This window comes from Leopardus geoffroyi, chromosome A1, assembly GCF_018350155.1.
Source record: "Leopardus geoffroyi isolate Oge1 chromosome A1, O.geoffroyi_Oge1_pat1.0, whole genome shotgun sequence".
In the NCBI taxonomy this organism is placed as follows: Eukaryota; Metazoa; Chordata; class Mammalia; order Carnivora; family Felidae; genus Leopardus; species Leopardus geoffroyi.
In genome coordinates, this window is record NC_059326.1 from 216,629,101 (window position 1) to 216,773,279 (window position 144,179).

Here is a 144,179-nt window from a genome sequence, read left to right on the forward strand (position 1 = left end):
TCTAACAAACAGAAAGCTCAGAAGAGCCGTACAAAACCAAATATTTTTATAGGCAGAAAGGGAGCAGGACAAGGAGGCTAGTAGGCAAGAATGGATTGTTTCAGGCAAGGTCACCCTCCTTTGGGGGAATGGCAGAGGTCTATCACGTGGCTTAATTCATTAGTGCTGACCGGGAAATTCAAGACAGACTGGTTAAGATTACATTTCTGGGAAAGGCTGGACCTGCTGTTAGGTTAGGTACTAAGTCTTGGTTTGGTGATGTGGGCTTAGCACAAAAGATTTAATGTGCAGCCTGTCATCTCTCTGTCTCTCTCTCTCTCTCAAAAGATTAAAACACAGAATTTTAAATTACACGTAACATTTATTGTCATGTATAATTTTCTAAAGCATAATCCTATTTCTACGTAATTTTTCATGTACATCTCTGTCTATGCCTATAATACTTTTTGTGTATAGTCCTAAAAAACACTTAATGTTTATGTAAATATATGTAAGACAATGATGAGTATTTTATTTTTATTGTACTTCACAGATTTGTCTTTTAAGATATCTTAAGGGGACTCAAGATTACTGTAAAAAAAGGGAATCTAGCTCTTTATCTCTAGTCAAAAATTAAATCACACAAAAAATAATTAATTTCCACTTGAACTAAAAGCAAAACAAACAAAAAGATTGGCAAGAACCAATTACCATGAAGACTACATTGTCCGGGAAAAGGTGGATTGCAGAATTGATTTTTTAGGTCTGGAGATCTGAAGGGTGGCTTCTTTCAAATCTCAGTTTACTCCCCCAGCTAGAAGGAAAAAAAATGAAAAAGAAAAGAGTTTTTCTTTAGCCTTATCCAAAGACATAGATCCTAGTTAGTTCAACACATGGAAATAAGGAAAAATGATGCACATAGAATTGCTACTTTGTTACCAAAAAAAAAAAAAAAAAAAAAAAAAAATCACTAGTTGAAATATAACCAGCTTCTTAAGGAATGACAACTCAGACTGACCAAAGATAAATAAGTGATGTGCTAGAAAGAAGGGCTAGAAGACTTCCTTAGGGTTTTTTTTTTGTTTGTTTTTGTTTTTTAACGTTTATTTTTTTTGAGACAGAGAGAGACAGAGTATGAACGGGGGAGGGGCAGAGAGAGAGGGAGACACAGAACCAGAAGCAGGCTCCAGGCTCTGAGCCATCAGCCCAGAGCCCGACGCGGGGATCGAACTCACGGACCACGAGATCGTGACCTGGCTGAAGTCGGACGCTTAACCGACTGAGCCACCCAGGCGCCCCAGGTTTTTGTCTTTAATGACACATTTGAAGCAAAAAGAAGTAGCAGAGATCTCTTTACCCAACTGTTTTAAGATTTTTTTTTTGTTTTTTTAAAATTCATTTTCAAAAAGAGAGAGAGAGAGCAGGGGAAAGAGAGGGATGGACTCTTAAGCAGGCTCCATGTAAATGCAGAGCCCAACACAGGGCTCAGTCTCACAACTCTGATATCTTGACCTGAACTTACATCAAGAGTTGGTCACTCAACCAACAGAGCCACCCAGAAACCCAAAGATACTTTTTAACAAGATAATAATACATTCAGTTCAAACCTCAGCAAATATTTTCCGATACTTTTAAATTTTTTTTAATGTTTATTTTTGAGACAGGGAGAGAGTGTGAGCAGGGAAGGGGCAGAGGGAGAGGGAGACACAGAATCTGAAGCAGACTCCAGGCTCTGAGCTGTCAGTGCAGAGCCTGACGGCGGGGCTCGAACTCACGGACTGGGAGTTCATGATCTGAGCCGTAGTCGGATGCTTAACTGACTGAGCCACCCATGCGCCCCAATATTTTTCAATATTTTAAGCATAATTTATAACATTTTTATTTCAGTCTGTGTTTTAAGGGTTACTAATGATTATGTATCACTTTTCCTTATGCTGTAATAATCATTTGCATTTAATGAATTTGCATCTTAGTTTTTGTTCTGTTTAGCAATTTGAACTCAGTGACTCCCTTCCCCTCTGCCCTCACTTGTGTGAACTCTTTGGAAAATAAGCTTTTTTATTGATAATATTTGCTACTAATAAGTTTGTCTCAAAAACATTTGCTAATACTTTTTCACACAGGGATTTCACGAATTTATTTCCATTAAAACACAAACTGGGACATGCTAAAAATTTTAAGAGTTTATTTGAGTGAAAATCAATTCCAATCTGGAAGTGCAACGTCAGAAGTGGTTGGGAGTGCCCCACCTGGGACAGGAGTTCTGGGAGACACTCATGGGGAAAAAGCGGAAGCCAAGCAAGAACGTTTCTGATTGGCTATAGCTTAAAGCGTAGTTAGCGGCTAGTTATTGGTTGTCCCTAGGGTTTGATTCAGTAACCTTGAGGCATTTCTGTTTTAAGTTTCAGATTGCTTATGTAGGGCACCCCGACATTAGAGCCACCTCAGCCTCCTGGCCTCCTTATTTAATTAATTGAACATTACTTTCAGAAGGGATGGCTCGTTCAGAGTCTATAGTGGAAGGCCTTACCAAATTTGCAGAGGAAAAAATGTACTTTGAATTCTTTCTTGGAACGACAAATCTTCACATTTTGGTGTTTTTAACCCTGGAGATATATGAAGACTTTACAAAGAGTACATGGGCACGAGTAATTTTTAAGAAATTAATTGATTCTTTCCTAAAATTGGTTTGTTTGATGATATATCTGTGACCTAGGTATCACTGGGATTTTATATTCTAATTTGTTTGTTTTATAATCACCCTCTGCCCTTTCATTTTATAAAAATAAGGCGGAGTCTTCACCTACCCTAAAATGTTAAGAGGGGCAATATTTTCAGTGGTAAAATATTTGTGTGTGCCCCAAACAGGGACAGTTCAGAAAATCTGTGCCCAAAGAAGTTTACTTTACCAAGGCAGCACTCAATCTTGTTGAAGAAGAAATTACCCCATAAAATTTCATATTGCAGTTCAACGTGTTTTTCAGAATTGAGAGAGGTTGTGGATACTTTTTATTACTAATTGTTACCATCACTAATTCCAGGAAAAAAAAAAGTTTCCTAATTCAGATAATATAAATTGCTTGTAAATAACAAATTAATGTTCTCATTTTTTGGAGAATAATACACTTCTAAAAATATACTTCTTAAACATATACTTCTTTTTTTAAAGTTTATTTATTTATTTTGAGAAGGGGAGAGGGGGAAGTGAGTGGGGGAGGGACAGAGAGAGAGAGGAAGAGAGAGAATCCCAAGCAGACTCCATGCTGTCAGCACAGAGCCCAACTCAGGACTTGATCCTACCAGCTGTGAGATCATCACCTGAGCCGAAATAACCAACTGGCCACCTAGGCACCCCTTAAAAATACGCTTCTTAAAAAAGTACACTGCATGGGGTGAATAGTGAAGAAAACAATATACAAATACAAGTTAAATGAGAAAAAGGAGTGTAAACATTCTGACTGCTAAAAATAGCATATGGATTCAACTTTAACTTGTATTATGTGGCATATATTTAAAATAGTAATGTAATAGTTTGATTTTAAAATTACATTTTTTTTAATAAGGCAGAAATTGCATCTGTTGAAGCTAGTTGAACTTCAGTTGAAAATAATCTGTAGTCCAATATAAAAAAATGAGGAGAGGTGCACATCTGTATGTTCAAAATAATTTTACAGAAATGGAGGGAAAAAAAAGGTTGATAAACTGTCTTGGAGTAAACAGTTTCCAATGGAATTAATTCATTTTGATAATAAACAACCAGTGTTTAGATTATCTTTAAAAAAATTAATGTTTATTTATTTTTGAGAGACAGAGAGAGACAAAGCATGAGCAGGGGAAGGGCAGAGAAGGAGACACAGAATCCCAAGTGGGCTCCAGGCTCTGAGCTGTCAGCACAGATCCTGAGGTGGGGCTCGAACCCATGAATCGTGACATCATGACCTGAGCCAAAGTCAGACATTTAACTGACTGAGCCACCCAGGTGCCCCTAGATTATCTTTGTTTATACTTTGCCAGAGTAAATATTTCAGTAAAAGTACAGAGCAAATATACCTTAGATCCAAATTCACCACAAAGTTAAAGTTAGTGTTAAACACAAAGTGACAAGAATGCTTTACTACCATTTTCTAATGTATTCAGAAATAAAACTCTATAACAAGAGTGTATATATACCAACATAAAAAGGACCACAATAAATTACTATGTTGCAGAGTTAAAAGGTATAACTCATAGTTCAATATCTCACAGGTGCTATTCTTTTATCTAGAACGAAAGTATTAAATTAAATGCATAATTACAGGTCAATTTAGTTAAACAAAGACATGTGGATATGCTATGAAAAGGGGATTAGTTAATTTATCTACATATAAATACCAGGCTTTAAAGACAATCTTACTGCATAAGAAAGATGCTATTGCTGTGAAGTGTGTAGGCCAATCGGGTCATATATGTTTTCTTGTTCAATTCTCTCTAAAGGTAGTCCCAACGGATTTAGAGAGAAGTTGTGACAATCTGAAAGTGCCAAAGAGATAATAAATCGTTGAAAGATTATCATGAAATGAATACTAACATAAAATGAAAGTACTCTACAACAATTATTGTCTAAAGAATTTGGTTTAAAGAATTTTCAACCAAAGAACAATAAAGAAGGAAAGAAGACTAGGAAGGAGAGAGAGAGGAAGGGAGGGAGGGAGGGGAGAAAGGGGAAAGAAAAATAAGAAGAGAAGAAAGGAAAGGAGAAAAAAAGGGGGGGGGGGAAAGTGAGGGAGGGAAATGTACATCTCGCTATGGATTGAATTGTGTGTTTCTCAAATGGATATATTGAAGCCCCAATCCCAATGTGATGGTTTGTGGAGACATAGACTTTGGAAGATAATGAGGTTTAGATGAGATCACAATTATGGCTTCCTCCCGATGGGATTAATGCCCTTATAAAATGAGACACCAGTTTACTCTCTCTCTCTCTCTCTCTCTCTCTCTTTCTGTCTCTCTCTGCCATGTGAAGACAAGACCAGAATGCAGCCATCTGCAAGCCAAAAAGAGATATCTCACCAGAACCTAGCCAAACTGAGAAAACAGATTTCTGTTGTATAGGCGCCCAGTCTCTCATACTTTGTTATGGCAGCCCAAGCCGACTCTGACACTTCTTACATAGGGGTTTAAGTATCTAAAATACGAATTGAATGCTGACACACTGGATTTTAAAAAAAAAAGCTTTTAATTTTATTTCTTAAATAATGAACATAATAATATTAGCATGCAATAAAAATAGCTCTCATAACATCCCTTCAAAATTCATTTTAAAGTGCTTAATATAGAGAAATAATAATGAATGTCAACGAAAATAATTAAAGTTAATAGGCATAAATAACATGCGTAATATCTGCAGATAGAATTGAGATGATGATTTGATGCCAAGAAGGCAAAAATACATTTTTTACAATGCTTGAATTGCACATTTATTTTCTCCTATAAAAATATTTACTTGTTCCCGTCATTTCTCATCATAATTGATCTGAAAATATTTGTATATTTAAGAAGAAAAGATAAATAAAATTAAAAAGAAAAAAGAAAGTTTTCATTATTCACAGATAATTAAATTTGAACGTAAACAATTTTATTGTATGTATTTTATTTTATTTTATTTTATTTTATTATTTTTTTTTTTTAACGTTTATTTATTTTTGGGACAGAGAGAGACAGAGCATGAACGGGGGAGGGGCAGAGAGAGAGGGAGACACAGAATCGGAAACAGGCTCCAGGCTCTGAGCCATCAGCCCAGAGCCCGACGCGGGGCTCGAACTCACGGACCGCGAGATCGTGACCTGGCTGAAGTCGGACGCTTAACCGACTGCGCCACCCAGGCGCCCCGTATTTTATTTTTTTAATGCCTATTTATTTTTGGAAGAGAAAGACAGAGCATGAGCAGGGGAGAGGCAGAGAGAGAGGCAGACACAGAATCCCAAGCAGGTTCCAGGTTCTGAGCTGTCAGTACAGAGCCCAGTGCAGGGCTCGAATTCAAGAGTGGTGAGATCATGACCTGAGCTAAAGTGGGACGCTTAACCCACTGAGATGCCCAGAAACCCCTAAACAATTTTAAACAAATCTATACATAAGTTAAATGGAATTATTAAATGACAGATACAGAATTATACAATGTTAAAATCCATACATCAAGTGAATATGAAACACTAAAATTATCCACATACCGCTAAAGTGTTTATTATATTTTATTGTCTTTAAATTTGAGCAGATGCTCTATGACCCAGAAATAATTCTATTCTGAGATTATATATACATTTTGGGAATGTGTTTATATATATATTTTTTTTTTGCATGCACTGGAACCTAGAAAAATATACATAATTTTGATGTGTGTATATTTATAACAAAGTTTATGACAATATTATTCATAACAAATATAATAAATATAATAAATGTAAGCTAGAAACTGAAATGTCCAACAGCCGTAGAGTGAACAAAGAAAATATGGTGTATTTGTAAAATTAAATAGCACATAGCCCTTAAATCAATGATGTGTAGCTCCATGCAACACCCTGTATGACTGGAATATATACTATTCTCAGAAGAAGCCTGATAGAAAATAATAAGTACTATATTATATTCTTACAAAGTTCAAAAACGGGATAAAAATTGTTGAAAGTGGTTCCCAAGAGAAGCAAGTGTTTCTCACAGTGTCAGGGAAGCAGATAACTTGTGGTAAATAAACGTTTGTGATTCAAAAGGGGTATTCAGGGGAATGTTGAAAAAATTCCACTTGTGCTGAATTTTGGTCACCACAGTGTGTATTTGCAATCATTTCTCATTTATTAAGCTTGACAGTCATGTTCCACAGACTTTTGTAAATAAGCTCTATTCCAGAAGAAAAGCAATTTTGAAAAAGCTGAAATCAGAATATATATTGCATAATTAGTCCTGTCCAAATTTTATTGGTGCAGACACATATTGATTGTGATATACATTCATGGTCCCCAAATGGTCATACTTATCAGAATTCGTGCTTTTGTTTAATCACTTCCTACATTGATTCTGGAACTGGCCATGTTATGTGTTTCAACAAAGGGTATATCAGTACATGTCACAGAAAAAGGGGCTTGAGAAACACTTGTATGTGGCCTTTTGACTTCTTCAAATACGGACACTGCTATATACAAAATCTCCACTGAGGGGCCCCTGGTTGGCTCAGTCGGTTGAGTGTCAGACTTGGGCTCAGGTCATGATTTCACGGCTTGTGAGTTCGAGCCTTGTGTCACGCTCTCCACTATCAGAGCAGGGCCTGCTTTGTATACTGTGTTTCCCTCTCTGTCTACCCTTCCCACTATAGCTCTCTCTCTCCTTCTCTCTCAAAAATAAACAAACATTTAAAAAAGAAAAAAAAGAAAGAAAGAAGGATATCTAGACTGATGAGCTGGTGAGGCCACAAGGACAAGAACCAAGGTACCCCAGCCAACAGCCTTGGCCCGATTCTCCATCATCTTGCCCCACCTCAGCCCCACTTGATCTGCCAGAAGACTGCAGCCACATGCGGACTCTCAGGTAAGCCTGACAGAACCATTAATTGAACTCAGGCTAAACTGTAGAAGCATAAACAAAATAAATTGATGTTTTCATTCACTAAATTTTAGAAAGGTTGTTTATATAGCAATAAATAACTAATTCTCCATGCAAATAGTTTTGACTATGTCATTATCTTTGGAGTAGAAAATTGACTTTCGGCATAATATTTAATTCAAATTATCTTAGAAAGTAAGTTTTATGTACTTTAAGAAGAATGCAAGCTTCTCAGAAGCAGTATCTTGTGTGAGTAGTACTCAAACTTGGTCACTGATTTGAGTCATCCAGGCAAATTTTAAAGTTAACATCTCTTCCCTTTTCTAGAGATATCTGGAGAGTGGAGAAGGGGCTAGTTTATCTATTTATCTATCTATCTATATTGAACTTCTAAGAGAATTCTAATGTAAGGTTGAATGTTGAGATATGGATGATTAACAGAAAGGATCTATTTAGATTCTAATGTATCCAAAAATAGAATGTTGTCACAATGGACTATTCATAACCAGAAGCAATAGAATAACACACACACACACAAAAGACTACACTAATTAAAAGATCACATCTAATGATCCTTGCATTCTGAAACTCTGTAATTTTCACTTGTCTAGATTTGTTTATGTGACATGTCTTTGCTCAAATGGGGCATGTTTTTAAATAGCATATTTTTTACTCTAAATAGTAAGCTATGTTTTCTATCTCCTGAACATTGAACAGGTGGCAAATATCTTCTTAAAATGTTGGTCATCAAGGTGATTGTTGTTAAGTCAAACATTCCGGGACCAGTCATGACAGTGTTAATATGCAAAGCAGTTAAGAATGGTTGAATTATGAGAGAGAGAGAGGAAAAAAAGAAGAAGAAGAAGAAGAAGAAGAAGAAGAAGAAGAAGAAGAAGAAAGAGAGAGAGAGAGAGAGAGAAAGAGAGAGAGAGAGAGGAAGAACTTCATGACAAGTCAGGGGGCTGAAATAGAAAAAAAAACATTTTTTTATAATCAGCATTGCTTATGAATCAGTAAAGATGTAGGGTCACAAACTGAACACAGGGTGACTCAAAATAGAAATAGAAAACAACAATAAATAGTGCAAGATAAGTTTCTTAAGCCAAATTAGAATGCTTGGCACGCAGTTTTTCTCTCATGAGTTCCATGGATGGTTCAGACTGACATCAAGCCAGAGAGCTAAGCACGTTTTGAGTCCTTGCTAACAAAAATATGATCCATGGATCAGCAGTATTGGCATAACCTGGGGCCTTATTAGGAGTTCAGAATCCTGGGTACAAACTAAGATCTACTGGCCCAAGAACTGCATTTTCAAGTTCTTCAGGCAATTCATATTCCTGTTAAGTTTAACTAACAACATTTTAGGTGGTGATGTATTAATTTCCTCTTGCAGCCTTCAAATATTACCACAAACTTAATGACTTGCAAACAACACAAATATATCATCTTACAGTTGTGTGGGTTGGAAGTCAGACATGGGTTTCACTGGGCTAAAGTCAAGGTATCAGTAGGACTATGTTCCTTTCTGCAGGCTTAGGGAAAAATGAGCTTGTGTGTTTATTTTTTTGTTTTGCCTTTGACAACATCTAGAGATTACCCACATGACTGAACTCATGGCCCCTTTCTTCCCTTTTCAAAGCCAGCAAGCAACATTGGACTTCTCTGACCCTCCTTCCATATCACTTATTTCTGTAACTGTAGTTGGCAAAAGATTTACGGTTGTTGGATTCATGTGGTTAGATTGGACCCACCTAGAGAATCTAGGATAATCTCTACATGCTGATACTTCCAACCATAATTATATCTGTAATGTGCCCTTTGGTGGATTAGGATGTGGACATTTTCAGGGACCATTATTCTGCTTACCACGGGGGCTTTACTGGGGCAAGGTGGATCTTCTTCACATATGCTATATGATTGGTGGCTCTGGATTCTTTAGATTGAAAAACGAATCTCCACTATTTGTTTGCTGTTATTGTTGCTTTTGTTTGCTTGTTTTTGTTCACTACTGGATATATTAGGACCAGTCAGTCGGTTACATTATGGGCTCTGTCCAGCTCCTTATGCTTCAGCTTCTGAGGACTAAGGATAAACTGTATCGATTATAGTGTATGTTAATTGCAGCCACAGGAGCTCTGAATTTATCCGAATGAAGCTTAGCTTTTACTTTGAATTATTCGCTATCAGCCTTCTTCAAAACATCCTGCATGTATTAAAGGTAGTTTTCTAAAATTAAATATCACTTTTAGTGGTCACATTTTTTTTTTTGAGAAATACGCACCGAAGTTGCCTACCTATCAATCCTCTTTGATTGTATACCAGACTAAAACCTTTTAGCTTTTAGAGAGGATTGCTTCAAAATAGATAAGGAAGCTATTTCTTATTATACTTTTGGACGGTCCAGGTGAAACAATGCCAATTATAGGGAAATCCATTCAACTTAGGGAAATGGAGAAATTAGAAAATTGGGATATTAGCCATATTTGAAATTGGTAAATTTAGGAATATCTGATTATCTTTGATAACATTTAATGGTTTTCTGGTCCAAGAAAGCAATCAATTGTATTAACTCTAACTTGGCCCAAAATCTGTACATGTGGCCCTCAAAAATAAAACATTTGATGCTGACCCATTTGAGTTACTGAAAGTAATGAACAATCTCTTGGAATGCTTAGATTCAGAATAATGATGTCGTTTGGTCTGTGAACTACGGCGGCATTATAGATGGCATTCACATTCTATGGAATTCTCAAGACGTGAGTCAAAAATGAATAAAAATAAACTCTTTAGAAGAGCAGTCTTAGTATGTTATTATCTCAGCTATCACAGAAAGCAAAATTTTTCTGAGCGCTCTTTGGTAAATGATTACCTCACCTCCTACACAGTAGCAGTTAACTGCTCTATTGTCCTAATCTGCCTTTTCTCCTGCAGACTCTTCTAGCCTGGCTTCCTGTTACCCTATCCTCTTGCCTATATCTAGGCTGACTGGTGCAGACTTTTAAATGAATTATTGTTTTTTTTTGTTTGTTTGTTTTGTTTTGTTTTGATTTTTATCCTGCAGTGGTGCTGTATCATTTGTATAGTAAATCAATTTAGTTTAGCTCAGATTCTTATAACTTTCCAATGAATCATTTATATCACTCAACCCAGCAATACCCTGGGGCCAGGGGCCAAATACGAAATCATTTTTAATAAATTAGAGGTTGCAGCAAAGGCTAGGATCACTAACTCATTGGTATATATCATGTAATTTCTCTCATGTATCGAATTGCCAGCTGACAATAACCCCATCGCTTCCTCTCCTTCTTTAAGATCCCATAAAGAAAGGAAGAGAGTGACAGTAACACAAGTGTTCTCTATTTTATTTTAACATTGTAAATTTGTCACATTTTAGTTTATGGACAATAAATTATTCCCAATACACATTAATTCTGGTCTAACCGCATTGGAAAGTTACTGTTTTATGGCAGATAAAAAAAATCACAAAATAATAGTTGAAAATAAATAGGCACACATACTAAACCATTCCTTTTTTTTTTTTTTTAATGTTTATTCATTTTTTGAAAAAGAGAGAGAGTGTGAGTGGGCAGGGGCAGAGAGAGAGAGAGAGAGGAAGATACAGAATCTGAAGCAGGCTCCAAACATCCCGATGAGGGGCTCGAACCCATGAACCGTGAGGTCGTGATCTGAGCTGAAGTCAGGCACCCCACTAGGCACATATGCTAAAGCCAAATTGCCCCCAAATATTCCTTGCAGGCTGATTTCCTCTTATTGTTACAGGAAAGTTAATGTAGACAAAAATTTCAAATTTCATAAAGCTCAAAATACTTACAAGCTGGTTCAAAAGATCATGAATAAACATTGACATGAGTGAATACTAAAATCGATTTCATTCTCTGGGTAGAGGAGACTTACAGTAGGTCTGACCAGCAACACTTCTCTTAGAAACGCTTACCTTACATACGAGACATTCTATCTTTCCACTATGTTACCCAACCTTCTGGCTGTAATTGATTAAAAAAGAAAGATGATTGCTCCAAACTGGGCTTATCAGATACTCTGTCTCTGGAATTTAGAAATAGGACGCAGAAAGAGTATACGCATATGACTGAAGCTGTGGGGAGGGTAAGATGATCCTCTCCTACCAAAGGTAGGAGCTCTGACATTTTAAATCTTTATGCAGGGTCTCTACCTGAAGAACAGCGTCATCCCCAATCTTGGAATTGGACAAAATAAATTCCGCACCTTGAGTTAGTTTCTGTTCCTTATAATTTATGTGTTGCAATCACGGCACACCAGCAACCTGTCTTCTTTCTAATTATGAATATTGACAATTCACTAAGTGATTTGAGGATTCTAATGAATCCTTGCCACACGGTAGTATCTATACGTTCACAGAAGGCTCAGCATTTGGCTTATCGGGCAGAACACTCATTTGGGAGACTTCTGTTTTCTCTATACACCGTCTTTTGTACAGCTGAAATGTTAATGTACAAGCAACTTTTTCTGTTTTCTCAACCAAAAAAGACTTCCCTGTACTTCAGAGACTAAATTGTAAGTTCTCTTAGTACCAGCACAGTCCATAAAAAGCAGTAGCCTCAATGAATATTGTTGTTTAAATGCATATTTGAATAAATGAGTGACTAAAAGAGGAAATGATGAGCTATACAATTTGGGGTATCCAAGAAGGTTACAAATATGTATTTTCTGTGTCCGATTTCTGAACAAATTTAGAAGAAAAACACAGCTATGTACAGGCCAAAAGGTCATGTTTATGACACACATAAGATGGGTTTATGTCAAGTAAATTTCAGCAAATGTAGCCAATCAGCCCAGACAGGATAGACACAGACAAGGTAAATTCTGTGTCATGAAGTAACACTGCCATGAGCAGGCCTGATTCCAAGATGAGGAGAGGGCAGCTGACTTAGGTAGTAAGCACAGTAATGTTTTCCCAGTTTATGATTCCCATAAATCATTCCATCTTTCCAAGATCTGGAGGAGCAAGGAGTCTGAGTGAATACCAAGAAAAAAGAGAAAAAAGAGAATTCCCTACACTATTAAGGAAACATCAGAAACGGAGAGGAGATAGATGTTTTTCCCTTCCGTGTGCACGCGGAGTGAAGTGTTTTCATAAGGCAAGCCGTGCACGTGATCCGTTGCCTGGGTGCTCCTAAAAAGCCCTAGGCCCTATGTAGTTTTGCAAAATGTGATGCAGAGTATCAGCTGCTCATGAAAGTATCCAATTCGTAGATCCAAGAGACAGGGCTGCTACGAATGTGTCCATTCATGCCTATGTCTACGACACCACTTTATCCCAGCTACAGTTTGAGCCAATTCACTTGGCCTTTCCTCAGATTGGTAGGATATCCCAGACACCCCAGTGCACTGGATCCAGAGATGAACGTAGCTTTGCTAAGTTCAAGTGACAAATAATACTCTAAGTACATTTCTATACTATAAGTACGTAAACAAGGTAAAGGCCTAGGCTTCTCTTCCTTCCTCATGGACAGCATTCTCGTTTTGAGGCATACGATGTTCGAGGTTCTGGAGAACAAACTGAAAAAGGCAAACTCCTTGCTGTTGGAAGTCTTATTTTAGTGAATGAGAAAGAAACTTAAAGTACAACTGTTAGTGCCAAGGGGTAAGGAGAAAAATAACCAGGAAAGGAAACTATCAGAATGAGATGCAATTTAAAATATTTTGGGTAGACTCAGCTGTACACATATCCAGGAAGGAATTTTCTAGGCAGTGGAAACAACCAGTTGGAAGAGCAATGGCAACTGTTTCTTGATTGTCTAACAGTGTTTCTTAGCCTTTTATTTATTTATTTATTTATTTATTTATTTATTTATTTATTTATTTTCATGAGCACCCTGCTCTGGGGCCCTTTTAATTATTTTTTTTTTCCTAATAACCACCCCAAGGAGATTTTCAAGCCATATACGCACCATAAGTCTGTTTATGTACCATCTGTAAATCTGTGATTTATATTTTTAAAAAGTATTATTTTTGTCAACACACCCCACATCAAGAACCAACTTATGCCTCCTTAGGAACATTATCACTGCTCTTGAGAATGCACTGGCAGGGACACAAGGGAAACAGGCGATCTGGGGGTGGAGAGAGAAGGAAGGAGATTACAGAATAAAGTAAATGAGGTAAAACAGGGCCATGTCTGGCTCTGCACCTGATTGCAAGGATATCGTATTTTACATTCAGTGAAACAAATGTACTCAGTGTTTGAAAAGGAAATGAAAAAGCCACTTGAACAGCCCCACCCAAAATGGCACATCTTCTGTCTGCCTTACATTATCTCAAGTGACACCTTGTGATCACCCTAAAAATACTTAAGACAACATATTCAAAAAAGTTTCACATGAGTCAAACCAGATTAATTTCCTATGTGAAAGTTGGCATGTTTAGGGGGGTTAGGATCATCATCAAAATCTGACAATTTCTTGAAGAGGTTCAGCTGAGTTACCTGTTACTGTTGTATTGCTTTTTTTTGGTTATTGTTGTTTAATTTTTTTTTAAATATTTATTTATTTTTGAGAGAGGGAGACACAGAATCCGAGGCGGGCTCCAGGCTCTGTGCTGTCAGCACAGAGCTGGATGTGGGGCTCGAACTCACAAATGTTGACTTCACACCTGAGCTGAAATTGGACGCTTAAGCCACCCAGGCTCCCCAGTCTTTGTTGTTGAGATTTAAATTTTAAATATAACCTGTAGAGATCATGCACACTTAAAATCAAGCGCTAATCAAGGGACAAGTTGGAGAAGGATTATTTTAACTTATTTACCACAGACATGCAAACTTATTTCTTCCTTTAGAAAATTATTATTATCAAACTCCTACTATGAAGGGGATTTTTATTAATGCACAAACCATCCATAATAAGGCTTTAGCAACAATCCACATTGGTGTTTCTAAACTGTCACATTTATTATCAGTATCATAAGGGTGATTTAAATAATAGATTCCCCCCCCCCCCCCTCCATCTCAGACCTATGATCAGAATCTTTCAGGTGTGTTCAGGGAACCTTTAACAAATCACTGAATAATTAATTATATTATGACCCTAAGTATGATTATCAGTGTTCTAAGTGAGGAAATAGGAGAACATGAGCTCACGTCTGGGAAGGAAAACATTTAGAGATTGTAGAGGATTAGGTCCTTATATTTAGGGTTTGGTTGGATCTATGAATGATGAAAAAGAATTGAACATCAGATAATTATCAGATTCTGGACTAAGTAGTAATAATTATAAATGTAATAAGTACAACAGGAAGTTGAAGCAATATGAAGGAAGATAATTGATTCTTTTTTATTCAAGTTGAATGTTTACTCAAGTTGACTGGTATAAAAAAATTGAAATCTTTATGTCTTAATAAAGTAGAATAGTTATTCCTAGTTCAATAACAGTACAGTGTTCAGTGGGTACCATTCTACCTAAAGATGACCAACCTTCCTGATTTGTGCAGAACTGAAAATATTCTCAGAATTCAAGAGTTTCATTTCTAAAACTGGGAAGGTCATAGACAAACGGTGACACCTTGTGGTCACCCTTATTCTGCTGGAGTATTCTGAAACTAGGGTTTCTTTCTTCGAATCCACCATTTTGTTGTTGTTGTTGTTCCTATTTGCGAGTCTTCGTATGGAAACTCTATGGTTGATACACTGGTAAACAAATACAGAAAGCTCAGAGTAGTGTGAAAGAGGTAGTCCTGAAAGTCACACGCATCGTATGTTCCTACATTCTATTTATCAGAATTCAGCCGCAATGCTATAAGTTGGAACCAAGGTTGCTGGGATACATATTCTAAGGAAGTGAACTAATACAAGAGACTAACATGTAGATTAATGAGCTAAAAAGGATGAAAGCAAAAAAAATCCTGGTTTATTTAGATATGATGAGGCCATTAATGACTTAAGAAAAGCACTTCATTAACATGGAAAACGTAGAAGCCAGGATACAATTTTGGAAACAAAAAAATTAGAAGGTTAAGAAGTAGAAGTAGCAGCTACAGGCCATTCTTTCTAGCAAATTTGTATGGCCTAGAAAGAGGCATGTACCATAAGATTGAGGGAAGAACAAGGTCCAAGTGAACGCTGCCTTGGCAAGAGTTTGGTGTATATGTGCTACTACTCTGAGGTAACCAGTAGAAATGAGACAAATGAAGACACATGAAACACAGGATGATGGATGGGGCAAGTTCCCAAAGGATACTGAAAGTGATGGTATTTTGAGCAAATGTCAATAAATTCATCTTAGAGAAGAAAAGAGAAACATCCATCTAGATAATGGGAACCAGCAAGAATATTTGTAGACTCAATTTGGAGGGAGAGCACCACATAGCACAATTGTCAACACCAAGTGCAAGTTATTCAGGTTGCACCATTGTTTTTTTTTTTTTTTCCTATGGCAAATACATGATGTGAAATAAAATATTTAGAAGATTTATAGAAGATCTGAGAGTTTATCATAAACTACTATTAAAAGTATTTCTGATCTTGTGTCCTTCGTAATTACTTGACTCAGAACAATATTTATAATATGTTAGATTTCTTGGTTGTGGTGAAAACTTAGGTTAATATGTATCTAATATCTCTCTATATATATAACATATATATAACACATATATGTAATTAACATATATACAGAAAAAGATAATAATGACTTATAAAGATAAATAATCTTACAAGTTGTTTTATTTTACAGAGGACAAATATTAAAAAAAAGTGTTCCTTTAAACCAAGGAAAGAGAGTTTTAGTAATGAATCAGCACCTACAATTTTGGTAGAATGATTATCTGAATATGTACTTGATGTAAGAAATGTTCCATGTCAGTACTGAAAGCAATGAAGTATTACTTGTACTCCATCATCAGTGAAGAAGTAGTCAGTAGCAGTAGGATAAATGCTGGCACATCAGCTGGAAATGTGGGTTTTGTAAACAAGCATTCTCAATGGAATGTTCCTATTCAAACCAGCCTCTCCACAACACAACTCAAGAATGAAAAGTTTCCTAATGCTGAATAGGCACTGATAGGTTGACCTCCACATGAGTGGATCTACACATGTGAAGTATTTTGCTAAAAGCAGGTTCATAATTGAACTTCAGTTCACAGATGACTGATGTAAAGTCTGACTTTAACTTTATGAATACATGTATACAACCTAAACACATATTTTATTTTTAGTTTTAGTTTTTTACAGATACATTATAGTTTATTTTTATTTTTATTTTTTTAATTAAATATAGTTTATTGTCAAATTGGTTTCCATACAACACCCAGTGCTCATCCCAACAGGTGCCCTCCTCAACGCCCATCACCCACTTTCCCCTCTCCCTCACCCCCCATCAACCCTCAGTTTGTTCTCAGTATTTTAAGAGTCTCTTATGGTTTGCTTCCTTCTCTCTGTGTAACTTTATTTTCCCCCTTCCCCTCCCCCATGGTCTCTGTTAAGTTTCTCAGGATCCACATATGAGTAAAAACATATGGTACCCATCTTTCTCTGTATAACTTATTTCACTTAGCATAACACCCTCCAGTTCCATCCATGTTGCTACAAAAGGCCAGATTTCTTTCTTTCTCATTGCCAAGTAGTACTTCATTGTATATATAAATCACATCTTCTTTATCCATCCATCAGTCGATGGACAGTTAGGCTCTTTCCATAATTTGGCTATTGTTGAAAGTGCTGCTATAAACATTGGGGTACAAGTACCCCTATGCATCAGTACTCCTGTATCCCTTGAGTAAATTCCAAGCAGTGCTATTGCTGGGTCAGAGGGTAGATCTATTTTTAATTTTTTGAGGAACCTCCACACTGTTTTCCAGAGTGGCTGCACCAGTTTGCATTCCCACCAACAGTGCAAGAGGGTTCCCGTTTCTCTACATCCTCCCCAGCATCCATAGTCTCCTGATTTGTTCATTTTAGCCACTCTGACTGGCATGAGGTGATATCTCAGTGTGGTTTTGATTTGTATTTCCCTGATGAGAAGTGACATTGAGCATCTTTTCATGTGCCTGTTGGCCATCCAGATGTCTTCTTTAGAGAAGTGTCTATTCATGTTTTCTGCCCATTTCTTCACTGGATTATTTGTTTTTTCGGGTGTGGAGTTTGGTGAGTCCTTTATAGATTTTGGATAGTCATTTGCATTTGTCATTTGCAAATATCTTTTCCCATTCCGTTGGTTGCCTTTTAGTTTTGTTGGTTGTTTCCTTTGCTGTGCAGAAGCTTTTTATCTTCATGAGGTCCCAATAGTTCATTTTTGCTTTTAATTCCCTTGCCTTTGGGGATGTGTCAAGTAAGAAATTGCTGCAGCTGAGATCAGAGAGGTTTTACCCTGCTTTCTCCTCTAGGGTTTTGATGGTTTCCTGTCTCACATTCAGGTCCTTTATCCATTTTGAGTTTGTTTTTGTGAATGGTGGAAGAAAGTGGTCTAGTTTCATCTTTCTGCATGTTGCTATCCAGTTCTCCCAGCACCATTTGTTAAAGAGACTGTCTTTTTTCCATTGGCTATTCTTCCTGCTTTGTCAAAGATTAGTTGGCCATACTTTTGTGGGTCTAGTTCTGGGGTTTCTATTCTATTCCATTGGTCTATGTGTCTGTTTTTGTGCCAATACCATGCTGTCTAGATGATTACAGCTTTGTAGTAGAGGCTAAAGTCTGGCATTGTGATGCCTCCTGCTTTGGTCTTCTTCTTCATTATTACTTTGGCTATTCAGGTTCTTTTGTGGTTCCATACAAATTTGAGGATTGCTTGTTCTGGCTTCGAGAAGAATGCTGGTGCAATTTTGATTGGGATTACATTGAATGTGTAGATTGCTTTGGGTAGTATTGACATTTTAACAATATTTATTCTTCCAATCCATGAGCATGGAATGTTTTTCCATTTCTTTGTATCTTATTCAATATCCTTCATAAGCTTTCTACAGTTTTCAGCATACAGATCTTTTACATATTTAAATTTTTTTTAATGTAAACACATATTTTAAATAAATATGCATTACTATATATTAAAGGAAATAAAATGCTTGTCACCTGTGCACCCTGAATATTCAGTGCAATGTAAAATAGTTAATTAACAATTGTTAGACTGACTGATCCACTAACTGACAATGGATGGATACAAAGGTACACTGACGCGTGTATGGATGCATGCACAGATGGATGATGGGATTGTTTTGACTATCATTCCCACTTTATTAAGTAGTCTTAATTCATTACCCAATGCTGAGTTAACACCTGCTATTTTTTTAATTTTTTTATTTAAATTCCAGTTAGTTAACATATAGTGTAATATTAAGTTTCAGGTGTACAATATACTGATTCAACTGTTCCATACAACACTCAGAGTTCATCACAAGTCCACTCCTTAATCCCTATCACCTATTTCACCCAACCCCCTACCCACTGCCCCTCTGTTAAACATCAGTTTGTTCTATATGTAGCTAAGAATCTATTTCTTGATTTGCCTCTCTCTCCACCTGCCCACTCCCCACTTTGCTCATTTGTTTTGTTTCTTAAATTCTTCATATGAGTGAAATCATATGGTATTTGTCTTTCTCTGAGTGACTTATTGCTCTGAGCATTACGCTCTTTATCTCCATCTATGTCATTGCAAATGGCAAGATTCTATTCTTTTTGATGGCAGAGTAATATTCCATATATATATCACATCTTCTTTATTCCTTCATCAGGTGATGGACACCTGAGTTGTTTCCATAATTTGGTTACTGTAGATAATGCGCTATAAATATCGGGGTGCATGTTAACACCTGCCATTTTTTAAAGTGACCTACCTACACAGTCTTCTGTTGATGTTGCAGATTCAAGTGGGAGAATTCCCAGAATAGTTTTCCTCATATATTTATGTTTCAATGTTGTCCACTTTAGTAAATCAGGGCCCAGATTACCAGTGTTATTACTAGAGTTTTTCACTCTTCCCCACCATACTGTAAATATTCATATTTTTTCTTTTCTCTCTTCTTAATTTCTCCTTCTATGATATTGCTGTTAAAGTCATGTTTTTGTGGCTTTTTACACCAGTCTTACTTTTTCCTGTCCTTGGCGTGTTCCTTGAATGTGCTAAATTATTCTGCTACAGTTCTTAATTTTGTGCTTCTCTTTTTTGTGCTCTGTTGTTTAAAGCTTTCCCCACAGTTTCTGGCCTCCCTCTGAAAACAAAATCAAAAACAAAAACACAAAAAAACACTTTTTTGTTCCATGCTCTTTGCTATGGTACTTTTGTCTGAAGTTCGGGGTATTTTTAAAGTACGAACGAAAAAAACCTGTGACTTACATGGGAAATTGGTTATTTTCCAGGGAAGACATCCGCCCAATACAACCAAATAGCACTTCTCTTTGGTTTTCTCAATTTGTTCACTTAAATGGTACCATCAAAGTAAATCCTGGACATCTCAGCAGTTTGAAACTTACAGTTCATCTCGTGAAAGTAATCCCGGATTCCCGTGCGTATGCCCATATGAGCTGTTCTCATCATTAACATTTAATTAAAATTTGGTTACTTTGAATATGAATTTATTTTTTTTTTCAAGTTGAGTTCCTTAAGAAATGAAGTGAAAACACATGCATGACCAATTTTATCTGTGTTGGGTAAGGGTAACACATACCATATTATATATATTTTTCCATTCCTTCATTTTTCTATTATAATCAAATAAAGTAATGACATTTCTCTCATTAAAATCATCAGTTCTATGAAATACCATTTTAATGGACATATTCTGACATTAATAAGATAATGATATTTAGTTTTGAATTGATGAAAGTGTAAATTCTATTTATTAGTAATAACTAAATGTATAAAGGGATTTCTTTGTGCGGGGCACTGTTCTAATAAATTTGTGATGTTTGTATCACATAATCATGGTATTTTACCTAAAAGTTTAAAAAGTCTTTACTATCACCGTCATACAGATTTTAAAAAACAAAACAAAACAAAACAAATAACAGTGACTTAGACAGGAGAAAAACTACCTGCCCAAGGTCCTCTCACTATTAAAGGTCAAGCAAGGAAGAGAACTCCAAGACCCCATCTCCAGGACACTCAGTTTTAAGTCTGTATTAAACATAAGTTCTCTTGCTTAGGGACATAAAAAGGCAAAAAAAAAAATTAAACATTATTTGCCTGACTAACTTTGATAGAGAATGTAGTACACGTAGTTCGGTCAGAAATCCGCAAGGTTTAGATTGTATTGCTTGAATGACGGCCTCGTTGATAATTAGTAGGCAGATGACTGAGAGGCACATGGAAAGTGTGTTAAAAAATCTACCACACTTTGTGAACAGAATCTTCAACTTGCCAGGAACTCAGTACATTTATTATGTTGCTGCAAAGACCGAGGAGAGTACATAAATTATTCAGGGTGGGAAGAGACATTAATTTTTTTTGCAATGCAAAAGAGATGATTCACAGAATAGAGGTGATCAGAATTTATTAATGTATTTCTCCATTTAAAGTGAATAATTTATTTCATCCTCCCTGGATAAAGCACAAGCGTTCAAATAAAACTAACAGTTAACAAATCTAGCTTTATTTCCTAAATGTTTAAAAATAGAAACTTTGAGGATCTGTGTTTCAATGAATAATTTGCTAATTGAAAGAATATTCAGATTTAATGATTTTTTTTTACAAATTTTTTGTTAGTAATGAATAAACCAGTGAACAACTGATATGTTCGGATGGATATTCTTTCATTGCGGATTCTTTCACATATATTTATAAATATAATAAAATCAGTTTTGCTTTATTTACTTCACCTGCTTCCTTTTCAATCTATTTTTTCAGTATGTCTCTTACTAGAGTGTAAGGATAAATGTTTTCAGTGCCCTTAAAAAGAAAGAATTCCTGTGCAGTTAGGGAATCTTCACTGAGCCATCAGAAAATGTTAATCAGGTACCTACTATGTGCCATGAACTATTTTATTTGCTGAGGTTTTGGCAGTGGACAAGAATCCAAATTTACATTCTCATCTGTGAAGGTAGATTAGCACAACTAAAACATAAAAATGTAAATAATCACTCAAGCTTCTGATAGTTATATGTGTTGATCAGAGAATTAAACAAAATGATGAGATAGTAAATGTGCAACAGTCCTTTCTAAGAAAAGGCTATTTAGAGCTGGGGATTCTTTTTATTGATTGATTGATTGATAATTTTTTTTAGCATTTGTGTGTTTATTTTGAGAGAAAGAGCTCAAACAAGAGAAGGACAGAGAGAGGGAGAGAATCCCAGGGATACTCTACACTGTCAACACAGAGCCTAGTGCAGGGCTGGAACTCAGAATCTGTGAGATCATGACCTGAACTGAAATCAAGTCAAACACTTAACTGACTTAGCCACTCAGGCACCCCTACAGGTGGGGATTCTTAAATCTTAGCTGGACTGTGACTTGTTTTAACCAATGGAAAGTACTGGAACCAATAGTGTGGTAGTTCTGGGCCTTTGCTCAAGACCCTTGTGTTCCTTCCACGCTCTCTGGGAATTCTGCCTCCGAGACATAAATGGGACGTATGGGAGAGCCTGGTGGAAGATAAGAAGCAACACGGACGAGGCAAGTAGCCCTAGTGGACCCAGACAAGGTCAACCCAGATTGAGTGACAACCAGCTGACATACAGGTATATAAGAAAGTCCAGTCTACATCAGTTGAACCACCTGTCTGACTTGGGGTTAAGTGGAAACGTGAATGTGCCCAGTTAGGATCAGGAGACCGACCCAACTCACCCATAGCCTTGTGAGCAATCATGAGGGCTTAATGCGTAAGTCCCCGTATGTGCATGCCTGTGTCCAAACATACACCTGCAAACGTATGTTCATACATCTTGGAATCCTTGCTATATGCAGGCTCTGCCTCCCTGACACACACTGCCTGATAGAGGGAGGCCATTGGAAGCTGCGATTTAGATGAACGTAGCACTTACCTCCGCTCCAAATACATGTGAGACAGCAAAATCTCAGTCCGCCACCATGCCAAGTGTCTCTGTAGGTCATAAATCCAGGTACTGTGTAGCTGAGGAGCTCTTCGCAAGTGCTGTTTGAGAGATTACCTTTTAGAAAGATGAAAGATTTGGGGCAGAATGCACCTGACCCTTTAGCAATTCAGGGGCCTGCCATGCTATGATAAATCGGCTCTTGTCCTTCCCGTGAATTCTCCAGCTTCAGCAGTTGTTGCCGTTTAGTGCTGCTGGAAGAGCTCCTGGGATACACATTGTGAATACTGTGGTGGTTTATTTCTCCTAACCATTTCCAAAATGAGAACTCTTTCCAGGGCACATCTTCTCCTGAAACTTGAGGATCACACTATTAGCACAAACACTGAATCCCAGGAGTGTATCTGTGTATATGGGTGTTACACATGCTATAACCAATCAGCTATATTCTGAAGTGCTTACATGTATTGGGAAATGAGAAATGCCACCATGCCCTCATCTCATCTCCCCCCACTCCGTTTAATTATATTTTCAGCTGCAACATAACCCTATCTTTTAGGATAGATAATATCAGAGTTTGAATCCTAATTAATAGCTTATGTCTTCACCAATAAAATTGCACCTGTAATTTTTTGGCTCCCTGGATTGACAGAATTTTCTCCTTGGATAATATTGTATCTAGTATGAGTTTTTCCTGTTGGCATTACCTCTTGAAGCCTCATTTTTATCATGTAAACAAGTTGACTAGCCCCTATATCATTGTGTGATCACGATAAATTTGCCTCTCGTTTTGTCTATTGCATATCAGGATATTCTATTACGCTATTAGTTCATACAAAGAGTAGTTGATGTTTTTGTTTTTGTTTTTATTTTTCATATTAATGGAGAGCTGTGAAGGATCTGATGTTACTTTACTTGCAAGCTAGCTCATTATTCTGTCTCTCATTCATGGATGCTGGCAGAAGTCATAATACTCCCGGGTCAGAGCCAAAAGACTTTATTATTTATGGCAAGAGCAGTAGTGACAGTACCAGTATTTAAGCCCAACTCCCACAGGAAGATGTGAAGACAGACAGGTGACAGGTGACATGAACACATTGAGTGGGTTTTGTAACAGGAATGCAGAGACTGCGAAGCTTGATTCAGCCTTCTCTAAAAATGCAGCTGTTATTGCCTTGGTTCACAAGAAATGCAAAAATGCAAGAGCCCCATGGAATCAGCCAGTGACATGGAATTGCAGGTTTGGGAATAGGTTTGCAAGTGCAGATGATTGAGCTACTTCTACAAGTGAAAATTGGATTTTGTGAGAAAAATAAAAGGGAAACAGAAACAAAGAAAGCAAAGGTCTTGTTTTTTTATTTATTTATTTTTTATTTTTTTAATGTTTATTTTTGAGAGAGAGAGAGACAGAGCATAAGTCGGGAGGGGCAGAGAGAGACACAGAGAATCCGAAGCAGGCTCCAGGCTCCGAGCTGTCAGCACAGAGCCTGACACGGGGCTCCAACTTGTGAACCACAAGACTATGACCTGAGCCGAAGTTGGACACTTAACCAACTGAGCCACCCGGGCACCCCCCAAAACAAGGGTCTTGTATTGAAAGGAGCAAACTATGGATCGCTGAAGACAATGAATTATATTACTATACGTACATTCAAGTTCAAGAGAGCAACTGAAAAATAAAACTATATTCACATAATTGAAAGCTTAGAATGGGATTGCTACATCCTCATCTGAGGGTATAATTACTATTTTGATTCATATTTTTCTGATTCTGAATAAAGGTGATTGTAATTCTTTCTGGAAACCATGTCCATAGACTTATGGAGTGTGATGCTAAATCTGGGTGTTCATGTCAGAACTACACTGAACTAGGACCAGTTAGGGTTGAAACAGAACACCATGCATGTGCCGCTGATGACCAATCTCTTTCTTCAGCTCCGACTTATCTGATTCAGCCTCCACTGTGTTTAATATTTCTCCCTAAAATTGAACTCATCATTGAATTTTCTTTCCACACATACTCTTCCTCTATTATTTGAATATTAGAAAGGAAACATGCAAATTAGGAAGCACATTCACCTAGTTTCTCAGGCCACATACGGCGACCGGAGACTTGCTCACTCCTCCTTGTACATCGCACAGATCCAATCATTTACTTCTCATAACTCTGGAATCTATCCATCTCTCTGCATTTTCACTGCCACCCACCTAGTCCACATTACCACGGTCTGGATGCCTGCACTAGTCTTCCAAAGGCCTCTCGTGGTCTTCCTTTTCATTCTCTTCAGTGATGCCATACTTATTTCAAATGGCTTCATTTATCTTGAAGATAAATTTTAACCTTTTTCATATATGTGATCAGGCCATTCATCTTCTGAGCCCCATAGCCCACCTGTCTTCGATGAAGTTCTTCTATGCTTTTGCGGGAGCGTCCTTCAATGTCCTGCATTGCTCAGAGAAATACTCACCTCACACCCTCTCCATAGACTACCCCTACTCTTGTATGTCCTCCCTACCTAGGTTAGCATTTACTTACCTCTTTCTACAGTCTCAGCTTTCAAGGGTCATCAAATTTTCAAGGGTCCCTTCATAGACCTCAAAGCGGTTTAAATTGCACAATCTGTACATTGCTAACCCTAACCCTAACCCTAACCCTAGTTAATTGCCCTGTGTATTGTACACTGTTTTATTTTATTTTTATTTTTTCCTGTTTCTTTCTTTTTGAGAGAAAGAGAGACAGAGCGTGAGTGGGGAGGAGCAGAGAGAGGGCGACACAGAATCTGAGGCAGGCTCCGGGCTCCGAGCTGTCGACGCAGAGCCGGACGCAGGGCTCGAACTCACAGACAGCGAGACCGTGACCTGAGCCTAAGTCTGCTCAACCAGCTGAGCCACCTGGGTGCCCCTGCACACTGTTTTAAAATTCATGTATATGCATGATTGAATCCATGTCTTCTCATAGTAACTTCAGTGAGGGCGTGAATGGCACTCATCTTGTTCTCTTGGTCACTAAAATCCCCTCAGCACTTAAAAGTCTGTAGGTGAAATTTAGGCAAATCATTGACAAATGCATTGTAACTATTCTTCCCAGAATACCTGAAATCCATGGGATTTGTTACTCAGAAGGATAATATTTAGCATATTCACATACAAATGTATATTTCAACTAAAAATATTCTTTTTGAGGTTACACCTCCTTTTATTCTCATTTTGACATTATGGCAAGGTTTTTGGCTTTCTGTTTTTTTTTTTTTTTTTTTTTTTTTTTTTTTTTTTTTGCCTGTGTTTTGCACACTTGAAAACTAGGAGGAAATTAGAGAATATTTGTCAAATTTCAAGCCTGCTTATCAGCAACACTTCAGGTGCTTTAAATGGAAGAGGAGAAACATCCACAAGAATAAAATCAGTGAATTCTTCCATTTACTATTTCTAGCAGCAGTAAAATCAATTGTATCTAAGAGGCAAAACAGTATGCTAATTACACCTTTTATTCAGGATTGTCAGCTAAAAGGGTCAGCTTTCACTTTCTACAGCATTATATTAACCCTTTACAGATCTAACTTCTTAAAATATGACAAAATGATCACTGCTTTCATTTACTAAAGGTTTTGTTCTAGATGTTATTAGAAGGAATTCTCATGAATTATTTTATAGCAAAAGCCCAACAAAAATTAGGCAATAGATCATAAATCAGCAAATGTTTACTGAGTATCTACTCTGGGCAATCAATGTTGTAGCTGATGGATCAATTGCAAGGAACAAATTAGATACAAAAATCCGTGGTCCCTTGTAATTTGCATGCTAGCATGGGGAAATGTATCAAAATGAATAAATCAACTGCATACTGTATTAGAAGATGATAAGGGGTATAGAGAAACAGAGCTGGCAGTAGGTTTGGGGAGAAGTTGTGGCAAAGATTCCCTCCTTGACTAAGCTCTACTCAGCCTACTAAGCTCTACTCTGAACTCTTGGCAGGTATGGTTTCTCGGCTTCCATGGTCATCTCTGCATTACCCAATTTCATTGAGAATCCTGCTATCAGTTTAGTCGGAATCCTTGATATCTAATATGGGTCCTCAACCTCTACCATTCCCCAGGTGATGTCCTAGCACTCTGGCCCGCCTTCAGCAAGAAGCCCATAGGTGAGTTTAGCCAGAATCCACCCCCCATCGTCACCTCTGATGTTTCCTCTTGGTAATTCTCCACTCTGCTCCTTGGCTATAAATTCCCACGTTTCCTTATTGTGTATGGAGTTGAGCCGAATGCATCCACCAACTACTTTCCTCTTGGGGAGAATGGTGGAAATTTCCTAAACCTAATACAAATATAAGAAATAGAGAATAAATATCACCCTGAAAATCACGTATATGCATTGGTTATATTTTATTCATAGACTTTTTTTTTCAAACCTTTGTTTTTGGTGTTTTTCCATGGAAAGATTTTCTTTAAATCCTTTGGAGCCTATCAGTATTACAATCTGCCCATTACTCTTGTGCTTTATTGTTTTTTTCTCAAGGTGTCCTTCGCAACCTTAAGTCACCGGGTTTTCTGTTTGTTTCAGTTTCAGTTGTTCTAAAACATAAAGTGTTTATTTTTCATTTTCTATTTGACATATGCACAAAGTGTATTTTGGGGTCATTTTGTCTAAATCAATTAGTTGCAAATGCAGTAAGTGCAAAAAATGGTACTGAATATAGTAGAAATCAAGTAACAATCCCAGTCTTGTAGGACCGTCTTTAGCTACAGTGAATGGAGGCCCGTAACTAGGGCTCTAGGCTTAACACATGGAAATGAACCCGAATGAAAATATAGTTTTATGTAAAATTTTTTCAGTTCTGTGTTTAAAGCTAGTCAATTGTCAAGTTTAGGTTATAGAACATGTTTTACTTAACTTTTATATTGAGAGAGAGAGAGAGAGAGAAGTGGGGGAGGGGCAGAGAGAGAGGAAGACAGAGGATCTGGGATCTGAAGCAGGGTCCCTCCTGACAGCAGCAGGGAGCCCAATGCAGGGCTTGAACTCAGCAACTGTGAGATCATGACCTGAGCAGAAGTCAGATGTTTAACCACCCACTGAGCCACCCAGGTGGCCCAGCGTAACACTTTTTTAAAACTATTTTATTATTATTCTTAACTTACTAATGCTTTTAAAAGTTTATTTATTTTTGAGAGAGACAGGGAGAACACAGAACCTTAGGCAGGCTCCAGGCTCTGCGCTGACAGCTCAAAGCCTGATGCTGGAATCTATGATCCAGGAGATCAGGACTGAGGCTTAACCAACTGAGCCACTCAGGCGCCCCAGGAACAGTTTTGTTGTTGTTGTTTTTGTTGTTGTTGTTAATGTTTATTTATTTTTGAGAGACAGAGTGAGAACGGGGGAGGGGCAGAGAGGGAAGGAGACAGAATCTGAAGCAGGCTCCAGCCCTTGAGCTCTCAGCACAGAGCCCGTCTCAGGGCTTGAACTGACAAACTGCAAGATGATGACCTGAGCTGAGGTCAGACGCTTAACTGACTGAGCCACCCAGGCACCCCAAACACTGTTTTAAAATGAAACCGGAGAACATAGCCTACAAAGAGCTAAACCACAGGAATATTTCTCTGAAAAGGTGAGATGATGGAAATGGAGAGGTGATGAGAGAGAGTTCCAGAGGATAGTAGGAGGAAAACAAAAATCTGAGGAAAAGCGTCAGAGCTAACAAGGCCAGCATCACACAATCACTGTAACTCATGTTTTATTTTGTTTTGTTTCATAGAAGACTTTTATTTTAATTTAATATTCTTTTTTAATTTTAGAAAGTGGTCTGCTGATGCTACATAACAAGAACAAATATTTGTTCTTGGACTAAGAGGACCCTTCCTCACATCAATTAAGTCATCAAATCTGTGTAGCTGGATGATGTTCTAAGGGTTCCCAGATGCCTTGTCTTCTACGAGATCTATTTTGTGCTTGTTGTGTTAAAGTCTTTCCAATGCCAATTTGCTTCAACTTCCAGCGTTTCGAATGGAAGATCTTTATAAGTCAAAGGGCAAGCATCTTTGGTGAAGGAATGTAGATTCTCTTTTGTTGGCATCTACTCAAGTCCCTTATCTAAAACTGTATCATGGGGCGCCTGGGTGGCGCAGTCGGTTGGGCGTCCGACTTCAGCCAGGTCACGATCTCGTGGTCTGTGAGTTCGAGCCCCGCGTCGGGCTCTGGGTTGATGGCTCAGAGCCTGGAGCCTGTTTCCGATTCTGTGTCTCCCTCTCTCTCTGCCCCTCCCCCGTTCATGCTCTGTCTCTCTCTGTCCCAAAAACAAATAAACGTTGAAAAAAAAATTTTTTTTAAACTGTATCATAACAGAAGGCTCCAAAGATTGCAGGAACCTCTGGAGCTCTGAACAAACTGACCACATATTCACTTTCCAATGCCCTCTCTGTCATACAGTCCATCATCATGGCACAAGAATGCCCATAAAACATATTCACTTCTCCTTGCTCATGACCTTTGAAAGTAAGAAACTAAATTCCTCGGGACTTGGTCACCGGGGTGTACATGTCCCAAGGCTGTTTGTCCACAAGAGCTGGAATGGACTTCCAGGATTACCACCCACTCAGATGCCTGGCAAATTTTAACGAGTTGGAATGGTTTTGTTCATCACAAAGATAGGGTCAGCATCATTTTTCTCAACGTGTTTAGCTTCACTCTTCTCAGTTCGTGGATAACTGCATGTCTTTGTCTTTACTAAGGAGATCCTTCTGCATTTCATCAGTTCTGTCAGTGACAGCTAAGAAGCTGGCCATGGTGCTAGAAATCTCTAGCCAGTCATGCCATACCACCACCGGGGCCGCCCGCTAAAGCTGAAGCCTACCGACCCCCAAGCACATTGCCCCTTTCGTGGCCCTTGTGCTCCCATATTTTTCTTTTTCATAAAGTTTATTCATTTATTATTTCTGAGAGAGAGAGAGAGAACACAGTGGGGAAGGGACAGAGAAAGAGAAGGAGAAAGCATCCAAAGCAGACAGAATCCAAAGCAGACTCCTGACTCTGAGCTGTCAGAACCGAGCCTGACGCGAGTCTCAAACTCACGAACCATGAGATCATGATCAGAGCCGAAGTTGGACACTAAACCGACCCAGGCACCCCTGTGCTCCCATGTTTTAATCTCACTAATGAAAATGTCAGTTGTCTTTGTAAAATTTTTGTCAAATGACACTTATCTGTAAACCACTACATACTTCTTCTTTCCAAAAATTTAAGCATTCTAGAACTATAAATTTATTGATTATGAACAGTTCAACTAATGAGAGACTTTAGTGTCTAGGTATTAATTTTAATTCTCAATTCTTTGAGAAGTTATTCTAAAACTAAATGGCTTCTAATTATTTTGAAGTTTTTTTTTTTTTTTTTCCAGTCACAAAGGATTGACATTACAATCATTTTAAAGCCATTTCTGAAACAAAGCAGCTGCAAACACTTTTGGTTCTATCTGAGTATTTCATTAAGGCATAAATATTTCAATTACCAAATAACAAGTCTTCACAATCTAGGGGTTTGATTGCATACAAAATGATTGATTTGTTTCAAGTGTACTTAGAGTTATATAGAAAAAAAATATATTCCAAATATTTCTTACAGAAGATAAGACAGATCTTCTATTAAAATGAACAAAAATTTGAGAGAGATGTGATATTATCTCATAAGCAAGTAATAATTGAAATGATAAAATACATAAAATTTTAAAAACTTAAAAATCTTCATGCAAAACTTTTCAAATTCAACCAAAAATTTTACTGGAGAAAAATTTATAATGCTAATCGAATATTTTAGAAAATTATCTAGAATGAAGCAAATTTAGCGAGTGGTCAAATCAGTAACTTAAAAAAATCAAATGTAAACTCAAAGAAAAGTAAATAAGGGGATTAAAATGAACAAATGTTATTAGAGGTAAACAGCAGAATGAAATTTTGGCTTTCTAATTATGACTCAGAATAAAGATAGACTTTTAGAATAATGATCAGGGTAAAAAAGAAAGGTAGGGGTCGGAATGAAGCTAACACAGAGAAATAGGGCTCAACCACAGAGAGAATGAACTATAAAAAAAATAAGGACATATTATGATTGATTCTATAATAATATAAAAAGGAAATGTACCACTACTAGGAAGCAACTCAATCAAAATTAACGCACCAAAAGTAAGATGGGATTGATCTGTAACTCACAAATTTCACCAAAGCTATTTCCTCTACAGCTCTCCATTCCTTAGTAGAGAACAGCTTCACCAATTTGGTAGCTCAGGCCAAAGTACTTGGAAATATAATTGGTTTTAATACCTCACATACCTTTTTTTTTTTTTTTTGAGGAAATCCCATTGCTATGGCTTTTAAAATATGTTCAATTTTTTTTAATTTTTAATTTTTATTTTTTTTTATTTTTTTTTAACGTTTATTTATTTTTGAGACAGAGAGAGACAGAGCATGAACGGGGGAGGGTCAGAGAGAGAGGGAGACACAAAATCCGAAACAGGTTCCAGGCTCTGAGCTGTCAGCACAGAGCCCGATGCGGGGCTCGAACTCATGGACCGCGAGATCATGACCTGAGCCGAAGTCGGACACTCAACCGACTGAGCCACCCAGGCGGCCCCCCTTTTTTTTTTTTAATATGTTCAAACTTTTAGCACTAATCCATCTCCAGTGTTACTAACCTGGCCAAGTCTTAGCCATCTTTCACCAAGATTATTTCGTTATCGCCTGTTCATCCTGTTTCCTTCATTGCTCACCATTCTCACCACCAATCCACCTGCAAACAGATGCTAGAGTAATAGAGTGTCAGTCAGTTCCACCGAATTCCAATAAATATAGCAGACCCTTCCCCCACACATAGGCCCGTTGGTTATAAAGCTCACATGGAAAAATAAATATGAAATATATCGTTTATATATATATATATATATATAAAATAAATAGGAAAATCTGAAAATAGAGGATTATAGTCACCTTAGATTTGTCAGATAACAAAATATATGACAAACCTTTCTAATGACTATAAACACTAGAAATGGTACAGACAGTCCATAAATACTTCCAAGAACAGGGGACATTTTTCATATGTAATTAAGGTGGGATCTCAAACAGTTGAGGAAAAGGTGGACTTTTTATGAAACGGTGTTGGCAAAACTGGATAGTCGTTTTGCAAAAAAAAAATTGATAAAATCGAATACATAAAACATACGTGTGCTAGAATAAATACCAAGTGAATGTTACCTAAGTTTAAAAGAAAATGAAATTATACAAACAATAGAAGAAACTCTGTGTAGATTCCCTTTAAATCTGGATGTGAGAGAATACTTTTTAACCAAAAATTTTAAAATGCAGATATAATAAAAGATCAATACATTCAGCCATGTCAAACAATTGCATGAAAAAAATAAGTAAAATATTACTTATGGAAAAGTAAATACAAACTGGAACATATTTTTTTCAGTGAATATAACAGAAAAAAGGCCAAACTCACAAATATGCAAATACTGTTCAAATCACTTTGTTGAGGTATGACTGACCTATAAAAAGCTGCACATATTTAATGAATACAACTTGGTGTATTTGGAGGTAAGTATATATCTTTGATATCACCATAACTTATGCTCTAAATATATCCATCACCTTCAAAAGTTTCTTCCTACCCTCTATATTTACCATTATTTTTTATGTGTGACATTAACACTTAACATAAGATCTATCCTCTTAGCAAATTTTTAAGTATATAATATAGTATTAACTATAGGTTCTATGCTATATAAATCTCTATGCCAGATAAATTTCTATGCTAGATAAATCTCCGTCTTGCAAAACTGAGAGTTTGTACCCTTTCACTAATACCTCCCAGACCCTGGCAGCCATCCTTGTATTTGCATTTGACTATTTGACTTGCATTTGACTATTTCGGATTCATATAAGTGAGATCATGCATGATTTTCCCTTTTATGTCTGGTTTGATTCACTCAGCATAATATCCTCTAATTTCAGGTACATTGTTGCAAGTAACAGAATGTCCTCCATTTCTAAGGCTGAATAATATTCCATTGTGTATATGCCACATTTTTAGTGTTTATTGATTTATTTTTTACTGAAAAAAAATACTTTTTTAATGTTTATTTATTTTTGAGAGAGAGAGAGAGAGAGAGAGAGAGAGCGATCATGAAGCGGGGAGGGACAGAGAGAGATGGGGACACAGAATCCCAAGCAGACTCCAGACTCTGAGCTGTCAACACAGAGTTAGACCTGGGGCTCACACCCATGAACTGTGAGATCATAACCTGAGCTGATGTTGGACCCTTAACCGACTGAGCCACCCCTATGCCACATTTTCTTGAATATTGAGGGGAAAAAAGAGACTAAACACCTGATGAAAAATGTGCAAAAGTCACAGACACACACACATAGGATAAGTAGTATAATACACTACACCACACACACACACACACACACACACACACACACACATATTTAAAGTAGCTCTTAAAAATTTGAAAGAACGCTCAATGCTCATAATTAAAGAAATTAAAATTAAATTAAAATTATATCAAGATACCATTTCTTATCTCATTACAGCAAAGTTTAAATAATATAGTTTAGTGCAAGCTATAGGGTAACAGGCTCCCTTAAGCACAACCAATGCATTTGTTAACTGGTGTAACTCCTTTGTATATAGTACAATACATACATCTTAAACCAACAACTGTATTTGCAATTATACTTTACATTTAGCAATTCTACGTATAAGAATTCCATATACTTCCAACAATCCAAACATATGTAAAAATATTCGCTGTGGCCTTATTTGAAATAGTAAAATATCAGAAACAACCTGACATGACATTGGTTGAAAACTATGGTTTTTAACTATATAGCTATGGACCATGTAGCTATGGAGTATAGCAAAACTGTATATCAATGGAATACTATCAGGCTGTAAAATAGAGTGAAAATACTTTTTTGATCTAGTGTAATTCTTAGGACAAAATGTTACTTGTTATCAAAAAAGCAATGGGCAATTAGATAGATACCATATACATATATAAAATGCATTTTGTTGTAAGGAAATAAAAAAAAAATAAGACATGAATATGTATGTGTGATCTCATTTTTGAAAAAAAGAAAAGAAATTCACATCATAAACACAAAGCTAATTCAATTAAATCATTTATCAATAAGAACAGCAATGGTAGATAGCAGGGATAGAGAATGGAATGAAACTTTGATATTTGAATTATTTTAATTACTCCCAAAGTCAAACAATGCAATTAAATCTAAATTGTATCAAACAGGAGGATAAAGCTAAAATTAAATACAAGTAGAAAAACATAACTACATCAAATTTATAATATGCAGAGAATATATGCATCCACCTACACACAGGGAACTAATTATTTCAAGTAATTTTGAACACTATACTTTGATTGCACTTCCTCTACAGGATGTAGCCTGAAGGACAAAAAGAGAAAAGGAATCTTGAACTTGGGTGGTATGTTATCAGTCGTGATATTGGTGAAGCAATTCCTATTCTATTTTGTGTACATTGCAAAAGGAAATAAAACACCTTTGTAGTTGGGAATTCAGAGTCTCTGGAGGCAAAGGGAGCTATAGATACCAATAAGGGTAAAGTGAGAAGGCTTGGAATGAAAAACATGACATAAGCTTATAGATAAAAAAAAAAAAAAAACAGATGAGCAGATAAGATAGGCCACCAAGAAGTCTTAGAAGTAATAATAACGCACCAACAGTGAACATGACTAGACCCCTGTCATGTTTTTGAAAACTATCTGCACGTTTTTTTTAACCCATAAGTGATTTGGGGTCTGGAGAATCAAAACATACAAACTAAGCCTCCAATAATTTTGTGCATCAGAAATCAAGGATGGGCTCAAAAACCAGTAGACATATATCCAAGAAAATACAATTAGATGCTCAAATTGTGCAAACATCGCTAGTGGGAGTTTCTTTAATCTGCCACTGGCTTCTGTGTCCTTTGTGAAACTCTGTGTCAGCGTCTCCCCATCAGCTGTTCATTTTACTCGGACTGCTCTTTACCATACATCCCACTCACTCACTTCTAGGCTTGGCTCCAATGTCCCTTCTCGGCAAGGCTTATTCTAATCTCTCTACTCAAAATTTTACACATCCCAAAACTTGTGAACCTTTTCAGCAGGATCTGTTTTTTCCACTGCACTTATAATCTTCCAAAATGCTATGAAAATGAATTAGCTATCTCGATTTGCCCCGCTCCCCACCTAAATAAGTGCCCATTAAAGCAAGTGTGTTTTGTCTGTGTTATTCATAGTTAGTCGTTAGTCACTCTAAGCTTTGGCCTATTGTTTAGTGCCTGTCCTAAAACAGACTCTCAATTAATATCTTTTATTGAATAATTTGATCGCCTTCTAAATCTCCTTTTTGTCTATCACATTATAGCCACTTCTATATGGTCATTTAACTTTATGAAATAGAAAAGATGATTTTCGGAAAGCAAATCATCTGTGTACAGTTTAGTATTGAGTTATTCTTAATACATTTCCTTCTTTCATTACTTATTTCTAATAGGCAATCAAATCTTGTCAGTTCTTCTCCCTAAATGTCTTTAAATGTGTTGTTTTATTTACTTGCTGACTCCTACCACCTTAGTTCTGGAACTCATCATCTCACACCTGGATTACTGAAATAGCCTTGCTTCTGGCAACCATACACAAATCTTTTCTGCCTCATCCCCTCCTAAATGAGTGTTTAATTTCTCTAAATAACAGCTTTCAAAATGTGACTTCCAAACTTTTAAAAATTCTCAATGAGTCTCTAGCCACTTAGGAGATAATACCTTCAGTTTAGCTTTCAAGTGGATTCTGAGGTCATGTCCCCATTATAATACTTCCTGTGATATTAACATAGTTAATTATTTAGAGACAAAATTATGTAAAATATCACAGAAATAGATGAAGCATTTTTTAAGTCTTCATATTGTTAATGTTTTGAGAGGCAATACAGTCGGGGAAAACAGACCAATATTAAAAATTGGTGTCAAATTGCTGTCCCTTTCACAACGGAAGAGGTCTCACGACATCTATCTTTCACTCTCTAGAATTATGCTTTATTAAAGGCACAGTGCTGGTTTCTATTCATGCTGGGTTGGGATATCCCCAGTGGGGGTAGGTGAATTAGTCTTTATGAGAGAGTATTTATTTTGGTGATTCCATACATAACCTTTATCTCTACCATTAGGACCAAATGTTTATGGTCATAGGATTGTATACCTGTCTTTTTGAGTGTTGAGGCCTCTTTAAGGATGAATAGTTTCTGATCAGCATTAACAGGAGACACAATCATCATCACATTTTGTTTTTTCTCCTTGTGTCCATCCACATCACTCTTAAACTGTTGTCCTGGATCTTTCAATCTTTATACTAACAGCCAAGTCATTTACTGACCCCAGATCATTGTACCCCGTCAAAAGAAGAGAATACCAGTCGGTATCCAAAACAAAATACATGCATGCGCACTCACACACACATGCACAAATCGTTACCTCCTGTGGTTTTAGAAAACTATCTTATTAAAGGACAGTCTTTCTGAGCAGAGCAAATTGCCATCTTATGTAGCTTTGGAATGTATGGACTTGAAGGATTAGTAGTTTTTCAGAGATAAAAGCAGGTTGGTGTTAATTGTGGAGGTGGGATTACTTCAGTGTGACTGTAAGTTGGTTGACACTTATTCATTGGTGTGGCTCCTTTCCCAATTGGGTGACTTTAAAGAGCAAAGACTTCAAGTGCTTGGTAGTTTTTCAGAGACATATTTGCTGTGGCAGTCATTGTTTTTTCTTGTGATGGGAAAAAGATACATAAACTGAATGCATTATTTAAATCTTTGCTGGTGGTTCTAAGCTCGTGCTCCACTCCTCACACCTCGGATGTGGTTTTGATTCTGATTTTCTCCTCCAAATGTGGGAGTGAGGTAATTTTCATGGGTTTCTACTGATACTTCTTATGAAACTGTTAACAAAGGGGCTGACAAGCTGTTAAGAAATTATTTATTATTTTTTAAGTATTTTTTTAGTTTATTTTTGAGAGAGATAAAAAGAGAACGCAAACTGGAGAGGGGCAGAGAGAGACAGGGAGAGAGGGAGAAAGAGAATCCCAGGCAGGCTCTGCACTGTCAGCGCAGAGCCTGATGTAGGGCATGATCTCAGGAACCACGAGATCACGACATGAGCTGAAACTGAGACTCCCACCCTTAACCAACTGAGCCACCCAGGAGCCCTGAAGTTATTTTTATCCTTCAGTCAAAAAGAGAGCGTCAGAGGGTTCCATATGTAGGATTCTCTTTTACAATTTTTACTCTTCAGAACAGAGAATCTGTCAGACAGCAAATAGTGAATAAAGATAGAATCTGGTTTAGATATTAAGAAGAGGGAAGAGAGTGAATAAACTAGCATAATGGGTAGAAGAAAGAGGTGAGTGGGTGAATTCAATAATTGTTTCAGTTGGAAAAAAAAGGTGGGGAAGTAAGCCGAGGTGGGTCCTTGCATTGGTCCCCCAGGGGCGCAGGTAGAGAGGACTAAGCTGACTGAGGGCTGCCACCTGCCATTGCATTTCCAAAGGGGCTGGAAAACAGCTAACTACCCGTAGCGTAGCGGTAGCCAGGTGACCAGCTCTGTGTGTTTCACAGCAGATGCATGCCACGGTTCTCAGAAGGTTGGAGGGTATTTCTATATTTGGTGGCATGGGTTCTTCAGCCTTGTTCCCCCAGGAGCACTCAAATTGGCCTGTGGGTGAGCTTGGGTGCGCCACCTCTGGGTGGGACGATGAAGACAGTAGGTGCTGGGAACGAGCCCCTCCCAACACCAGCTCTTGGACTCTGAAAACCATGTGAGTCCTGGTCCCTCCTCCCCGCTGTGCTGTCCCCTCCAGGTTCTGGTGTCCAGGGGAGGGGCTGAAGAGGCGTCACTGCGCCCCCTCTGGGCACCAGCTAACAGCTGAGCTGGTGTGTACCTTGGGACCCGGGAGCAAGGAACTGGCAGAGTAGCGGTGAAGGAGCTGGAAGGGTACAGCCGCTGTCAGCACCGCCTCCCCGCCACAGTGTATGGGGTAAAACGCTGCCCTTGCAGGTGCCCTTTGCTCACTCCTACCTCTCTTTGCCCTGGAGAGGGATTTCCCGGTTGGCTGGACAATTTGCGTGTAGAGGAGCAGGGATTCCTTGTGCAGTGCTGATTAAAAGAGTTAAGAGAGGGAGGACCAGAGAAATTTGTCTCAAAGTGAGAAGGAAGAGGCCAAAGAGTAAAACAAGAGATTCCCCCACAACAATGAAGGAGGAAAAAAAAAAGTTTCAGGTTTGTTGCCAATGGGATTTCACAGGTGATTGAAGAGCCTATTGAACCAAATTAAAATGAGTCCCTGCCCCCACCCCGTCTGAGATTGAAAAAGTAAAAAGGAGTTGAGAGATGAATAAAAGGAGCTGTAAGAAAATAAGTTTAATTTTGAAAATTGCATTCACTTTTTTATTCCTGTCATGGTAAATTACCATCAGCGACTTAAAGTAACACTTATTTATTATCTCATCGTTCTGTAGGTCAGAAGGCCTGGTTGGCTCCATGGTTTTTCTGATCGACATTTCACAAAGCCATGATCAAGGTGTCAGCCAAGAGCTTATTGTAAGGTGTTGAAAACAATCTGCATCCAAATTCATTCAGGTTGTGGTCCAATTCTGGACCTTGTGGATATAAGACTGATGTCCCCATTACCTCAGTGCTTGTCAGCCAGTGGTCAGTCTTTGCTCCTAGAGGCTGTCTTCATTTCTTCCCATGCTTCCCTTATGTCAGCCCCTCCAGTAATGATGGATGGAATCTCTCCCACCCTCTGGACATCTTCAACAAGCTCTCTGCAACCCCTTCTCTTGCTGACTCTTCCACTGTTAAGGACTCATCCAATTACCTTGGATTCACTTCGATAATCTAGGATAATCCTCCCATTTTAAGGTCAGGTACAAGCTTTTAACTCATTTCTTATCTATCAGGGCCCTCTGGGAAGAGGAATAACCTCAGTACAATCTTGTGAGTCTGCTACAGATCAACCTTTCTGGAATATATATTAACCTTATTTGCCAGCAGAAAGACAATGAAGAATCCGACTTATAAAATATTTTTGCAGCATATTCCTTGTGTAGGTTACTTATTGTAAAACAAAATGGAATTTTTGTATTTATGGAAATAGGGTTCCATTGCATAATTATTGTTTCTTCATATATTGCTTAGAAAGTAACTTATCTTTTAAATCTGAAACTAAACATGTTCATACAATGTGAGCAAAGGGCAATTTTGAGAGTTGCAATCTGTGTTATCAGATTTCTTCAATTGCACAACGGTTCATTTGTGCTCTGTGTTGGTATCCATTCAGTAATTTATAAAGATTGGTGCTGAGTGATAGATATTAATTTTATTCTGATGTAACTGTTCAAATCTTTTTTGTTATGTGTGTGTATGAGATCACCCTGAAAAGCATTCGTAGAAAACTCTAGGGAAGAAAACTCTTGAAGACAGTTGTAGAAAGAGGAATCCCTTAAGACTTGGCCAGAGATAGAGAATATCACATATAGTGTGTTTAACTGTTATGATCAAATTCACTGGGCCACGGAATACCCAGACATTTGGTTAAACGTTATTCTGGCTATGTCTGTGAGGATGTCTTTGGACAAGATTAACATTGACATCGATATACTTAGTAAAGTACGTTGCTTTCATAATGTGGGTGGGCCTTGTGCAATCAGCTGAAGGCCAGACCAGAAGGAAAAGGCAGAACCTCCTGTGGCTAACGACTGCCTCCGGTCTGACTGTCTTTGAACTGGGGTATCAGCTTTTTCTTACCTTCAGACTCAAACTGAAGCATTGGCTCTTCTTGGACCTCAAGTATGCTAGCCTTCAGATTGGAACTATATCATCTCTTCTTCTGCTTGTCAGGCCCTTGGACTTGGACCAGAACTATATCACTAGTGCTCCTGGGTCTCCAGCTTAACGGCTACAGATCTGGGCACTTGTCAGCCACCACACTCACATGAGCCAATTCCTTCCAGTCTCTCTGTCTCTCTGTCTCTGTCTCTCTCTCTCTCTCCATCTACCTGGAAGGAAGTGACTTGAAGTAGAAAACAAAACCAAAACAAAACCAAAAAGTCACTCAAAAATACAGTGTAAAGTTAACATAAAATGTACAGTGTTACCTAATATGTACTGAAGTTAGTTTTAGGTTTTTAGGTAACATCCATCAGTTACCTATCTTTTGGTTACACATAGCATATTAATTCTGTTTTTTTCTTTTTTTTGAAAATCCTAATGTAGACGAAAGGATGGACAGAGAATATTTAAAGTAGGAAGTAGTCAATAATGTTAAAAGCTACATCAGTTTTGGTTACAAAAGAAGAATGGTAAAGGTGGTTAGAGTTAATTCTTAGCACCCAGGAAAAATGTAACACATATTAAAAAAATATATTTCTTAGCATTGTTTCATTTCCCATTGTGTACGTACCATAAGCAATCTTACTATGATTCATTAAAGGAAAATGCATCTCAAGCAAGTTTATGCACAAAACTAGTTAAATGTAGATTGGGGATTGATCTCTTATTTTCTTTTAATACATTTATTAAAATTGTTTTCACATGCAAACATTTTTCAGTGGCAAATATTTAAAAGTCTGTATTCATTAAGAGCCCTCCATGATAATTCTTAGAAAATTTCAGGCAAGATCATGATGCAAATGATGTACTATCTCATTTCATTCTTCTTAATAGGTTTCATTTATATATATGTTATATAAATAAAAATAAATTATATATTATACACATATATATGTATGTATATTATATGTATATTCAAATTATATTACCTGTAATTTAAGGAAATAAACAAAAGTTTGCCTTGTCTCACTTACTAAATTAGATATTTTCTACCTGGAAATGAATGACTCGAAGGATTAAAAAAAAAAGGAAACATAAACAATGTACTCAAAAATGTAATGCAAAATTAATACACAATGGACTATGTTATCTAATGTTTACTGAAATTACTTTTAAGTTTTTAAGGGATTGACTAGTAAATACAGTATGAAACCAACTACTGTTGGTTTCTGGGGACACCTGTGTGTCTTAATCTGTTCAGCCTCTGACTCTTGATTTTGGTTCAGGTCATGATCTGGGCATGAGATCAAGCCCCTCATTGTCAGGCTCGGCACGAAGGGTGGATTCTGCTTAGGATTCTCTCTCTCCCTCCCTATTCGGCCATCTCTCATTCGCTATGCTCTCGCACGTACACTCCCCCTCCTTAAAAAAAAAAAAAAAAAAAAGAAAAGAAATCGTTTTCTGAATAGCATCACCTTTTATTTAATCATCACACCATGCATATGTAAATTTAAGTGATGTGTCTGAAATGGAATAAAAATGAGCCAGAACATGAAGAAGGTTATGATTTCAAAAGTCAGAGAAACTTGTTTCAGAGATCAATGTGTTTGATCTTTTTTATTAAGAATTTATGCTGTATAATATTAACTCATTTGAAACATTTAAATAATAATGAAAATAACAACAACAAAAGAAATATGTACTTCTTTTCTGTAAAACCAGCACTATACTAGAAAGTTGTAAGAAAAATAAAATACCCTTCATCCACGGATGCTTCCAAACTAGTAATAAAGCCAATTAAGCTCAGAAATCTTTTGTTCAGTTTCTACTGAGTGAAATAAATTTTGGTAGGCACTTTAAGTAAAAAGCAATGATGTACTTTCTCTCCCCTCCAGGAGATCTCAACTTACTGGCGGAGGGTTGGGGGCGGGGGTGGTGAATAATAATGCAGAGAAAACTCTAATGAGTAATGTAATGGCACAAATAAATTTCAATAGGAGATCAGGGAAGGTGAATTTAATTCTTAGATGAACCATTACATGTGGAAACAGTGTTTAAAGTGACTATTTTATACAGGGTCTTGAAAAATAAATTGATATTTACTAAGCAAAGGTTGATATAGTGACATGGACAGACTATGGATGCGCAGTCTTCTGAGGGTAGATGAATAGAATGAAGATAAAGAAATGGGTGGGACACCTGGGTGGCTCCGTCAGTTAAGCATTCGACTTTGGCTCAGGTCATGATCTCGTGGGGGTTCCTGAGTTTGAGCCCCGAGTTGGGCTCTGTGCTGACAGCTCAGAGCCTGGAGTCTGCTTCAGATTCTGTGTCTCCCTCTCTCTCTGGCCCTCTCCTGTTCACTCTCTCTCTCTCAAAAATAAATACACATTAAAAAAAATAAGAAAAGAAAAAGAAATGGACAAGTACAGTCTACATGTCCAGAATGATAGACTGTGTACTGTAGCTTGGGCCTGCTCTGTGTGTGTGTGTGTGTGTGTGTGTGTGCACGCGTGTGTGTGCAGCGTGCACAGCAGTATAGCAGTGTGCTGGGTTTAATAACTGTGGTCTAGGACTTAAAAAAAATATGAGACCATCCCAGTGTGATGTCACTGAATTCAGAGTTGGGATGAGATGCACCCAGTTGGCCTTATATATGAATTAGTTCCAGATTAACAGGTGTTTTCAGGTATGTGTGTGCATATGGAACAGGGTTAGAGAGGAAATAAATGGAGAAATGGGAAGGTATAATATTTGGGATTGGGATCAAGTACATAGAACACTGTTGGGGAAAAAATACAAATCTGTTTCTCTATCATGTAAACAATATTCTGGAGAGGGCAGTTCAGGGCTTATGTAGTGGTTTCTAGAGGACTCGGGGTTCTTTTATCTCTATTCTCTGTTGTCTTTATAAATCAGCTGCAAAATATAAACATCATCTCCTGATCCCAGAAAGTTACTTGAGTTTTATCATCATGGCTACTTTGTAGGCTAGAAAAATAAGGAAAGTTTCTTTTTATAGAGGAAAAAGAACACATGTACCACTTCTTATAAAGATAATTTTTTGAAGTCCCATCCACACCTCTATTTCCATCTCATAGTCCAAATCTTAGTCACATTGAATATGTAAATGTAAGAGAGACTCTGAAGTAAATTTCATAGACTGGAAAATCATAGCCTTAAATAAAAATCTTTAAAGAAGACCTCTAAATAAAGGAAATATATTCACGTAACTTGCAGTCTTCACCAGAGGATATTATGGTAGAAAAATAAATTAGAAATCATGCCAGGGGCCAAAATTAAACATCAGCAGAGGAAATTTAAAATTATTCCATACCTGTAACTATGGGATCTTTGCCTTCATTCCCTTTTAGGATACTGCTTACCACTAATTAAAGGATATTTGATTAGAGATACAGAACCTTTGTTACCTGAAATATCAACTGTCTCACAGGACAACTTAGCAAGAGAATAATGTGATTGCAGGTTCTGAAGACTAACAAACCTACGCTCTATCCATCTACAATAACATTTTGATTTTGCCCCACCAAAATGCAGTTAAGAAATGATGTGTAAGATACTCCACCAGTTTAAGATGGAACTTGGGAGCTGGAAGTATGGTTTAAAAGTCGAATATATGCAGCATCTGGGTGGCTCACTGGGTTAAACGTCCGACTTCAGCTCAGTCATGATCTAATGGCTCTTAAGTTCTAGCCCCGTGTCACGCTGTGTGCTGACAGCTTGGAGCCAGGAGCCTGCTTGGGATGCTGTGTCTCCCTCTCTCTCTGTCCCTCCCTCGCTCACGCTCTGTCTCTCTCTGTCTCTCTGTCTCTCTCAAAAATAAATAAATGTTAAAAAAATAAAAGTAAAATGTACTATGGAGATTGTAAAATGGAGAGGAGAAGGAAGGAGAAACAACCAAAAGGAATGATGGGACTTTCAAAGTGTGTGATGCACGGAAAAGAATTCCGTGCCTAGTTGTGATTATATAACAGTAAAATTCATTTTCTTTCCAACTACAAATTTTACTCAAAACACTTACGACATGACTGTTGTGAGCGAGCTCTTACATGTGCTGTTGGACGTCACTGAAGGTGTTTGAAGGAAATAGAAAACAAGCAAAGTTTAGGTTTCTGCTTGGAGAACTTATTCTTGTAGCAGAATGTCTAATTCATGTATTTTGAATGAGTGGACAATGGAGGCTTGAAAAGTGGTAAGAAATCAAACCCAAACTCAGGAAGGAGATAGTGAGCAGCAAATTAAGGCAACGGTATTATTGCAAAGGGAAAGATGAAGGAGAAGACCTTGCCAAGTCATATCACTCAGATTTACAAGTAATAGGCTATGGAAATTTGAAGAAAATGTACCTAAACGTTCCTGTGTGGCTCACTGATAGAATACAGCGTTGTTTCACAAGATATAGAGAACACGTTGGAAAGGAAATACGTGTGGAAGAAGGAAATACAATCAAATTCAGTAAATTCTTCTAATTTTTAAAATTACTTACATATTTTTATTTTTAAGAAATTTGCTAAAATCCAAAAATAGGCATTCTGTAATTACTGGACAGATAAATGTAGGCATGGGACTCAGGATAAAAATATAGATATTTAAAGAGCTTCCACTGGAAGAAAAAATAGTTGCTGGAAGTCAGTGCCAAAGAGGAACACGTGGCCAAGAAGGAGCAACGCCTGAAATTTGGGGAACTCTTCAGTAGAAAGGCCACTAGTAGGTGCGCCTGGGTGGCTCAGTCAGTTAAGCGTTGGACTTGGGCTCAGATCATGATCACAAGCTCTATGAGTTCAACCCCCATGTCGGGCTCTGTGCTGACAGCTTGGAGCCTGGGGGCTGCTTCGGATTCTGTGTCTCCTTCTTTCTCTGCCCCTCTCCCTCTCAAGCACTCTCTCTCTCTCTCTCTCTCAAAATAAAAATGAACATTAAATTTTTTTTAAATGAAGACGAACAGTATTATGCTAAATGAAATAGTTCAGGGAAAAATAGAGATCATACGATGTCACTAGTGTGGAAGTTGAGAAACTTAACAGGTGAGCATCTGGAAAGGGAAGGAAAAATAAGATAAAAAGAGAGAGGGAGGCAAACCATAAGAGACTCTTAAATACAGAGAGCAAACTGAGAGTTGATGGGGGTGGGTTAAGTGGGTGATGGACATTAAGGAGGGCACTCTTCAGGATGAGCACTGGGTGTCATATGTAAGAGATGAGTCATTGGGTTCTACTCCCCAAACCACTGTATATTATCTAACTTGAGGGGAAAGTTAGACTACACTGTATATTATCTAACTTGACGGGGAAAAAAAAAACTAACAGAGGAAAGGGAGCTGCAAAGACTCATGGAAGAAGGTTATAGGGACGATTCAGCTGCATAAAATATTACATCTTGAATGCCTGGCTAATGCATACTTTTTCCTCAGAAGTAACTTAAGACAGATATAAGAGTAACAATAATGAATTGAATCATTCATTCCGGGCAGGTGCCCGGAGAACAATACAAACTAAAGGCAAGTACCCATGTGGCCCACACGCCATCTGTCTCTGCAAGACTTTTCTTTTTGTTTTTCCACCTCCACTTCTCAAAAGTTTCAGAAAAGAGGCTTGTGGCCCATGTTCACAACGCATGCCTGTCCTGAGACTGTGCTCCAGGAGGGAGCTGGAAAAGCTGACCGCCTGTGGTTCTGAAGGTGGGGAGTTGCACAAAAGGAAGATGAAGGAGACAGGAGGGGGGAGGGGGATACTCAGAGAAACTGTGAGTGCTCACGGCATGCTAAGTGTTTCTATGGTGCACACACTGAGCCGAAGGATTAGCATGCAGGCTCTAAGAGGATTTTCACATGTTATGTGGCTTTAATATACGTACTGTACAGAAGAGGAACTAAAGGTTAGAGATACTTAAGTGCTCTAAAGTCATACAACTTACACATGCGACAAGAATGAAAACTCAGCAAGTCCCATTCCATATACAAATTTGACCAGATTTGGGCTTTTAAACTTTCATATTGTTCCATTATTATTAACTTGCCTTAGATAATTCAGCTAATTAGTGACTAAATTGTAACTAAAAACTGTTAACTACTATCAGTATCAGGGGGTATATAATAAAATGTTCTCTCCTAAGTACTTAGAAATAATGGGAATAAGAATTGGTGCTCGGGTTAAAATTATGAATTGAATTGAATATATAATGAAGGAGGGCATGACGAGGCAGCTGGATATTAAGTGAAATGTATCTGTTGTTTCAGAATTTTGGCTGAGACCCTTGAAATTAGAAAAAGTAATGGTGTTGCAAGGCTAAGGGATGGTCATAAGTTTATCACTCAGTTTAAGGATGTATAAAATGAAGTAAAAAAGTTTAAATTGTGGACACTTATTTGGGGGGAAGTTAGTTGAACGCTAAGCATTTTTATTTCCTCCTTTTTATTGGGGAATGTCAGTGCATGCCTCCTCCCTCCTTGCCTCCAACCAAGAAAGGGAGTGATTTAATGAAAGGCCATTGGAAAACATGACCTGGGCCCCCCAGAGATCTTAGTGTACTGAGATTAGTTAGTGCCAGACTTGTTCCTGGATCATTCTACAGCTGACAGACTTACTATGTCCACGTAGGATAACAGAATGCAGAGAGAGCAACTTGACCTTCCAGATTTTGTCAGGTGTCCTCAAGATTCGGGTAGGCCTTATGGACGATAGCTGAGTTTGACCTACCTTGAAAATATTCTAGCCCAAGTGAACCCAGTGCCAGTGTGAGTCACCCATCAAAAAAGACAACTGGGGAGTGATTACGAAAGTTGATCAGTAAGAAACTGAACCGCTTGTATCATAAAGAAATGCAGTGGAAGGTTCTCAAAAAAGCCTTCAAAAAAATCACAAAAAAGTCGCATGAAGCAGAGCACTGAAGAAGATTCCAGGATCAGATTTTAACCAGTCTCCTAACCCCTCCTTCCCTTTACTTCCTGTTACCATTCTAGAACTGAAGGCTAAAAGTAAATGAGGAGATAGAATTAAAAACAAACAAACAAACAAACAAACAAACAAACCTGAAAGTGGAATAAATACAATAATCCTGTCATGTCCTACTATAGGCATAAAACCAAATTCAGGTGGAGTTAACAGGAGTGTGGGATAAAAGCTGAAACTGAAGGATCAATTGAGGTTTTAATATTAGGCTTGACCATGGTCTTTAATATCTGAGAACCGCATACGGCTTGTTAGTAAATGAAGGTAAGTAAAAAAACGAAGAGATATGCCTGAGCGTTTGAGTCAGGGAAGGATGATTTGAAGACAAACCTGAGAGTGAGAGCAATAAAAAATAAAGTTGACTTCTGCTAGTTTACTATTCTGGTTTACCCAATAAATCAGCTTTAGATATAAAAAATCATCTGAAAAAGACAAATTGGTTTTCAGTCTGTGAGGTATGGCTGTACATAAATTGAATTCATAAACATATCTAAAGAAAGAATAGGTCAAGAGTGGGAAATAGATGTGGACATCCATGGATGAAAACATTGACAAATGGTATTTTATAAGACATTAGGCCTAAGAAGATGTGAGAGGAAAGTTGGGGAGGGAGTAGGATAATTAAGAAATTAATTAAATAGAAAGATGATTATAATTATAGCTAAATATTATTAAGTGCTTATGTAGGAAGCACTCCACTAAGCATTATGATAGAGTCACTTATTTTAATCCTTTCAAAAGTAACACAATGTAAATATTATTTCTATTGTACCGAATAAGAAACTGAGGCACAGAGAGGTAAAACAACTTGCCCAAGGTCGTAGTTAGTTAACATCGTCAGAGATGCATGCAAAACTATAATAACTAAATACTTCATTGTCAGAACAAACTACAAGTGTATCAAGTCTTAAGAGGACAGGATAGAGACATAGAATCTATCTTTAAAAAAAAAGGATTTAGTTTGGCCTTTTGGCCAATTGTGTTAAATCAAGCTAACCTAATTTTTCATTTCACTGAGTCTATTCCACATTAGGTCTGATCTCATTAATGTTGTCTAAGTTGAATGCTTTTGGGAAAAAAGAAATAACTCTATTAAGCCATAAAGACACAATTAGTGAAATGTATTAGATGTGATTATAATGTGACGGATTATTTTTATAAGCATACCAAGCTTACAGACTCAAATGAATATTCAACTTTACAGTGCTAACTTTGAAAGAATAAGCCATGTTGTAATGAAGCTTTTCTTGTTGAAACCTCATTTCTTCTCATTTTGAATTTAGCTCATAGAAGTTTTCAAGGTATATAGGAAATATCTGTATTCAATAAAAATATTTCCCAGTTTGTTTACCCAGACTTTCCCCACAATGCCTTGGGCATATTTTCAGAAATTAAGTCTACCTTCTAATTAGGAAGCTATATAAATATTGAAGGTATTTCAATAACTAATTTAAAGACAAATTTACTTTTTATTTATTTTTAAAATTTTTTTTTAATATTTATTTATTTTTGAGAGAGAGAGACAGAGGATCTAAAGCAGGCTCTGTGCTGACAGCAGAGAGCCTGATGCGGGGCTCAAACTCACAAACTGTGAGATCATGACCCGAGCCGAAGTTGGACACTTAACCAATTGAGCCACCTAGGCGCCTCTAATTTGGAAACAAATTTAAAAGAAAGACTCCTCAAATAGTTTGAACAGTGGCAGGACCGTCAATATAAGTTTGCAGACAACTAGGTAATTACTTTGAAAAGACAGCATTCATGATATATATGAAAAATATCAGTCATGACATTTCACAATTATATTCTAACAATAATTTCACTAATTGAATAATTTCATATTATGCACTTACTGATAAGGGATTGATTTGAAACAAGAGCTTCAATTAGACCAAATAATACTTTGAGTTCACATCTTATACCTATCTGTAAGTAAAATCTTAACCATAGAAAATAAACCATTATGCCCTTTCATGGCGTCTAAGGAAAAAATTTACCAATGCACACAATTGCCTGAAATTTGATTAAATATGAAATGTTTATCACCGTTTTGCGAACACTGTATGACCATTTTGAAAAAGGTAAAATGACACAGGACTGGCAAGAAATGCAAAAACATTTTCCTATGGTAAATTTATGGATAAACTTTTCATTTCTTTTTTTTTTCTTTCCTTATTTTTTCCTTATTTTCAAATCTTTTCAACAAAGTCCAGGATCATATATTACTAAAATGATAGCATATTAATATTCAATATCTGAATACAAATAAATGGATATAATTACACAAGGCTGTAAATACCAGGAAGATGGAGAATTGGGGGCCATTTTTTAACGGTACCTACCATAGTCTGCCATCTAGCACCCAGTCCTTCCCATATGTAATATAATATACACACCCCTGTTGAAGGTTTTCAAAACGCATCTGCTTATAATCCAGAGTCTCATTTTCTGTATCAGGTCTAGGTGTGAATGAGGCTCCCTGGTTCCTTAAGTATTTTTTCTTAAGTACTGTTCCACTCGAACTCCACCTACAAAATTAAGGAGGCAGATTATCTGTCTTCTGGCCCACTCAATGGAAATGATGGGATAGGCGTAGGATAACCATGGTGGACATTCCTGTTTAAAAATGGGAATGATTGGAGGAACAAAGGAGTCACTGTCCCATATAGTTCTATCCAGGCAGCAAATATTGGAAGTTTTTTGAGTAGGTTACAACTCCCTGGAATCGTTCTCTAATGCTTTTTGTGTCACTCTTTGGGATCGTAGTTCTATCCTCTCAATTATCCTTCCTTTTCAATGCTTCTTTTAGCTTGTGTGTACTATTGAGCAGCAATCTGAGCCTACTCCCTGCCAGTGCGTTTGAGAGGGTCCAACAACTTTATTTACTTTGTACTGTGTCTGTCTTCCCTCAGTAAGTGCTGGTGATGCTTCTGCATATGTAACTCATTTAGGAAATGTATGGATCTTCTGGGAATCTTCTTGGAGACTACTGAATTAGACAAAAGCCTCCCCTACAGATCTTTTCAAAATCAACCACTTTTTCCCTTGGCCTTCTACTGAGAGACAATGTTCTTATTTTTCTTAGAAGACCTACTGTGTAATTGAGAGGACCTATGATGCGTACGTTTAAAATCTTTACAGGGTTTACGTCTTTTACTTCATAATTACGTAATGTTTTTATTGCAGAACCCTGGATTGCAGAACTTTGCTTGGATGTCATTTGTTGGAAGTTACTTCTTTATTTTAGTATCAAATATCATCTTAAGGGGCTGAGAATTTTCAAAATTATTGAGCCTGACTCCCTTTTATTTAGTAGTTTTTTCTTTAATTTCTCTGTTCCTCTCACATTTATCTATAAGAGTTAAGAATAAGTCATGTGACATCTTCAAGACTTTGGTTAAAATATTAGATAGATACTGTTCGTTAGGCATATTTGTCATACTGCATTTAAATGTTATGCTACTGCATAACAAGGATACCCATTTCTACCTTTTTTTTAAAGAGAGGTGTCATTGTCCGTTAAGCACTCACCAGCAACTTTTTCAACTCTAAAATCTCATGGTGTGTTCTAGGCATTTTTACTTTTTTTGCAAACACTTTCCTAAAAGTATTGCTCGGTCCCAAAGCCACTTCCGCATTTTAGGTGTTTGTTACTGCTACTTACAGGCACCAAAGTCTATATTGGTTATTTATTATTACATAACAAATTACCAGAAAATCTTTGGCATCCCACGGTTTGAGTGATATAGAGTCAAGAATCCAGGGGCAGCTTAGATGGGTGCCTTTGCCACAGTGCCTTCATGTGCAAGTTGTTACTGGCAACTTACTGGCAAGTTGTGGCTTACAGTTGTGGTTATATTTGGAAATTCAATTGCAGAGTTGGGTGGTGGTTGAGTCCATGTTTATCCATATGATTTTGGGAGGCCTCGTTTCCTGGCCACATGGGCTTTTTGACATATGCCTCATAACATGGGGTCTGACTTCCCCTAGCATAAGCAAGCTAAGAAAGAGCAAGAAAGAAAGTGTCCAAGGGCATATTATGTGCCCCAAATGGAAACTACAGTCTAATTCCATCCTTTCTGCCATATTCTATCTGTTGGAAGTTAAAAAGTTCACTTCGGGGGCGCCTGGGTGGCGCAGTCGGTTAAGCGTCCGACTTCGGCCAGGTCACGATCTCGCAGTCCGTGAGTTCGAGCCCCGCGTCGGGCTCTGGGCTGATGGCTCAGAGCCTGGAGCCTGTTTCCGATTCTGTGTCTCCCTCTCTCTCTGCCCCTCCCCCGTTCATGCTCTGTCTCTCTCTGTCCCAAAAATAAATAAATGTTGAAAAAAAAATAAAAAAAAAAAAGTTCACTTCGTACTCAAGCAAAAGAGAAAGATACTAATACATGGGTATCATGTAAGGAGTTCTTAGAGGTTGGCTAATTAATTCATCCATCTAATTAATTTACTTCTTGTACTTTATGTATGGGAAACACATCCTGAGTCACTTTAATGCATTCAGAAACATTGGAGCTTGTCCCTAAAAACAACCAAGGAACAACCATAATACAGCATAAATTTATACCATGAACCACTCACCAACATACTCGATCAAAATGAAGATACAAATGGAAAACTCAAAACAAACTTAGGAGAATGTTTTGGCGGCATGTTACCTCAAATACTGTTTCTATGATCAAAAGTTGTTAATGTCACCTCTCTTCGGTTCTTTGGAGAATTAAATGAGCTAACTGATATAAAGAACAAAATATGATACCCACTGACTATTAGTGCTTAATAAATACTCACCATGACTACTGCTTCTATTATTATCATTGCTATCATTATCATTATTAAATAAATATTCTTTATTTTAGAAATACAAGAAATCTTTTTAAGATAGTTGTTGGGGCACCTGGTGCCTCAGCTGGTTGTCTGACTCTTGATTTCAGTTCATGTCTTGATCTCAGGTCATGAGTTCAAGCTCCACATAGGGCTTGACATTAGACATGGAGCTTACTTAAAAATACAAAAAAATAATAAAATAAAATAAAATAAAATAAAATAGAAAATAGCTATTGAAATAGACTAAGTCTTTTTAATATATTTTTTTCTGCAACTCAGTGCTATAAAATACATGGTCAATAAGGCATATTTGAAAAGATATTACCATCTGGAATTTAACATAAATAAATATCTGTGATTTATACCTGAATTATTCCAATAGAAACAAAGGACACTTTGCTAACACCTGGAGACCTTATAACCTAAAGTAAAACAAAAAAAAAAAAATAGAAGCATAATATTCATAGTGTAAATATTTTAAAAAAACACATATATTGTGAGTAAAGTTTGCTGAATTTTCAAACTACTGATGTAAATAGTACCTAGATTTATAAACATTATCAATGATCCAGAAGTCCCTTGAGCAGCTTTTTAGTCACCACACCCCCATAAGGGTAACCACAGTTCTGATTTCTTAAACCATATACTTGTTTTGCCTACTTTGAACTTTACATAAATTTGTACACTTTCATGTTTGAGTTATTTTGCTATCTTATATCTGTGAGATCTATCCATACTGTTTGTTGTCTGTGTTAGCAGATAATTCGTTTTCAATGCTGCATAATATTCTACTTGTGATCATACCATAATTTATCCATTCTATTGTTGACTGGAATTTTTTTCAGTTTTTGGCTGTTATAAATACTGTTGTGATGGGGCACCTGGGTGGCTCAGTCAGTTAAGTGTCCGACTTCGGCTCAGGTCATGATCTCACAGTCCGTGAGTTCGAGCCCCGCATCAGGTTCTGTGCTGACAGCTTGGAGTCTGGAGCCTGCTTTGGATTCTATGTCTCCCTCTCTCTCTCTCTGTCCCTCCCCTGCTCACGCTCTGTCTCTCTCCCTCTCTCAAAAATAAATAAACATTAAAAAAAAATTAATAATGTTGTGATTAACATTCTTATTCATAATTTTGGTAAACATAGTTTGCACCACTTTTGGGGTATATACTAAATGTGGAATTGTTGTATCATAGATTACATGTATATTATGTTTTAGTGGTTAGCGGCAGAGTGTGTGTGTTTGAGCATCTCCACCAAGCAGGATATGATTGGTCTGCTTGCTCCTCGTTCTTGAAAACACTTACTGTCATTGCGATGGACTGAATATTTGGGTATTCCCAAAATTCAAATGTTGAATCAATTAACCAAATGTGCTAGTATCTGGACGTGTGGCCTTTGAGAGGTAGTTAAGTCATGAAAGTGGAACTCCATTAATGGATTAGTGCCCTTTGAAGAAGAAGCCAGAGAGTTAGATAATTCTGTTCCATCTGTGAGGATACAACAGGAAGTCAGCTGCCTGCAATCACCAGAAAAGGGCTTTTCCCAGTGCCTAAAACATGCTGGCACCTTGATCTCAGACTCCCAAAACTCTGAGAAATAAATTTTGTTGTTGATATACCCCCCAATTTTTGGTATTTTGTTATAGCAGTCCAAACTATGACAATCATTTGCCATTTTTCATTACATTACCTTCCTTGCATTGGGAATATATTATTATCTCACAGTTGTAATTTGTGTAAGACATAGGCCCAATCTCTTGATGGAAGGATTGTCAAAAAATCTGGCTATCTTTAATTTGCCAGAAACTATTAGAAAGAAGGACTAAAGAATAAGATCTTAATCACATAATCGGCATGAGAATGTTTGTTTAATGACGTTTATCTTAGATGGATAGAAAAGAACATAAAATAAGTGTTTCATACCTTATATTTACCTAACAAACTAACTTTATTTGTGATAAACATTAATTGCATACACACAATTGTGTTTATAAACCATCACATGCTTAATTTTTTTGCCAAAGGTTTGCTGAGATGACTTTCAAAGTTTCTTTCTTCCTTGACTTACAGTTATATTAAAAAAAAAAAATAAAAAGATGTTCAACTTCCATTATCTTTATAGTATCACATGAAGCTGAGTTATTGACAGTCACATTTCCCCCAAAGAAAAGCTTTTTTCAGGAGTTAAGAAAAAAATGGTTTAAGGGGAAAATCCAAGTAATAATGAATTCTAACAGAGGAGGAAGGATAATCATGAATCTTATTTACAAGTAATAAAATTTCTGTATTGTACCTGAAACTAATATAACACTTTATGTTAACTAACTGGAACTACAATAAAAACTTTAAAAAAATGAAATTCACAATTAAACATTCATTCTTATCTCATTTTCTATTTCCAAAATATACCTCAATCCTAAACATTAAATTTTTCAGTATACTTACAAATGATCAATGCTAAAGTATCAATTTATTATTAAATATCTTTATATATATTAAAAGAGTTGGCAACATTTCACAGAGAATACATCTGTAAATTTATTACCCAGAGATTTTCTAAACATTTGAACTGAAAACATATGTAAGCCATACATGAAATAAAGAGTGTTGAGATAAGATTCGAAACTTATCTGCATCATTCTAGTGCTACAGAAGGACTTTGAATCACTGATTTAGGAATTAGACTATTTACTCAGTGTATTAATGTATGTTAATAATAAATAAACTGCAGAATTCTGAATTAAAATTAATTTCAGAGTTCACTTCCAAATTCGATCTACAGTTCTGAAAGTTCTTTAAGTAGGCACATCACATGTGAATTGCCTATTATTAGAAAAGGCATAAACCTAAAGAAACTAGTCACTATACTAATTCAATTAGATAATTAAAACATTAAATTATTAGCATATAACGTAAAAGTGGATTTCATGGAAATATATATAACTGCATAAATATCATAACGTATTTTCCAAGCTAAATACTTACCTGAAACAAATTTAAGAATAAAAGAAGAAATAAACATAACAATATAAAACCCAGATATGTTCCTGAAGCTTAGAACTGTCTTCATTTACATATCTAATTGCACTTGATGCTAATCCCAATGAAAATATTTCGCCAGATTTTAAATTGGATTCCCAAAGATATTTGACAAAATGTTTCACAAATATGGGCAGGTTCTTGAGCAGAGTATTCAAGCCTTTACCAGTGATTTACAGGGAGCCTGTGGAAAATTCAGATTAGTGTTAGAAATAGCTGCATTTCTTTTCTGCTATCAAAATCAAAGCATAATGTATATTTTAATGCAACTTATTTTTTTTATTGAACTGTATATGTTAATAAATAACCATTTGCTAGCATACCTCATCCACTTTCGGGCAGTTTTATCTCGTGTTTACACTGTGGCTTTGAGATATATTATACCTGGCTACCATGAGAATTCTTCTAGACTACTCAAAGGCTATTATTAAAAACCATAGCTGTGGATTTTAGTTTATCCCTCCCACCACAGACACACATATTTATGGCATATTTTAAGTCTGTCAACCATATTCTACTATTTTTCATTTTTTTTATTTTTGAAAATTCACAAAAGAAGCTAAGTTTAAACCCAGCCAACTAAAACATTGGTTTTTGATGGTTATGCTTTTCTAAGGAATAGAAATTTCTTAGAATGAAATAGTAATTTCATTTAGATGAAATTCTTTAGATGAAATAATGTTTTTAATTTATAACATTAATTTCTTTAATCCAAGGGTATAATATCCCCTCCTTCTAACATATTAATGAATTTTAATGATATATTACAAAATTTGACTAATAAATTTAATAAGTTTAGCTAAGTAGTTTAATTTGTTTTAATTATCTCTCAAGTTTATATTAGTATGTTTTTGGCATCATAGGAGAAACAACAAAAGTTATAAAATGTGGCCGCTTTTCTCAAGAAATTTTCAATTTATTTGGGAGATTAAGATACTGAAAAACATATTAACTAAAATAATTAAAGAATATTTATCATAACAAATTGAAATGTTTACATTGTCCTTATCCAGAATTCTAGATATAAGTTAATAGATAATTCATTTCTGGTTGCGATAATCAATAGATTATTATAACAAGGACGTGAGATGACTTTGAAAAATAAATAAATTTTGGTAATATAAAGAAGAGTTAGTTATAAGTTTGAAGAATTGACAATAAGTAAGCAGAGTACGTATCTGTTAATATAATGTGAATTTATATAGTTTTTATGCACATTTTGTCCATAATATATCTATTAATGTATATAACATCATAACATGCATGTGTAATGCATATTTTATATATACAGTGTATGTCGTTTGTATAAGAAACAAAGTGAGAAGATTGTTGAATTTTCTTATTATATTTTTGAAGTTTATTTATTTTGAGAGTGAGAAGGCACGCGAGCAGACTAGGGTCAGAGAGAGAAAGAGAGAGAATCCCAAGCACTCTCCACACTGACAGTGGCTGGGCTTGATCTCATGAACCATGAGATCATTGCCTGAGCCAGAATCAAGAGTCAGACACTCAACCCACTGAGCCATCACAGCACCCTACGTTATTGAAATTTAAAGAATGTAGACAACAGCTTTAGTTTTCAAGAATGTTTGGAACCACTGAAAAATTTTAAGCATAGAATATAAATATATATTTAAATGTATAACAACTCAATGAGTAAATTGGAGTAAAAAAATGAAGAAAGCAGAAAAGATTCCCAATGCTAGTTTGCTTAGCATATATAGTCAAATAAAATATTCATTGCTCACTTTCATAACTATAAGAAAATTCTATCTATACCCTAGAGTGTACATATGTACATGTATTACACATTTTTAAACATCAGTAATGCATTCTAGATTAAAATATAGATATAGACAAGATGAAAATGCAATAGGATCCAGCCACTTACAGGATTTTTTTAATCATTCATCTTGTTTCTCATTTTTCAAATATGTATGTGTGTATAACAGAAAGTTACTAATAGTTTCAAGAACGCTGCACTGAAAATGTGTTAGTAGTTTTAAGTATATTGTTGGAAGGAGGAAATTAATTAATTAATTTATCTATCTATTTATTTATTTATTTTGATTTATTTTCGAGAGAGAGACAGAGAGACAGAACACAAGCAGGGGAGGGGCAGAGAGAGAGAGAGGGAGACACAGAATCCGAAGGAGGCTCCAGGATCTGAGCTGTCAGCACAGATCCCCACGTGAGACTGGAACCCACCAACTGTGAGATCACGACCTGAGCTGAAGTCGGACACTTAACCTACGGAGCCGTCCAGGCACCCCAGGATGAAATTACTTTAAAGCAAATTTTCCTTCTTTACTGTAAATAATAACTTGAGTAACCTGTTCATGCAAATGCAAGTAGATAAGTTCATTGCTCCAGAAACCAGTTTTTACGGCTTGCTAGGGGAGAGACCCACCACTTCAATACTCCTATATATATACAGAGCTAGTTGGTAGTGAGGAGACATGGGGCTTTGGAGGAATCTGAGTATGGAAATTCAGTCCCTGTGTCTCTTGACTTAATTTGGTGCCAGTTTAGGTTTTCTAGTGGGACCAAAACAAAACGTCGTCCAACAAAAATCATGGGAGGAGGGCACGACTAGCCCTGAATGATTGCAGTCTTTTACAGTGGGGAGCCCTACCATTGCCTGATAAGGAAAGGTTTCCTACGTACATTGATTTAAGTAAGCTACCCAAGATCAACAGCAAGAAAGTAGCAGAGCAGCATTTGAACTTTGGAAAAATGTGTATTCAGGGTTGTCTCCTATTTTTAATTAATTAATGAATTAATTGGTGTTGAGTTGGATAAGTTCTTTATACATTTTGGAGAATTACCCCCTTATCAAATATATTATTTACAAATGTTTTCTCCCATAATACCCTAACTGGAACCCAAATCTCAGCCAGATGTTCGTATTCTACAAAACCTCAGCAGAACTAGTTATGAAGGTGTCCCCTCCATGCCTTCTTCAAGGCAGATATATTACCAGTTCCCAGTTAATAGGTGCATAGCCCTTTTCTACACAAGTGATAATCTCTGCAAGCAGTAATGATATTCTGTAGTAGCAAAAGACATATGTCTGAATTGAGATTTAAGCACAATGAGAAAAAAAAAAGTTTCAGCACTATTTGTTTGAGAACTGAAAAAACCTTATTAGGGTTTTTGGAATTTTTGGAAAAGGAAAAGGAATTTAATTTGGATATGTTTTATTCTGGTTGTAAGTAAAAGGAAAACCAACCATTAGTAGAGCAGTCTTTCTTGTGAAATCAGATACAGTGGGTGGGATTGTGTCCCCCCACAGAAAGGTATGCCCAATCCTCACTCCCAGAACCTGTGAGCGTGATCCTTTTTGAAAAAGGGCTTTCCAGATATAAATAAGTTACAGATCTCAAGATGACATCATCCTGGATCTAAGGTAGGCCCTAAACCTAGTAACAATTATCCTTGCGAGAGACACATAGAGGAGATGACCATGGAAACGTGGAGGCAGAGACTGGAGTTACTCAGAACCATAGGATCATCCAAAGCCAGCAACCTGGAGGGGGTCAGGAGCTGATTCTCCCCCAGAGAACGTTACCCCTATGTGATCATGATTTTGGTCTCTGACCTACCCATCAGTTACAGAAAAAATTATGTTCTACTAAACCACCCAGATATATATATATATATATATATATATATATATATATATATATATATATATCTTATAGAAGCTGTAGGAAACAAATACAACAGGGTTAAAAACAGCCATTCCTGACCCTGTTAGTATTGATTACAATATTGAAACAAGGGTAATTCTGGTCCTGTTGCCTTTTAGTCTCTCACATTAATATGTAAGTAAAACATTTCAGAATGCTTTTGGCAATATATCTTTCAATTTGACCAGTAACTACATCACTAACATGAATATCATTTGTTTTTGTTTTTGTTTTTGTTTTGTTTTAATGTGTTAAATATTTGGAAGAAACATTTATTTTTTTAAGAAAAGGAAAATAAAGATGGAATAATTTATATCTTTGGCTTTCCAGTTATTAAAAGTTCTTTAGTGCTCTAATTTGTTTTAGATAGGTATTGTTTCATTACTTAAAGTCTGTATAATTGTGTGAGTAAGCACCTTTCCTTCAGACAACGCAAGTTAATATTGAAACTCTACCATCATAAGTTGTATGTCTCGGACAGTTTGTTTAACTTCTTATAGGAAAAGTTAACTCATCTAGGAACAAAATATTTTTTTGAGGAACCTCCATACTTTTTCTCACAGTGTCTATACCAATTTGCATTTCCACCAACAGTGCACAAGAGTTCCTGTTTTTCCACATGCTTGCCGACACTTGTTATTTCTTGTCTTTTTGATTCTAGCTCTTCTGACAGTGTAAAGTGGTATCTCATTTTGGTTTTGATTTGTATTCCCCTGATGATGAGTGATGCTGAGGATCTTTTCATGTGTCTATTGGCCATCTGTATGTCTTCTTTGGAAAAATGTGTATTCAGGGTTCTCCCTATTTTTAATTAATTAATGAAATAATTGGTGTTGAGTTGGATAAGTTTTTTATACATTTTGGAGAATTACCTCCTTATCAAATATATTATTTACAAATGTCTTCTCCCATTCAGTAGATTGTCTTTTGTTTTATTGGTGGTTTCCTTCACTGTGCAAAAGCTTTTTATTTTTGTTTAATCCCAATAGTTTATTTTTGCTTTTGCTTTTCTTGCCTGAGGATAGAATTACCATGTTACCTAGTGATTCTACCACTGGGTATTTATCCAAAGAAAAAGAAAACACCAGTTTGAAAAGATATACATGCACCTATGTTTACTGGAGCATTATTTATAATAGCCAAGCTATGGAAGGAGGCCATGTTCATCAGTAGATGGATGGATAAAAAGGATGTGGTGAATATGTACAATGGAATATTACAGAGCCATAAAATTAAATGAGATCTTGCCATTTGCAACAACATAGATGGGCCTGGAAGGTATAATACTAGGTGAAAAAGTCAACCAGAGCAACACAAATACCACATGATTTCATTCGTATGTGGAATGTAAGAAACAAATGAACAGCAAAAAAAAAAAAAAAACCACAGAGAGAAACAAACAAATAAACAAACAAAAAACCTAGATTCTCAAATAGAATAAACTAAGAGTTGCCAGAGGGCAGGTGGGTGAGAGGATGGATGAAATAGGTAACGGGGATTAAGAGAACATTTATCGTGATGAGCACTGAGTAATGTATAGAATTGTTCAACTAAAAAAAAAAAATAATTGTTGAATTATTATATTATACACCTAAAGCTGAAATAACAGTATGTTCATCATTCTTCAATAAAATTATGCTATCAATACACAAAAATAATAAACCACATAAGCAAAATAACTGCCTATATAAAGTTCTGAAGACTAAGAAATATAATGCATGTACTTGTGCTCTTTATGATTAGGAAATAGTTCTTCAGAGAAATAGAATAATGATTGCAAAGATAATACATGAGCAATATGTAGAGGCATGTGACATCATAGTAAATACCTTTTTTTATTATTACTATAATCTCTTTTATTATTATTTTGTTTTCAATTTGACTTTCATTATGTTTCAATCGGAGCAAGTGGAAAAAAGCTTATAAGAATGTAATTTATTCTTTGGTGTCATAAAACTTACATAAAGGTAATTATAATAAATTGTCAAATTTTAGAGAGAACAATTTATTTTAACGTCTAAATTTTATTACTCTTCCATTAAGTAGTTAATATTTACTTGAAAGTGAATAGGCACTTTATTTGTTAATAGCCTCTTAGATTTCATTACCTCAGAACATCTGTGTAGTTACCTTCCATGGCAGGCTACTTAATGTTTCTTAATAAGAGCAGAAAGATTTAAAATATTTATTGTTAAGTCTTTTGTTAGGTTCATTGAAAAGGTCCATGTAATTCATATGTATGTACAGTCTAAGGTTTTGTTTCAAGTAATTTATGAAATAATTTTTAAACATAACTTTAATGTCAATGGAATAATTAAGTAGTGCATATCCCTTAAACATTGCTTATAGTGCTTTTTTTTTCCCACAGAAGAACCTTGTAAAATACTTCATAGAAACTTCAGATATACTTCAAAGTAGTTAAGAGTAAAGGCATAGTTTGCTGATTTAACAACTGTACTTATAAACCTATCTATCTAACATAATTGGTAATTGCAGGTATGTTAGAAGTTAAAAGTCCTATTTTTCTTTATTTTTTTTATTTTTTTTTAATTTTTTTTTCAACGTTTATTTATTTTTGGGACAGAGAGAGACAGAGCATGAACGGGGGAGGGGCAGAGAGAGAGGGAGACACAGAACCGGAAACAGGCTCCAGGCTCTGAGCCATCAGCCCAGAGCCCGACACGGGGCTCGAACTCACGGACCGCGAGATCGTGACCTGGCTGAAGTCGGACGTTTAACCGACTGCGCCACCCAGGGGCCCCAAAAGTCCTATTTTTCTTTAAATAAAACATGTTACTTACGTGATGGATTCAATAGTTGTCTCCTCAGTTTTATTTTATTTTATTCATGCATTGTCTAAAGCAAAACATTCAGAGCTAAACTCTCATAATTTTGAAGCTTCCTTCCACCAAAGATGTCGATTACTTTTGACAATTCACTTCCTAGTTTTACGGAATGTAAATCAAGGCATGATAGCTGTATACTCTGTGATCTTCCACTGCTTCGGAATTTCTAAGACAACATGTTCATTAGCCCTAAGAACTTCTTAATCAGACGAATACTTTTGAAAATGATGAAAGATTAGTATGTCTTTCTCATTTCAAAACCTAGCAAATGTTATAACTTTAAGTGTAAACTGATTTGATTTAAGGATGTGTTTCAGCCCATACACTCATCCACCCACACGTGCACACACACTCACAGAAAACACAGGGGAACATTAACCTTAGAGCATGTTCTAAATGACAAAATGCATTTTTTTTCTAACTCTATCAACAAGTTTCTATCCCGTCCTCTTTTTTTTTTTTTTTTAAGAGAAAGAGAGAGAGAGCATGAGAGGCAGAGAGGCAGAAGGAGAGGGAGAGAGAGAATCCTAAGAATCTGAAAAGAATCCTAAGCAGGCTTCACATCCAGCAGGGAGCTTGACGTGGGACTCCATCCCACTACCACGAGACCATGACCTGAGCTGAAATCAAGCCTCAGATGCTTACCTAACCGAATCCACCCAGGTGCCCCGACAAATTTCTACCCTTAATCATTTATCTTGTTGACCAGCGAGGATTTTTTCTTCATCTCCCTTAGCTTTCGAAAATCAACATGGGTTATAATCTTCTAATGGGGATAATTTATGGTTTTGAGCAAGCTTAAATAATCAATAAGGGTTATGTTCTTCCAATGGGGATAGCTTATGGTTTTGAGAAAGGATTTTATCTCTCCATGCTCACATCCTACTCTGCATCAGTGATATGGCATTGTTCTTCATTTTTTTTAGGGCACATGATCTTATTGTTAATGCTTCACCATATAATCTTCAGCCATGATGCCTCACCAAATTAGAAATTAATTTAACTAAGAAACCAAGGGAGGGGGGAGATTTATTGCACCTTGGTAGACGTTGGTAAAGTAACCTTGATGATTTAAAACATGAAGTTATATTCATAAGCTCTGAGCGACCTGGGAAAGTTACCATTGTGCTAACATGAATAATTGAATTGTCAAATTAGACTCACATGAATCGGAGAACTTACTCCTAGCATCTAGCCTTTTTAATAATTTCATGCTTGCAAAGAATCAAGGGGCATAGTCAAACATTAAGAGGTTTGGTTAAAAAAAAAAAAAAACAGGGCAGTTACGTAGATACTTCTGTTTCATATCAGGCACGTGCTTTCTGACTTAGAGTAAAGGAATTCTCTAAATGAGCTATGTGGATAATCTTACACTGCAGAGAACACTTCAGTTTTGAGACATCTTTATTTTACATCCCAGAGAGCGGTGTAGTTTACATGCCATTGATCAATGAGCCATACCTTGTAAATCCTTAGATTCTAGGTTTGTGTACTATGACCAGTACTAAACTAGGATCATTCTGCTCAGAGCGATGCATAGTTTGTAATCTCTTTCTAGCAAATACCATTAATCTGTTTACTAAAAGATCTATTGCCAGTATTTTTACAAGGAGATTACACCACATCTACCTTTTGCTTATTTTCTACTGGAATATTCTTTTTTTTTTTTTTTTAATTTTTTTTTTTTTCAACGTTTATTTATTTTTGGGACAGAGAGAGACAGAGCATGAATGGGGGAGGGGCAGAGAGAGAGGGAGACACAGAATCGGAAACAGGCTCCAGGCTCCGAGCCATCAGCCCAGAGCCCGACGCGGGGCTCGAACTCACGGACCGCGAGATCGTGACCTGGCTGAAGTCGGACGCTTAACCGACTGCGCCACCCAGGCGCCCCTGGAATATTCTTTTAATAATCGGGAGAGAAATGAATCACAGGCCAACTGGTGTAATTTCCGTCTTCTGACTCTACATAGAAATGTATTTTACAAGTTAGGTTGTAGCCTAGACTTAGTTCTTATCTACTTATTAGTCTATTATTACTGTCTCTGAATTATATTAGAGGATCTACATTCAATACAGGAATCTTTTGTTAGCCACAGTGTGTCTCAGGAGAATGATATGTGCTGCATGGACTTGTATCTTGCCATGTTACTGGTTCAGTGCCATAGTCATTACACCACTGAAGACAGAATAGTGCTTGAGGTGTCTCTTCCTAGTACACCTGACCCATTGGGATTTTAGAAATGGTTACCCCAAGGGGGTAAGATTATTCTTAGTTTCACATATGTGAGATTGCTTACTGACAGTTTGGAATTATGTAAACTTTGGAATCAAATTCAACAACACTATCTCAGACAAGATTGGGAATTTTAATATATTTTAAAAGAAATTAGGGGTAGATTTATTAAATTAACTTTAATAACATTTAAAAGCTGTGTTTTCCATTAAGTGAAGAATATCTAACTCATATTTTCACCTTTCATTGCTTTTCATATTATGTGAAACATGAGAAATAAATCCCAAGTCTGAATGCTCACATATACTACATGATCTAATTTACTCTCCACACATATCTATATAAAAATGTATTTAAATACAAAGAAATACAGATAGAGATATAACTTATAGTGTAAGGTTGAGCTTATTTTGAAGTTAAAACAACATAATATAGGAAGCAAAGTATAAATTCAAATAAATTTATTTATTTTTTGTTTTTCTCAAACTTAGTCCACACACACATATATACAACTCCTTTGTAATATCACTCCTTTGATCCTTATTACCTTATTACCTTTCTACTCACACTTTCTACTCATTTTAGCTCTCCCCAACCTGTCTCCAAGATTTTTGAACATTACCCTCTCCTAGAAGCCCCAACATCAACTTTTCCTTCTTTCCTGCCTGTGTCATTTGCAAAAACATCTGAAATTTAGAATAACAGTGCTTTAAGAGTGTAGGAGGATTCTAGGTAAAATCAGAATCTCTGTTAGAAGAATGAAAATGGAAAGATGGAACCCTTGGCATTAATAATACTGATTCTGTCAAATTTTCCGTAGGTCAGTGTTTCTAGAACCGTTACCAAATTACGTAACCCATCAAAGCCTTCAAATTACAAAGTAATCTCATGTGTATGTGAAGTCACTTTTAGGCCCCACAAAACTCTGATTTTCATGGATCTTACCCCATAGCACATCACACATATTACAACGAAATAAACTTAATATAGGTTTAAATTGTATAATATTCAGAGGGTTTTTTTTTAAATAATTTAGCTTTAGGATTTATTTAACTTATAAGTGGATATAATTGATCTGCAAAAATTCCTTATACCAGACAATTTGTGGGAACTGATTTTTTTAACAAAATATGGTTTTCAGTTGCAAAGATATTGTATGTATATTACATTTATATATTAAAAACTGTAATATTCTCTAAATTGTCTTCAGACATGTATTACAGTTAGTGAGGCTGTCATTTTCCCTTTTTATAAACTATTCATCTGAGGGAGAATTGATTTTTACTGGATCGATAAGATTTGCATTTAATTTCCTTCCCTTCCAAGACAAATATGTTAGTCTTTCTGGGAATTTCACCAGACAATGGAAGTAAAGGTAGAATAACCTTCAACATTTCAAGTGTTAAGTTTAATCTTCTTATGTTTTCTTGAAAACGGCAGAGATTGTGTCACTGAACCACTAAAGTGGTCCCACTTTGTGCTTACCCGGCTGCATTAGAAGAAGATATATTGGACATTCTACAGCCCAGCTCCCTTATCTGGCCTTGGAGAGTGACCTGATACAATTAGAAGAATGAGTTTACCTGTTTCCCCATATCTGGGATGATATTGCAAAGGGTAAGATATATATATATATATATATCAACTTCAGCTCACCTAGTTTGCCCGAATGCCTCAGGTACAGTTTTATTAGCATTCTTATTCCTTATAAACTATAAAATTCAAATTCCTTTTTCCTTTATCCTATAGAGATTTACCAAGATTAAGATTTGCATGACCCATTCGATAATATAAAACAAATGGTGTTTATCCCTGCCTGATTGTATCACTGTTTGGTTGTACTATACCATCTTTCACATCTTTCTGGATACATTCTTGGGTTCCATGGTGGAAAAAATCAGCTTATGTCATTTGTGTTGCTGGTTTTAACTTCCACTCAATGATTTCTTCTCTGAAAACAAAATTTTACAAAATCCTGGTAACAGATAGTTTGTTCCAATTGTTTCAAAGCCATTCTAATTTTAAGGCTCACAGTTGAGACCAATCAGTCTTTGTCATTGTATCTAGACAATAATTTTTGTCTGTATTGAGAAAGTCAAGTATAGGCCTCCATTTGATATCTAAAAAGGACTTTGATTACTGAAGAAGTGATGTAATTGTGGATTTTTAAAACTAATTTATCTGCCCCAGATCAAGAGATTGTGAAAGCCTGAAAAGTTGTTTTAAATGCTGTTTTAAAGAAAGAAAGGAATTAAAAAATGCTGTTTTAAAGAAAGAAAGGAAGAGATCTTTAAACTTATGGACTAAGAATCAAAACTTCCAGTAATCCAGATTTAAAAAAAAAATCATAGACTTAAAATACTTAAATCATAAACTTAATCATAAAAATCATAGACTTAAAAATTACTGAAGAAGTGATGTAATTGTGGATTTTTAAAACTAATTTATCTGCCCCAGATCAAGAGATTGTGAAAGCCTGAAAAGTTGTTTTAAATGCTGTTTTAAAGAAAGAAAGGAATTAAAAAATGCTGTTTTAAAGAAAGAAAGGAAGAGATCTTTAAACTTATGGACTAAGAATCAAAACTTCCAGTAATCCAGATTTAAAAAAAAAATCATAGACTTAAAATAGGAATAGGAACATTACTTTTTATATTCTTCTTTAATGTGTCTTTCTGATATGCTTTAATAATCATGTATGCGGGTATAGGGACCCAGGACAAGCTGCCCCAAGATGGGCCACATTGGCCTAAAGATTACTTCGAGTTAAAAGTAATTAAAACACAGCAGATGTAGGAAAACCTCTCTCCTACCCTCAAATGCCTAAATGTACTTTGGAAAGGGGAGCCTATAAAAGAAAAAGAGCTATTAACAGAGATTCCACTTTACCTAAGGAACCTATCTGCATAATAGGGCAACCTTGTTTTTCTGAACATCTTTCACCTTCTTGCTAATAACCCCAGGCCCTGCCTCTCTCCTTAGCTCATAGAAGCTTCCTGTTACTTCGTTGCCTGAAACTTCATGTCTGTGTGTATGCTCTGCACCCATGCCTACTAAATTTGATTTTCTCCAGTTAACCTGTCTCATGTTGATTCAATTCTAAGTCCAGCTAGAAGGAACATAGAGCAGATGATCTTCTTCCCCTATAGTAACAAAAAATATATATTATTAAAAATTGGTATTCCCAGAACACAGTGGTACAAAATATTTCCAGTTATACAAGTTGCTACCAAAATGGATGAAGAGATGTATGATATCTAAACATTGAATAATAATCTACTTTGTTAAGCTGTAGCTCCAAATGTAATTTTTATTTCTTATCCAACGGAATTAAAAAATTCTTTTCAACCTTTGATTTGGAAAAGATCAAAATAATAATCTTAACTTCTTTGGAGTTGTTATTTTGTAAGCTTTTTTTGGTAGGCAGAGAATGAGGTAACTTTTCCTCATATACCTCATCACAACTAGTTGATATTGTGGCTATAGTGTGTGAAAATGCTTAATTCAAGTCTAAAAAATTTTCTGTTCAACTGGCATGTTAACAATATTGGTTACTGACGGTGATTCTGTTGCGCATTTTCTGGTACCGGAAGCCTTGAAAGTAGCTTTTGAAAACAAATAATTAAACATGAGTTCTAATGAACGTTGTAAATCTTCTTAGGTAGTCCCCAAAGAATTTCTAGAAAGCAAAGTAAATATGGGAAACTTGCATTATATAGTCAAGTTATCAGTGTGCAAAGATTATATTTAAATCTCTACCATTATATTGTTGATATTCTAGTCTTTTATTAACACCATTAATCAAAAGACAACAGATGTCAATATAAGGTTGAATTATCTTTCTTCACTCTTCATTCAATAAGAATTTTTTAGTGATAACTAAGTTTGTGGAAGTTAACTTTGAGTGTATTTTGCTTTTTCTTTAAGGAAAATAAAATCATAAACTAAACAAATGAATGTTCTTTAAGATAATTTAGAAGACTAATATATATAATATAATACAATACAATATAATATAATATAAATAATATAATATAACATAATATAGAATGCAAATACATGCAAAAAGTTGGGTGGAGTTAGAAAGTATAATACTAAGTGAAATAAGTCCATCAGAGAAGGACAAATACCATATGATCTCATTCACATGTGGAAAATAAGAAACAAAACAATTGAGCAAAGAAAAAAAAAAAGAGACAAACCAAGAAACAGACTCTTTACTACAGACAAATAGCTGATGGTTACCAGAGCTAATATCACACTATATTAGCCATACTTGAATTAAAATATTAACTAAAGTTGCAGAATTTCCAACATCTGCCCATCCTCTCAAAGTGTATTAACATGAACAAAATTACATTATGTTTTCATTTTGGATTAGCAGAATACTGAATGTCTTAACCACAAGATTTGCAGTCTTTCTTAATATCAGCACATGGAGTTAGAAGTTTTCAATTCCTTTTACTTTTTTCTGTAGGATTTTCAACAATCACATTTAAGCCAAAATGAGTTGACACATAAAGATGATCATCCTTCTAATGCATACAGAATCCAGAAAAAGATGCATAAGAACAATAAAAAAAAGAAACATGGCAAATTAGAACTGCTGGAAGAGAGATGGCAAGATGAATAACGAAATAATCAAAAGTTTAATGATATTCAAGTACATATCATAAAGAATTTCTTGGAGTGAAACACTAGTTAATTAATTAATTTACTCAATAGGTAAAATAATCACCCTTGACTCCTGAATTATTAGCCTTGAACTTCCAGGGCAAAGAATACCTCAAAACAGTAAATTGACATAAAAAAAATGAAAGAAAGAAGGAAAGAAAGAAAACAGTAAAATGGCATAAACAAAAGAAAGAATGAGGAAAATTATTGAAGATTTAGTGAATATATCTAAACATTTGAAATAGGAATAATTGATGTTTCAGAAACCAAAAAAAAAAAAAAATGGCTAATTAAGAAACAGTAATTAAGTCCATAAAGATTTGCATGAACCTAAGACATGTACATACACATTGAAAGAAAACTGGGCCAAATTAACGGACAGAAGAAGATAAGCAATCCATGCATTAAGGAAAATTTTATCAGTTTCTAGGATGAAAAGCAAATTAACTTAAGAGGATAACATATCCTCAACTGCTGTGTAAAGGTCAGGAGAAAGGGTCATAGCGTATGAGAAAAAAGCACAGTTACCAAGAGTCCCTCGCTCATCTAAGCGAGCATTCTTCTATCCAGTAGAAGGTAAATTATTCGAAGGTAGAAAGTTATTCAAAAACTGTATCACCTATGTGTGTCTTATGAAAAGAGTGATGAGAAAACCCTTCAATCAAACAGGAAATTATGCAGAACAAATACATAATTATGTGCCTGTAATCAGCTATAGAATGTATGAAATCAAAACTAAATATAGATTAGTTTTTGTTTTTTTAGGTGTCCAGGTGTATAGACAGACAAGGGGTAAATCACATTAAGTACCAAAATATAATTGTAATCTTTCCGCCTATCTTCGACAGGAGGGTATTTTTAATACATAATTCCTAAAGGCATATATAAAAGAGCAAATGTTGATATATTAGTTGATACAAAATTTGAAAAAGAAAAAAAGTCATCATGAACTCATGAAAATTAAAAAAAAGATTTACCGAATTACATTTGTCTTTAAGAATTCATGTGTTTTGGGCCCCTGGGTGGCTCAGTCGGTTAAGCGGCCGACTTCGGCTCAGGTCACGATCTTGCTGTCCGTGAGTTCGAGCCTGTGTCGGGCTCTGTGCTGACAGCTCAGAGCCTGGAGCCTGCTTCGGATTCTGTGTCTCCCTCTCTCTCTGCCCCTCCCCCATTCATGCTCTATCTCTCTCTGTCTCAAAAATAAATTAAAAAAAATTAAAAAATTAAAAAAAAAGAATTCATGTGTTTTATAAAAATTAAAAAATGTAAAAATGGTATCTTTCTATTCACATATAAATGTGACTATATCTTATAGGTGTAAATGGAAGCAAGATAAAGAACACAATAAATGCAAACCATAAAGACAAAACAAGAATTATAATTTATTAACTCTTAAGAAAATAGTCTTTTATTTTTTGTTGCTTAGAGTGAAATTCTGAGACAATTGCACTAATAACTATAATTTTGTCAAAAGAAAGCAAATACAATTACATGTAATTGCTGCTAATTACCTTAACTTGGAATAATTAATGAAAAATCTTGGTTTTTCCATACTAGATTTTTATCTAATTATTGACATTTCTGTAGTATTTGGGATCAAAATATATACCAAGTAATAATAGCAAAGGTAATACCATTTCGACTGCATAGAAATAAAAATAGTTGATTCAAAACTAACGTCTTTAAACTATTAATCTTTGTTTTTCTTTTTCTTTTTCATTTTTTCAGTTTAAATTTTAATTAGCATACAGTGCAGTCTCGGTTTCAGGAATGAAATTCAGTGGATTCATCACTTACATACAACACCCAGTGTTCATCACAACCAGTGCCCTTCTGAGTACCCATCACCCATCTAGCCCATTTCCCACCCACCTCCCTCTGTCAAACTATTAATCTTAATAACAAAAGAAAACAAAATACCTAAAATTGATAATCAGGAGGGAACGATGTATGAACACCATTCAGATTTGAAAGTGTAAACTGATGGGATGTGGGCCATATTGGCCCTGAAAAGGTGTTTGCTTGGCCCAAGATTTTTAATTATGTAGGTAATGATGAATTATTTTAAAATTGGTTTATGCCATGTACAACAAAATTTTATAATTTTTTGAAAAAGTGATATATCTGGCATTGGTAGGTCTGAATTCCCACTGAAAGGCAAGAATCAGTGTAACCCTACGAAGCATGCCCTCCAGATACAGCTCATGCTCTCTGTTTTCCCATCATTTGCATCAAATCCTTACATGTTCCTAAATTTAAGTTACAATAACAAATAGCATTTATTATCACAATTGGATCCTGTTTTTTATGGTGAGGTTAAAACGTAATCTTCTTAGGTCCCTATTTTTTAAAATTTGTAAATACAATGTTTGAATAATAAGAATATTTTTTAAATTAAAAAAGGTAGAAAAGAACATACAACTTTTAAAGAGAAGAGCATTTTGCATGTGTTTATATGAAAACAGGTTTTTACAAAGAAGTTCAAAGTAAATGCCTTTATTGGATAACAAGTTTAAGAATAATGATGGATATATTTAAAAAAAAATTAGAACTGAGAAAAGAAATACAACTTTGATAGTTTTTCAATAAAATTAATGTATGTGTCTATGAAGATAAATAGTATATTTGGTTTAAAAAAGTTCTATCATCAAAATATTTCAAATTGCAAAAATACCACACATTTAATGCAACATATATTGCATGTATTTAAGTGATACAATCAACTTAAAATCTAAATTTATCCAAAATGATTGTTGACCTGTGTATCGGAAACATGGCCAAGCACAGCATGAATATTTTGGAAAAAAATCAAAATCTTTTGTCATTTTTTACTAGTTGTTGAGAACATGGATGTAAGTATTACTACTTGATTAGGTAAATGCATTAATGTTTTCCACTAACTGGTGATATTTATGGAAGCACAATGTTAAAGAATGATTTTTTTTAAGAGAAGTCTTAGAATCTCAAATCTTAAAATATATTGTAGTATGGCCAGTCTTTACCATTTGATGTTTTTTTGACACTTCAATCTGAATAAAAGCACATAGCAATTCAGCAAAAGCAAGTAAAATTTTAATACGAATGGCAATAACGCTAGGCAGGAGAAGAGAACTTAAAAAAAAAAAAAAAAGCAACATTCAGAGTCTTTATTCAGAAACCCTGATAGACAGGAAGGCAGTGGAGATCGTACCCAACAGAATACATCAGAGGCTCCTTTCACTGGCATGAAACAAAAAGGCTGGTTTGTAAAGATATAGGGACACTCGTCTTCTAATATCTGAGATAGTCCAAAATTAGTAATATATATGAGGGTCATATTTAGAGCTATTGATGCTTGTTATATATAGCTGGTCTTATTTATGACTTTGTAATCAGTACTGGACTCTGGTTCCTCTCCAGCCTAGTAAAGGTGTGGTTTCATGATATTTGGTAAATCATTTTTGAATTTTTGCCAAATCTTGCTAGCTTTTCCAAAGAGCTCATTGCATTTTATTTTTGTTACAGATAAATGCTGTATACTGTCTACTACTTTCTGGGCTAAGATCTTCTGTTCTTTACAGCTTGAAACTGGTACAATTCATATTGTTTGGTATCATCTCTCTATGAGTAGATTTTTGAAGCGTCAATATTTTCTGATACCTCTCACTCAATTTTATATCATTAATTCTTGTCTGACAGTTTGGGGTCAGCAGGCTGACGCTAAAAATCATCTGCTTGTTTTGCTGCTCTTGAGTCCGGTCTGCCAGTCAGGAATTCGTGCTTTTGCAACGATAGAGTGCTGGAGATGCTGATTCTTAGAATCCTTGGCACAACTCTCTATTTTGAAGTTCTAAAGGCTATATCCCTTAGATGTTTCTTTTCTGAGGAATTAATAATTGGCCTCTAGTGGATTGCAGACAGCCTCGGGCAAGGTGAGGGAAGAACAGAAACTACTTGCTGATGAAATAAAGGATGGATTGTGTTCTTTTATTACAGGAACTGACAATATCTGAATGACATGGAGTGCGGTCCTCTATTGGGAGTAAATAGATGGATATATCTGTAATTACTTTTAAAGACAAGGATTTTGATGTGAGACCATATTAGAGACTTGAAAGAGGTGACAAATCTCTGGGGTGTTGCATTACATCCTGAAGGGTTTGAGCAGCAATCACCACTCAGAGACGTCAGCCCTGGCCACTCCAGATAATGTCTGAGTTTACAGAGTTTACTCTCTAGTAATGTGTGCAAGGGCCATCCGAGAAGCTTCTACAGTCCTTCCCTCTCTGACTCCTCTATATCTCCTATCTACACGGAATGTATTTTTTTTTCAACCTTTCCCTTTCAACCTATGCAATCCTTAGATGTGAGTAGAATCTCTTGTAGACATCGAATAATTAGATCTTGTTTTTATAATTCTTTCTGTCAATCTGTATCTCTTTATTCTAGAGTTTAAGCCATTTATAATAAGGAATAATTACTCAGGAGTTTAATTCATTTGAAATGATTACAGATATGTAAGGACTTATTATTGCCATTTTATTTGTTTTCTGTATCTCATAGCTTTGTTTGTCTTTGCTTCCCATGCTGACTAGCTTTGTGTCTGATTTTTGTGTGTATGTGCTGACATGTTCTGATTCTGTTCTGATTTTCTTTTGTGTTTTATAGATATTTTCTTTGTGGTCACCATTGGTGGCTACTTACAGTATTCTAAAGTTACAGAAATCTATTTGAAACTGATGACAACCAATCACACACAAAATTCTGCTTCTTTGGAGCTCCTCACGCCCTTTATGGTATTATTGTCACAACTTGTATTTTTATTGATTTATAGTTATTTTTATGGCTTTGCCTCTTAATCTTGTAGCATAATAAAAAAGGGGAGCTACAAACCAGAATTACAATAATACTACTTGTTGTCTATTTGCCTTTATTGGAGAACTTCATATCTTTGAATGGCTTTGAATTACCATGTGGCATTCTCTCAGTTCAATTTAAAGGATTCCCTTTAATATTTCTTGCTGGGCAAGTCTAGTGGCAATGAACTTTCTAGGCTTTTGTTTATCAACAACTTTCTTAATTTCTCCCTCATTAAAAAAAAAAAATAACGTTTATTTATTATTGAGAGACACAGAGACACAGAGCATGAGCAGGAGAAGGGGAGACACAGAACCTGAAGTAGGCTCCAGGCTCTGAGCTGTCAGCACAGAGCCGGACCCGGGGCTCAAATTCATGAACTGTGAGATCATGACCTGAGCAGAAGTTGGTCGCTTAACCAATTGAGCCACCCAGGCACCCCCGTTTCTCCTTCATTTGTGAAGGACATTTTTATCAGAAGTAGAATTTCTGACTGACAGGTTTTTTTTTTCTTTCAGCGCTTTAAATAAATCACCCACTGACTTCTGGTCTGCAAAGTTTCTGCTAAGAAACCCATCGATAATCTTACTAAAGATCCCTTGTATTCAACAAGTCACTTTTCTCTTGCTGTTTCTAAGAATTCTCTCTTTATCTTTGCCTTTCAACAGTTTGATCATAATGTATCTCTGTGTCGGTCTTTTTTTGGGTTTTTCCTACTTGTATTGTATTGAAATTTTTGCGTTTGTATTTCCATCATTTCCTTAAATTTGGGAAGATTTGGTCACAGCGTGAAGTCTCACAAATCATTTCTAATTAAATATGTTAAGAATACCACTCATTGTTATTTATATGGATTTTTTTTTACTTTAATATAATTTTCACTTGTCTACATTTCTCTCAACATAGGTGCAAGAGTGCAAAAAAAAGGGCTATGCTCATATGAAAATGTCATGCTAGAAGAGTTCTGGGTGGAGTATTTATTTCTGGGTGAAGTGGAGTAATTGAGTTTTTAAAAAAATGAAAAATGTGTCCTCTTTTACTCTTCATCTCCCATCCCCCTAAAAGAAGTATATGCAATGGTTATCAAAAATGTAGAAGTATATATGTACATAAAAATATATATTTATTATAATGTTTATTTCATAGTAGATATTTCTCCAAATAAGAGATCTTTGACTTTTAGCTCAGTTTTAGACCGACAGCGATGGAACATTTACAGCTGCAGGGACTGGAGACTCAGGTCTAAGCGTGCGGGAGTAGAGGTGCTACTGGGGGTGGGGGCGATGGGTTTGCTGAACACCCCAGCTCCTGGGACAATGCGTGCACCAGGATTCTCTTCTGAATATCCAAAAGGATTAAAAAGCAGAGTCTCCAGGAGATATTTATACAGCTGTGTTCATGGCAACGTTATTCACCATATCAAAAGAGTGGAAACAACCCAAGTGTCCATCCAAAGATGAATTCATAAAAAAAAAATATGATATATACACACACTGGAATATTCAACCTTCAAAAGGAGAGTCTGACGCATGTTACCACATTAATGAATCTAAGGACATTAGGCCAGGTGAACTTAGCCAGGTACAAAAGGATAATTAATCAACCAGTTGTCTGACTCCACTTATATGAGGTACTTAAAAGAGTCAAGTTCACAGAGACAGAAAGTAGTATGATGGTTGCCATTGGCTGAAAACAAAGAAGAATGAGGACTTGATATCTAACAGGCACAGAGTTTCAATTTTGTAAGACGAAAAAGGGTCTGGAGATGGGTTGCCCACAATGTGAATGAGCTTAACACATTGAAGTGTACACTTAAAAATAGTTAAGATGGTAAATTTTGTGTGCATTTTACATAATTAAAAATCTTAAAAAAACATTAAAAAGGAAAATAGCATGTAAATATGGCAAAAAGATTTTCCCTTGTGAACTTTTTTTTTGTTTTGTTCACACGTGTTTTTTTTTTTTTTTTTTTATTTAAGAGAAATTTTATAAAAACTAGTCAGTGACATGAAGAGGTCAAGCGGAATCGTATGTTATCATCACCTAGTTTATCTATTTGTGCTTTGGCGGGTATTTGGAAACACAGAAATGTTATAGTAGATTTTGATGTTCACCTCAGGGCTCTGATTTTAGACTTAAGGTTTTACACCAACAGATGACAGGTCTGTTAATGTAAGAAAGCTACTGATAGTTTGATGAGTGGCATCTTCTCCACTAGGAGGATTAACGATTTTTTTTCTTGGTATTTAAATAAAAAGTGTCTGTGTTATTATTTCATTATTAAGTATAATCTTCCTAACAATGGCAAACAGGTAAACTTTTCATGTAGATTCTTACGAGGTGAAGATATGTAATAGGGTGACTTTTATGCTGTCAGATTTTTTTAAAGAAATATGGAGTCATTAACTGATTAGAATATTATTTGCTGGGAGGGGGTGAAGACCTAAAACTCTAAAACTTAAGCCAGACAAGATGTGATTGAGTTACAGTCGGGAAGTCTAGAACAGGTGGATTTTTTTGGTTCTTATCTATTACAAAATCTTTTCAGCACAAGAGTATACAGTAGTTACATTTTTATATCAGTACACACATTTACAGTAACAAGTTTCACCTATTACATTTTTATTACCTGTATATATTATCTCCCTGATTATTCTTTCTGCATTTGTGCATGAGACTGAGATATTTTTATACCTGTGACAGAGAAAAATGTGTCGCTTTATCTTCTTCTCTTCATCCAAATGAAAAATTAAATTAACGAGGAGCAGTGTGCTTATTTAAAGGGCACAGGTTTCCATATTCATAAAGAAATTCCTTTACCTGTTCACTCAGTTTGTGGAGCAGTTCACCACCTAGTAAATTATTTGGTTGTGCTATCTTGTCAGTCTTGCTGGTTGGTATTAATAAGGTAACTAACTTTTCAAAATCATTCAAAAAGTTGAAATTTGAGTGAAAGTTAAATATTCTTGGCAGATAATATGAGGGTGATGAAAGACTCTTCACTCTGACAGTGGCATTCTTTCCGAATTTAAATCACTTTGACCTCTTTTTCAGTATTTCAAATTGTAAAACTCCATAACTCCCCCCCACTACCCCCCGCCCTGTCTGGCCAGGAACTCTATCAGCAAAATGCTTTGCCGTCTTCAACTGTCAAGTAATTTATGATCTAATATTAGAGCAAGAGATATTTAAAAATAAATGCATATCTTTTCCTAGCAAGTGCACAAGACATCTTCTCATCTGACAAATTTAAAATTGATATTTATCAACATGAGGGAAATGTGGCAGGATACCAGAGTTTAAATTCACTCTATTCTGTGAACCTATAGGATAATGAGCTGTCATGCATGTCAAAAGCAATCACTGCCTGGATTTCTATAGTCTTTGAACTTGGGGAAAGGTCCTTTTCACTCTTTTCCTTTAACATTTTCACTCACCATCAATTTTTTTTGAGGTTCTAGATCCAAGTTTTAACAACACATAGGATAGAAAAAAACCTCAGAATATTTTAAGTAGTTTACAAGTACTTAAGCATAAGTGCATAAATGCATTTCCCTGTGACTGCCCCAGTCTTAACATTTTCCACTTCATTAATATACAAGACGTTACCATGCTGCCTTTAGATACAGTACATATTGCAATTTGTATTGCATGAATGAAAACCCAGGCAAATGTCACCCCTAAAGTTATTTAATTTTTATTTAAATTAATTTTAATTTAATAACAATCAGTGGAACCGCATGTTATTTTCTAAGCAAGTAGAGTGTGTAAGAAATGCAACTTGAGAGGGATATTTTAATTATAGAATTTTTTAAGTATTGAAATGTTATTTCATATAGAAATCTTTTGTTCTTGTATTATGCCAGAAACATGAGAGGAGAGCTATAAAATAGCATTTGCCCAAACGGACCCACTATTCTGTATATTTTCTAATGAGCTTAATAAATATCAAAGAAAAAGTTGTACCAGTCCATTAAGTTTAGGAATGATGAAATAACCTTATTTACACGTAGTTTTTATTTTATGTCACTTTAATTTTTTTTTTAACGTTTATTTATTTTTGAGACAGAGAGAGACAGAGCATGAATGGGGGAGGGTCAGAGAGAGGGAGACACAGAATCTGAAACAGGCTCCAGGCTCTGAGCTGTCAGCACAGGGCCCGACGCGGGGCTCGAACTCACGGACCGCGAGATCATGACCTGAGCTGAAGTCGGCTGCCCAACCGACTGAGCCACCCAGGCGCCCCTATATTATGTCACTTTAACATGCATCTAGGAACTATTTTGGAAGTGCAGGTATGTATAAAGAATGATGTAACATGCCCACCATTGAAATTTAAATAATAAAATAATAAAAGTAGTTTTGAAATTTCCTGTGTAATGCTCTCTGATCTTTCCTTAATTTTTGTCTTCAACCTACCCCATTTGAGGCAAATGCTGTCCAGAACGTGTATTTGTCATCTACCTAGATTTCTATACATCCTTGCTACATTTGTTTGTAAATAACCATACAGTATTATTCTGCAATTTTACAAGTTATTGGTGCCTATTGTTTCTATCATTTGTGGCATTTTGATTTCTATCCAGGAATATGGTTTATCCCATGTCATAAATGTACTAGAATATATTCAAAACAGTTATGCTGATTAACATTTAAGTTGTTACCATACACATGGTATATATGTATATATAAATATATACATACAAAGAGCACTGGTGAGACTATTTCTGTGACCCCTTTGTCGTTGGGCACAGATGTGAGTTTCTCTAAGGTGTATACTTGGGAATACGATTGTAATTTTGTAGCATAAGTGCATTTTTAAATACACCAGATATTGCCAAATCTCAGTCCAAAATCTGAAAAAATTTGCAACTAAAACATGGTGTGTGTCCCTTTTTCTACATATTTGACAATACTTGATGTTATCAAACTTCGCTGGTTTTCAATGGAAGATTTTCTTATCCCTAGGGTATTTGGCAAAGTCTGGTGGGTTTTTTTGTTTGTTTGTCTGTTTGTTTCCTTAGTGTGGTCCCTAGAAGTTTTATTGGTGTGTGACTGTGTGTGTGTGTGAGAGAGAGAGAGAGAGACGCACAGAGAGAGAGAGAGAGAGACAGAGAGACAGAGAAAATTTGCAACATATAAAATTTACCATCTAATAATTTATAAGTGTGTAATTCTGTGGTATTAAGAATATTCACGTTGTGGTACAACCATCATCACCATCCATCTCCAAAATTGTTCGTCTTCTTAAATTGAAACTCTATACCCATTAAACACTAACCCCCCCACCAGTCTCCTCCCTAACCCCTGGCAACCACTATTCTACTTTCTATCTCCATGAATTTGAGGATCTAAAGTACCTCTTATAAGTAGAATCACACTGTAATTGTCCTTTTGTTCCTGGTTTATCTTGCTTAACATAACGTCCTCAGGTTTTTTCATGTGGTGACATCCTTCAGGATCTCCTTCTTTCTTAAACCCAATAATACTGTATTCTGTGAATCTACCGCATTTTGTTTATCCATTTATCTGTCCATGGACGTGTGTTATTTCCAAATTTGACTGTTGTGAATAATGTTTTTACTAATGGGTGTACAGATACGGGTTCAAGTTCCTACTTCCCATTATTTTGGTATATATTCTAAAGTGGAATTGCTAGATGGCGTAGTAATTCTATGTTTAATTTTCAGGAACTGCCATACTGTTCGTCAAACTGTCTTCACCGGGGTGCCTGGGTGGCTCAGTCAGTTAAGTGTCCAAGTCTTGATTTCAGGTCAGTTCATGATCTCATGGTTTGTGAGATCAAGCTCCAAATCCAGCTCTGATGGCAGGGAGCCTGCTTGGTATTCTCTGTCTCCTTCTCTCTCTCTCTGCCCCTTCCCCACCCTCTGTCTTTTTCTCTCTCTCAAAAATAAACACTTTTTTTAAAGTGTCTTCACCATTTCACATCTCATCATAAGTGCACAACTATTCTAATTTCGCTACATTTTCACTAACATTTATTATGTTCTCTTCTCCTTCCCCCACCTCCTCCTCCTTCCCTCCTCCTCCATGCTCTTTTCTCCTTCTTCTCCTTCTTTTTCTTCTTTAGTAATGGCCATCATTATCTGAAGATTTTGATTATCCAACCAGAAGGGTGCTACTGACATCCAGTAAGTGGGTTCTGGGATACTTACAACCATCCTATAATACGAGTTGCGGGTCAGGCCCTACATCAAAGAATACCCAGCCTAAGATGTCAGTATCGCCAAAGTTGAGAAGCCATCAGTATACTTAACTATTTTTTAACAAACCCATGACTATAGTCATCTCTTTGTATATATGAAGATATGTATATTATCTGATATTCTTTTAAAATAATTGACAATTTCATATAAACTTTTACTGGGGAATTTGAGTTGCATAGATAGACTAAATTTATCAAGTTTTAATTTAATCACAAATAAATACCTGCATTAATTTATATATCCTTTTATGTTTAATGCTAATTAATATCTTTATCTTTTTCTTCAGCCATGTCACAATTTTGAGAAACTTGAATTTTTCTTTTGTCCTTTCCTATGTTTTATAGCATTATTATTGGCATTTAATTTATATATATATATACATATATATCATTTAATTCATATATATATTCATTTAATTCATATATACATATATGTATATAGCCATACTCTTTTCTGTAGATAATTATAAAGGTTTATCAACACTTTATCAATGCTTTTTCATTCTTGCTTCTTATTTCCCACTGATATACTTAGATATCATTTTCCTCTGAATTAAATTATATCTTTAAATTTCTTACATGGATTAATAAAAAAACAGCTTGCAAGGCACTAAAGAGAACATTCAAATTTCATATAATTGAATGATAGTCGTGTGACAGCAACTTTTCACACACAATAGAAACCAAAATGCAATGGAATAATCCATTTAAAGTCTTGAAGAAAATAACTCAAGTTGGAATTCTGTACCTCGGTAGTCTGTCAATTATAGTGAAGATAGATAAATACGTTTCAGATATAATGAGGGTTTACTACTAATAATCCTTCCCTCTAGATATCCAACATGAAAGAAAAAGAAACTGGAAGGAAGGAATGTGGGTATAAGAAGCAATAGTGAAAAAGAATCCAATAATTCAGTTTTTTTTTTTTTTTTTTCCTTCTAATTCCCCTGCTGGTGATTCAACGTGTTTTGCAATATAACAACAAATACTTTCTGGGGCTCCTGGGTGGCTCACTCAGTTGAGCGTCCGACTTCAGCCCAAGTCATTATCTCACAGCTCGAGAGTTCCAGCCTCCCGTTGGGCTCTTTGCTGACAGCTCAGAGCCTACAGCCTGCTTTGGATTCTGTCTCCTTCTCTCTCTGCCCCTACCCCACGCATATTCTGTCTCTGTCTCTCTCAAAAATAAATAAACATTAAAAAAGTTTTTTTTTAAAAAAACAACAAATACTTTTCTTTAATCCTGGAAAATTCTCAGCCATTACATCACCGTTCTATTTTCCTGGTACTAAATTAACAACTTAAGTCCTTTAACCTCTCTTATTTTTTTTCTTTTTCTAAATGTGCATACTTCTTAGGACCCTATCATTTCCCATTACTAATTTCCTTGTCTTGTTTTGAAAATTTTTCACTATTATATGTTTATTTTCTGTTTTATTATTTTCAGATTTATTTTATTTCTTTCCTTTTGTTTTCTGTGGGTTTACTTGTGTTTTAATTTTTTTTAATTTATAACCTCCTAAATGGATATATATTCTTTTTTTAATTAAGACTTTATTTTGTTAGAGCAGTTTTAGGTTTATAGCAATATTGAGTGGAAGGTGCAGAGATGTCCCACATACCCTCTGTCCTCATACATGCATAGCCTCCCCCATTATCAACATCCTCCACCAGAGTGCAAAATTTGTTTCAACTGATGAACCTACACTGATACATCATCATCACCCAAAGTCCATAGTTGACATTATGGTTCACTCTTGGTGTATGTTCTATGAGTTTAGATAAATGTATAATTCTATGTATCCATTATTATGGTAAAGTAAAAAGTATTTTCACTCCTAAAAATTCTCCATGCACAACCTATTCATCCCTCTTCACCCCCACAGTCCCTAGAAGCCATTGATCTTTTGTACTGTCTCTGTATTCTTTCTTCACCAGAATGTCATATAGTTGGAATCATACAGCATGTACCCTTTCCAGATTGGCTTCTTTAACTTAGTAATTTGCATTTACGATTCCTTTATGTCTTTTCATGGTGGGGTAGCTCATTTATTTTCAGTACTGAATAAGACTCCATTGTCTGGAGGCAACACAGTTTATCCATTTGCTTACTGAAGGTCATCTTGGTTGCTTACAAATTTTGACAATTATGAATAGAGCTGCAGTAAATATATTTGTGCAAGTTTTTGTGTGAACATGAATATATGTATATATATGTGTATATATATATAAACATAAACATATATATGTATACGTGTATATATACCAAATTGTCTTCTAAAGGGGCTGTACCAAGTTGTATCCCCAACAGAAATGAATGAGAATTCTTATTGCCCTACCTCCTTGTCAGCCTTTGTTGTCATTAGTGTACTTGATTTTGGCCATTCTAATAGATGTGTAGTGGAATTTTATTGTTATTTTCATATGAATTTCTCTGATTACATATAATGAGCATCTTTTCATATGCTTCTTTGTCATCTGAATATATTGTTTTGTTGTGGTGTCTAATAAGGTCTTTGATTCATCCGTTATTGAGTTGTTTTCTTATTATTGAGTTTAAGAGTTATTTGCGTATTTTAGGTAACTATTGATTATCAAATTTGCATTTTGCAAACATTTTCTTTCAGTCTGGCTTATTTCTCATTTTCTTGACATTGTCTTTCAAAGAGTAGGTTTTTAAAGTTTAATGAAATCCAACCTTATTCATTATTTCTGTCATGGATCATGCCTTTGGTGTTATCTCTAAAAAGTCATCTAGATATAACATTTATATTTTAACTAGATCATTTACATTTTCTCCTGTATTCTAAGAGTTTTATGGTTTTGTGTTTTACATGTAGATCTGTGATCCATCTTGAGTTATATTTGTGAGGTTTTTTGTCTTATTTTCTAACACTTTGAACAATGTTTAAGAATTTCTCTTGTTCCTCTTTTAGATTTACTAATTCTTAATTCTATTTTCAGCTTTGTAATATCAATTTAGCCCATCCCTTAAGTTTTCTATTTTTCCACCAGTGTAATTTCATTGTCGATACTGTTTAATTTCTAGTAATTCTCCTTCGTCATTTTTATAATCCACCTATATTTATATTGAAGTTATTTTTAAAGATTCTTATCTTATCTTATATAACTTGGAATACTGTATAAAGACCTTCAGATTGTATTATAATTATAACACCTTAAGTGATTTTTCCTTTTATTTGGATCTATGTACTATCTCTAATTATCTTATAATTGTTTTGTCTGCTTATCTTCAGCAAAAGTTGTCTTCTCAGTTGGATCACAATGATCTTGGTTTAGGCATTCGCCGCTTCTAAAACTAGAAGTTCTCATTAGGCTTTTCTTACCTTTTTGTTGTTGTTGTTTTACAACCATTTTATTCTATAGTGCGGTTCTGGCTCTTAAACGCACGCACTGCAAGGATGGCTTCATGACTTTCACATGGCATTTCTGTCTGCACATCTCAGATCTGTGTTTTCTACCACAAATCTGGGTTGACGGTGAGAATGTTTTGAATTCCCATCCTTGAATGCCTGACAAACATAGGACATATACCCTTGATGTTGTTCTCACATTCTTGACCTGATGTTCAGGTTCAGGGCTCCTGGTGGTTTCTGTGCCTCCTCATTTCAGTCAGTGGATGGTTCAATGTTCCCCTTTTGGGAGGAAGGATGTTGTCAATTCTTTCTGGCTTTTGACATCAGCTACAAGTGTAATTACTTTATAGAATGTTTTGTAGTAGATATACATTCACTGTCTTTGTGTTGAGACTACGATGCACTCTACAAGCCCCCTTCTCATTTATTTTTTTGCTTATTTATTTACATAGGCAGAGTCAGCCTATGTAATAGCCTGACCGAAGTTTATGTATTTAATAGCTGATGGATTTAAAATTCTGATCTACGTTTCTTGGCTCCTTGTTGAGTAATTTTGACGTTCTATCCAAGAATACACTATGTACTTTGTTTAACTCATCTTCATTCTTTTAAAGAAAAAGAAAAGAACACAGGGGCTCCGTCGGTTAAGTGTCTGACTCTTGATTTTGGCTCAGGTCATGATCTCATGGTTTGTGAGTTCGAGCCCCACATCAGGCTCCGTGCTGACAGTGCAGGGACTGCTTGGGATTCTCTCTCTTCATCTGTCTCTGCCCCTCCCCCATTTACTCTCTCTGTCTCTCTCTCAAAAGTAAATAAAAAAAAAACTTTAAAAAAACAGAAAAAAAAGAAAAGAGCATAATATAGCTAGTGTTTCATGGGACTTTAGATTGAATTCACATACATAATATTTTTTTCAACAAATGGTACATATATGCTTTGTACAAATGCTTGTCAGACATCATTTATCTTGACATTTTAACCCCTTGATTAGTTCTGAGACGGAGAGATCATTTACTATATACTCTCTGCAATGGACTGAATGTTTATGTCACCCCAAATTTATATGTTAAAGCCCTAGTCCCAATGTGATGATAGCTAAAGGTGGGAGGCTCTGGGAGGTAATTAGGATACAAGGACAGAACTTTCGTGAATGAGATAAATGCCGTTATAGAAGCCTGAGGATTCGCCAGTTCTCTTGGCACCACGTGAAAATGGTCAGCAAACTGAAACCCAGAGGAGGGTTTTCACCGGAACCTGACCAAGTTGCCACCAGTTGTCCCTGATTGCAGACTTTTAGCGTTCAGAACCGCGAGGAATAGACTTGTGCTTGAGAAGCCACCCAGCTTATGGCGTTTTGTTACAGCTGCTTGAGTTGACTAAGATATTTTCATTCATGGTAAATGAGTAACTGTTTTTTTTTTAATTCAAAGAATACTGGAGGAACAAATATAAAGTGAAAATTTTCCCTTTTTCCAAATCAACTTGAAAAAATGGTACTAATTACCATGTATATGATACTTTGAAAGTCAATACAGTAGATATTTAGACAACAAATAAAAGAACGTATGTGGTTTCAGCAATCCAGTAAGGAAATAACAATAACAACACTTTTGTTTTATACAGAAACCAACCACACAAATTTGTGTAGAGTTGAGAAATGTGTGCTGTATTCTCCAAAGGAAATATTACATCACATTTTGTCATTTCATTGAATGTGTTTCCACAAAGGTGAAAATTGTTGTTATGAAACCTCAGTGCATCACGCTGTTGAGTTTGTAAGATTTTACCCGGGGCCTTCAAGCCAGTAATAATACGGTTTCAAGACAGATTGTCTTAACACAACCAGCTAAATGAAAGCCAAACAGGGATACAGGAAATTGGTTGTTGTGTCTTTTAGACACATAAAAAGAAAGGAGATGCTAAACAGTAAAGAAAATAGTAATTTAAAAGAGAATAATGGAACTGAACATTGGAAGGTATTATATTGCAACTTGAATCAAATAATTTTGAAACATCTTCATCAAGGTCTTTTTCTTAGTCAATTATGCAATTAACATTTGCTTGCTTTCTCCTATACCTGCTTCTAGTGTATGCACATGTAGCTTATTGTGTGTATTTATGAGGGTATTTGGAATGCGTAGTGTGTGTGTGACATAAAGATGTACTAGTAAACATACCCCTACACAATCAGTGTGTCCTCAGAGCCAAGACTTATTACCCTTCAATGAATATATATTGAACTTTAAATTTTTTTTAAATGTTTATTTATTTTTGACACAGAGAGAGACAGAGCATGAGAGGGGGAGGGGCAGAGAGAGAGGGAGACACAGAATCCGAAGCAGGCTCCAGGCTCTGAACTGTCAGCACAGAGCCTGACGTGGGGATCAAACTCATAGACCGCGAGATCATGACCTGAGCGGAAGTCGGACGCTCAACCGACTGAGTCACCCAGGCGCCCCACGAACATTAATAAATAAGTGAATACATATGGGTGAGAGGTTGGAAATGACCATGTATCCAAGAACCATAATTTATTTACAAAAAGAAATTATTTTGCTTATAATTTTCAACTTGGGCAGGGCCGCTGGGGACAACTCCCCACGGAGTAGCATCAGCTGGGGTAGAATAGAGCATGGCCGGATGCAGGACTCATATAAAGGCTCAGACATGTAATGCCTGGCAGTGGATCCTGCCTATTGTTGGGAACTCAACTAGAGTTCAGGGTTGAAAAACCTACACATGACTTCTCTAAGTACCTGCCCAGAAACTGTATTGTCTATGATGACGATGTTTAAAAATATACAAGTAAAGTGCATACCACATATTTATAATATATTTATAATGCAAATGAGCCAAAATGTTAAGAATTATTTGTTTTTATTCTTTAAATGAGCCTTTAGAAGAATTTTTAAAGATATTGTTATGTAGCAATATATTACCTAAATCAAGAGTGGTTTTAAATTTTATCATTAAAGGCACTATACATTAAAGGCACTTTAATAGAACATACACAATATGACAATTATAAACATGCATTTAAAAGAATCATAAAAAGTTAGCATTGTAAAAGTGGTTACTCCAACTTGTTGAAATAATATGACTTTTTTTTAATTTTAGAGAGACCACAGTTGGGGGGGGGGAGAGGGGCAGAGGGAGAAAGAGAGAAAGTGAGAGAGAATCCTAGGCAGTCTCCATGCTCAGTGAGAAGCACGATGCCAAGCTCAATTTCACAACCCCAGGATCATGACCTGAGCTGAAATCAAGTGTAAGACATTCAACTGAGTGAGACCCCAGACACCCCGTAATATGACTTTTGACTCAAGACCTCTAATGGTTAAAGCTGTATAAAATGCATTAGCTTAAGCAAAATTCATTTACATTAAATATAAGAATTAGGGTATTTGACTACTTTTTCCCTTAAAAATGTCTATGAACACTTAAAACTTTATTTTCTTTATTAAGTTCTTGATAAGAGCAGGATCATAAAGTAGTATTGTAGGCATCTGCAGATAAAGGATGGTCCCCCCCCCAAAATTTGCTTCAATTATTGAAACTGATGATGCCACACATACACATCAAGAGGGTATGAAAGGTTTATTACTGAGGCGCCTGGCTGGCTCAGTCAGTAAAGTGTGTGACTTGATCTTTAGGTCATGAGTTCAAGCCCATATTGGGTATGGAGCCCACATAAAAAAATAAATTAAAAATAGGTTATTACTTAAATAAGTGGTCTTTCTGGGGAGCACAGGATAGCTCCCAAGTAGGCCCGAAAATGGGTTGAGAGTAAAGAAAGATTAGCTTGGGATTTTTCTGAAAGTTAGGGAGTGGGACAGGAGTGAGTATTCCCCTATGCAGGGGCGAAAGGAAGGAACGAATACCTGGGATTTCTTATCAGCTTGCTCATATGCGGAGCAGGAAGAGAAGAGGAAATTGTGAAGCTTAAAAACCATCAGCAGTCAAATATATATATAAAAAAAAATTGAGTCAGACTCTTTCATACAGGTAGACACTTGATATTTTTATATATCATATGTATACTTTTCTAGATGACATAAAGTGGAGAGAGCCCTCAAAAATCCTTGACTTCAGAATACAAGTGAAAATCATCTTGTGCTGAATCACCTCATTTGTGTGAGTACCTGCGTTACTGACCAGCCTCTTCCACTTTCTAGCATCAGCACTGTAGTGCCACCCGCCTGATTTAATGCATCGTCCCATTGAATCCTCAGAAAGACCTTGGAATTTGCCCAACTTCACAGTTTAGACAAGTAGAAATTAAAAGCATTAGTAAAGCTTGTTAATTTAGAATTTGCAGACATTTCAGGTTGTGTTTATGGTAAATATTAACAATCCATAAGATAGAAATATAGGTGTTGTACTTGGAGAAAAAACAACCTTGATAGTGATACATGATAGATGATAGATAGATCATAGATAGATAGATGATAAATAGATGATAGATAATAGATAGATGATAGATAATAGATAGATGATAGATAATAGATAGATGATAGATAATATAGATGATAGATAGATAATAGATAGATGATAGATAGAAAATAGATGATAGATAGATGATAGATAGATAGATAGATAGATAGATAGATGAAAGAACTATAGGGGTACCTGGGTGGCTCAGTCGGTTGGGTGTCTGACTTCAGCTCAGGTCATGATCTCGCGGTCCGTGATTTCGAGCCCCGCGTGGGGCTCTGTGCTGACAGCTCAGAGCCTGAAGCCTGTTTCGGATTCTGTGTCTCCCTCTCTCTGACCCTCCCCCGTTCATGCTCTTTCTGTTTCAAAAATAAACGTTAAAAAAACTTAAAAAAAAGAAAGAACTATAGTTAAAATAATAAACGTGATTTCAAAAGCTAAAAAAAAGTCACAAGACTTTTCACTTTGCTTTATTCAACAGTGGTGCTTCGTTTGGTCACATGGTATTTTAATTTAAGCGGTTTTTTTTGGTTTTGTTTATCAACAGCTATTGTCATTATCCTATCTAAAACATAACCTTTGACAGAAATAGGAGACAGACTGCAAGAAATCATGATTTATAGAATGCTTAAGATGAAAAAAAAAAAAACAGCCAGAATACACTTTCATTTTAACTATATTCAAATGATCCCTTTTGGAGATTTAGAATAAACTATATATGTGTGTGTGTGTGTGTGTGTGTGTGTGTGTATACACACACACACATATATATAGTTTATATATATATAATATATATATTATATATATATATACACACACACATACATATACATATATATGTATATACACATACATATATATGTATCTATACACTTATGTATATCTATAGATACATATATATGTATATACACATATATATCCATATATATATGTATATATATTTTTTTTGAATAAACACATGACCCATGGTTATAAATAAGTATAAAATTATATATAAATTATTTTTTGTAACTTTTATTAAAAAGAACTACTGGCTATCTATCAAAGATATAATATCAGAAAAGAAAAAATGTAGGGAATAAAACATATTTTATTACTTGGTTTATCCTAATTAGGACATATACTGTATAAACCGCTTTCGTTCATGCAATTGTTTTTTTTTTTTTTTTGGATTATATTTATTTATTTATTTATTTATTTATTTTATTATATGAAATTTATTGTCAAATTGGTTTCCATACAACACCCAGTGCTCATCCCAAAAGGTGCCCTCCTCAATACCCATCACCCACCCTCTCCTCCCTCCCACCCCCCATCAACCCTCAGTTTGTTCTCAGTTTTTAACAGTCTCTTATGCTTTGGCTCTCTCCCACTCTAACCTCTTTTATTTTTTTTTTTTCTTTTTTCCTCCCCCTCCCCCATGGGTTCCTGTTAAGTTTCTCAGGATCCACATAAGAGTGAAACCATATGGTATCTGTCTTTCTCTGTATGGCTTATTTCACTTAGCATCACACTCTCCAGTTCCATCCACGTTGCTACAAAAGGCCATATTTCATTCTTTCTCATTGCCACGTAGTATTCCATTGTGTATATAAACCACAATTTCTTTATCCATTCATCAGTTGATGGACATTTAGGCTCTTTCCATAATTTGGCTATTGTTGAGAGTGCTGCTATGAACATTGGGGTACAAGTGCCCCTATGCATCAGTACTCCTGTATCCCTTGGATAAATTCCTAGCAGTGCTATTGCTGGGTCATAGGGTAAGTCTATTTTTAATTTTCTGAGGAACCTCCACACTGCTTTCCAGAGCGGCTGCACCAATTTGCATTCCCACCAACACTGCAAGAGGGTTCCGGTTTCTCCACATCCTCGCCAGCATCTATAGTCTCCTGATTTGTTCATTTTGGCCACTCTGACTGGCGTGAGGTGATACCTGAGTGTGGTTTTGATTTGTATTTCCCTGATAAGGAGCGACGCTGAACATCTTTTCATGTGCCTGTTGGCCATCCGGATGTCTTCTTTAGAGAAGTGTCTATTCATGTTTTCTGCCCATTTCTTCACTGGGTTATTTGTTTTTCGGGTGTGGAGTTTGGTGAGCTCTTTATAGATTCTGGATACTAGCCCTTTGTCCGATATGTCATTTGCAAATATCTTTTCCCATTCCGTTGGTTGCCTTTTAGTCTTGTTGATTGTTTCCTTTGCTGTGCAGAAGCTTTTTATCTTCATAAGGTCCCAGTAATTCACTTTTGCTTTTAATTCCCTTACCTTTGGGGATGTGTCGAGTAAGAGATTGCTACGGCTGAGGTCAGAGAGGTCTTTTCCTGCTTTGTCCTCTAAGGTTTTGATGGTTTCCTGTCTCACATTCAGGTCCTTTATCCATTTGGAGTTTATTTTTGTGAATGGTGTGAGAAAGTGGTCTAGTTTCAACCTTCTGCATGTTGCTGTCCAGTTCTCCCAGCACCATTTGTTAAAGAGGCTGTCTTTTTTCCATTGGATGTTCTTTCCTGCTTTGTCAAAGATGAGTTGACCATACGTTTGTGGGTCTAGTTCTGGGGTTTCTATTCTATTCCATTGGTCTATGTGTCTGTTTTTGTGCCAATACCATGCTGTCTTGATAATGACAGCTTTGTAGTAGAGGTTAAAGTCTGGGATTGTGATGCCTCCTGCTTTGGTCTTCTTCTTCAAAATTCCTTTGGCTATTCGGGGCCTTTTGTGGTTCCATATGAATTTTAGGATTGCTTGTTCTAGTTTCGAGAAGAATGCTGGTGCAATTTTGATTGGGATTGCATTGAATGTGTAGATAGCTTTGGGTACTATTGACATTTTGACAATATTTATTTTTCCAATCCATGAGCAGGGAATGTCTTTCCATTTCTTTAAATCTTCTTCAATTTCCTTCGTAAGCTTTCTATAGTTTTCAGCATAGATCCTTTACATCTTTGGTTAGATTTATTCCTAGGTATTTTATGCTTCTTGGTGCAATTGTGAATGGGATCAGTTTCTTTATTTGTCTTTCTGTTGCTTCATTGTTAGTGTATAAGAATGCAACTGATTTCTGTACATTGATTTTGTATCCTGCGACTTTGCTGAATTCATGTATCAATTCTAGCAGACTTTTGGTGGAGTCTATCGGATTTTCCATGTATAATATCATGTCATCTGCAAAAAGCGAAAGCTTGACTTCATCTTTGCCAATTTTGATGCCTTTGATTTCCTTTTGTTGTCTGATTGCTGATGCTAGAACTTCCAGCACTGTGGTAAACAACAGCGATGAGAGTGGGCATCCCTGTCGTGTTCCTGATCTCAGGGAAAAAGCTCTCAGTTTTTCCCCGTTGAGGATGATGTTAGCTGTGGGCTTTTCATAAATGGCTTTTATGATCTTTAAGTATGTTCCTTCTATCCCGACTTTCTCAAGGGTTTTTATTAAGAAAGGGTGCTGGATTTTGTCAAAGGCCTTTTCTGCATCGATTGACAGGATCATATGGTTCTTCCCTTTTTTTTTGTTAATGTGATGTATCACGTTGATTGATTTGCGAATGTTGAACCAGCCCTGCATCCCAGGAATGAATCCCACTTGATCATGGTGAATAATTCTTTTTATATGCCGTTGAATTCGATTTGCTAGTATCTTATTGAGAATTTTTGCATCCATATTCATCAGGGATATTGGCCGGTAGTTCTCTTTTTTTACTGGGTCTCTGTCTGGTTTAGGAATCAAAGTCATACTGGCTTCATAGAATGAGTCTGGAAGTTTTCCTTCCCTTTCTATTTCTTGGAATAGCTTGAGAAGGATAGGTATTATCTCTGCTTTAAACGTCTGGTAGAACTCCCCTGGGAAGCCGTCTGGTCCTGGACTCTTATTTGTTGGGAGATTTTTGATAACCGATTCAATTTCTTCGCTGGTTATGGGTCTGTTCAAGCTTTCTATTTCCTCCTAATTGAGTTTTGGAAGAGTGTGGGTGTTCAGGAATTTGTCCATTTCTTCCAGGTTGTCCAATTTGTTGGCATATAATTTTTCATAGTATTCCCTGATAATTGTTTGTATCTCTGAGGGATTGGTTGTAATCATTCCATTTTCATTCATGATTTTATCTATTTGGGTCATCTCCCTTTTCTTTTTGAGAAGCCTGGCTAGAGGTTTGTCAATTTTGTTTATTTTTTCAAAAAACCAACTCTTGGTTTCGTTGATCTGCTCTACAGTTTTTTTAGACTCTGTATTGTTTATTTCTGCTCTGATCTTTATTATTTCTCTTCTTCTGCTGGGTTTAGGCTGCCTTTGCTGTTCTGCTTCTATTTCCTTTAGGTGTGCTGTTAGATTTTGTATTTGGGATTTTTCTTGTTTCTTGAGATAGGCCTGGATTGCAATGTATTTTCCTCTCAGGACTGCCTTCACTGTGTCCCAAAGCGTTTGGATTGTTGTGTTTTCATTTTCGTTTGTTTCCATATATTTTTTAATTTCTTCTCTAATTGCCTGGTTGACCCACTCATTCGTTAGTAGGGTGTTCTTTAACCTCCATGCTTTTGGAGGTTTTCCAGACTTTTTTCTGTGGTTGATTTCAAGCTTCATAGCATTGTGGTCTGAAAGTATGCATGGTATAATTTCAATTCTGGTAAACTTATGAAGGGCTGTTTTGTGACCCAGTATGTGATCTATCTTGGAGAATGTTCCATGTGCACTCGAGAAGAAAGTCTATTCTGTTGCTTTGGGATGCAGAGTTCTAAATATATCTGTCAAGTCCATCTGATCCAATGTCTCATTCAGGGCCCTTGTTTCTTTATTGATCGTGTGTCTAGATGATCTATCCATTTCTGTAAGTGGGGTGTTAAAGTCCCCTGCAATTACCACATTCTTATCAATAAGGTTGCTTATGTTTATGAGTAGTTGTTTTATATATTTGGGGGCTCCGGTATTCGGCACATAGACATTTATAATTGTTAGCTCTTCCTGATGGATAGACCCTGTAACTATTATATAATGTCCTTCTTCATCCCTTGTTACAGCCTTTAATTTAAAGTCTAGTTTGTCTGATATAAGTATGGCTACTCCAGCTTTCTTTTGGCTTCCAGTAGCATGATAAATAGTTCTCCATCCCCTCACTCTCAATCTAAAGGTGTCCTCAGGTCTAAAATGAGTCTCTTGTAGACAGCAAATAGATGGGTCTTGTTTTTATATCCATTCTGATACCCTATGTCTTTTGGTTGGCGCATTTAATCCATTTACATTCAGTGTTATTATAGAAAGATACGGGTTTAGAGTCATTGTGATGTCTGTATGTTTTATGCTTGTAGTGATGTCTCTGGTACTTTGTCTCACAGGGTCCCCCTTAGAATCTCTTGTAGGGCTGGTTTAGTGGTGACAAATTCCTTCAGTTTTTGTTCGTTTGGGAAGACCTTTATCTCTCCTTCTATTCTAAATGACAGACTTGCTGGATAAAGGATACTCGGCTGCATATTTTTTCTGTCTAGCACACTGAAAATCTCGTGCCAATTCTTTCTGGCCTGCCAAGTTTCAAAAGAAAGATCAGTCACGAGTCTTATAGGTCTCCCTTTATATGTGAGGGCACGTTTACCCCTAGCTGCTTTCAGAATTTTCTCTTTATCCTTGTATTTTGCCAGTTTCACTATGATATGTCGTGCAGAAGATCGATTCAAGTTCCGTCTGAAGGGAGTTCTCTGTGCCTCTTGGATTTCAATGCCTATTTCCTTCCCCAGTTCAGGGAAGTTCTCAGCTATTATTTCTTCAAGTACCCCTTCAGCACCTTTCCCTCTCTCTTCCTCCTCTGGGATACCAATTATGCGTATATTATTTCTTTTTAGTGTATCACTTAGTTCTCTAATTTTCCCCTCATACTCCTGGATTTTTTTATCTCTCTTTCTCTCAGCTTCCTCTTTTTCCATAACTTTATCTTCTAGTTCACCTATTCTCTCCTCTGCCTCTTCAATCCGAGCTGTGGTGGTTTCCATTTTGTTTTGCATTTCATTTAAAGCGTTTTTCAGCTCCTCGTGACTGTTCCTTAGTCCCTTGATCTCTGTAGCAAGGGATTCTCTGCTGTCCTGTATACTGTTTTCAAGCCCAGCGATTAATTTTATGACTATTATTCTAAATTCACTTTCTGTTATATTATTTAAATCCTTTTTGATCAGCTCATTAGCTGTTGTTATTTCCTGGAGATTCTTCTGAGGGGAATTCTTCCGCTTGGTCATTTTGGATAGTCCCTGGAGTGGTGAGGACCTGCAGGGCACTTCCCCTGTGCTGTGGTGTATAACTGGAGTTGGTGGGCGGGGCCGCCGTCCGGCCTGATGTCTGCCCCCAGCCCACCGCTGGGGCCACAGTCAAAGTGGTGTGTGCCTTCTCTTCCCCTCTCCTAGGGGCGGGGTTCACTGCGGGGTGGCGTGGCCCGTCTGGGCTACTTGCACACTGCCAGGCTTGTGATGCTGGGGATCTGGGGTATTAGCTGGGGTGGGTAGGCAAGGTGCACAGGGGCAGGAGGGGCAGGCTTAGCTCGCTTCTCCTTAGGTGATCCACTTCAGGAGGGGCCCTGTGGCAGCGGGAGGGAGTCAGATCCGCTGCCGGAGGTTTGGCTCCGCAGAAGCACAGAGTTGGGTGTTTGCGCGGAGTGAGCAAGTTCCCTGGAAGGAACTGGTTCTCTTTGGGATTTTGGCTGAGGGATGGGCGGGGGAGATGGCTCTGGCGAGCGCCTTTGTTCCCCACCAAAGTGAGCTCTGTCGTCCGGGGGCTCAGCAGCTCTCCCTCCCTTTGTCCTCCAGCCTTCCCGCTTTCTGAGCAGAGCTGTTAACTTATGACCTCCCAGACGCTAAGTCGCGCTTGCTGTCGGAACACAGTCCGTCAGGCCCCTCCGCTTTTGCAAGCCAGACTCCGGGGCTCTGCTTGGCCAGCGAGCCGCCCCTCCGCCCCGGCTCCCTCCCGCCTGTTCGTGGAGCATGCACCGCCTTGCCGCCCTTTCTACCCTCTTCCGTGGGCCTCTTGTCTGCGCTTGGCTCTGGCGACTCCGTTCTGCTAATCCTCTGGTGGTTTTCTGGGTTATTTAGGCAGGTGTAGGTGGAATCTAATTGATCAGCAGGACGCGCGGTGAGCCCAGCGTCCTCCTCGCCGCCATCTTCCCTCCGTCCCAAAATGACTTTTAAATACAGTTTTTTTCAAGACAATACTCTTAAAGCACTGAACAATTGAAATATTTTTTTTTATTTTGTAAGCTTTTTAAATGATGAACACTTTGAGCAAACTTTAATCGTCATACTTTAGTTACAAATTTAGTTAGTTCATTCAGCTCTTAAAATATCTGTCACTTATTCCAAATTTTCCCACCTCTAAAAGACCAGGAAAGAAAAAATTAAAATATTATCCAACTGTTGTCATAAAAGACAGAACAAGAACTTTCTTAACTTGTATTTGAGTCTACATGTACCTAGGGTCAACACCTGACAATCATATTACAGAAAAAGAAAATTATGGGATAGTATTACTTATGAAGCTTAGACACAAAAATTCTTGCTATGGTAGTATTAAAATAAATTCAAATGTATGTTCTAAAAAATAATACATACTAGAACAATTAGGGCTTATCCAAGGAATGCAAAGTTAGTTCAACATTCAAAATTAACCAGTATCATTTTCCATCATGATGATATAAATGATAATATATAATTACTTCCGAAGATGCACGAAATACATTTGGCAAGACTCTAACACCCATTCATGAGAATATTTTTTTTTCTCTAAGATTTAAAATGAATTTTCACAATCTGATGAAAGGCCTTTAAGAAAAACTTACCGTTTCCAATTAAATTATTGTTTAAATATAACTTCGGTAAGTCTATTGCTTTCTTTAATTTATTTCCTTTAAGATATGGTATCCAATAATTTAATATATGTAAATTTTTGGAATTGTATCAGGCATAAGACATATTATATGTGCTGTATCTTTGTTTGCTTTTAGTATTTACCTTGAGGCACGTCCTTTTTCATCCTGAGGCATTCCATGTTGCCTTCTTATGTAGTGAAATAAGGTACCTTTTTCAGTCTCCGCTCTCTTAGTCACTTTCCCAGTGATAGAAGTGTGAAAATAAGCACCCACAAGGGTATTCTGTGTTCTTTATTCAAGCCATCATCATGCTTAGATTTTATCATTGTGATCAAGGTAATATTGTGTATTACTTTTCTACTGTTCAAATCTCTTCCCTGCTTTTAGTGTCTGTAAAGCAGTCGTCTGAGTAGGTAAAGCCCACCCAGGAAAAGTCCATTATGATTTAATTAAAATCGACAGACTAGAGGCTTTAATTACAACTGTAAAAGTTACCTTTACCTTTGCCATAGAACGATTCTATCATGGGGGTTACATCCATCATATCATAGATTCCACCTACATTCAAAGTTATTATGAAAGGCATATCCACACCAGGGGGTGAGGTCCCATCTTGAGGGCTGTGTACCATTCTGACTACTACCTGTGAGAAAGTCTGTTTTTACTGTGACCTATATTTCAGGTTATTTTTTATTCTACTCCAAGTCTTAGGGACCTAGTGGCCAACAGGACCACATATAGGACCTAGTGGCCAATAAACTTCAAAGATTATGGCTAGAGATACAGATTTATGTTGTTAAAATAAAGTTTCCTTTTTTTTCATCTGAAGAGGTGACTGGCAGAGAATAATACATAATAAGAAATATGGTTAATAATGTTATTATTAATAAAGCTACAATAATAAGTTATTGTACCTTATTTAGGCTACCAAATTTATTTGTTACGTTATTTCTCACTTTTACAACTGACTTCAGCCTCTAAATCTCCAACCCCAATGACAGGCGCTCATCAGTTTGCTGTACTTCTAGTATCATAGAATATATTAGTGCTTTTCCATCTTCCTTACCCTGTCTGGGATATCAGCCCACACAGCAGTATGATACAATGTTTTTCTGTTGAAATTCGAGATGGCCGTATGACATTCTTTATCTAATGGAATAAGAGTAGAAATGACATGTTATTTACATGCTGAGCGGCTAAAAAATAGTGGATTGCCACATTCTCTTTTCCTTCTTTAAAAAATTATAAAAGTATGTGTTGAGATAGAGCCCTATTTGCTATTGCAAAATGGACATGTAGGATCAGTGAATAAATTTTTGTGGTGAACCACTTGTATTTTTTTTTCTGGTTGATTGTTATATTGGCACAATGTAGCTCTTCTCCACTGTCCTAGTTGTGGGGCAATTTTGCACATCGCTTTTATTTGTGTTAATCATTTTGTTTTGGTTGTGTTTCGGTATATGTATCAGATACATGAAAAATACTTTGGTTAGCTTCCTTTTTTACGAAGTCAGTGGCAGCAAAAGAAGAAAAGAATTTTAAATGTCCATGGCCCTTAGTTTTGTATAATTGTCTATTTTGTTCAAATCCTCATGTCATATGGTCAGTCCCCTTCGTAAAGCAGTTCTCTGGAACTTTATCTTATTTTAAATCCTGTTCCTCCTTTCTAATGTGTTTTAATGTATGGCTTGTCTGTGTGTGTGTGTGTGTGTGTGTGTGTGTGTGTGTGTTTGAGAGAGAGGAGAGAGAAAGAGAATCTTCACCTTAACTCCTTGGTTATTCCTTCTTCTCATTGCATATCTCATTATATATCATTCTTGGTGATGTCTCATTTGCTCTGACCTCAGACTTTCCTTCTCAGCTATGATTCATTCTGGTCATGTCAAGAAATCTCTTCTGGTCCTTCTAGCTTCTGAGGATTGACAAACACAGGCACATTAATCTGTACCTTGACCAGTTCAACCATGCTACTTAACAAATCCATATACAAACTTGCACTGAGCAGTAAGTTTTTCTCACGTGACCTTTTTCTCGCAGTAGAATTCAGCCATTGTGAAGGGCCGTAGCTCAGGGCTCTTTCTGTCTCTTGCTCCATCAGAACTGTTCAACCTTATCAAGGATAAGTCAATGAATTGATTTTAAAATGTTGAAAGTAGGATGGTATATGTCACTTACCCCATGATATTTTAGGAAGCCCTGGTAACATTTTGTTCTCTTTGTTCTCACATTTGGGTTATGTAAGAAATTAATAGCCCTGGCATTAAGGATTCTGAAGTAGCCTATCATATTTTCAATGCTTGTGAAAACTGTACAACAAAACCCAGGCAGTTTTGTCATTTTGAAATAGAATCCCTGGCAAGCTTTGACAGACTTGTATTTCGGGTTTGTCAGGCCATTCTTCTGATGCTAAACATCAACTTTAGGTTGACCCAATATTGTTCCTAATCACTAATAATCCTTCATGACATAATACATCAGTGTAACACAAAATGAACTAAAACATGTGCTTGTAGCAACAGAGTCTTAAAAACAATGAAATAAAAGTGTTAAATTTGACCCTGGGGTATGCCTCTTGAGTATGAGTTGTCAAAGGAAATTTTTCAAAGTTGTTTCAAAAGACACATGGCATGCTTATTTTTCTATCTGTAGTATTTTGACAGTAGTTATATTAAATGCTTGATATCCTAAGTTTTGCATTTATAAGATAAAGTAGATTCTAATTTTGTTTTAAATGCAATGATAAGCCTAAGGTATAGAGTAATCATTCAAATGGCAAGATTATATTTATAATGCAACTCTATTTACCTTTAAAACAACACTTATGCCACAAAGGTATTCATATGAATTTATTGAGGGCCAGATTATTATGTTTTAGCTTAATTTAACTATGATAACAGTAATCTTTTCCCTTGCAGTAGCTGGTGATTTAGACTCAGTATGTGTGGCAAGTCAGAGGAAGTGAGACACATTTTCACACCCAATAATAATTATTTCAAGAAAAAAAATAAAATATTACAAGTAAAAGAAATTGGGAGACAAGATTAACAGTAACAGAGAAAATAAACTAGATTTTATCAAAGTCTTCACAGAAAAAAATAGCATATGATTTTAGAAGAAATCTCAGAAATAAGCAATAGAAAAAAATGTATGTAATAAGGTGTAGTCTGTGAAGGAATTCAGGATATGGACATGCCACCCCAAAATATGATGTTTTGGTGTATTGATTATTTTGAGTGAAAGCACTTAAAAAACAGCAGATTCAGGGAAATACTTCCTTTGGATTCCCTTCACCTGCTTAAAAACAAATTCTCCAAAGGGACCCTACTGTCACAATTCCCCACTCCAAAAGTTTCATCAACCTGGAAAGATTGACTCTTATTTCAAGAGAAGCGACTGGAAGTTGACACCATACTCAGACAAACCTTGCCACAAATTATCCTAGTTCCCACCTATTCTTTTAAAATCCTATTTGTCTTTTCTAAAAATGATTTACTTTTTCCTAAATTGTCTGCATACTCCTCCCTCTTCCTCTATTATGATAGTATATAAGCCCTCAAATCTCTGCCCTTTTAGGGTATTCATTTTCTTTCCTGTCACGCCCCTGTGCATATATTAAAGTTAATCAATGTGTACACCTTTTTTCCTCTTTATCTGTTTTCAGGTTAGTTCATAGACCCAGCTATCGAACCTAGGAAGGTAGAAGGAAGGTCTGCCCCCTCTGTATCTGTTAGGGCTGCTATGTTTTGTTATAGCAGACGGGGTGGTTCAAGCAACAGACACTTATCTTCTCACATTTCAGAAGGCTGGAAGTCCAGAGTCAAGGCACCAGCAGCTCTGATCTCTCTCCTTTGCTGGAAGACTACCACCTTCTTGTTTGGTCTTCCCATAGCCTTTTCTTTGCACGCATGCACCTGTGGGGGCTCTTCCTTCTTTCATAAAGACATCGTCCTATCAGATTGTGGGCCCACCCTTATACCCTCTTTTAAAGACTTAAAATATAATTTTTAAAATTATCTTTTTAAATACTCCATCTCCAAATAAAGTGACATTCTGAGGTACTGGGGGTGAGGGTTTTGACATATATATTTTGGGAGGATGCAGTTCAGTCAGTAACAGTACATTATAAAGAAATGGATAAAACAAAGATAGTTATGAACTCGGAAAGTTAGTCAATGGTAATGCATGTAGAATGGGAAAATAAATAGGAATGTAGGAATATATTATTTTGCATAGTTTCTTTATCATTTTGTCTGTTGTGCCAAGGTGTGTGTGTGTGTGTGTGTATTTGCATATATGTGTGTATACTGTTTGTGTGCTTTTCATTCTTTTTAAATCAGAAGTAACAGTTGACTTTTTCTTGGGGGACCTGGAGAGCTCACTTGGTTGAGCATCTTACTCTTAACTTTGGCTCAGATCATGATCCCAGGTCATGGGATTGGGCCCCATGTCTTCATGCTCTGTACTAAGCGTGAAACCTGCTTGAGATTCTCTCTCTCTCTCTCTCTCTCTCTCTCTCTTTCCCTCTACTCCTTTGCCCAGCTTATTCTCTGCTTCCCCCCTCTAATATAATACTAAAATAAAGAGTTGCCTTTTTCTCAAATGATTTTTTACTTCATGAAGTATCAGGTTTTCTTCTAGATTGCCTTATTTTCTTAGTAGTCATGGATATACATTTAAGTATTCATTGAATATCACTTAGAATTTTACTGAAGAAATCCTCATTTGTATTTATAGAAGTTTCCACTTTAATAATTTTTAGTGTTAGTTTTATAATAAATATGGCTTCATTAAGATAAACTAAATCATTTTCCATCTGCTGTTATTAGAGTTTATATAAAATGGTCATTGTTTTCTTTATATATTGTTGCATAACAAATCACCCCAGACCCAAATGACTTAGAACAAGTATTTATTATTTCTAATCGTGCTATGGGTTGGCAGTCTGGATAGGGCTTCTCTTGATCTTGCCTGATATCATGTCATATGGCTGTAGTCACCTGATGACTTCACTGGGTTGGAACCTCTCAGATGGCCTGATTCAGACATCTGGCAGTTGGGACTAGCTGTTGGTAGTGTGCTAATGTTCACTTCCCTGTTGCCTGCCTAAAAGGCTCTTCAAACCAACTTAAGTGAATTCTGTTTTCTGCCATGCCCTTAGTGACACAATGAATAACATAAATACAATTATTTGACTTCTTAGAGAAAAAAAAAAGTTTTGTGTGTTATGATAGAAGAATGCATGCTAGTATTTTTTAACAATTTTTTAACATGTGTTTATTTTTGAGAGACAGAGAGACAGAGAGAGAGAGACAGAACATAAGCAGGGGAGGGGCGGAAAGAGAGGGAGACACAGAATCTGCAGCAGGCTCTAGGCCCCAAGCTCCAAGCTGTCAGCCCAGAGCCTGATGCGGGGCTCAAACCCACAAACCGTGAGATCATGACCTGAGCTGAAGTTAGACGTTTAACCAACTGAGCCACCTAGGTGCCCCTGTATGCTAGTATTTTGAGCAAAGAAAGGAATTTATTTTTTAGCTGTTTCATAAAGAAGAAACATTTAATGTGCGTTATAAATAATAAGTAGATTTTTCATCAACGAAACAAAAATAGACCTAAAATTTGTCTATTTTGCTTCTTTCCTCTTAAATCCTACTTTATCCTGTCATTCTACCATTGGCCTAATGTTTTCTACTTCTGAATTCCTTATATAGGAGAAATTATTAGAATACAAAATTATACACCACTGCTAGATGCTGATTATATGTATACACACACATAACTGGTGAATATATAAATATACAAATGTCAGCCAGTACCTGTCTATTAAAATGTAGATGTAATAGTATCTATACCAAATTGAATTCTGGAATGTTAATGACACCAGTAGATTTCTATTTTATTTTATTTTATTTTATTTTATTTTATTTTATTTTATTTTATTTTATTGTACTTTTATTTTATTTTATTTTTATTTTATGTTTTTGTTTGTTTGAAATTTTTATTTAAATTCCAGTTAGCTAAGGGGCATCTGGGTGGCTCAGTTGGTTAAGCTTCTGACTTCAGCTCAAGTCATGATCTCACTGCATGAGTTTGAGCCCAGCATGGGGCTCTGTGCTGACAGCTCAGAGCTTGGAGCCTGCTTCAGATTCTGTTGTCTCCTTCTCTCTCTGCCCCTCCTCGGCTCACACTTTGTCTTAGTGGTTCATCATTTAATTATAACACCCAGTGCTCATCACAAGTCCCCTCCTAACTCATTACCCATTTAACTCTTCTCCCCACCAACCTCCCCTCTAGCAACCCTCAGTTTGTTCTCTGTAGTTAAGCGTCTCTTTTATGGTTTGCCGGTCTCTTTTCTTTTTTTCCTCTATGTACATCTATTTTGGTTCTGAAATTCCACATATGAATGAAATCATATGGTATTTTCTTTCTCTGACTGACATATTTTACTTAGCATAACACGCACTTAGCTCCATCCATGTCATTGCAAATGGCAAGATTCTATTCATTGTTTTAAAAGTTTGAATGGATGTATATGCCCTTCTCAATTTTGACAGTTCATCTATTTTTTTTAATTTGTTTTTAATGTTCATTTATTCTTGAGAGAGAGAGAGAGAGAGAGAGAGCACAAATGGGGGAGAGACAGAGAGAGAGGGAGACAGAATCTGAAGCAGGTTTCAGACTCCAGGCTGTCAGCACATAGTGCAGGGCAGGGCTCGAACTCGTGAACCGTGAGATCATGATCTGAGCTGAAGTCCGACGCTTAACTGACGGAGCCACCGAGGTGCCCCTAAGATTTCATTCTTTTTGATGGCTAAGTAATATACAGTAATTGATCTTGTTTGTCCTGACTTATTTTTTTTCAATGAATTTCTTACTTTCTGATATATATCTTGTGTCTTTTATTATTAATACTACGGAGTCAACCCATGTCAGAGCCTTTTATTAAAAAAAATCTTTGTGCAATTAATTTCCATAGCACGTTTTTTGCTTAACATTATAGTGAATTATAAACAGATAAGCATAGTTTTGCTTTGCTAAATAAGGTTTTTCAGGTAATAAGTATATTCACCAAATTTGTTGGATACACAGTCCATATATGAATAATTTTTATATATTGATATAGCATTATCAAACAATTTGAATATAAAATATCATGACATTAAAAATATAAAATCAGAGGAATACATTTAATAGGTGATTTCCAATACCTCTACAATAAAAAGTATAAAATATTGCAGAAAAAAAAAACATTAAAGAGGTCCTAAATAATTAAAGAGATATGATTTTTTTTAGATAATATTGTCGAAGTATCATTTTTTTTCTCACATTGCTATATGTGGTCTCTAACATTCCTCTTTTACAAATGTAATACTTTTTGGATCTGGTAGAAAGTGAGCTGGTTCTAAAATTTAGTTTGAAATTCAAAGAATCTAGAACAATCAATATATTCTAAAGGAGGAATAAATTTGGGGACATATATCACAGACTTCAAAAATTGCTGTAACAGAAGTCACAGTTACCAGCAGCTATAGTATTGGTGAAAGAATAGATGAACAATATAGATAGTACCAAAATAGACCTATATATTTGGTTGCTGGATTTATAGCAAAGGTTAAATAGAGGAAGTGATGTTGAATAAATATATCAGTCAAAGACATTGAATTAAATAATTTGTTGTCCATAATGGAAAAAAAAATGAACTTGATCCTTGTCTTACACAATTCAGTGTGATTGACCCAACTTAGTTCATAGACATAATGGTGAAAAGAAAATAAAAATAACCTAAAGCCTCTATAAGACAATACAGAGGGATACCTACGTGCCCTTGCAATAAGCAAACATCTTTAATTTAGGAGTCAAAAACACTAAAGAAAAACAAACAAACAAACAAAGATTGGTTTTCATAATCAAGATTTTCTCCCCCTCAAAAGAGCTCATGAAGAAAGTGAAAACACCAAAGAAATAGTGCAAGGAAAAATATATGTTTTATGTATATTATTAAAGTTATGGGGCGCCTGGGTGGCGCAGTCGGTTAAGCGTTCGACTTCAGCCAGGTCACGATCTCGCCGTCCGTGAGTTCGAGCCCCGCGTCAGGCTCTGGGCTGATGGCTCAGAGCCTGGAGCCTGTTTCCGATTCTGTGTCTCCCTCTCTCTCTGCCCCTCCCCCGTTCATGCTCTGTCTCTCTCTGTCCCAAAAATAAATAAATGTTGAAAAAAAATTAAAGTTATGATTTCCAGAACATACAAGGGACTTCCAAAAATCAATAAAGAAGAAATAAAAATAAAAATAATAAGAAAGGTCTTTTGAAAATAATTTCAGATAAGGAGTATTTTAATGATTAATAAATGTATTAAAAAATAATATCATTCTTCACCATGGAATTGCAAATTAAAAATACACAAAGTATTGTTACACACTTATTAGAATAACTACAATTAACCAAGAAGACTGAAAATACCACGTGTACAGAATAGGGGAAGGAGCAACTGAACTCTCATCCATTGCTGAGAGGGGAGAAAAATTATAAAACCACTTTGGAATATAACTTTTGGGATATAATTTCCATTAGTTCCATTTCTGAATGTATACATAAGAGAAATAAGCCCACACAAAGATAATGTTTAGAACAGATTTATCAATAATAGTCAAAATCACGAAAAAGTCCATATACTTAACAAATAGAAAAGAATAAATAAATTGTGGCAAATCTCATAATAAAATGGTACAGAGCAATACAAAAGTATACATTTCTAATATATACAGCACGAATAAATCCACAGATATAATACTGAATGAAATTAGCTCACGACGGTAATAATATCAAATGCACGACTCCATTTATGGGAAGTTCTAGGGCAGTCGCAGGTAACCAGTGATTACAGAGTTGAGAATAGCAGGTAATTTGGGGCTAATTGAGACTGAGAAGAGACAACAAAGTGCCTTCCAGGGTGCTAGAACTGTGCTGTATCTTGTTCTCTATGGTGATTACAGACACACGTAAACATCTTCATGCTGTATTTGGAGACTTAGTTCACTTCATTCCCTTGACTATATGCATCTTGCCCCTGGATTTTAAAAAAGGAAGCAAATGTGCACATATGTGGAAAATGTATCTCAAACAACTGTTTTTAGTCAAATTTATTTTTTCCCTCTAAGGAATGTAATAATCAAAAGGAGGAAATAGTTTACTTTCTTCATTATCAGAAAAAAAATTCTCATTCTTGTCGCTAACCATTATATATTAAAAAACTGTTCAGTTTGTCATTAATAATGCATTTGAAGGTAATAATATACAGTAGAAATAGTATCATGTGTAATCTCTTAGAGAATGTTGTTACATAAATGGTGGCAGAAGGGTAGACTTAAGTGTGTTCAAGTATATCTGTGGAAATACTCTTTCGATTGTTAACTGGGTAATTATTGTTAACATACTTAGGTCTACCATTTTGACGTATGCCAGTTCAAAGTTACGTTCTAAGAAAAATGCACAGTCAAAGCAAGTCAAGTTCGTTATCGGAAAACAGCCTGTTTGTTCCAACATAGCATATAGTTTCACACATTTCTTTTCACGTTTTGAGAGTATTAGTCATTAATAGAATCTTCTCAAAGAGCGTTAGTCCATTGTGAGATTTCTTTTCCTGATAAAGAGTATTAAAATTACAAACAAACAAGCAAACTTTGATATGGAAATTGAAATAGCACACAGTGGACATGGTTGCAAAATGCCGTCTAATTAGTTATTAGGGATGCTTTGGCTAATACTACCTCGCTAATGGATCTGTATTTCTACAAAGTGGCAGGCTTCATTACAGGAACTTTTCCCCATAATGAGAACCTACTGGGTTATTATTGGTACCTACTATCCTTTTAGAATCTCCATAATTGGCACATATGTTGTTTTCTTTTTAATTTTCTTTTCTTTTCTTTTTTAATGTTTAGTTAACATTTTGTTGACATAAATGAGAGAGAGAGAGAGCATGAGTGGGGGCGGGAGGAGCAGGGAAAGAGAGGGAGATACAGAATCCAAAGCAGACTCCAAGGTCTTAGCACAGAGCTCCACATGGGACTGGAACTCATGAACTGTGAGATCATGACCTGAGCTGAACTCCACGCTTAACTGACTGAGCCATCCCAGCGCCCCTGTTTTCCACATTTAATTTCTTTTCTATTTTTTATCAATCTCAAAGAAATGTTAATAATAACTATAATATTTATTAACTTTGTAAAATAAGGAAACAGGATTACAGGGGTCAAAAGTCATATTCAAAATTATATCATTAATCGGAAGTACCAATAAGACTTGAAGTGGTTTAGGTTATGTTTCCAGGAGTTCAATTTTATGGGAATAAGAAAATATTATTGCTAATTTTTCTCCACAATCATTATGGGAATTTTAAAATATGATCTTACATATCAACTTTCCAACATCAATCTATGAATTGGTTCTCACCCTGCTGAGCAAAATAATTGATTTAGGGTCAAATGTCATGGACTGGATAAGACCGACATTTCTTATTTGAGTTCTTTAGTTACTGTCTCATTTATTGTGATCACCTACCATGAAAGATATCAAATTTGTTCTTGGAGTACTAACAATAACCCCTGAAAGATGCTATTATAATTTAAGCCAGTATTTTAATATTCATAGAAGGAATAAGTGATACTTTATATGTAGCAAGAGAAGAAAGGCACCTTCGCTGTGAAGGTTCTTACATATTGTCTCAAACTACATTATTCAAGAGACAAGACTATAAATCATACAGAGGTAGGTTAATGAAACTTACCAATCCTTATTCTTTTTGGAGCATTTGACTTAACCCATTAGGAGTAATTCTGAGATGCAGAGAATTTACTATGTAGTACATCCATTAATGAAAAAGCACAGTCTAATGATGATAATTAAATATTGAAAGTGAAAAAAAGAAATGCAGTGTTCTTTTGAGGAAGGTGATAGAGATGTTAAGGAAAAAAAATCAGATGGAAAGGATTACAGTCTTTTTACTCATCCATAACAGTGAAATCGTTCTAAGTACTTACCTATTAACTTTAACAGTCTTCTTTTGCCAAATTAAAGATTTCACGAAGGTATTGATAGTGATAAAATAATAATAGTAATAATAGTCATTGTAACTTGATGTCAGTATCAAATAAAATATATATTAATTTAAAATTATGGGGTGCCTGGGTAGCTCAGTCGGTTGGGGGTCCAACTTCAGCTCAGGTCATGATCTCACGGTCCGTGAGTTCGAGCCCCACGTCGGGCTCTGTGCTGACAACTCAGAGCCTGGAGCCTGTTTCAGATTCTGTGTATCCCTCTCTCTCTGACCTTCCCCCATTCATGCTCTGTCTCTCTCTGTCTCAAAAATGAATAAATGTTAAAAAATAAAAAAAATAAATAAAATCATGATTAACTACTAACATTCTTATTGTCTATCTTTTTACTTGAGCATGAAATAAATATCTAATACTTAATAGAAAACAAAATAGGTTTTTGGGCTTAAGAAAACTAAGACAGATGGTAAAATTAAGCACTTATACTATCAGACCTTAATAATAATACATTCATTAATTTTATGTCTTTTTTGTGAGCATGTTATATAAACATATAAAATAATATTATATGTCATACTTAATGTAGCATTATATGAATTGAGATTCATTATATGTAACATTATGTGAATTGAGATTAAAATGCTATAATGTATGTTATATAAACATATAATACAACATTATATGTCACATGTAATGTTACATTATATGAATTGAGATTGCAGACAAGGATTAAAATGCTGTAAATGCTTAATCTCCCTTCTAATGTTGAATCAGTATGAACTATTGATTGGGATACCTTAATCCCAACTATAAAATCCCACAATTTATTCACAAATTTGTAACATAAATAAACAAATAAAGTCCTTCCCAAGCAAAACAAACAACAGAAACAAATAGTAGCTATGATATACACACTCTTAAGATACATTTTATTTTATCAATGCTCTGGTATGAAACATTTTACATCAATATGCTATACTTATAATAAGACAATGTTTTACAACATTCTTAAAATAGATGGAGTGTCATTTTTTCATTTCTTTAGTCTTAGTCTATCATCAAGTAAAGTGTTAAATTAGCTGCTAAAGTAAAATTAAAAAAAAAAAAGAATGATTTTGTTATAGTTGCAAAACTTGTCTCTTTAATGCATCATCTTAAGTTTTGACATTTCAATCTGATACAAGAATCCTTTGTTGATTGGATTTATCTCTTTAAATCCAATTTATCTCTATCTAAGAGCTACTTTTCTTGACACATAACATGATTTACCTGGATATTAGAGATAAAGTCTGATAATATTTCATCTCCTGCTTAAATATTTGCTACAAGATATTAAATTTTCTTTTATTACTTTGGAAAAAATGCATTATAAATAAATTTTATATTGAGGTTGATAAGGGAAAGACACATAATAAAGTGCCTAACATAATATTTCCCTTTCCCTACATATTTAAAAATTTAGTTAACTTCCCCATTAAGTTGCTCAAAAATCACATGGTTCACTTTAGTTCTATTAAGTTTTCGCTTTAAAATATAGAACATTATTTAAGTAACCACTGGAAGAAGAAAGAAATAAAAATAGACACTATTGAAAGCATTTGACTCTAGGTAATTGAGCTACTCCTAGGGAATGGTGACGTAGAGAATGGTTGCTTCATTGTAAATTGATGTCTGTCACATGACTTTAAAAAACCAAGTGCCTATTCTAATTAGAATAAAAATTATAAAAATACAAATTCTGAACTTTCTAGAATTCAAAAGCATTTCTGAATTTTGTATTATGTGGCCAATGGACAATAGGCTATGAAAAACATCTACAAAAATAAAATGAACAGAATTATTTTAGGTAGGTGTAAATGCTAAGAAGTAAATGAAATAGAACATATTTCAGAGAGTGATAAGGGAGCAGGAGTTTGGTGATCAAGAAGGACTTGTCGAACCATAGTTCCATATTTCTTCCTGCAGCTACAATTCTCCTCCTTAATTCTATGAATCTGACTACTTGAGAACATTACGTAAGTGGAACCAGTGTATTTGTCCTTCTGTGGCTGGCTGGCTTCACTTCCCATGATGCTCTCCAGGTTCATCTGTGTCGTCACGTATGGCAGCATGTTTTTCCTTTTTAAGCCCTAATAGTTTCAGTTACACAAGATGAATAAGTTCTAGAGATCTCCTGTACCACATAGTGCCTATAGTTTACAGTACTGTATTGTACATTTAAATATTTGTTAAGCCAGTAGATCTCATGTTGTCACTACCACCAAAAATAACTAAACAAAGACCCACTGAAAAGGCAAAATTGAGCGGATATACAAGCGAAAGACGTCTGGTGGCAGAATATTCCAACAGAAGGAAGATAAATATATCTTTAAAATGGAATAATAGGGGCGCCTGGGTGGCGCAGTCGGTTAAGCGTCCGACTTCAGCCAGGTCACGATCTCGCGGGCCGTGAGTTCGAGCCCCGCGTCGGGCTCTGGGCTGATGGCTCAGAGCCTGGAGCCTGTTTCCGATTCTGTGTCTCCCTCTCTCTCTGCCCCTCCCCCGTTCATGCTCTGTCTCTCTCTGTCTCAAAAATAAATAAACGTTGAAAAAAAAAATTAAAATGGAATAATAATAACAATAATAATAATAACTATGAGAAAAGATGAAAAGAAATGAAAAAAGTAAACTGTTGGATTGGGCCTTGTAAGACATGTTAAAAGTTTATTCTATGTGAGAATTTTTTTATTCATTTTTTGAGAGAGAAAGAGAGAGCATGAGTTGGGGGAGGGGCAAAGAGAGAGGGAGGCACAGAATCTGTCTGAAGCAGGATCCAGGCTCCTAGCTGTCAGCACATAGACTGACAAAGGGCTTGAAGTCACAAACTCTGAGATCATGACCTGAGCCGAAGTCAGATGTGTGGCCAACTGAGCCACCCAGGTACCCCTCTATGTGAGAATTCTAATGCAAATTCATTTCAGTGTTTTAACAGGAGAATATGACCTAATACATACACAAAAATATAAAAGACATCCTCAGGAAAACCTAAAAAAGAAGCACAAATCTCCAGAGGAAAAAAAAGTTGCATATTGTTAACATGTGGCTGATTACTTAATGGGTCATTATAGATTATATCTGCCATAAAAACTTAAAAAATGTAGATGTTCTTTTTTTCAGTGATGGTGTATAAATGGCGTTTAATTAATTATTTCTTTCCTGTCTTGGATAATGTTCTTGGATGATGACATCGAAGGATTTCTGAATAAAGGCCATCATCCTGTTTAAAGGCATTTAATTATTGTAGTCCTACTGATTGTCAAAAGTGTCCCATCTTAACTCCATACTCTAATAAAGTTTCTGGATAAAACAGAAAAAGTCTAAATTCAGTGCTGTTTTGCAGACAATTAGAAAGTCACTGGGACACCTGGGTGGTTCAGTCGATTGAGCGTCTGACTTCAGCTCAGGTCATGGTCACGGGGTTCATGGATTCTGGCCCTGAATAGGGCTCTCTACTGTCAGTGCAGGCCTACTTAGGATCCTCTGTCCTCCTCTCTCTCTGCCTGTCTCCTGCTCACTCCCTCAAAAAAAATTTTTTTTTAAAGTATGTCATCATCATGAAGCATTAATATGATTTTTTCTAGGATCTTGTGGAGGTAAATAATATCTAGTACATGGTAGTAAATGAGATAAACCTAACTAGGAAAGCAGAAGAAAGAATTTGAGGAGCCACTTCAGTTGAAAGTCAAGGACAAATAGCAGAGTGACTAAACACTAAGGGAGCTAACTCCAGAGTTAAAGATCAGCAATGATGGAAAGTAATCTCAGTTCTGAGCTAAAGGAGAGTTGAAAATGGCTCCCCAAATGGGAACTACATTCTTTGGGTCATGTTTTGTGCTTCCCTTTATGGAGAAAATAAAGAAGGAAGGAAGGAAGGAAAGATGGAAGGAAGGAAGGAAGGAAGGAAGGAAGGAAGGAAGGAAGGAAGGAAAGATGGAAGGAAGGAAGGAAGGAAGGAAAGGAAGGAAGGAAGAAAGAAAATGAAAAATGCATTTTTCTTCAGCATTAATCTTTCTATAGTAAAGCAAATGTTTAAACCTCTAATAACTTATAATGAATATCCTAAAATAAGAATGCGCACTTATTTCAAATTATAAACTTTTGGAGTAAATATTTGAAAATTTTACTTTTCCATAGGTCCTTGAAAAGTTTTACCCCATTTGTATTCTCACACCAATACTAATACTAATTGATACTTATTTAAACAAACAACAACAACAACCAATAGTGACTATGAGTGGGTGTCATCAGAACTACAGTTCTGCAGGGCTTCAGATATGGTGGAAGTAGTGTCGGGTCTCAAGTCACAAGCACACCAGACCACGCCTCCTTAAAACTAGGTCAGGGACTGAACACCGCCGGCAGCAGGCAAGGAGACCCTGCACCGAGGACCGACTGGGGGACACAGCAGCCCAAACACAGCGGCAGAGCACAGCAGCACAGGCCAGCGACGCTTCCTGAAGCTCCAGGCCCTGGACGCTACATGACCGCTTCTTTATAAAGCCACTACTCTCTGGAGCAAGAAACAGAACTGGCTTTTCCCACACAAAGAAGACGGCAGAGACTCAGACAAAGCTCCAAGGTGGAGGAATTCATCCCAAATGAAAGAAAAAAATAAGTCCACCGCCAGATATCTGAGCGAAACAGACATAAGAAACACAACTGATGGAGAATTTAAAGCAACCTCATAAGGATACTCACTGGGCTTTAACTAAAATGAAGGTGAGATTCATAAATTAAAATATCAGTGGTATTTTATGGTATCACTATCACAATAGTTTTGTTGTTGAATAATGTGTGCTTTAAAGTAAGCTTCAGTCTTTACTAACAAAAAGAAAAGAGAAGAACAATTGGAAGCTTGGATCCATGACATCAACAGTGAAGAGGATACTTTGATACTTTTATAATATCCATTGTCTGCTCCCTCACCCTACCCTGTTCTTTCTGGCTGTCTGCAACCATGAAACAATTTTTAAGGCCAAGTTTACAATCCATCTCCCCTGTGAACTAGTTCCAAATCTCTCAGTCTAGAGTCGTCAGTTATCTATACTGATTTTATAGTGAATACAAATTAATGTCTTCTTTCTTAAGATGCATTTTGTCAAAAGTTCAGAAATAATACAAGTAAAACCAATGAATCACTGAAGTAGGAATTAGTAAAAGTTTATCGTGCCCACATCAAAAAAGACAGTTTGCTAACTGGAAGCACTCAAACCAAAACACGGAATAAGGCTCCTGGCTATAAACCAGCTTATAAAGTGAGAAAGCAGTCACTATTCATAGTGATTGGTTACAGTATTATAAGTCTCTTAAATGATATTCATTACTGGTAGGCTTGTATCAATACTGGGAAACAATTTAAGTTTTGCTTGTAATTTTCAGAGTTAGATGGCAATAAATGACTCAGGTCAGTTAGTCTTGCAAAATAAGCTAGATTATGTTTGTTTGTATGATTACACTGTTTTGTCTGCTCAGGGGATTTTCAGGGCTGATCTATGTTTGTTTTGTATTTTAATAATTTTCACCATTTAATCTCATAATCATATTTCAGCATGCTTATTGCACAATGCAATTTGAACCAAGTCAAATAGCAAGTTGCTTTGTGGCTCAACCGAGGGAACCCTTTTGTGGCATCTAAAGGGGCTGGAAAACTTGGAGCAAGAAAAGGATGTTCTCAGGACATTAATTTTCCTGTTCAAGTTTCTTATAAGAAAACTGAAAGCTCCTATTATTACCATAAAAGAAAACTTTGTCTTTATCTACAATGTTTATATTTCTGAAAATTTTATCATAACATAGCATGATGAATAATAGTTAATAATACTGTATTGTTTCTTTGAAAGTTGGTGACTATATCTTTCAAGTTCTCATCACAAGAAAAAATATTAAATATGTGTGGTCATAGGTTTTATGGTGATCATTTTGCAATATATACAAATATCAAATCATTATGTTGTACAACTGAAACTAATACAATGTTTTATACTAATTATATCAGAGTTAAAAAATTATAAATAAATAAATAAATAAATAAATAGCAAAAAATGTGTTGTAACAGTGCTGTCATGGGATATTCCACCAAGAGATATTATGAATAAATTTCGGTTTTAAGGTTAGCCCATCCATTGAACATATTAGATGCTCAATAAAAGTTCTCTGAATGACAAACAATGCTGAATGGGAGGAATTCCTACCCTAGTTAATTCAACTTACCTATTCTGTCTGTGCACAGGACAGATGTAATGATAATTATGAAATTGGATTATCGAAAACACAATCATGCAAAGAATCTAATCATAAATGCTGATCCAGATGTAGTTTCATTGCTGGAGCAAATCATCATGTCACCTGACAACTTTAGGCAGCAGTAGGTGTGGAAAATGCTCTTTCTCTATGCTTCTGAGAAAAGAATATAGGAAGTACTTTGTTTTCAGCAAGCATTGCCAGAAATATATCTGTACTGTTCAAGCACAGGGACATATCAACTATTAAGCTTTCTGTCATAGTCTAATCTATAGTGACCTAAAACACCTGTCAATTCAAAGGGATTCCATGTTTATCCATTATATATAAAAGGTAATGAATTTAGTTAACACGATGTATCAGCTATTCTAGAGACCTTGGTAAGACACCTACATGCCAAAGTTTGGCAAATGCATCCCACAAAACTAAGGAGCCTGAATCCCTGGTGAAATTTCTAGATTGTCCACCTCAGGGGTGCATGTTGCAATATTCCTTTCAAAAATTGCTGCCTCTAGCCCCTCCCACTATTAAGAAAAGTTATTACACACTATATGCCTTTTTAAATTTGGGATGCCACATACATGATTTGGTTGTATTACTCTTGCCCATTTACTGACTATCCTGAAAAGCTGCAAGTTTTGAGTGGGCCAAGAATAAGTCTCTGCAAAGTGTCCATCTGCTGGGAAAGCTGCTATGCCACTTGGACCATATGACCCAACAGATCCAATTTGCTTTAAGTGTCTGTGCAGACAGCAATGTTGTATGGAACATTTTGTAGGCTGGTATAAAAGATTCACAGAACAGAGCTTTGGAATTTTGGACCCAAACTATGACAGTTTCTACATATAATTTTCCTTATGATAAATCTTTTTTTTTTTTTTTTGCTATGGTGCCTTAGTAAAACAGGGTGACCAGTTATCATGAAGCCTGAGATGCTCATAATGAGCTGGTTTTATCTTAAGGGAAGCTAATTGCTACTAATAAAGTACGTGAATACAAAAATTCAGATTTGAAAGTTCTATACAGGATGGAGATTGGATTATGCAAATAATTTTGTTTAATTAAAGAAAAATAATTTTATATTAAAATGCATATGAACAAGTCTTAGGCAACTTATAGAGTTTACTATAGGAGTAAAATGTTTTTGGAGCAGGATAAGCACCTGACAGAGGAGAAACAAAGACGAAGGAAGCAGGAAGTAGGAGGTGCGTTAATGGTAGCAGCCTCTGTTCCCTGGGCACCCAGCTCCTAAACTCTGCTCTTTCTGCCTGGTAGTCCTCTAATCTCTGCCAGAAAGAAAGAATAAATACTCATTGGTTTTGTTTTGTCTTTGTTTAAGTAAATTAACAAATGACGAATGGTCTGAATTGACATAATAAATATAAGTTGGCTTTCATTTGAAAGGATTGTTATTTATCCTCTAGTCTCTAAGAAGTCTAGAACTTGGGGTAACTTGGAATTAGGAAAAAATATGGAAACAAAGGGCTATCATAGGCTACAAGGTGATAATTGGGTTCTATGAATAAACCGAGGAATATAATCGTCCCAGAGATTGCAGAGTTAAGTAATTTGCTCTTTTGTGTTTGGATAATGATTTCTCTCCTTATGCCCAAATCTTGAGTACTTGCTTACTGCATTCAACCAAAGTTGTCATTAACAGTTTGGAGAGTAATGCAAGACACACTTTGTACACAGTAGTAGAATGTCAGCAGTTGCAAACAATAAACCTCAATTTTGGTGACTTCAGATGGAGCTGGAAACACAATTTCTGAACAAGAATAGAAGTCCCTTGGAAGTTTAAAACTACATGCTTATAGTAGTAAAACCAACAGCAACAGTGGTAGCTGCAATAATATAAATGATGATAATGATTGCCATCATTAATGAACACTTTACCGGATCCAGCATTGTTGAAAGCTCTTACCTGGATTATCATTTAATTATCACTACAATATATGAGGTAAGAACTCTTGCCCCCCTGTTTTCAGTGATGAATTTGAGTCACCAGAAGATTAAGAAACCTGCCAAAGATTAAATTTCCTCTAAATAAAAGTCACGGGATGTCAGAGAAGGTAGACTTGGTTCATCACACTATGCCATACAGTCTCCATTCACAGAATAGTGGGAAGGGGAGATTTAGCCTTTGAGTTACATGTTAATTGGAGATAATCCTAGAACGTGGAGTTTCTTTGGGTTATGAGCATTGTATTGGAATCCAGTTTGTATTTGTTTCCTAACTTGCATTAAGTAAGATCATTCTCAATTTTATTTATGTGAGACATAAATTGTGTCATAAAATACATATCACTGGAAATACATTCCTCATACTGTCAACTCATTGCAAAATCATGTACTTATGACTGATTATAACTGAACAAGCACTATTATGTTAAACAGATAAGTTTCGTCCTCTGTAAGACTGGTGATTTAGGAAATGCTTTTCATAATAAGTTAAGAAGACTGTAGAAATATCACTTCACCATAAATGAAACAAAGGAATCAATTTGTTACACAGAAAATGGGTAATGTGGAAATTGGATTCTGTGACAACTCATTGAACAAACAATCATGAGCAACCACAATAAAATGTAATTTCCTTTATCTTAAATTCTTTAAAGTTAGCAGTTAAAGCTGGAGTCTCATATATGCCATTCCATATAGTTTATCTTTCAAGCAGATGATTTTATGTGTCAAAGATCTGTAGCAAGGATAATTCACGAGCTGAGATTTTAGGGGTGAAAAAATCAATGGAACATTGCACTCCTGTTTCTTTGCTTCGAACTCATAACTGCACAGTGTTAATTTTTCTTTTCCTTTTTCTTTTTCTTTTCACTTTTGTGTGAGCTCATGTAGCAGCAGGAAAGCATAATATAATCAAGACAGCAGGGAGCTTCTCTCTATAACTAGAATGAATTTACATTTGTCCATTATGTAAATGATTCTTCACCATTTTCCTATTTGCTTATTTGAAGAAGTGGCAGGGTGAATTTCCATGTTCACTTATGAAAATGTTTTCAAAGTCTTTATGCAATGATATAATAATAGTAATTTTTCATCAATATTAAGATAAGGGACTGGTATGTTTCCAAAATAGCAAATCGATTAAATTTGTTGCTGTTTTCCTTATTTATCTTGTATATGATTTAGCTTGCAAAGCTAAGCCTGTTAATAGATTTAAAGAATAACCTGAATTGGTCACGATTATAGTTTTAATAGTTGTGGACATTAAATATTTTTTAATAATTAGTAAATCCTCTAAATTTTGCACCTAAAAAGTGCTATTTATTAAATTAAAACAAAAATAAAATAAAAATGTGATTTCTATATGCTGCCAGATATCCTTTATCAATAAGTTCCAGAAATTAATCAAATGGAAGGTTGCCAGATTCTGCAGTTTTTGAATTATGTCTCCTTAGTTTTGGTCTCTTGTATTATAAATTTTTCACAAGTATGAAAAACATTTTCAACCCCAGAAGTTAAAGTGCGATTTAAAACGAATGCCTTTTTATGTATTTCATTTAATCGTCAACTTTACTTTTGACTCAATGAATGCCATATATTTTTTATTCCCGAAATTTCGTTCACTTTAGAGCAGCTGCCCAAATAGTCACTCACTCAGTCACTGCAATTAATAACAGATGGCAGGCAAGTAGTAAAAGTGTTCAAACCATTTATTTTCTTTACTGCAGACTCTTGGGGCAGTTTGCACAGGTTTCTCACGAGTAAGCAAGTTTCTGTTGAGTAGTGTGTGACTTTTTTTCTGTCAGTTTTATCCACAAAAGAGTCTACGCTCATGACTCCATTGTTCTCACAGAAGACTTCTCCCAAATCGCTCATCTACTTTTATGCCTTCAACTAACACCTTCCTGAGAACCACCCCTCGAATTTATAACAAAGGCTCTAACTTGGTCCTTTAGTTGTGTATTCAAAACCACTTTCAAAATAGTTGCACCTTATTTTTCTCCTAACCAGACAAATTTAATAGCCCTACAAAAAAAAATTATCTTCGTATTGTTCTCTGGCCTCTTCTTTCCCTAGACTTTTCTCTTGCATCTGTGTATCACGTCCAGGGTGCCCTCTTCCCAGTCTTGAAGACTTAGACAGAAGTTCCTTCTGGAAATGTCCATACCTCCAAATGGTCTACTCTGACTTTCTGTGCCAGCTTTATTTTGCTTTAAAAAATACCATTATTTCGTAGTAACTTTGTAATCTGGCTAAATCCCTTAGGTGTCTAAGACTTTTGTGTAACTGAGAGAATGCATTTTTCCAGTCTGCTTGATTCTTAACTATTCAAACCAACACCTCCAGTTAATTCTTCTCTCTCCCTTTTGTGCCACCATGGACAGGCGTGCGCACACACACACACACACACACACACACACACACTTTACTCATTTTAGCAAATGTGCCTTTCCTCATTTTAGGTCTCACAGGGAAAACTCTGAGATGCTTAAATCATATATTTTACTCTAAAAGCTACCTCGGGATTTTTTTACAAATTCCAAATTTCTTATGCTTAGGTACCACAACAGTTTAATATTCTCTTTTTACAAACTTGACCGCTAAGTGATGCATGATGACTTGGAAATTAAGGGAAAATTTCAGAAGGAACTTGCATGGGAGGGTGGATATTTTCCTTCATGCCACTCTTTTTTCCTTAAGTTTATTTATTTTGAGAGAGAGTGTGTGTGTGAGCAAGTGGGGGAGGGAGAGAATCCCCCAAGCAGAATCCATGCCCTTTGGTGCGGAGCCAGACATGGGGCTTGATGTAATGAACAATGAGATCACGACCTGGGCCAAAATCAAGAGGCAGATGCTTAACCGACTTAGCCACCCAGGTGCCCCTCTTTCACTCCAGTCTTAATTAAATATGTTAACATTATTTTAAAACAATGACATTTGTTTGAAAATCTGTTTTGGGGGCGCCTGTGTAGCTCAGTCGGTTAAGTGGCCCATTCTTGATTTCAGCTCAGGTCATGGTCTCACGTTGTGTAAATTTGATTCCGACATCAGGCTTTGAGCTGGTGGTGTGGAACCTGCCTGGGATTCTCTCTCTCTCCCTCCCTCTCTACCCCTCCCTGCTTTTTTCTCTCTCTATAAATAAATGAATATATTTTAAAATAAAATTAAAGTAAAGTAAAATAAATTTTAAAAAATCTGTTTTCTTTGGGTCCCTTGATGGCTCATCAGTTAAGCATCTAACTCTTGATTTCAGCTTGGGTCATGATCTCATTGTTTGTGGGATTGTTCCCCGTGTCCAGCTCTGTTCTGTCAGCATAAATACTTCTAGGGATTCTGTCTCTCCCTCTCTCTCTTTGCCCTCGTCCCCACTCATTCTCTCTCTCTCTCTCTCTCTCAAAATTAATAAATAAACTTAAAAAACATGTTTCCTTATTTGTAAATCAGTTAGATATAGTAGTGTAGGTTATTAAAAACAATTGTGATATAATGATAAAAATTTCAGGATTCCTATGAGGACCACATGCAAAATTCAAAAGAAGAAAATGTAATTCAGAAGGGGAAATTTGAAGAAAATTTTGTAGAAATTCTCTGAGTTTAAATATAATACTAAATTGCCACTCTGTTTCAAAATGACATAAGCATGGTTGGAAGTACATCTCTTTAAATATTTGATGTTTTAAGTTTGTAAATGCACTGCCCACTCTAGTTAATTAACTGTTTTTTTAAGTTTATTATTTATTTGAGACAGAGACAGAGAGAAAGAAAGAGAAAATCCCTAGCAGGCTCCACACTGTCAGTGCAGAGCCTGACACAGGACTCTATCCCATGAACTGTGAGATCATGACCCAAGTCAAAATCAAGAGTCAGATGCTTAACTGACTGAGCCACCCAGAAACCTCCTCATTAACCATTTTTTTTAAGACATGGGAAGGATACAGGCATTACTTCTTGCACAATTTTGCCTTCATGCCATTAGATTTCACAATTGAATGATTGAAAGCCATGACATAATCAAGCATAAGGAATGAAGTAGGGAGGATGGTCTTAAAATGACTGCCATTACCCTCCGTCTGCCCCAAGTGGGATCGCCTGTTGAAGGTAGGTGAATTCTTGCCACAAAGCCAGGATCTACTTGTACCTATTTTAGATGTATCAGTAATTGTCCTTAAGGACCGGCGAAGTGCAAAGTAGAGACTGCAGGGTTGGTTGTCAAGAATAACAGCAGTCAGTGGAGTACGGGTTGGATGGGAAAGGGAAGGAGCTGATGGGTAGAGGTTCTGTTAGCTTGAGATGCTCTAGAAATGACGTTCTGAGACAGAGATTAATTTGCATGAGGCGCACTGCATGGTACTCTTAGTGACAACTTCCATAAAGAAGTGAAGGAAACAGAGGTTGAACCTTAATGTTAGTTCAAAGAGGCTTCCTTCAATCCTGTGAGAAGCTCTAGAACTTGGATGACCAAATAGACTGCAAGACCTAAGAGAAAATTTGCAACAGTGACCGTCAGCTAGTATTGAAAAAAAAAGGAAAAAAAAAGATGAGGAAAAAGTAAAAGACTATAAAATGAATCGGAAAAGGAAAAATGTCAATGTAAAAACTAAATGTAAAAAATCGTAAACTGTAAATCATGGTGAGGTATAACAGGAAATATCTATTTTAACCTTGTGCACTGCAATAAGTTCGGGTATCTTCACATGATAAAAACCAAATATCATACTGACAATTTCATGCTCTAAGCCTTGTAAATAACCATCAAGACAAATGGACATGGTGTTAACAGAATTAACTGAAGCCTGGATTTAGGAATAAGAAGATAAAAATTGGGGGGCACCTGGGTGGTGCAGCCAGTTAAGCTTTTGACTCTTGATTTTATCTCAGGTCATGATCTCATGGTGGTGAGATCAAGCCCCCCATAGGGCTCTGCGCTGGGCATGGAGGTTGCTTAAGATTCTCTCTCTCCCTCTCTCTCTCTGCCCAGTTCGTTTTCACTCTCTCTCAAATAAATAAAAAATAAATAAACAAAAGTTGGGTTCTGATAAACCCAAAGTATCACCAGAATACTTAAGAAATTAAAAAAAATCAGTGTAGTCATGAATTAAATTCACTGATACACAAAATATTTACTATGCCATCAATAACTTTCTCAATCGCAAGTGAATTTTTCTGGCAGTACAGACTTTTCTCCCTTCTCATTTTCCCTATTTTGCAACTTCTCACTCTTCTTCAAGCTTTCATAGTTATCCTCTTACTCCTTTCATCTGTCTCTTTCTCACGTGTATTATTATATATTTTTAAAGTTCATTTATTTACTTTGAGAGAGAGAGAGCATGTGCAGGGAGGGTCAGAGAGAGGGAAACAAAGAATTTCAAGCAGGCTGCACGCTGTCATCCTAGAGCCCAACACGGGTCTCAAATCATCAACCATGAGATCGTAACCTGAGTGGAAATCAAGGTTGGACGCTGAACTGACTGAGCCATCTAGGCGCCCCTCATGTGTATTATTAAAGTTATAATTATGGGAGTCAAATGAACATATTAAAACTCACTACATTTAGTAATGGTAACACCTCTGAAAATATGAAATAAAGGCAGAATCTTATCGAGTGATACATGGATGGAAACTCAAGAACAAATAATATTATAAGATAAGCTTATCATCAAATTTGTAAATATGTAAATGGTATTAGAGACTGGGTTTAACTACCAGTTTTTCTATATGAAGAGAAAACCGATTGTTAACCAAGGTAGGAAAATGAGCAAGCAACAGCAACGACTTAGCACATCCTTTCTGAACCCTGAACATTTGTGACTTTATCTGATGCAGCAAAACTAGTAAAATGAACGCTGGGGTAAGGAATTGTCCTGCTGGTAAATAAAACTGCTCTTCTCTTAATTCTAAGAAACATTCAGTTTCTCTAAGGAAATGCATATTGTTGTTGTTATGCTTTACAGGAGGCAGGTGAGATGTCAATTTTGAAGCAAATGAGAGGAGGGAAAAATGTAAAAGAAAAAAAAAAGAAAAATTTAGAAAGGCTTATTCCAGAACTAACTTTCAAAATGGCCCGAGAGAAATAATCTACACTGTCAGAAATGAGGATGATGATTTCCTTGGGGAGTTGCTACCAGAAGTGAGGATGGAAACTTCTAGACCAAAATGTGTAAAATCAGTACACCTCTAAAATAGTAGCACCTTTTTTTAATTCTTCAAACATAGTTGAAATACTTTTTAAATGATTAACAGTATATTATGGAAATAGCAGACAAAATAGCTATAAAAACTAATTATGATCTTTAATATCTGTATTGGAATCCTGTAGTAGAAAAGATTCTAAGATATCCACCCAAGATCCTGCCCCCTGGTGACACTGACTTATATCATGCCCTTCCCTGGAGTATGAGTGCCATCTGTGACTATGGCAGGACATCACTGCTGTGATTACTTTCCTATTAGGCCCATTGTGTTAATCAAGAGGCAGAATGTCCTAGTGGGACTGACCTAATTAGGTAAGCCTTTAAAGGAAGGTGAAGCATCAGAAATGGAAGAGCCCAAAGATACTGTGAATTCCATGAATAGTCTATCATAGAAATCAATTTCATGAAAATTATTTTGAAGCCACTGGTTTTTCTGTTTTGCATTGCATTTTCTAATTTTTACCTAATTATTATTTTATAGATAAATTCTCTAATTTTGTCTTTTATCAATTTCAATTCTCCCCTGTATCGTTTTTTTTTCTATTTTCTTTGGGTTTAATTTAGTTTTCTTTTTCTAGCATTTTAAGGGACAAGATTTGTTTGTTTTCATTCTCTTTTTTTTCCCTCAGTAAGGTCACACTCAGAAGGTCACACTTCATAAAACTGCTTCAGCTGTGCTGAACAAATTAAAAACAGCAGATCAAGTTTTCACTCAATTGAAATACATTCTCTTTTCCTTATTTGTTTTTTCCCCAAATGTTATTTACAGGCGAAGTGTTTAGTTTCTATGCATTTGAATATTTTTATATATTTTTTGTGTATTACTAATTTAATTATGTCAATCAGAATCATATAATATGTGGTATTTTTAAATGTCTTCCTTTTAAGTTTTTTTAAATATTTTTTAAGTAATCTCTATGCCACACGGGAAGCTTGAACTCACGACGCCAACATCAAGAGAGGCATACTCTTCTGACTTAGCCAGCCAGGCCCCTATAAATGTCTTTTTGTTTAATCTAGTATATTTTCTTTCAAGATTCTTTTATATTGTCACATGATCAGTACTCAATTCCTTCTTATCAATGAATAATATGCCATTGTATGGATATACTCACATTTATTTGCTCAATCATCAATTGATGGACATTTGGAATGTTTCCACTCTTTGGCTAATAGAAACCCCACTGCTATGAAAATGTGAATGTAAGTTTTGGTGGACATATGTTTTTATTATTCATAGGTATATACTTATGAAAAATACCTAGGAGGGCAATTTTTGGATTATATGATAATTCTGTTCAACATTTTGAGAAACAGCCAAACTATCTGCCATGGAATCTACACCATTTATATTCCTATTAGTTTCTCAACCTTAGAGCCAAAAGGTGTTATGATCTGCCTTTTTGATTTGAGTCATCCTACTGAGTATTAATTAATATCTCTTTGTGATTTTTATTTACATGTCTACAATGACTAATGATGGTGAGCGTCTTTACATGTTTATTGTCTACTATATATCTACTTCGGAGTGATGTCATTTAAGATCCTTTACCCATTTGATGATCTTTTGTTATTGAGTTGTGATACTTCTTTATGTGGTCTCCTAGACATGTCTTATCCGATACATGATTTGTAAATATTGTACATTGAAGCTTCACTTTCTTGCTGATGCCCTTTGCAGCAAAATTGTTATGAAGTGAAATTTATCTATTCTTTCTGTGGTCCTGTGTGTTTTGGTGGCATGTCCAAGAAACCATTACCTAATTTAAGGCCATGAAGATGTATTCTTATGTTTTTTTCTCAAAGTCTAATATTTTAGCTCTTACATTTAAGTCAGTGATCTATTTTGAGTTTATTTTAATGTATAGTATAAAGAACTGGTACAACCACACCCATTGCTTGTGAATATCCTTTGTATCCATATGTTTTATCGAAAATACTATTTGTTCCCTATTGAATTATTTAGGGAGATTTATCAAACATGAATTGATCATGATGTAAAGGTTTATTTCTGGAATGCCAATTCTATTCCATTGTTCTCTAGGTATTTCTTTATGCCAGTACCGCACAATCTAGATCATTGTAGCTTTGGTTTAAGTTTTGAAATCAGAAAGTATGAACCCTCAAGGATTGATATTCTTTTTTAAAGATTATTTGTCTAATCGGTGGCCCTTGCATTCCATATGAATTTAGAATCTGGGGAAAAGACCAGGTTGGGTATTGGTAGGAATTGCATTGAATCTATACATTTATTTGAGTGCCGCCATGTACAATAAACATGGGCTATTCATGAATATGGAATTTTTTTTAAATTATTTAAATCTTATAAAAATTATTTCAACAATATTTTTCAGTTTTCTATCTTGCATTTTTTTTCATGTGTTTTCTGAAGAACTTAATTCTTCTTTCATTCTGTTGTACATGTATTTATTCTTAATGTAGGCCATACGGCATTCAGTCTTTCACCATAAACTTTGATCTTAGCTGTGGGTTTTCATAGATTTTCTTTAACAAGTTGAAGAATTTTGTTTTTATTCCTAGCTTTTGGAGTTCTTTTATGATGAAGGGTGTTGAATTTTGGCAAAAGCTTTTGCTGTATCTATTGAGACGATCTTGTGTGTCATTTAACTCATTAATCTATTTCGTTACACTGAGAATTTTCATATATAAAATTGACTATTCATTCTTCGGATGAAGTCTAGTTGGTCATATATAATTATTTTTCTATGCTGTTGAATTCATTTTGCTAGTATTTTTTAAAGATTCTTTGCCTCTAATAAGAATATTCGTCTGTAGATTATTCTCATAATGTCCTCATCCTGGAAGGAAATAGCCGCCTGTCTTCTTTCTCTGACAAGAACATATTTTTTTCACACTACTTCATGAACTCATCCATTTTGATCATCGTAATAATAATGCAAATTTATATTAACATAGGAAAAGTAGTCATCATCACTCTGAGATGTTTCTTCTGAATGGAAGAGAAGCATGTAATTTCTATATGAAGATGAACATTTAAAAAGAAAATTACCGTCTTGTTTTATGGTGCTTTTAAAAAAAGATTTTCCTCCTATAGTGTTGTTATTTTAAGTCCAATAAATTCAAAATGTATATGCAGGGTAGTGTTTACATCTCATATATGCTTGGCCATAAACATTATTTAAATTATGCAAATTTTTGCATTAGAGCATTATTTCCTAACTTCTCAACTAAAATTTATAAATAATTGATTCTGGCATTTTGTACATTGTAAGATAAACAAGCAGGGTGTGCAATATCAAACTCTTACCATATCTGGTCATTAGCACTCAGGAATGTTTTATGTTGGAGGGAAAAAAAAAGTTGACTATCTTTGAATGGAAAACAGAAACATGATTATACTTAGAAAATAAAGGCAGTAAATGGTTCATTTGCTCTCTTTCCATTTGCAGGATTGTAATAAAAGTGCCAGCGAGATTGATATTTAGGCAAACAGTACATTGCAATAAAGTTAAGATTACTAGAGGAGATACATTAATACACAACATTCTTCTTTGAGTCTGCTTTTCTATTTCAATTCCAAGAGTACTTTGGTATTTTAATTTCAGTTATAGATACCCATTTAGCTTTGATTCAAAGAGAACTCCCTTTCTATAAAATAAATGTTAACACTTGTAAGTTATTTCATTTTACCACGCTTTCTTAGATTTTAATCTTACTCTTTAAAAAATATTTGAAAAAAGTTACAATTTGTATATTATACAAAGTACTGAATGCCTTCCTGTTTACACATTATTAAGCTGCTGTAGCAGCAGCTGCATAAGATTTAGCACAACATATGGTGTTGATTCTTTCTATGTTTTAATGAAAATCTGATTTATAAATCTCTTGCAACAAACTGGTGATGAGATGTTTAGCAAAGCTATAACACATATTACTTGATATTTATAAATGCCACTCTTTTTTCTTATGAGCTAAAGGGTGATGGAGTTGTGGAAGTATGTTAAAAGACAAGAGGAAATAAAACCACAAAAAAAAAATGTAGAATTGCAAGGTAACTGTTCACGTCTCCTACAATAAGTTTCACAAAATAATAAATTTATTTTTATGGGTTAAATAATTATTTAAGTTGTAATTTTAGATTTTTCTAAAACTTTGAAAGCAGTAAGCATACAATGAGGTATTTTTGAGGTGTTTTGTTGATGAACAGTAGAGAAATAGCATAGCAGCTAAAGAAAAGCTATGCTATTTCATATGCTATTTTATCAATTAAAATGAGAAATGTCATAGACTCTGGGGTATACATATTCCACGAACAAAATTGATGAAACTTGCCTTTCTTACTCATCAACTCTTATTTTTCTATTGGTATGGCATGTATTCTTTCTGCCAATTAGCCAGTGACTTCATGCGGTTCCAATTCCTAACTCTCATGTAAGAAGTGATTTTAACTAGCTCCATCTCTAACTAAAATATTCTCCTTAAGTATTTCAAGATTACCTGTTATGTCACCTGGAATCTGTCCACTTAAAAAAAAAAAAAAAAAAAGAAGGACCTGGGGCGCCTGGGTGGCTCAGTCGGTTGAGTGTCTGTCTTTGGCTCAGGTCATGATCTCAGTTTGTGAGCTCGAGCCCTGCATTGGGCTCTGTGCTGGTAGCTCAGGGCCTGGTGCCTGCTTCAGGTTCTGTGTCTTCCTTTCTCCCCCTCCCTGCTCATGCTCTGTCTCTCTCTGTCCCTCAAAAATGAATAAACACTAAAAATAATTTAAAAAAGGACCATTTAAAAGGTAGTGCCATGAAAATACATACATTATATCATCAATACATTATATCATCAATAGCTGATGTAATAAGGGAGGAAAACATCTTTTACCTCTAAAGTGATATAAGGCAGGTGTTTTAAAGAATAATAGGTTTTTCTTATATGTTCATATATGCAGAAAAGCTTGATTCCCCATCTAAAAAGTTTTAAACCTCCATAACCACCATAGAACTTATTACCAAAGATGCTACCATAACCTATACAGCAGCCCTTCTCACGAACACTTCCATCGTCACTGATGGTGGCATCTTATTTTTCAATGTCACTTGTAGATTACAGATTAGGAATTAGATGTGTGTCTTCAAATCCATTTACTCAGTAACAAACATTCAGAGTAAGTCTCCATCCCCCAATTTTTGCTAAAGATGGACTTCCTTGTCCTTCCTCGCCCTAATTTATATGTGTCCAAACATGCCTGAACACTAGAGTGGGCATGATTCGGCCACAAGCTGGTAACTCCACTACACATAAGAATAATCAAATCAGTATCAGACCTTTAAGAAATAAAACATTTAGAGCTGACAAGGAAGAATATATTTTTAAAAAATCTAGAGTAACTAATATCTATTATTGAGTAGTATATTTTTATTTATTTTATTTATAATAAACAAAACAGACCTTATTAAGGCAGATACACAGTTTATAAAATATTTATAGGCATTTCTCACAGAATTCGTGGTATGTATAAATAGCCAGGCACTATCATTATTCTGGTTATCATTATCACTATGCCCATCATCACTGAGCACAAATAATCTACAGTTGTGTATTGACCTGTCTAGAAAAGGAAATAGCATCAACAGAGAGGAAATGAATTACATATTAAATTAAATCTTGACGGCATGCTCTCAGAAATGGCAAAGAAATTCTGTTTATAATACAAAACCTACATATTTAACATCTTTTCTCATTTATAGTATCTATTAGATCTCTCACATGAGAACCTGCCCCAAATTTCTATGCTCCCAAATCCTGTTTTCAACTTTTAGAGAACATGATTTCTACAACCTGGCCTGGGAGGTGCATTTATTCCCTTTCTTTTGTTTTCCCTCTCTCTCTTTCTCACAGTGTTTTAGAGGCTTTCTAGTCTAATTGTCTATAATTCTAGAATGATTTGAATTATTCAGCTTCTTTTAAATTTCATTTTAGTATATCCCATGAGACTGACATTGATCAGACACAGGGAATCCATCTCTAAATTTTTTTTTAATGTTTGGGGTGCCTGGGTGGCTCAGTCAGTTGAGCTTCTGACTTTGGCTCGGGTCATGATCTCACTGTCTGTGAACTGGAGCCCCACATCAGGCCCTGTGTTGACAGCTCAGAGCCTGGAGCCTGCTTCAGATTCTGTGTCTCCCTCTCTCTCTGACCCTCCCCTGTTCATTCTCTGTCTCTCTCTGTCTGAAAAATAAACAAACATTAATTTTAAAATTTTTTTAATGTTTATTTATTTTTGAGAGAGAGAGAAAGCAGGAGAGGGGCAGAGAGAGACACACAGAGAATCTGAAGCAGGCTCCAGGCTCTGAGCTGTCAGCATAGAGCCCAATGCAGGGCTCGAACTCGAGAGCAGCGAGATCATGACCTGAACCTAAGTCAGACACTTAACTGACTGAGCCATCTAGGCGCCTCAGAGAATCTATCTTTTAAGTCAAAGACTAAGTAAAAGTTTGTGAATGCTTATGTTTGAATATGCTTGTGTTTGCCCCTGATGTAGTTGCTGTTAAATATTACTTTTTCTATTCCCATATTTGCGTTGAATTTCACCTGTTTAACTGATAAACATGATCAGGTATTCCAGGTAGCATCGACTCTACCCCTTAGGGAGCGCCTGTGAGGACCTTACAGTTGGAACTGTCCTCATATTTCCCTGTTGAGGCAAGAGTTTGTTTTCTTTTTTTAAATAAGATACTATTCATTTTATAAATTATTTAATTTTAAAAAATGGGGAAAGCAGTAAATTCCCTCAATTACAGAGGTTGAGAAAGCTTGTGGAGAGAGAGCTGTGACATTCTAGGGCAGCACCAGGAAACTGTTTTACCTAGAAATGACATTTGTTTACTTTCGGTGGCTATCCTAGGTGTTGAAGCTCTTGCTTCTCTGTCTGTGACCCTCCCCTCCAATTCCACTCTTCATTGACAGCTGAGTCATCTCTACTTGGGTCTAGATTCAAGGCCAGGCCAGTGTAGATGGGGCTTCTTTCACTTGTATATGAAAGGATGACGGTTCTTAAAACATTCTGGATTTAACTGAGTATCCAAGAAGACACCACTGGTAGAAACTGAGTGTTTGGCCATGGTTCAGGATCTGTATTAGAAAAATGTCCAATAGTCAACCAGATTGCAAGAGTGGATGACTGGTATGCAGGAATTTGGTTCTAGGAAGTTGGAAAACTTGGAGCACGTGCCTTGGCTTCCTTCTTCTTCACATTCTTCAGTGGCAGTGGCTGTGTCCAGATCAACTGGGATAGAGTTGAAAAACGTATAAACAAAGCAATAAGACATGATTAAGAAATGACCAAGTAAAGAAGCACCTGAAATCAACAATAAAAGTGAAGAAGCAACAGGTTTTATTGAATAGAACATTGTGATGTCTAGTGGATTTGTGGGAGGCTATTCGCTGGGGTTGCATCTCATGGATGTGAGTGTTCTGTCACGGTGGATTCAACTGTGAGAAGAAAAAATGGTGGTGACCCGGTCGTGTCGCAACAGTTCAAGCCACCAGATTCTCCAGGGTGAGGAGAAAAAAGCTGGACACGACCAAACTCAAAACTCAGTGTTTTGCCTTCTGAAGCTTGTCAAAACAACCTAGATGGTGTGTGTCAAATAGTGTCCTTGAGCAAAACATGGCTTTCATCATATTTTTAAATTTAGAAATTATTCTGTAAAATTATCTATTTAGAAATTAGCCTATAAAATATCCTCATTGGATGAAGATATGGAAAGACAGAAAATATATTGGGTTTATTCCCCAGTGAAATACTACCCTCATTTTATTTAAAGAGGATATTCCTTATTGTGCTTTATAGTATAGCGCCAATAATTAAAAATCTGTATTATAGCTTCGATATTAGAGCTGACACACTTTTTAAAAAATATATTTGCAATAAAAAGAAGAACCATAAGTCCCTTTTGTTGGAGGTCTTAGAAAGAATAGAATTATTAAAGATGGTAAGTGATTCTACTGATGTAAAATCATAATAATGGGGGGAAATCATTACCATTCCAAATTCTCCAAGTGGATGTACCGCGATTAATTTTTTTTTAATTTTTTTATGTTTATTCAATTTTTTGAGAAAGACAGAGTGTGAGTGCGGGAGGGACAGAGAGAGAGAATTTTTTTTTTAATTGGTTGTGTACCTAGTGTCATAGTTGGTCTTCATGATGTGATTATCTCAGCATGTATCTCGCAAATCTTGCCATTCTGTCTCTCTCATGAGACCAGAATGTGATGCTGCCTTTTGTGTTCTCTGCTTCTCAGCACAGAAAACATTAGCAAAGAACAAACAAGGTGGCTTTAGTTTTAATTATTTTATTTTTTAAATTTATTATTGAAGAACAATTTATATACAATGTTATATTAGTTTCAGGTGTGCAACGTAGAGATTGAACAATTCTATACTTTACTCAATGCTCACAATAAGTGTAGTCACCATCTGTCATCATACAACATTATCACGACATTATTGACTGTATTTCCTATGCTGTATTTTTTAATTTTTGTTAATGTTTATCGATTTTTGACAGAGAGAGAGAGAGAGAGAGAGAGAGAGAGAGACAGAGCATGAGTGGGGGAGGGGCAAAGAGAGAGAGAGACACAGAATCTGAAGCAGTCTCCAGGCTCTGAGCTGTCAGCACAGAGCCTGATGTGAGGCTCGAACTCACAGACCGCAAGATCATGACCTGAGCCAAAGTTGGAGGTTTAACTGACTGAGCCAGCCAGGCATCCCTCCTATGCTGTATTTTTTATCTTCATGATTTACTTATTTTATAACTGGAAGTTTGTACTTCTTAATCCCCTCGACGATTTCACCCACCCCCCCCCACACACACCTACCTCCTCTCTGGCAACCACCATTTTGTTCTCTGTATTTAAGAGTCTGGTTTTTGTTTGTTTATTTGTTTGTTTTGTTTTTTAGATTCCACAAAAAAGTGAAGTCATATGGTATTTGTCTTTTCCTGTCTGATTTATTTCACTTAGCATAGTACCCTCTATGTTCATCCACGCTGTTGCAAACAGCAAAATCTCATTTTTTAAATAGTTGAGCAACATTCCAGTGTGTGTGTGTGTGTGTGTGTGTGTGTGTGTGTGTGCGTGTGCATATGTGTATGTGTGTGTGTGTATTTCACATCTTTCTTATCCTTTCATCTATCAATGGACACTTGGTTGCTGCCATACGTCAGCTATTATAAATTATGCTACAGTAAACATAGAGGTACATATGTCTTTTCAAATTAGGATTTTCATTTTCTTTTGTTAAGTACCCCATAGTGGAATTACTGGATCATACAATATTTTAATTTTTAATTTTTTGAGGGACCTCCATACTGTTTTCCACAGTTGTTGTACCAATGTACACTTCTATCGACAGTGCACAAGGGTTCCTTTTCCTCCACATGCTCACCAATGCTTGTTATTTCTTGTCTTGTAATAGTAGCCATTCTGACAGATGTGAAGTCATAGCTCATTGTGGTTTTGATTTACATTTCCCTAATGAGTGACATTGAGCATCTTCTCATGTGTCTGTTGGCCATCTGGATGTCTTCTTTCGAAAATGGCAGTTCAGGTTCTCGGCCCAGTTTTTAATTGGATTGTTTATGTTTTGGTGTTGAGTTGTATAAATTATTTATATATTTTGGATATTAAACCCATCTCATGTACTAATATCTTCTCTTATCCAGTAGGTTGCCTTTCTTTTTCGTTGATGGTTTCCTTTGCTGTGCAGAAGCTTTTTATTTTTAAGTAATCCCAATAGTTTATGTTTGCTTTTGTTTACCTTGCCTGAGGCGACATATCCATAAATATGTTGCTAAGGTCGAAGTCCAAGAGATTACTGCCTACATTTTCTTTGAAGAATTTTATGGTTTCAGGTCACACACTTAGGTCTTTAATCCATTTTGAGTTGGCCCAGTTTCATTCTTTTAAAAAAAATGTTTTTATTTATTTTTAAGAGAAAGAGAGACAGAGTGCAAGCAGGGGAGGGCAGAGAGAGAGAGGGAGGCACAGAATTTGAAGCAAGCTTCAGGGTCTGAGCTGTCAGCACAGAGCCCAAAGTGGGGCTCAAACTCATGGAGCTGTGAAATCATGACCTGAGCTGAAGTCAGACACTTAACTGACTGAGCCACCCAGGCGCCCTGGCCCAGTTTCATTCTTTTGCATGTAGCTGTCCAGGTTTTTCAGCACCACTTATTGAAAATTGACCATAGATTGGTCAATTGAAATTGAAAATTGAAAATTGGCCAATTGAAATTGGTCATAGATTAATTGACCATATAGGTGTGGGTTTATTTCTGGACTCTTTTTCTATTGATCTATATGCATCTATTTTTGTGCCAGTACCATACTGTTTTGATTTTAATAGCTTTGTAGTATCTTGAAATCTAGAAAGATAGTTGCACTTTTAATCCATTCTAAACCACAGTTTATCCTTAAAGAAGAATATCTTAAAGAACTTTTTTTTTTTGGGGGGGAGTATTAAATGGATTGTAATGAGCTCTGAATGTAGACAACTGAATTTTATAGTTATTTTTTGAACAGACTTTGAATATCGTACCAGACAGCTTACAGATTACATTGTACAGATATTGAGGGCATTGATTATTCATTAAAAACAATCCTATGCAAATACAAGAATAGTAACAGGACATCAATTTTAATTCAATCCTTTGTAAGAAAAAGGTAAGAGCATATAGGGTGTACCTAACAGATATCAGGGACATAATTCAAACAGATTAGAGTATTTGTGCTAATTAAGGATATAATGCCACACTAGCAATTGAGAAATCTTAACAAGTTAGGTCAAAGTTATTATGATTATTTTGTAGTGCCAGCCTGAGAATACACTAGGAAGTATATCCCAAACTTTCTTGAGGATAAATGTCACCAGTCTAGATAGTTAACTATATTGATTACCAGGCATCTGCTCCAAGGAGTCCTTATTCAGTAGGTTGTGTTGAAACATAATTATCTATAGTTTACTAAGCACCCCATGGGACTCATCAGGCAAGCTTGAAAATCGCCAAAGTTAGAGAAGGTCCATGACCTTGGTGCACCCTGAATCTTAAAATCTTGCTCATTTGTACTCAGTTTGTGTAGCAGGTTATAATTGTTAACATCGCTTAAACTATTTTATCAGTCCTCAGTCACCTGGTCCTATTTGTGAACGACACCTATGTGAAATATTTGATATGTGCATCATCTACCCTTTACTTGGACTTAAGAATGCACATGTGAAAAAAAAAAGGAATAAAGAAAAAGAAAAATGCACATGCATTCTCCAACTTAATGTGCATAACAACCACTTGGACAAATCATTAAAATCCAGACTCACGCTCTACCGCATAAATTTTGATTCATTTGGTCTCTGGTGGGACCTAAGAATTCACATTTGAAGAAAACACACCTGCTGATTCTGATTAAAGTGTTGTAAAGATTGCATATTGAGGAATCCCACTGTAGACAACTAATAAAATCACTGTAACTACTAGGAAGTGCATCATACTAGAATGCTCACCTAAATCTAGGCAAACAGTATAGAAATGTCTCTGTTTTGAGGGGTTCTTATCAGCTGCCAACTTATTACCCGGATTTACTATAAACGATATACTTGAATGTCATAGGACAGTATCTTTATTAATAGGAATTATTTTGAGATTTGGTCTATTAAAAAAAAGAGCACTAGGAAAGAACTGGTAGGTGAATTAATGAAAACAAAATTTGTACTTTTCGTGACTCAGATGAACTTTTTTTTTTTTAATGGTCAAGCTAAAAAGATAAAGTTTGCAACTGCAATTATACTCTTCCCCTATGTATCAGAAACTCTACAAACAGACTGAGGTTGTTTCCTTACAGGAAATCTTGAAATTTTGGAATTCACATTTTTAGCAGGTATAATATAACTTTCATTATTATGCACAAGATAGAGATTTTAGATTTATGTGAGAATTCAAATGTTTCCGATTTACTTTACAATGTTATGTACATGTTTTAAGACAGTTGAATTACTATGCTTTTCCCTAATGATTTGAATAAAATTTTGCATGAATGTGTTATAATATTTCTGGATCTCATTAAATATTTGCAAGATATTGTTTTGGAACCATCTTAATTGCCAGAATTCTAAAAAACACTGAATGCAGCTTACCTTGTCAAATTTGTATTTTGAGGTATTTTAAGTATTTAATCTTAGGTATTAAGGTTGATCAAAATTTGCACATGTCTGATTTGCAGAAAAATGGAACTGTCAGTCTTATAGTAATTAAACTAATGAATCAACAAATATATTAACCAGTGAACTATGGATTTTTTTACATTAGTATATTAGTATTATAAATTAGGTAAAATTTGTTAATATGATCATTTCTTTTTTTTTAATTTTAGAAAATATAGTCCAACTTAATGAAGAATAATAACACTGGCTTTTTCAGAGAGTTATTACTACAATGCAATCAACAAAATATATTAACAATTTGGATAAACAGTGCTTTGTGTGTGTGTATGTATACATATGTGCATGGTTTTAATTATAATATTAGTGTTTTAAATACCCTTTAATTTGTCTGTGTGAGCAAGTTTTGATTTCCATTTTCATCAGAGAGCATTGTTAATTCTACCATGCCATTGATCATCTATGCCTGATTTCCTAGATAATTATTTCACGCAGAAGTCATGTTCCTCTTTTTCCAGGTTGAGTTTCCTCATTAATGTCATGTGTAATAAAAGTATCTTGATGAAGAAAAGGAGAAAGACTGAGCAGTCTAACCTTAAATTCAGAGAGATGTCTTCACATCTTCCTCCTTGACATCAAAATGGCAGGCATTTTAACAAATATTTTAAAACTTGAGCTTTTTATTTAATTGAGACTAGTATGTAAGAAACCAAGAACTCTATAGTTGTTTACCTGAAAACATCAAACTTGATATAATTTTTCAAAAAGCATTATATCTTAATTTACTTTTCACATATCATTGCCATAGTCGAATGCTCTGTTTCTTTTAGAAAAGAACATAAGCTTTCTTTTGTGAATATTACTTTTACTTTATATTACTTTATAAGTAATGGCCTTGAATATCAAAGAATTAATACGTTTATAACAATAATGCCTGAAAGACAGATACGAATCACAACTTGTGAGAGCTTAAAGACAAATGATTCTATTTATTTATAAAATATAAAATTGAAAAGTAATAGTCATACTATTAAAGTGTGGTATGAACTGTGTTTGAAAATTTCAGTCATAGACCTGAGTTCCATCTACTATCAGAGAACATAACTGATAGGTACGGTTTCAATTCTAGGAAATCATTCTAGATACTTATTTGTCCAGGGGATTAGTTAATCAAATGTCCCTAACCTATTTAAATTTGTCATCTCAATTGAAGACAGGTCTCAAGAAAGTGAATTGGTGGGCTCCAAAATCATGGACACACTTCGTGGCTGTCCTATTCTTGGAAGCTAAAAGGTAATTACAAATCACAGAGGAGGCAGTGGCTCGAAGGGGTCAGGTTAGAAAGACAAGGAGAAAAAATTATGGTCTAATTTAAAAAAGAAGAAGATGTGTGTTTAAACCCAATTGAGTTATTTAATGAGTAGATTTAGAGAAAGGATGGTACCCTGTCATATCACTTCAGCATACTGAATGGCTCAAGGGGAAAACGTTGCAAGGAAGCCTTAATTAATTTCCTTCATCTAATCCTCTGTTAACACTGAACAAGCCTCTGTCACATGCATCATATGAATTCCAAGGACAAAGTGAAAGCCATTTAAAAGTAGTCATGTCCCAATAAGGTTATTAAGAAACCATTTCCAGGTTCTTCATTAAAGTTAATGCATTTAACACTAATGCCATTTAAAAAACATATTACGGTCTGGCAATTTCGTAAGATATTGATTGCTTTGGTGGGTCCTTCTATACTAACTTGTTATATTTTTAAGTAACTCACTGAGGCAAAAGTGCAGGTTATTTAGTCCTAGCTTGTTGTGAAAGATTGAGACTCCTGCAACAGCTTTAAATAGCAATAGCTCAAGCCTTTGGGTCTATCCGTTTCTATATCTAAAATTGAGTGCCAGCCTTATAGCTCTTGTGTTTTATCTAGAGCTTTTCTCTCTCAGGGTCACACAGAGGGGTAGGAGATTAATGAGGTGACATATTAAAAAGTTTTATGAGTGATAAATATTATCCCTATTTTTCTGTAGGAAGAAATGGAGTCATATGTAGGTTAAGTAACCATTAAAAGTGTTATTCTTTAAAAGGATCCATTTATGCTGCATTTAACTGCATCCCAAGCACTTATTCCCTGCTACTTCTCTTAACTGTCACTTTGAATGCCAAAGGTGGGGTGAGGGGAGGTATCATGTATAAAAATATGCAAATTTTGAATCACTCAAACTATCTTTTCAAATATAGATCAATATATCAAGTTTAATGCTAAAAGAATAGGTTGCTTACTTTCTGCCAAAAAGCTTCTTTTACTGTCATTTCCTTTAATGTAATTGGAGGTGGGGGGTGGGGGTGCTGGAGAAAAAAGAGGTAAATTTGCATATAGCCCTTCAGTAAACTTACTTCCTCAACCTCTAATACACTGTCCACTCTCCAAAGACCTTGTTGAAGAGTGGTTGTAGAGTGCTTCCACACTGAAGTTTGTAGAGAGGTTTGAAGGGAATGACAGTCTCTCTCATTTTCTTTCTTTCTTTCTTTCTTTCTTTCTTTCTTTCTTTCTTTCCTGGTCAAAATGCAGCTTAATTCAGCACTGAGACTACAATAGCTTGTTCTGTAAGGTGGTCTTGCAACATTTTCAGCATAACAGTGATAAAGTATCATTTTAATTATTAATTTCTCCATTAAGATTTTAAAGAAGGCATTTTCAGCCTAATGGGTAGAATGGGAAAGTATCTTTGAGTGTACTTGGAAGGGAAGTGAGGAAGTAAAACAAAATCAAGTAAAATAAATAAAAGGTATTAATGGAATAAAATTTAATTAGTAAGTTATACAGTGTTAAGCACAGCAAAACATACTAAATGAAATGAAAATGAATATAAATGGCTAAAGAGAAAATTTCGTAGATTTATGCATCAGTAGAAATAAAGGGTGAGATAAAGAACATAGAATTATTTTTATTTGTGTACATTAAAAATATTAATGCACAATTTTGTACATTAAAAACATTAAAAACCCGTTGATAGCAGGTAAGCTATTCATTTTTAGACCTCCAATGTGAGTGGTAATAGCTGTTTTGATGTCCCTAAGACTTTCTGCAGTGAATTTCAAATTTCCCCTCTCTATGGATTGAAGACACAGGTAACGAAAATTTTAAAAAACTAACTCAAATGACAAATAAGAAGAAATGGAGGAGGAAGAGAGTGGAGATGGAGGAAGAAGAAGAAAAGTACAAAGAAAAATGCATTAATTAATATCAACAGAAATAAATGATCAAGAGAAAAGTACGCTTTATGTACAAGAGTGTCTGGCCTCCTTTCTGGCAATCTATTTTCTTATTTAGTCAACTTATTTTCTTATTTTTATTTTCTTATTTAAATAGCTATATATTTCCCCCCTACTTTCCATATGCATGCGAACCATCCAAACTTCCCACATTTCCAGGATCTTACTGAAACAAGTTCACATCTGGAAAACATAAGTTTCCTACTCTGTTTGAAGTAGAACCAAACATGCCTTTGACTATGCCACAGGGAAGTAAAACACAATGCAGGGTAAGCTACAGGTGGAAGAAAGAAAACACGTTCCAGAGCTAGCTAAGCCTCAGGAGTTTAGGAAGTCCCTAAAAATGACAGTTCAACATGCACAGAATATAATGAGAGAGGAAGAGAATGTTTAAAGGGTAGAAAGTGAATTTTATCAAGAAAAATCTAAAAATATTCTTCATGTTGGATTGTGTTAAATAGGAATAAGAAACTCCGGAAATACTTTGCACAGGATAACAGTATGATAAATTTGTGTTTGTATAAATTGTTTCCTTTGCAGTGTGAATGCTGTACTGGAGACCAAAAAATAAACAAAAATAGAATAAATAAAATAAATAAATAAAAAAGATATTCAGATCAACCAATCAGGGTTGCTTCAGCAATTAAACAGAGATAGTGGCAGTTTGAAGGCGACAGTATAGAGAAAATAAATGAGGAAAGAGGTAGAATCAAGATTTCTTGTGGTCTGTGAGTTATGGGCAGAGATATCAAGATGTCTTGCGTGATAACTGAGTGAATGTAAATCTCATTTGCTAAGGAAAGGATTCTGGAAGAGAAGTTTTGATGGAGTGGTATCATGAGTTAAGTTTGGGACATTTGTAATTTGAGTAGAGCTGTCCAATTGTCTGCTAGATATATTCAAGTAATAAAAATAAGAGAATTCAAGGCTAAGAAACAAGTGAGTAAAATTGACCCAACTATTTTGGAAAACTGTGGGTATGTTACTAAAGCTGAACAATAGGATTCCATATGACTCAACAATTCCATTCTTAGTAGTCCATATATAGAAATACCTGGGGCACCTGGGTGACTCAGTTGGTTAAGCATCTGATTTCAGCTCAGGTCATGATCTCATGATTCGTGAGTTTGAGTCCTCCATCTGGCTCTGTGCTGACAGCTCAGAGCCTGGAGCCTGCTTCAGATTCTGTCTCCCTCTCTCTGCCCCTACCCTGCTCGTGCTTTGTCTCTCTCAGTCTCTTCAAAAAAAAATAATAATAAATAAATAAATAAATGTTTAAAAAAAATTTTTAAAGAAATACCTACGGGGCGCCTGGGTGGCTCACTCGGTTAAGCGGCCAACTTCGCCTCAGGTCATGATCTCGCGGTCCGTGAGTTCTAGCCCCGCGTTGGGCTCTGTGCTGACAGCTCAGAGCCTGGAGCTGTTTCAGATTCTGTGTCTCCCTCTCTCTGACCCTCCCCCGTTCATGCTATGTTTCTCTCTGTCTCAAAAATAAATAAACGTTAAAAAAAATAAAAATAAAAAAGAAATACCTATATTTATCTACCTAAAAACATACACAAAACTATTGACATCAAGACTGCATATAATAGCCAAAAGGAAAAAAAAAAAAAAAAAAACAACTCAAATGCCTATCAACAATAGAATAGATACACAAATTGAGGTATAGCCACACAATGAAACGATAAGGAATAAACTAGGCCTACACACAATAGTTCAGAATCCAAAAATGATTTTTTTTCTTCTTTCTGGTAAATTTGTCTTTCTTACTACTTTTACTATTATTTTGGCTGCAGGGCTTCAAGACCCTTTATTCAAAAAGTCCAGTAGTTTCACTTTGGATGTACCTTCGCGTTGATTATTATGACTACATTTACTCTATAACTTCAGATATTTCCCTATTTTAATAGTTCTTCTATTTTTCTTTGAAGTGTTTCTAGTTTTCATTTCATTTGTTACTTTCTTTCTTCAGCGACAAAATTATGCATGTTAGATATCTTTTTATACCACATCTGTCATTCATAATAATACATAAATCTTTATCTTCCCTAGCTTTTTAGTGTTTATTTCCTCATGCCATTCCTCTGTTTTCAGTCCATTTTTTGTAGCTTCCAAAGTCCAGTGTATTTACTTTTCTTTTCCTTTCTTTTAATTTTTATCCCTGAGTTTAGTCAGGACACTTTTATTGGCTTCTGTCGTCTTATCACTTCTCAAATGTGTTGCATGTCCCATTAGGTTGCCTCTTTCAAAGAAAAACATTTTTTCAAATCTCTTTTATAACATTGAAAAAAAATGGATAAGCATCAGATTGTTTTAATTACTGATTCAATATTACTAGTGTGCTTTTGTTTCTGTATTTGGGGGGATAATCTATTCTCTTTATTATTTTTAGCTTTTTTATTATATTTTATAAATATCTATGAACATGCCTATAATTGTCAGAGTGTTTTTCTAGAATAGCTATTTGCTGGTAATTTTTACGTGGGAGGTTTAAACAAGTCAGGTTGGCAAGATACAGACTCATAACTATAGAGAACAAACATGGTTACCAGAAGGGAGGTGGGTAGGGGGATGGATGAAATTTGTGATGAGCACCAGTTGTTTTATGGGAGTGTTGAATCACTAGATTGTATACCCAAAGCTATATTACACTGCACTGTATGTTTACCTAACTGGAATTTAAATAAAAATTTTTAAAAAGTTAGGTTGGGCAATAGACCTCCTGGACTTAAGAGACGTTTTGGTAAGGAATTTGGCCTTTACACTAAAGATACTTGAAAATGTTTTAATAATGGAGTGAGATGAACCTTTGGTTTTAGTTTTATCATTTGAATTCAATATAGAATATTGACTGAGAAGAAGAGGCAAGTACATTACCCTTGAGCTCCATGACATATTCATTGTGAGAACTGAGGTTCTGAATTAAAGCACTAATACTTGTGATGGTTAATGGGAAGAACTTTTATTAATTTTTGATGTTTACAGATAAGGAGGACCAGTTTGACTAGTCTGTGAAGATATGGGGATAAAGCTAGTTTGGAAGGAAACTAGCCTGTTTAATTTTGCAAATGATTTATTTGAAGACATCATATGATATACTTATTGGTGGCAACATGGAGTGAGTAGTAAGTCAAGCATATTGTTATGGGCATCAGTATCATAATAGGTATGGGGATCTGGAGAGGATTCTCAGATAATAGCAGAAACCACAAGTGTGTAAGAGATTGCTCAAAGTGAGATATATGTATGTGTAGATAGATAGATAGATAGATGACAGATACATGATAGGTAGGTAGATAGATAGATAGATAGATAGATAATAGATGATTGACAGATGATAGATAGATAGATAGATAATAGATAGATAATAGATGATGATGATAAATAATAGATGATAGATGGATAGATGATAGATAGATCGATAATAGATAGATGATAGATAGATAGATAGATAGATAGATAGATGGATACACACACAGAGCTTATTCACAAATAAACATGCCCATGTACTTAACACCCAGATCAAGAAAGAAAATCATGCACTATATTCTACAAATTGGGTCTCTATCCATTTAGTCAACACTGTTTGAGAAATTTATCCATAGTTTATATAATTTTTAGATAGTTCATTCACACTGTACATAGTATTTCATTGTGTAAATAGTCTATAATTAATCAAATCTAGCATTGTGGGATGAGGACATCAATATTTTTAAGGTATAACAGAACTGTTGAATGTATAAAGATACAGAAAGTGACATTGCTTAGTGACTCAGGTGAACCACGACAAAAATTCAGTAGACGAAAGAGTATGGAGAATGTGAAATGTATTAATAATCTCAGGTAAAATGGGTGTCAGATAAAACAAGTATTGTAAAGTTTCCATCACATTTGGCGATGATTGACAATATTGTTTAAAGCTGTTCAATAGAGACAGATGCAGAGGACTGAAAAGTCTGAAAGTAGTATTTGAATGACAGGAGGCAGGATATAGAGACTGTTGTTTTATGACAAACATTAATAATTAAATATATCATGCAGTAGTCCCAGGAATACATAGGTTTGAGAATAGCTTTGTTGTTGTTAACTTATTTTTTCCTTACTGTGGGAAATACACATTTTTATATGTATAAAGAAAAGAGTGACTACTAAGAGAACTAAGATTGTAAAAGGGGGGGAATTCCTAAACACAGGGCAACATGTCAATACTGAAACAGGCGGGAGGGGATAGAATCCAATGCAGAGACAGTTGATGAAAGTTTACATAAGAAATGAGCACCCATCCTTTGGAAGTGTGGAAAAAGAAGCATGGAGTTGATTTTTTACTTTTTTTAATGTTTATTTACTCTTGAGAAAGAGAGAGAGCTCACGTGCGTGCAGATATGCATGCTGGTGAGTGGGGGGAGTGGCAGAAAGAGAGAAAGGGACAGAGGATCCTAAGTGGGTCCCATGCTGACAGCAGTGAGCTGGATGTGGGGGTCTGACTCAGGAACCATGAGATCATGAGCTGAAGTCATGCACTTAACCACCTGGGCCACCCAGGTACCCTAGTAGTTAGCTTCTAAATTAAAAGTACAATGTGGTTGACAAAGAGAATGCGAATTTTCTGTCTTCCGACCTCAAAAATTCCAATACAGTGTAAGGTAAGGATAACAGCTGAGAACAGAGACAGCAGTGATACAGAGGGTCACTTCTCAGTGATGACATTTTGCGATAGCTAATTCATGAGAAGCTTTAAAGTGTGAGGAATTTGAATGGCAGAGTGGTGGAAATGATTGATGAGGATTTAATAGAGAGCTGTGATTAAAAAACAAGTATGGAATCAGAATGAGTGGGTTTGAAACCCACTTCAACCACTTATGTATTTTGTGACTTTGAGCTTCAGATTATTCATCTGTAAAATGAGAGTAAAAATAATTTATATGCCTGTAAAATTGCTATAAAGATACACTGAAATAATATAAGTAAAATAATAGACACACTATCTCAAAAATTATTAGCTACTCATTTTTTTTTTTTTTTTGGATGAGTGAGTGGATCTATAATGACAGGATAAGAAAGTGGAGAGGCTTATAGAGTAGGAAACCAGTAAGGGGTCAGGACATTTTTATTTTTTTAGTTCAAAAGTAAGTGAAGTGAAGCGGAAGAGGTGAAAGAGTAAGTGGCTTTAGTAAAAGAAAAATTAAGTTGTTTAGCATCTGTCATTTAAGATACGGTAAAATTATACCTGATCTCAAGGGGTAAAGCATAAAAACAGTTACTAGGAAATGGGAAGTTTTTTGTGAAGATTCTCAGTAAATTCAGGACGTCTTCAACCTCGCATTTACCCATTCTTCAACCAGTCTCCATTTGTGTTTTGCTCTTAACACTCTAATGGCTTGGCTTTGTGAAAATCTGATAGCTGTTTTTATTCGATCTAGCAACAACAGTCAATACAACTGAATGAACTCTCCTTCCCTTTGAAAACACTCACATCTCAGGGCGCCTGGGTGGCTCAGTTGGTTAAGCATCCTACTTTGGCTGAGGTCATGATCTCACGACTCGTGGTTTGGAGCCCCACATTGGGCTCTGTGCTGACAGCTTAGAGCCTGGAGCCTGTTGTGGAATCTTTGTGTCTCTCTCTCTCTGTCCCTCCCCTGCTCATGCTCTGTCTCTCTTTCTCAAAAATAAAATAAAACATTAAACAAATTAAAATACTCACATCTCTTGACTGCCTTCAAGTTTGTAGTCTTTTCTTATAGTCCTCCTACATCCATGGCCTCTCCATCACTATCTTCTAAGCAAGTACTGCCTCCTCTAAATCCTGAATTTGGGTATCTTCAACATAGAAATTGTATTTAAGTTGTGAATGTAGTTTACTCAACTTTGCCGGGAAAAAAAGTATGAATTGAGAATAGGAAAGCCCAAATCTACATCCTGAGTAAATTTAATCTTCAGAATTGATTAGAATGTAAGACTTTTTCTCTATTGATACTGGAGGGCTTGAACTAGTAAGAATAGCCACTTATCTCCATGGCTTCTTTTCTCCCGTGGTGGATATACAAAGCATGACTTACGCTTCCCATAGTCTCCAGTCCAGTCCTTACTAAAGAATTCTGAATAAGCCATGTGTAGTTTACCTAGAATTCATTAGCCTTAAACTTCTAGCATTATTCTTTTCAAGCCCTCGACCCTCTGGCCAAGTTTTCCACCACAGCACAGAAGATAAGAGTATTTCCATATCTCAGGCCACCTTTCTTTCCATACATACTAAACGACCAAGTGTTTCATTTGAATTCTGCCTAATAGTACTATTTCTCATCACTAGTGCCTTCGAGGTCAACCAGGGAGAGAGGTGGGCACTGTAATGAGATAACTGTCCATTTTCCATAGTGACAGCAGACCATACCAAACTTTTAACCAGGCGTAAGTCTTTCTCATCTCTCTCTATACAACCTCTGGTTGTAGGGAACCATTTATAACTCACCTTGTGTTTATAGTGGTTGGAAGCTCAAAGTATAACAAAGTATTTCATCAGTTAGGAGAATTTTCTGGGATGTTACACAACACTACACCCACATAAACATCACAAATATGGCAGATAAGTGAATTTTTTAAAGTTCTATCTCTCACTTTCTGGTGTGCCTGTGTCTTACTAGATAAGAGTACATCCTATTTACTGCTTCCCTGCTTTAATTAGCATGATTTTTTTTTTTGAGAGAGAGAGAGAGAGAGAGAGAGAGAAAGAGAGAGAGAATCTTAGGTAGGCTCCATGCTCAGCATGGAACCCAAATTGGGGCTTGAATCCATGACCCTGGGATCATGACCTGAGCTGAAATCAAGAGTCAGATGCTCAACTGACAGAGCCATCCAGGCATTCCAGCATGAGACCATTAATATAATGGTATAAAAACATGTTGTTTTTGGAATATCAAGATGGTCAAGGTCCTTGTGAACTATATTATTACAGAAAGCAGGAGAGCTAACATACTCCTGTAACAAGACAGTTAAAGGTTTGAGAACTAATTGATAGAAGCCCTTATCAACAGTGGTACCCCTCAAGAGGATAAAGCTATTACTCCATCACATAGACAAATGAGAATCAAAGAGCTGGCCAAAGATGAGTGAAACCTAAAATGAATGGTGAAAGAAACCGAAGATAAATATTGACTTTGATTTTCAGATGCCTGTAGCACCAAGAACTATATCTGAAGATATTCAAATTGACTGTTACTTTGAAGTATTGTACTTGTTCCTTTCTTGAGAAAGAAGTAAGGACCTCTTCTTGTAATAACAGATTTGTATACATGCTATTTAATTGTCACGAAGGGTAAACTGTTACAGAGTGAGTTAATGTACACTCATAGTTACCTGGGTCTCATTCATTTCCCTTGTTCAGAGTGGAGGGAATAATTGCAGAGTCCTGGATTCAGTGACTGCACCTCATCTCTGAACACCATAAGTGTCTCTCACGGTAGCCATGGGGCCAGGGATGGTTATTAGGTGTGACCACTATTGTGCCCTCCAGGGCATGAGCTGCACCTGCTTTAGCATCCAGTTTGACTGAGTTGGACTTAAGGTCAACTGGAGATTTCTGCCTTCCCGGTGGCCCAGTTCAGGTGAATTAATGCCTTACAAATGTTTTAATTAATAAGAGACAAGAGATGGGAAGCAACCCGCAGAGAAATGTCTTCCCTTTCTTACGTCAAGGAATTGATCTGACATCAGTGGTTCTGAATAATCTCATGGAGATGTCCCATAGCTGAGAAATCATCTTTGTTTTCTTTGAAATTATGCTGAGTTTGGTAAGACACATTTTATCTCCTATTCCACTTTTCCCACACTTGCTTGCATTTGACTTTCTCCAATATACATTGAGGATGTAAGATTCACCTCATGCTCTGCTTTTGAGGAAACCCAGCTACAACAACATGTATAGGACAGGTAGATAAGATAAAGTGGAGGGTAAAGTAGAGGATGATTTAAGCATTTACAATCCTATGATTGCCCAGAATTTATACCTTTAGTTAATTACACTTATATTTTAACCCTCACAGTATTATTGAGACTCTAGAAACCCAGAAAGCAGTACCCCAGAAAGCAGAACTATCAGTCCCTACCACAGGAAAGACTTTACAAGTATGTTTTCCAAAGAGAGTTTTTCCAGTATGAACAGATGCAACAAATTAATTTTTTCCTTGCAAAGCTATAAAAATATTGCAAACAACCTGTCAGTTACGACCTTTAAAATGATATTGGCCTTTTAATCTCATAATGGTGAAAATGCAATAAAGTGTGGCCACACATAAATTGTATTTCGAAGTCCCCCACAAGATTGGATAAAATAAGGAGCAGAAAAATGCAGGGTTGTTCAGGGCAGTCACATTCCGGGAGTGTATGGAACAATTCTTTATTTTTCACATCCAGGAAAGAAACATGTGCGTGTGAGAATCTTGCCGCTGTAGGTTGTATAACTAGGTTTCTTTACACCATATGCGGCAACACTGAACTCAGTTTACCCTAATGTTAGAATGAGTTCGAAGAGAAAGGTATATTATAATAAGAAATATATGAGTAGGTGGGTATTTAAAGACAACTCTGTACCACAATGAAAAGTGGGTATTTAAAGACAACTCTGTACCACAATGAAGTTTATGTACCAATGCTAATGACAAAGGGGCATAAGACAGGCCCTTTTATGCTAAATTAAAGAAAAGATGTATATTAGAGACAGACTCTTGTTAATGCTTTCACAGAGGATTGACACAGTGAGCTCTCCTTTAAGAGAATGCCTATATTATAGATAATACCCTAATTAGATCCCTATGTTTCTCTGATAAGTCTCCATACCTGTTTTCCTCAACTTCTTTTGTCAAGGATAGAGACTATTGAACCTCC

General features: G+C 35.8%; 1 pseudogene; it reads right to left on the reverse strand.

The window, feature by feature from the left end:
• Positions 1 to 26,614: 26,614 nt before the first annotated feature.
• On the reverse strand, positions 26,615 to 94,997 carry LOC123583104 (annotated as a pseudogene).
• Positions 94,998 to 144,179: the final 49,182 nt, after the last annotated feature.